This window comes from Diadema antillarum, unplaced genomic scaffold (genome assembly GCF_040938485.1).
Source record: "Diadema antillarum isolate AM-2024a unplaced genomic scaffold, OU_Dant_1.0 seq00000675_RagTag, whole genome shotgun sequence".
Lineage (NCBI taxonomy): Eukaryota > Metazoa > Echinodermata > Echinoidea > Diadematoida > Diadematidae > Diadema > Diadema antillarum.
The window spans coordinates 1218115-1329226 of record NW_027271581.1 but is presented as its reverse complement, the minus strand read 5'-3'; the positions used below and the strand labels follow the sequence as shown (position 1 = coordinate 1329226).

The 111112-nt window shown below is 38.8% G+C and overlaps 3 protein-coding genes across 5 annotated transcripts; 1 reads left to right on the top strand and 2 right to left on the bottom strand.

Moving 5' to 3' along the window:
- Positions 1-14884: 14884 nt before the first annotated feature.
- On the bottom strand, positions 14885-42372 carry LOC139736995 (replication factor C subunit 1-like). The gene is made up of 20 exons (XM_071647668.1): positions 42149-42372; positions 40860-41037; positions 39735-39922; positions 39133-39259; positions 38080-38240; positions 36691-37005; positions 36019-36198; positions 34177-34288; positions 32709-33011; positions 32065-32162; positions 30914-31135; positions 30077-30214; positions 26741-26836; positions 25950-26048; positions 24845-24996; positions 22779-22896; positions 21189-21334; positions 19775-19988; positions 18904-19137; positions 14885-15007 (listed from the first exon to the last, which is right to left on the bottom strand). Exons 1-20 carry the CDS (start codon positions 42149-42151, stop codon positions 14885-14887), a joined length of 3207 nt encoding a protein of 1068 aa, XP_071503769.1. The 5' UTR covers positions 42152-42372.
- A 4531-nt stretch (positions 42373-46903) lies between these two features.
- LOC139736994 (uncharacterized) lies at positions 46904-68789 on the top strand (the record flags this gene model as incomplete). Its single annotated transcript, XM_071647667.1, has 18 exons — positions 46904-46955; positions 52161-52187; positions 53232-53279; positions 53578-53712; positions 54139-54348; positions 55990-56109; positions 57461-57565; positions 59334-59429; positions 60110-60217; positions 61414-61527; positions 62006-62113; positions 63261-63467; positions 64254-64382; positions 65169-65255; positions 66331-66496; positions 67218-67489; positions 67818-67954; positions 68628-68789. Coding segments are annotated over 18 exons (2283 nt in total), but the record flags the coding sequence as incomplete, so codon positions are not given.
- A 2552-nt stretch (positions 68790-71341) lies between these two features.
- Positions 71342-75495, bottom strand: LOC139737018 (uncharacterized). Of its 3 annotated transcripts, none has more exons than XM_071647694.1 (3): positions 75130-75495; positions 74235-74472; positions 71342-73029 (listed from the first exon to the last, which is right to left on the bottom strand). In XM_071647694.1, the coding sequence occupies exons 2-3, from the start codon at positions 74417-74419 to the stop codon at positions 71964-71966; spliced, it is 1251 nt and encodes a 416-aa protein (XP_071503795.1). In that variant the 5' UTR covers positions 74420-74472; positions 75130-75495; the 3' UTR covers positions 71342-71963. The 3 variants fall into 3 exon arrangements, with proteins under 3 accessions (XP_071503795.1, XP_071503797.1, XP_071503796.1); XM_071647696.1 differs by having other exon boundaries at positions 74235-74432; XM_071647695.1 differs by lacking the exon at positions 75130-75495 and having other exon boundaries at positions 74235-74506.
- Positions 75496-111112: the final 35617 nt, after the last annotated feature.

Sequence of the window (111112 nt, the reverse complement as noted above, 5' to 3'; positions counted from 1 at the left end):
GGCTTGCTTGCTAAAGCTGCATTTTTAAGATCTTTATGTCAGTACGTGTAGAACAGCAATACTCATTGAACTCACGGAACCAATTGCTCTATCCCCGCCCCTCCGCTATCTATCTATCTCTCCTTCCTTTTCATCTCCTTCTTTCTTTGTTATTCTGTATGATGTATATTGTGAAATCAATTATATTGTCAATGGCAACATTGCAATTAACATTTTACCGCCAACAGGAATCATTTTGGCACAGGTTGATAGTGTATCTGTACTTGTAAATAATATAAAAAACGAACTATTATCAATAGATATTCTTAGATGTTAAGTGCAGTACTATAGATTATGCAAAGTTATACGAGTTTGCAGCCATAATGTACAGTGTTACTGCGTATATCACGCAAGGATAATATACTGCATAATGTGAATTCAATCACAATATTATTATAAGGTATGTGGTTCACTCATTACAGAGGGCTGGCAGTGTTAATCGCGTTGCTGTTTTTTTAATCGTATTATTATTATTTATTACTATGGGGGGAGGAGCAGGATGGGGTAGGGTGGGGTAGGGGAGGGTAGGGATTGGGTAGGGCGGAGTAGGGTGGGGTAGGGTAGGGGTAGATACCGTCTTCCTGCTTCTGGTAGGGTTAAAGGAAAATGCAGCTCCCGGAAAATCACAGGCTTGGGGGAGGATTAACACTTTTTTGTAGATAAAACACAGACATAAACGCATTTCCTTTTAGATATGAGGGCCTATGTATTTTCATCGTTTGTTAGCCAAAAATGGAATGGGGGAGGGGGTGCAGCCCAAGCCCCCGTTTCCGCCACCCATTAGTATTGCAAACTGTGCCTCTCAAGATACAGTGCACTGTGTCTTTCAGAGTGACAGAGCGTACATGTTTGCAAAACAATCGACAAGAAATAAGTGGGAATTCGCACCTTACTGTGTGAACACCAACAGACCGTTAGGTTCATGTTTGTGCTTAGAAGTACAGTACATGTATTATCGACGTCACAGACACTCTAAGAGCGCTTATATAAGTGCAAACCCATAGAAAAAGGACTTTGTTTGATGTTTAATTAACAGACAATATTGGAATGCGCCTTCCAATAAACTGAGCATGACCTGCGTGAGTTCATAACATTGATATGATTAACAAAAGACATTGCACGGAGACATGCACATCATGTTCACTCTAGGATAAGGTGCGCTCCAATTTCTTTTGTTGATCACATTAGCAATTAAGATCGGATTGAAAGATAACATATTCGAGAGAAGACTGGTTTGAAAATTGCTCTTTTCTGTTGTTAAAATATCTAAAGATAAACAGCAGAAAATTATGAAACATATCTATCGCACATATATGTCTATTCTTTTAGCCACAAGAGTGATGATCGGGGTATCATAATCGACATGCATTTATAAAGTCAACATGTGGTTTATTTGCATAGGTTCTTTAACCGCATTCCGCAATTTGCAACAGACCGTTTCTGTAATGTACAAAACTTCATGTTCGTTTCCTATACAGCCTACGAACAAGCCACATTCTTTCTCCTGCTCCCTCCAATCAATTTTCTGAGGCAGGAATTCACGCATCATGCATCAGTCGTTGCTAGGCAGGGCAAGCCTCTGGCAAGCTTTGTGGTTGCTAAGGCAACATTTTGTGAACAAAACATGCACATTTTTTAGTACATTGTAGAAGCGGTCTATTGGAATGTCTTGATCGTAAGAAAATGATGCCATGGTCTCGGTTTATCTGCTCTAGGATGATAAATTCCACAAATCTATACAGAACACAATTTAAGTACACAACGTGAAATTATTGAAAGAAGGGGAAAAAATCTAGAATGCCGTCTTCATGGCCGGGATACCATTTTTTTTTTTTTTTACCGTGGGCTTTGTTTTATGAAGAGTTATGATTGAGTATACAGTTGATTTCTATGATAAGTCTATGGCAGCCTGTGTAGTGAGGAAATTCATAATCGACTATATCTTTTGATAAAACGGGGCCCTGTAACGTTGTTCTTAAAATTTTGGATCTTGTGATATATCTGATGCACAATCAGCGATTTACCTGTAGTGTATTGATGATGTCTTGAAAAGAGATAATACATGTACAATCACGCCAGTCTTATAATATGAGAGAAATGGCTGCATTTTCTACTTCAATATGCATTTTTGAATAAAAATACATGTGCAGGAATAATTCATATCATCCCTGTTCATTCCTGAAAGTAATAGAAACTCGTTCATACTCGCAAGGCCTTCATTGAATTAGATACTTGAGTACGCTTCCGAATTGCATTTACAGTTATTTGTATTGTTTACTGAATAATAAAAAAAATAACAGACGTACATACGTGAAATAGTGTGAAAGAGTGAGAGAATTATAAAGAGAAATCTTGTAAGTAAAAGAGAAAAATGTGATTATGTGGAGTGTTGTACAGAAGTGGGATGTGTTCAAGTTTGCATAAACAACTTATGGATATAAATGTATATTACATACTGGACATACATGTACATACACACATACATACATACATGCATACACACAACATACACATACATGTGTACAGACATACCATAGGCCTAGAAATATGTGCATGCTATGTCTGTATTAATTAGACTGAGAAGAAATCAGAGGTACAGGGCATGGTTACAGCTCGTTATTCCGAAGGTTCGTTATTCCGAAGGCTCTTTATTCCAAAGATTCGTTATTTTGAGGGTTCATTGTTCCGAATTTCATTTTCGGATTAACGAATCTTCGGAATAACGAACCTTCGGAATAACGCCACAAAGGTTCGGATTAACGAACCCTTTTTCATTTTCAGATTAACGAACCTCTGGGTATAGGGAATTTGCGTGTTTCGGATTAACGAACCTTCAGAATAACGAACCTTCGGAATAACGAACAGCGCCCATAGGGCATACGTGTCCATGTGTAGTCTACTGCCAGTAGTAGAGCAGATAAGCCCTCAAAATCACGTGAATTGTGCAAAATATGACTAAAGCATGAAACTTTCACCAGTGTTAGTACATACCATAAGATTTATTTTAAGATCGGGAGGTAAGTCTGATTTGACCTCTGATGACCTTCAGAGGTCAATGTACTTTAGATATCAGAAAATCGATGTTTTTAGACATTTGCGAATGATATATGTGGTTATGTTGCACTAAACATGCATTTATACCACAGAGAAATCATTTCCAGATTCAACAGAGCACTGACAGGTTTTTACCTTTGACCTCTGACGACCTCCAGAGGTCAATGAACTTTAAATATCAAAATATCGATGTTTTTAGACATTTGTGAATGATATATGTGGTTATGATTCACTAAACATGCATCTATACTTCAGGGAAAACATTTTCTGATTCCACAGAGCATTGACAGGTTTAACCTTTGACCTCTGATGACCTCTGGAGGTCAATGACCTCAAAATATTATATTGATCTGTGATGTCATTGGTTAATGGTAACCATTGTTAAGATGTACAAAACAAGCATATCTGTCTTACAATGAAATTGTCTTCATATTCTAAAGAGCAGACAGGTTTCTACCTTTGACCTCTGATGACCTTGAGAGGTCAATGACCTCAAAGTATCAGAATAATTTGGCATCATCAATGGTAAACATGATGATGTTCTAGAGAGCACTCGCAGGCCCTGTTTATTAACGAGCCATTACCGTTCACCTATGAAAATCACACAAGGTCAAATACCTCGAATGAAATGTTAGGATGTTAATATTGATATTGCGATAGTTAATAGTTAATAATTGTTTATGATGTAGGGCTTACAAACCATGCATTTCTGTTACCAAAAAAGTGGCTACTCATTCCGCAGAACTTTTCAGGTAATTATCTAAGTCGGGTATGTGCACAGAGCAAGGGGTGTCGATCTGTTTTCACGTGGGGGGGGGGGAACTTGGAAAATATGTAAAAGCATAAGTTCATGGTGCAAAGGAATGAAGCGGAGGGGGAGGGGGAGGATGTGGGTGGGGGATTGGATTTTTGCAGGTTTAGACCTGAAATCAGTGATTCAGTGTAGCTCTTGTTTAATGTGTGCGTCATCACTTATACGGAAGTTGATGGGGTGTGGGCGCATCTCACCTACCCTCCTCCCAAAGACAACTTTTTTTTTTTAAAGAATCTGATGCATACGTTTTGGGGAATATTTGGAAAATTATGGATCACCAAGGTGTACCAAGTCTATATGGATGGGAACCCAGCAAGCGCAGCGTTGGCGAGGGTAGGGTATTCCACTCCCATTCGAGAGAGGTCTTGTATATTGAGAAATGAGATTCAACGACCTGGCACACAGGCGCTTTTGAAGGAATACCTCGAAATTTGTATCAAAAAGGTGTAGTAAGTCAGCCATCTATGGAGGGAGACCAATCCACAGAAGGATGTGGGTGGAGGTATCCCCCTCCCACATTATGGAGCTTTTGCATTCTTTTGTTTGCAATTCAATGATCTAGTGCCACTCTTGGTTGAACTACCATTTTGAAAAAAAAAAAAAGTCCATACCCAAATATGTAGCCATAATCAATGCATGGAGGAGAGGTTGATACAGCGAGAGGAGGGTATGAAAGGGGCTGTCCCCCAATCCTTCCCATGCGAGGGAGCCTTTGCAGTAAGAATAGAAATGTAAAAAAAAAATCTAGTATACACATTTATGATGGAATATTTGGGAAATTATCAGTAAAAGGAGTGTACCAAATCTAAGGGTAGAAACCGAGGAGGGATTGTTAATTGAAAGATACACTACCCCCTCCAACAAGAGGGATTTTCTTTAATATGTCGGAACTGAAATTAAAGATCTAGTACATACTTTGTGATGATATAGAACAAAAATGGGACAAAAGCACTGAGCGTATATGGAAGGGGACATAACGAAAGATAGTGTGGGGGAGGGGGTATGCAAAGGAGATTCTGCCTTTTAATCTGGTGCATACTATAGCTGAAATGTTCAGTGACAATTCATTTCTGTCAAAAAAGTGAAGAAAAAAAATCTCCATCTCAGGAAATACTTGGAGGCAAAGTTTTATGTCCCCACCATTCCCCCTCCCATATTTTCTTGGGAGGTGGGGCAAATGCCTCTTGCCCTCCAAAATGAACAATCTTGCATATATAGGAAAGCCTTTTCATCTTTGGAATTCAAATAAAAATGTCTCTTAAAAACATTTTTCATAGAATAAGGGAAATTATCATTCCCCAAAGTATGTTATATCTGTGGAAGGAACCAAGCAGGGGGAAGGAGTCTATCGAAAGGAGATATCCCCTCTCACAGAAGGGAGATTTTGCATTTCAGAATTAAATTTTAACAATCCGATGCACACTTAAAGTGAAAAACTTGGGCAGTTTTCTGTCTAAAAAGCAAAAAACAAAAAACAACAACAAAACATAGTCCACATCTCAGAATTTAATGGGGTGGGGGTCAACTATCTCTGCCACCACCCCACCCCTCCTCCAAACTGATGCCCCGGCATGTGCATGTGTTTTATTCCACTTGTTGAAAAGAAGAGAGAGTTTTAAGAAACAATATTGTTCAGTGGTCGCTATCCCAGTCAAGTAAATTGTTTATCAATTAGGTGATTTCCTTCACCTGTATACCTTAAGATGATGTAGGCCTGGTATTTGCCTTGCACGTTATTACATCTATTTCTTTTTTAGTATTCTCGTTTATATTTTGATGTGAAAGTTGTTTACTTTGCCACGATTTTATTTGTACATAGAAAAAATAATCCAAGACTGAAAATGAAACTGATACAATATTTGATGATTGACATGATGCACATATTGTATATTTCTATAGCAATAAAAGTGAGCAATTCAAAAGGCGTGTACTCATTTCACATGAACATTAGCGATGATCCTCTGACCTCTGGAGGATATTGAAAGATATGCATCAAAATGTAAGAATATTGATGTCTGGTCTCATTGGTTTGTAATGGCCAGCTGCTTATGAAATAATAATTATATTTAAAAAAATGCATTTTGTGTGTGTGTGTGTGTGTCCAAAATTGTATGCAGAGTATTCCACACACAGTTCAATTTTGACTTCCATCTAGGACAATGAGCGGTTACTTTTTTCTCAACTACACTGTAATATCAAAATCTATTGAAAAAAACACGGTGGCGGCTGGGTCTAACACATTATCATTCCTTTTCGTTGGAGATCCATGTGGGATGGTCAAAACAAACATAAAAAACAGATATCTCAGACCTAATTGTTATAACAAAGCATCATATCCTCATATACCCAACCCAACCCTCTATGCCCAGACAATGTAAACCACCCCATGGACTTACTTGGAGCTTTAGAATATCCTTTGTCAACAGAGAGAGACATCCAAACCTTTGCAGTGCCGACTAAGATCTGCCATGGAACTGATTGGTATTGGCTCTGCATCATTGACAGCAGATCTCGTTTCCTATTCTCCTTCTTCTTCTTCTTCTTCATTATACTGTGTAATCTTGTAATATTCTGCGATGGAGCCTTTTCTTAATTGGTTAAAGAAGGTATCCAAAGAGCTATATGAAGCAAAAAACAACAAACAAATACAAAAACAAAAAGAGAGACATATGTATCTTTAATAACAGAGCTGAATATTGAGTATCTCTCTCCTGAAGTGTTTCAAAGAGATACAAGAGACAGTGGCGAGAATAGCCGTCACCTTTTTTGGGAGTAGGCCTACTTTGTGTTCTTGCAAATGATGTCTGACATTTTGGGTCATTTGCCCTTTTTGAAGAATGCAGCAATAGAGCCACAACTTCCTGCGGAGTGGATATTGTGGGGTTCTTGATGCAGAACATCATCGCTGAATTTGCCTGTGCTGTACTTTCTTACAGGGATTGCCATTGTAGTTTTGTTTTGTTTTGCTTTGTTTTGTTTTTCAAGTGTGGCTGTAACACTGCTTGTTTTGCATATGATGGTCATTGCAGCTAAAGAGTGCATATCTTCTCTGGATCATTCCAAACTTCATGATGTTTCACCTGGGTGAATGGATCCCAGATGATGCATACATATTCCAGGACAGTCCTGAGCGGCATGGAGTAGCAAAACACCTGAACTTTATGATACTCGTATCTTCGTCTGGAGAGAGTCTTTGGTTGAAGTATAACCTTTTTAAGCTGCTGTGGCGATTTGATTCCAGCTGAGCCTCCTATTGGAACTCCAAAATACAAAAGGTATTTTGCACAATCCGCTTTCTCCATGGTTTGCCATGAATGCTTATCTATTCCCTGGGTAGGTCTCGGATGGCAATACACTGTAGCTAGTTGCAATACACAGGATTGCTTCATGTGGAATGCATGTTGGGCCTCACAGTACGTCGAAGTTTTTAAGATGGTCCATGATGTCGCAGCTGTGGACTGTATACTCCAGGACCATGAGTCATTCATCGCAGTCATACTGTAACAACCCACCAGCTTTACACTGGCCAATACAGGCCCACCAGCTGGAAACTATGCAAATATTGTCCATGAGCTTGACACTTAGGCAAACCAGTCCCATAATGAGTCCGACAAATGGGGGAAAAGATCTATGAGACTTACACTGAATAGATTAAACACTCTGTATATCAGTCTCGTGGGCCTTGTTTTCCTCGAGTGTCGAGATAATGGCCATATTTGCCTATATTTGCTAGTCTACATAACTAACCCAAACATAACAGTTATATTTGAGGTCACTGCCATCACTCAAGAAACTTAAGCTTTATTTCTGAAGTAATTGACCTCTCACATTTCAGAGACCTGTTACTATAAACCAATGCTCTGTGGAATATGCATACATACTTTGATCAAAACGTCAATGCGTGATTTGTACATGATTAAGCATTTACGATTACACCAATGAAGCCAAACATCAATACAGGTAAGCCTACACATGTGACCTCAGTGACCTCTCATTGTCCTGAGAGGTCAAAGTTGGATATAATGCACAGGCTAATGACCAATGTTCCATGGAATGACAAGATTCTTCTATTATAGCATAAATGATTGTACATCGGGTATTACAAAGTTGACAATTGACTATACATAGAATATCAATATTCTGATATTTTGAGGTCATTGACCTGTCACCTTCCTCAGAGGTCAAAGGTAGAGACACGTGAGTAATTTCTCTTGCTCTGTGGAATAGGAAAACAATTCAATTGTAATACAAATGAATATAACATCTAAATCATGTTTGTCATCAACTAATTGCACCAAATATCAATGTTCTGACATTTTGAGGTCATTGGCCTCATCATAGGTCATCTGAGGTCATCAGAGGTCAAAGGTAGAAATCTGACTCGAAAGGCTCAGTTGAACATTGAGGCAATTCCTCTTACAAAAATTAGTTTTTAGTACATAATTATGTTTCAGTTATGAGTGACGCATTAAAATATCAATTTTCTGACATTTTGAGGTCATTGACCTCTGGAGGTCATCAGAGGTCAAAGATAGAAACCTGACAGGGCTCTGTGGAATATAAAGACGATTTCACTGTGAAAAAAATTAAGTTTTAGTACATCATTACTGTGTTTTATCATTAACCAATGATGCAAAATATCAATTTTCTGACATTTTGAGGTCATTGACCTCTGGAGGTCATCAGAGGTCAAAGGTAGAAACCTGTCAGGGCTCTGTGGAACATAAAGACAATTTCACTGTGACAAAAATTAAGTTTTAGTACATCATTACTGTGTTTATCATTAACCAATGACGCAAAATATCAATTTTCTTAGATTTTGAGGTCATTGACCTCTAGAGGTCATCAGAGGTCAATTCAGACTTACCTCCCGATCTTAAAATTAATCTTATAGCATGTACTAACAATGGTGAAAGTTTCATGCTTTAGTCAAATTTTGCACAATTCTTCGGCTTATCTGCTCTACTACAGTCAAAATGAAGCAGTGAGAGAGAACTTAAGTGTGATGGACATAGAGAAAAACCTTTCTTTGGCAGGTATATTGCATAGACCAGGGAGGTGTTAGAAAAGGAGAGACAACTCCTGGGGGCGTTTCATGAAGGAACTTGTCGGATAAAGTTCAGAGGAATCAGCCAATCAGAATAAAGAATTTCTCAAAACTTGTCGGATAAAAGAGACTTGTCAGATACTTTACCCGACAAGTTCCTTCATGAAACGCCCCCTGCTCTCCTTTGAAGTCATGCGCGGCACCGCCGAGAAGTTATGCGCTTAACTACAGGTGGAAATCAGGTGCTTTGACAAAAGAGAGCATCAATAATCGACACTAGCGCTCTCACATCTAGAAATACTTGCCCCTACTGCATTTCGCTCTCTCTCTTTCAATGTGATGGCAACAATGAATTTGTGTACCTTGAATTGGAGCAGCGAATCAAAATGCAGTGTAAAACTAACAATTTTAACAGCAAATAGTTTAAAAGCACGCTGGTGCACGCTTTAGCGGAGTACTTAATTTTAGAAAGATCAAAATTTCCCAGATTAAAGGATAAAAAACTAACACGCGGAAATGTGCGCATTATAGAAAAATATTAGGTTTTTAAGATGGCCTAATTTTTCATTTCATTTCGATTTGCGCATTACGAAGAAACTAGACATACATGTTTATAATATTGAATTCTTTCCTAAACTACTCTTAATCAATTCGAGTATTTCATTTAAAAGTTTTAAGGGGAAATTAAGCTTGTAATTCAACGAAAGGTGAAATGCGTTCTTCGTCTCCGAACTTCGCCTTGCAACTAGAGCGGTGCAGCGCGTGACTTCAAAGCGTATAGTGGAATGCTAGACATCCCATTGTAACGCTTTGAACCAAAACATGTGTTTGCATGAATTACGAAGAGTTGTCTCTCCTTTTCTAACACCTCTCTGCATAGACTGTCCTTACCTTACCAATTTGATGCATGTCCGTGTAGTTGAAAGAAGAATAATTATAAGCACTGTAAATGCTACAGTCAGGTCGTACCACCTAATGCGTAAATGGATCAATCGAACAAACATTTTAGTTGTATGTGTGTGTTCACACTGTATACTCAGGTGTATGCTGCATAACACGTTCCCATGACCACGCACCTCGCTGCACACAATACGACTATACTCTACTAAGAGGGATGTACTTTAGTGGAAGAAGGAAAAAAAAGCCCTAAACAAAACAAAAGCAATTTGGGTGCTAGATTTCTTTCACATTTGCAATAAATGTGGAATCACAACAAACAGGCTAGGACTAGTCATATTACTCAGCAGTACAAATATGGGTGTATTTACAAATTTGATATACATAATTATATGAAGACAACGAAAGATAATTCCTAAATATATACGTTTGTCTTTTTCTCTTCATCAGAAGCATGATCACATGTTTTACTTACACAGCTGTATATTTTTCTCTCAAGAGATATCACATGTACGTATCGTTCTACAAACACTCATTAGTTTGGCCAAAAACTTCATGTACATCAATGTGTTTAGACCAGCCATATTCTCTATCACTTCTACAACCCAGCACAACAAAAGTAAGAAGAACAAGCAATGGATGAGGACATCAAAAGTGTAGAAAGTAAGAAGTTTATTTTACATTCTTCCCTTGGGAGTTTGATACCAATGGTACAAGTGGGATATACAAAGGTCCCTCACACTACACTTGTACAACATTTGTGCAGTGTGACTAATGAACCCTCAATTCTGCTCAGGAAATCAGGTAAAAAATACAAACAAATCCTGTCCAATTTTCATTTCTCACATAGCTGCATTTTCCCTCCTTTAACCCGTTGATGACAGGCTGATTTTTCATAGACACCTGCCCAAGTATACTCGGACAAGTCTTCAACGAGTTAATCACACGAAAAAAAATATTACAAAACAAAAACAAAAAAATAAGAAAAAAAAAAATCTGGTTATTTCTATGGAGCTCACATCAGGGGGAAAAAAAAAAACTTGCAGTGTAAGAGATGCACATGTCAGGCTAATCTCATTTTTCAGAAAGGGAAATTAACTATGTCTTTCATGCTTGCAAAGATTTTGCACAGCAGTTTTTGGATATGCTGCCTTTACATGATAAAATAAGGGCAACTAATGAAGCCAATAGCGACATATATGTTTACACACATTTGCACACATTGTTGACTGTCGCAAAACTCTACTCCATTGATTGAACTTCTTAATATTGTATTATGGAAACATCTTTCTCTCACCAAGGATATTCCTCTGCATAAAGTTGTAAAGTTCAATGCAAGATGGACAATACAACTGTAATGTAACAACTGGGCAAATTCATCCCCTACCTGCTGCATAATGGTGTGTGAATCAGTCAAATATCAACAAACAAAGCAGTTTATGATGAAGAGACAAAAATAAACACAAACATACATATCCGGATAGAGCAACTGTCACATGCAACATGCTTTCTTTAATTATCCATGCAGCAAGTTCTTACTAACTTGGTAAGCAATGAGATTTACAAGATGCTGGGTAGGTCTAACCTCTGTATGGTAAACTTTTATCACAAATGAAACTGCTTCTTTTGGGGTCTTACTGTGATAAAGCTTTTAAATTTTTCAAACAGCAAATATACATACAGCAAAGGAATCTCAAAGGGCACTAAGAGGCAGAAAGTTTCTGCATATCTTCCTTGCCATGGCACTGCAAGTATAATTCTAGTAGAGGATATATAAGTTGAGGATCATGATGGTTCTTTAGATTACTCTTTTTTGGCAGATTGCAAAAGCTACAAAGGGACTGAGAGTCTTCATCTGTAATAATACTGCATAGTGAATTATGCAAATCATGAATGTGACCCCCTGCAAACAAAGACTACCAGCACAGGAAAATTTAAAAGGAACATTTGATCCAGTAGGTCTAGCCCTCACTGGACTATCACAAGTTCACCTTCCACATATTTTTGCAAGCTTTTACCTAAGAAGAACATTGCAAACTTAGGGGAGGGGTGGCTTCGAAGGGCTGCAGGGGGCATGTGTGTCAATTTTGTAGAATCCACTTCATCACACTGCCGATAATACCTCCCAAGTTTGCAGAAAATTTGACTATGCATTAAATAATATTATAATACATATATATCAGAGCGTGAAAACTGGCCCCAAACCATTTCAAGGTCTAAGAGAAAACAATTTTTAAAGACCCCTACATTTTGAAGCTTTGGCAACACAAGCACATGTAACAATGCCCATATTGCTATGGGCCAGTAACACAGCCACAAACTGTGGAAACTCATGTGCCACAAAAAAGAAGAAGAAAAAAAAGATAACAACACAAACAGCACCTTTAATGCAGAGACGCATCAGGCAACACAATAGGCGTTTTCACATCAGCCTGATAAAAATCAAAGCTCGAGGTATTTTTCGCGATCGCAAATTAGCGCGCCATTTCATTTCCTATTCACATCAGCCCGAACATTATCAAATAGCGCGCTAGTTCGCATTGATTATCCTGCTATTTCGGAAATTTCTCAAGTTGGACTCAAGAAATTTTCTTGATCAATTAGCGCGCTAATTTGTATTCACATTATCAAATAGCGCACTATTTCGTGATCGGGTTAATTTCCCAAGTCAGAAAATAGCGCGCTATTTCAAAACATCAGGCTGATGTGAAAACACCTATTGAAACATATGGCAGTCCTGACATCTATCAGAACATTGTTGCATAAAGAAAAAATGCAATCAAGCTTAAGTCAGAAAAAGAAACATAAGTCAGGTAGCAGGAAATCAAAATACAATATTCAAAGACTTGTGTTTGATTTTCTGATTATCACTTTGATGATCTGAACTTCAATGCGAAACAGAGTGCGGGTCTCACAATTTATCCCCCTGGCCTTGCCAGTGAAAAGTTCGTTTTTGTTACGGTGGAACACACCAGTCACTGCACATTTTATACAGTCAAACTTGTCTTCGCGGCCACCTGTTTATGGCGGCCACTGAAAAATCCCCCCCCCCCCCCCCCCCCCCCCCCCCCCCCCCCGAGAGAAAAGCCCTGTTAAAGACCCTGTGTATAGCAGCCACCTGTCTAATGCGGCCAGCGGCCACAAATTTTGTTTCCCGGAGTAGATCTTAACCTGTGTATAGTGGCCAAAGAGCCGATAATTCAGCCTGTTTTCCTGCTTTGTAGTCGTGCCAGTCATTCATGGGCAACGTTTAGTGATCGCCAATATTATTCGCCATCCCTGCATTCATCACTCATTCAGTCATAATAATGCATTAGTGCTTAGCTTTCTTCACAACTGTTCACATGCTGATGTGCAACAATTTCATAAACACCGGCATTGTTCAATGCATGAAACACACGTGTGCATACGTACACACATACATGTACATGTAAGTACTTATTGGTGTATACAACGATGATACATGTACATGTAGGCAATGCACACATAGTTGGATAACCTGTCTATAGCGGCCACTTGTCTATAACGGTCACTTCTTTTGTCTCCCTTGGGTGGCCGCTACAGACGGGTTTGACTGTCTTTGAATTGGTGATATATCTGGGTACTAGTCAAAAGATTGGCCGAGCTTACAATGTATTTTCTCTCAAGACCCAAACCTACTTTTCACCAGTCACCAGAGTATACAAATGAATGATATCGACAATTGTTTGTCTGTACCCAGCTGCATTGCCTGTGTACTGGAAATGCATTGCTTTCTGTGTGCAATTTACAGCTTGCTGTTACTGCTGACCTGGCAATCTTGCTAAAACGGCTGCCACAGAATTCAGATGATTTCAAAATTTTATGAAACAAATAGTGCGCATTTCTTGGTCTTTCCGCCCCATGATAATTTTGGAACAATCCACAACACACTTGGCTTCACCTTGAGTGTTTCCGACTGTTCCAAATTCATTTTCAGGTTGATGAGTCTATTATTAAAAGGCCCTTTGTCATGTACACTATTTGCATAGTAGCATTGACAGACAAACACATTTTGAAAAATAAAAGACAGAAATGAAAGAAGAACAAACTAGGGCTGTCATCCATTCATACCTGAAGCAAGAATTTGCAAGTACAAGCTGTAGACATTTGAAATCTGAGACAGGAAGCTCATAATTATGATCATTATTTCCAAAGCATGATTTTAAAAAGGCACATTCTGTTGTTTCAATCACGACTGTTCCAAGCTGCCGGTTGAATGGAATTCCATTAATTTTTGTTGTGAATTTTTATCCACCAGAAGGGGGATCTTGCATATCTAGATGGTAGAAAACACATATCAATTAATTTGTGTACACAAATCATACAATAGTCATATGTATGGCTAAATAGCTAATTGCCTTGCATGAATGCATTTTTCAGCCCATTCATGCCTCTTACATCACATACTATGTACACAAAGGAAAATGCCATTGCAAGGGATTCTGAGGCATTGTATGCTAAGACTCATTCAGGTCTCTTGAGGTTGTATGCTAGAATGGTGGCAAAATCAATCATATCAAATGCTCATTTACACTGAATCAGGCATATTGATAATAGTCACTATCTAATCTACAAAATAACTCTGTCCATGATATCTTGTAGAGGGATGTTACTGGATTACGACTTTGCAAGACTGCAGTGTCATGCCATGGACGCAAATGGTGCAAAATACAAAGAAAAATGTAACATTTGGACCCAGAGATATTCCACTGTGGGACTAGCATTTCATCGCAGCAGCAGACAAGATGATGCTGTCAGCCTATAGGTGTCATATATGCTATCAGACACTTATTTTTGACCACTTGAACTTACACACGTACTGGTTCTTCAGGTATTACCTGAACACAATTTGCATTCCATCATGTCTATGGCTGTCACAACTAGTTTTTCCTTTTTATTGCTCAATGAACTTCATCCTCCAGAAAGGCAGCTTGATGCTTGGCTCAACAGACTGGGGTGGGTGTGTGTGTGTGTGTGTGTGGGGGGGGGGGGGGGGGGGATAGATACAGAAATCACTTTGACCTGCCCCTTGACTTCGGCTGAGCTTTTCCCTTCATGGGACCTTTGCCCTTTGACCCCTTGCCCTTGCTGGTGGTTGACGACGCCGCTGCTGCTTTTGATGATCCTTTCTTCATCTGCCAACAGGGAAACAAGAAAAGACATTGATTCAAAATCACGAAGCATGTGAAATGTGTGTAAGTATACGTGACCCTGCATCACAAAACGTACAGAAATGTACAGAAAGTCGCCAGATATGAAATTTTAGTTATGAGCAGATTCTGAAAGAACAGACTCGAAGCTTTAAAATGATGTATAACCCAAATCAAATGGACTTTCCAAACCTATCTAAATATTGGAAAGAAAGCACGCACTCAGGAAAAGTGTGAGCTGAGAAAAGAAGCTCTGAAGTACAGTGTCTATTCAAGCGCTAAATCTTTACCAAGCCGTACTGGCTGTGAGATGAATGGGACAAAAAACCACTGGAGTAACAACAATGAAGGGATTATCAGATTAAACTAAAATTGAGCATGCCTTATCAACACATTCTGTCCACAATCAATGCCAATTTTCAAAGCAATAGCGTCATCCTTTCAAAAGTTATTAGAGTTGAAAGTGAAGAGTGTGTACAAGGTACTTATGAAAATGGGACCCTAAAGACACACCTAATCACACTATTCTACCAAAAAAATGTTCGAGATAAACTACTAAAAAACACACTTTCCTGCCCGTTTTATGATCCCAAATTTTAGCATAATGTAGAAGAAGACTTGCTCTTTCAAAATATATGAAAAATTCAAGATTGGCTAGGTTGACCCATGCCACTTATTTTCAGTCCTCACACAAAATCAGTGTGTGCGACTTTTTGTTCGTTTTGTGGTGCACGGTCACATACAAAAAATTCACTAAAAAAGAGAAAGAAATTTGCCATATTTCTATATGACAACTTCTTCTGTTAGTCAAGATTCACAAGTTATAAGTTAACTAAACTAAGCACGAGACAACAGAGTCATTACATAGAAATGTCGCTAAGGCGACTGGTATGCCTCCGCCATAATGCATGATTCTCCTAATAGGTCTATGTAGTACATTAGTAGGGCAGATATGTAAACAAAAATTGGTCGAAATGCTCACATCCGGCGGAAAGTATGAAATTTTGCATACAGGGGTATTTTGGGGCGCTGATTTCAAAAATTGCCGGATCCAAGAGATCTGGCCACGGGATCGGCCGCCATTTTGAATTCCAATATGGCCGCCATCACAAAACAAATTTAAAGATCCCTATTTTGAGTTTTGAATGACCTGTGGCACCAAAGTTTGGTTCACAAGAGCGTTTTGACACATTAAATGTGATGAAAGATTAATTTGTGGTGTCTGACAATCATCGAATGGCCGCCATTTTGAATTCCAATATGGCCGTCTCAACGAAATTTTCAAAATTCCTATCTCGAGTTCTAAGTGGTGAGTGACGCTGAAATTACATTTGTACGTGCAAAGAAGTATTTTAACATACTGAGTTTAAAAATGGACTAATGCGATGTGTCTGACAAGTGCAATGCCCGCTATTTTGAATTCCAATATGGTTGCGAAGACAAACATCACGAATAACATTCACGGGCATGCCAAAAAGTGCAACAAAAATGAAGCATAACGCACCTTTTACTGACGTCACAATGTAAATACAGCAGCGCGCACTCAATCAGTTACAGACGCGCGCTCAATCAGGTAGCCTAATTCACAAACCCGAGAAAGAGATTTTCAACACTGCAACATGGAAACTACGTAGGAAAATTCAAATTGACTGCCGTGCAGCTTGTCAGACGAATCAAATAAGTCTGTTATTGAAGTCATCATATCACCACGTTTTTATGTATCAAATTTCAATGGCTTATGTCATTCAGAACTGAAGATAGGGATCTTTGACGGCGGCCATATTGGAATTCAAAATGGCGGCCGACCCTGTGGCCAGATCTCTTGGATCTGGCAATATTTGAAATCAGCGCCCCAAAATACCCCTATGTGCAAAATTTCATATTTTCCGCCGGATGTGAGCATCTTCTTCACATATCTGCCCCACTACATGTAGACAATGTGTGATTACATTTTCACAAAATTGGCAAAATATCAAAATGACAAGTTTGTCACAAATGTGTTGAATGTTCACCTTCCTTGACCTAGGTTTGATTGGATGAATAGGAGAGCATGTATTTGGGGATTTAAGTACTTTAACTTGACTTTGACCCATTCATATGTTCATGCATTGAGAAATTTTCAAGGTATGCAGAAAAAGTGCAATTTCTGTATTGAAAAGTTCATTGTTACCATTTTCATCTGGCCTTTGACCCTAAAATTCATAGGATAATCACTGTCAGGCACAACATGCATAAATATGTAGTAAGTTTCAAGATAACTTGAGCCACTTCTGAGATATGGAGGAAAAAGTTAGTTCAGCACTTTCCCTTGATCTTTGACCTTTTGACCTTTGAGGCAAACAAAAAAAAGAAGAAAAAAGAAAGCTTCCAGAGAATCTTCATTAGGTTATACACGCATACACCAAGTGTAAAAAAAAAATAATCCTGCTGGCATTGCATAAATATGAGGGAAATAGTAAATTTTGAAGTGTTGCCCTTGACCTTTGACCCCTGACCTTTGACCCATGAACCCTAAATTCTCTGGATAATCACTGCCAGTCAGTACATGTATATATACTATGTTCCATGAAGATACCTTGAACAATTTCCAAGATACGGAGAAAAAAGTGAAGTTCTGATATTTGTACTTGACCTTTTGACCTTTGACCTCATGACCCCAAACTTTCACCAGAGAATCTTAATTGGGTAATACATGTATACACTAAGTTTCAAGAAAATATCTTCAGGTATTGCATAGATATGGTGGAAATAGTGAAATTTTATGTATTTGACCTTGACCTTTTGACCTTTGACCTTGAGCATGTGCAACCAAAAGTTGATAGGCACAACTTCACCCCCTAATACACATACATGCCAAGTTTCATTAGGATACCTCAAAAGGTTTTTTAGTTACGCTGTCCACAAAATTCATTACGGACGGAAGGACGGACGGAAGGACGGACGGACGGACGGACGGACGGACGGACAACCCGAAAACATAATGCCTCCGGCACCACTTCGTGGCGGAGGCATAATAAAAATAGATGTAGTGTTATGTGTTATGGTGTGGCAAGGTCATGGCAGGAAATTCTGCAAAAGAATCTACAAGCCCAGCGCAAGCTCTACTCATGTCTCACGTCTCTGATCGATATTTTGCATTGTTTAATGGCACATGCAGTTGCCCGTGGAAAGGGAATAAATATACTGCTTGACTGCTTTTGCACAGGTGAATGATCAACCTGTCATATTAACCTGTTCCTTGTTGACGGGCAAAAGAATCTTGTTAGGGGGCATTAAAAGTTCTCAGAGAAATGTAGAAGGAACAGGTTGATATCACATCAGTGCAAGTTGTGTTGTTGCTGTTGAATGAAATGATTGCTGACAAAATGGGTTGGAAATTTACACTTCCCTGCAAGAACACATTAAAGGGATGGTACAGTATTGGTTGAGGTGAGGATTCAGCCTTTAACTTTTTGCAAGATACTTCGAAATCACTTGATGAAATTCTAAAAGAGCATAATATTCTACAAGGAATTCAAAGTTCATTTGATGAAAATTGGTTTTCAAATGGCTGAGATATCAAGAAACAAAGTAAAACAATGTGATCCTAATAAAAGGTGGATCCCACCTTAGATTACTTTGGATATCTCAGCCATTTCAAAACCAATTGTAATCAAATCAACTTTGAGTTCCTCTCAGAATTATATGCTCTTTCATATTTCATCAGAAGTTTCTCATTATTTCTAAAAAACATCATCAAAAAGAGTTGGAAACCTGTAGCACTACCTCAACCAAAACCGTACTATCCCTTCACGGGTTAAATGTTCTAAAAACCTTACCCACAACCTTACCCCTCTTCCCGCTGCCCACAGACATTCTGTATTACGCTGTTCTTCGCTCACCTTGACCATGCCTCCGATAACATCCTCCTCCTCCTCGTTCTCACTCCCCGCCTCCTCCCCTTGGGTGCCTCCTCCTCTTCCTCCTCCTTCCTCCTCTTCTTCGAGAAGGCCCGCCTCGGTCCCAGCGAGTCCCGCCCCGCCTCCTCCTCGCCCCTTCTTCTTCTTTCCGGCCTCGATGGCGTACGGGGTCATGTGACTCCCCTTGTTGTAGGTTCTAGTCAGGGCCGCCTTCACCTGGACAGGACAGCACACACAACACAGTCGAGAGAATTTCTGATTAAATGCTTTTTATCTTTTAGTTTCAGCGTGATATTTTATACTCAGCAATGCTGCATTACATCTGCATCACTCTATTCCTTTCAGAACTTATAAAGAATGCAAAATTTGTTTTCAAAATCTGCACCCCCTGTTGGATACTGTCAACTGCACAACATAATACAAGACAATCCATGGATTAAAAGAGAAACTTACGATGCAGGGTGGTCCACAACTTGAAATTTGAGTATGTTGCAAGCTCAGAATCTGAGAATATTGCAGAAATGTGCACGGAGTACACATCACAAGCATGTAGTATGTAATATTTTGCAGCTTATCTGTCTTTGTGCTGCTTACACTTAATGTTCCCTCTCACGTTTTGCACACAAAATCCAAGTACCAGGTAAATTGATGTTTCGTGCATGTTTTGCACACGTTTGAATATGTTTTATTTTGAGCTTGATGCACATTCTTGAGAATGTTGCACAGCATATTGCTGGCATTTGAGGATGTTGCACAAGAGTTGAGAATGTTGCACAAGAATTTGAGCATGTTGCAGGAAAATGCTGAAACCCCTCATGGACCACCCTGTAATGTAAAGAGTTGATCTGTGTACCTTTGAGGGGACCCTTGACATGGGTTCCCTGAAGCCGGAGTACTGGGTGACCTCCAGTAGGCTATCCAGGTCTTCCCTCAGTAGGTCGTAGTCGCACATCAACTGGACAGTGTCCTCCACCCCTTCCGCCTCCCGCTCTATCAGGGGGTCGGTCAGGAACCGCCGGAGGCGTGGCAGATACTCCTGGTTCAGGTCCCGGATGGAGGCTGAAGTCCTGCTCAGTGGAAAGGGGTAGGGGGAGGGTGTAGAAATGGTGGTGGTGGTGGTGGAGGTGGTGGTGGCCAGGGTGGAGATGGTGGTAGCATTGGTGTTGGTGATGACGGTGGTGGTGGTGGTGATGGTGTTGGTGATGGTGTTGGTGGTGGTGGTGGTAGTGGGGATGGCAGTGGTGTTGGTGGTGGTGGTGATTGTATTGGTATTGGTGTTGGTGTTGGTGTTGGCGATGGTGTTGGCGATGGTGTTGGTGATGGTGATGGTGGTGGTGATGGTGATGGTGATGGTGATGGTGTTGGTTGTGGTGATGGTGATGGTGATGGTGATGGTGATGGTGGTGGTGATGGTGGTGGTGATGGTGTTGGTGATGGTGTTGGTGATGGTGTTGGTGATGGTGATGGTGGTGGTGATGGTGATGGTGTTGGTTGTGGTGATGGTGATGGTGATGGTGGTGATGGTGATGGTGGTGGTGATGGTGGTGGTGATGGTGTTGGTGATGGTGGTGGTGATGGTGGTGGTGATGGTGTTGGTTGTGGTGATGGTGGTGGTGATGGTGGTGGTTGTGGTGATGGTGGTGGTAGCAGCAATGGTGGCAGTGATGGTGGTGATGAAGGCGGGGGTAGAGGGACGGAGATGGAAATACATTAAGTTGTGAATAGATACATGCAGGCATTTACAACCATATACATCTAGATGCATTACAGTTTTATTTAAAGCAAGATACAGGTAGAAAATACCACAATCTGAACAAAAATGCTATTGACAGTCTCTATACCCTAGTAAAAATTTGATTATGAAGTGAGGATCCATATTTTACCTCCTGTTAACAATGATTCACTTTTCCTTCTGTAAGGAGTATATGCCTATCAATATTAGTCTACACATATTTCATATCTCATGATATCTCTCAAAGCTCCCCTTCAGAAACAACAAAGACAGATGAAATACATAAGAGAGATCTTTGTGGATACATGTTTGCATGCTCATCCCCAAATAGATCAATTAGTCATGTACGAAGCCAAGTATTTGAACTTCAATGGGGCATGATGTGTATTCATATCAAAACACAATCTCTGAATCATTAAATAGCACAGCAGGCAGCATGTAGACATACATGATTAAAAAAAAAAACCATAATATATTTAAAAAAAAATCATTTATGGTCAAACTTCTCAAGGTACCCTTGTTGACAACAGCCTACCTCATCCTGGTGTGCATCTGCAGCTCTTGTAGGAGACGGAAATTCTTGCCCCTCGTCGAGTTCTTGCCAAGCCAGCTGGGGAAGTTGATCATGTGACCCATGTAACCCTGCAAGGCTGTGCCGGGAATCACGCTGGCAAACACAGCCTAGAAAACAGCACAAAGTCCATGTCAGCGTGAGGACAAAAAGAAACACACTAATCCAGCATCAACACTTATGATGCATGAACAATTATGCAAACTAGCCAACAAACTTGCATAACTAAATCCATATTCAGATGAGGTATTCGCATTCATGTCCATTTAATACCAAGACATATCATAATGAAAACTTTGAAGAGAGAAAAGAAAATAATTTCTGTGAATTATCTTAACCCTGGTCATAGTCACTATTGATGATAACAACAAACACATGCTTTTTTCTAAGCATCAACTACACACACCCTACTTTATTGGGAGCCATGAAATTATATGGCAAGTGGAAAGACTGAAACTTTGAATTGTTCTTTAACCCTAACTAGGCCGGGGGGGGGCTCCGAGGCCCCCCCTCCTCGATGTTTCGCGCGATGTATCGCTAACGCGAAAAGCTAACGCCGCGACGTTTCATGACTTTTTTCTTTCGAGTCTCCCGCATCTTTTGACACCAAATTTGCGATGCCCGGGCGCGCGATTACGAAGTTGCGCATAAATATGTACGTGCATGTCAGACCTAAAATTGCTCAAAAACATGAATTCGTGTACAATTTTAATGCAAACTGTGCTTACAGGCAAATTTCATAAAAGCATGATTATTTGGGGGTTTTACTGATTAAAATCAGTTAATAACATATTTTCTTGTTCGGAACAATGTCGCGAACAAGTTGCATCGAAAAAACAATGAAAAACAAAAAGTCGAAAAAACAAAGAAATACATAAGGAATTAAAAAAACAATAAAATACTTAAGAAATTTTGTCAGATGGCACAATTTTTTTCTCATATATTTGCTCAGGACACTAAAAAGAATATTTCCACAAAAAATGTGCCCATTTTGAGCTTTATTTAGTGATTTATACCAAATTGTCTGATTTCATGCATCATTATGCATAAATTCGCATAAATGATACTTTTTAAAAAATTTAACTTCATGGTACTTTAGATTACATCATAGGCAACGTGTGTGCCAATTTTCGTCGCGATCGTGCAGTCGACGGCCGAGATCTGGAGGGGGGGCCTGGGAGCCCCCCCCCCGGCTCTATCATCTACCTAAATAGCCCTGCCTAGTTAGGGTTAAATGTTACCTCTGCGCGGAGTTATCCACCACCTATATCCACTCGTCTTGCTTCAGTCATTGTGTTCTTATTCTCAACTACAAATCGGTGAGAAAACAATGACCAAAGAAAGACGAGTGGATAGATGCGGTGCATGCTTCATGCGCATCCACTGTTCATGGTAGTCTCGCAGCATCACACGTGTTGCTTTAAATAGCAAAGATGCATCAGACGTTTTGAGTCACAGCAAATACACTGGCTGCATCCTACGCCTAGATTATAGGCTGCTGCCTTTCCAAAGAGGTTGCCAGATCTTCCTGATTATAAATCGGTATTTACATACCTGTAGTGGTAGCAGTCTCCAGTGCATGCGGGACCTGATAGTCTTCTCCACCAGGTCACTCTGGCACAGACTGTCTGCTGCGATGCTGATCAGGTCTAGATGCTTCTTGATGTCTCCTCTAGCAGGTAGAATAAAAAAACAAACACACACACACACACACACACACAAAACATTGCATAAGAGGTTTTTTTGTTGATTCCATTTTCCATCTGATAAGATGGTTGGATAGCCCATACTAAACTGAACTTACCGTGCATAGTAGACATTAATAATTTTGTGTGTGTGTGTCATATCGTCGCTGGGGCGATAAGACCTCATATCTACAAAATGTCAAATGTTCAGGAGAGCCAAAAAACATGGCAGCCAAAGCACTGTGGCGAATGGGATAGCCTTTCCTTTGACATGCCGTGGTGGCTTCATTTTTGGAGTAAGACAGTTGGGATTTGGACAGGACATCACTTAAACCCATTATTTCACCATTAATCCAAAAAACTCATTTTCACCAAAATTGCAGATACAAGGTCTTATCACCCCAGCGACGATATGCGCTATATACATATGGCATATTAGCTGGTCTTCCATGGGACACAGTTGTAAGAACTTTGGGTGGACCACTTCACCAGGTTATGTACACTGCTCTTTTACTTGAGTGGATTGTAAGTCCCTCATCCATGGAACCTCCAGTTTATGTCATATCAGAGGGATGGTCCTATTAACTCAAAGCAAAGTTCCCAGGGAAGGTCCTGGGAACTTTGTTAATACAACAAAGCAAGGTATTCATCTTTTATCAAACTGAAATTCAAACTAGAAATGTCGCTATGGCGACTGGTATGCCTCCGCCATAATGCATGATTCTCCTAATAGGTCTAGATAGTACATGTGGACAATGTGTGATTACATTTTCACAAAACTGGCAAAATATTGAAATGACAAGTTTGTCAGAAATGTGTTGAATGTTCACCTTCCTTGAACTTGGTTTAATTGCATGAATAGGAGAGCATGTATTTGGGGATTTAAGGACTTTAACTTGACTTTGACCCATTCATACATTTATGCATTGAGTAATTTTCATGGTACCGGTATGGAGAAAAAGTGCAATTTCTGTACTGAATAGTAAATTGTTACCATGTTCATCTGGCCTTAGACCCTAAAATTCATAAGATAATCACTTTCAGGTAGAACATGCATAGATATGCAGTAAGTTTCACGATAAATTGAGCCACTTCCGAGATATGGAGGAAAAAGTTAGTTCAGCACTTTCACTTGATCTTTGACCTTTTGACCTTTGAGGCAATAAAAAAAGAAAAAGAAAAAGAAAAACTCTCCAGAGAATTTCTATTAGGTTACACATGCATACACCAAGTGTAAAAAAAAAAAAATACTAATCCTGCTGGCATTGCATGAACATGAGGGAAATAGTAAAATTTTGAAGTGTTGCACTTGACCTTTGACCCCATGAACCCTACATTCTCTAGACAATCACTGCCAGTCAGTACATGTATATATACTATGTTCCATGAAGATACCTTGAACAATTTTCAAATTTACAGAGAAAAAAAGAAGTTTTAATACTTTTACTCGACCTTTTGACCTTTGACCTTTGACCTCATGACCAAAACTTTCACCAGAGAATCTAAATTGGGTAATACATGTATACACTAAGTTTCAAGAAAATATCTTCAGGCATTGCATAGATATGGTGGAAATAGTGAAATTTTATGTATTTGACCTTGACCTTTGACATTTGACCTTGAGCACGTGCACCCAAAAGTTGATAGGCACAACTTCACCCCCTAATACACGTACATGCCAAGTTTCATTAGGATACCTCAACAGCTTTTGATAGTTACCTTGTCCACAAAATTCATTACGGACGGACGGAAAGACGGACGGACGGACGGACGGAAGGACGGACGGACGGACGGACAACCCGAAAATATAATGCCTCCGGCACCACTTCGTGGCGGAGGCATAAAAAGTGATGCAGTTTTACATCTACAATGTACTCCTGCACTCTAGTAATCAACAGACAGACAATTGAACAGCAGACTCACTACCATACATACTTTGCTTTCTCTGGGACTACACTGAGGTAGTTCTCCTGCACAAAGAGAGGCGCTATGGAGTAGTCGTGGAAGAAGAGGTCAGACTTGTCAATGAAGCTCATGGTCTTCTGATCCTTGGCTGAGAAGACTTGTCTCACAACATCCCATGGACCCTGCAATATGGGAGCAAAATAGAGAAATGATAGAAATGCACACCGCAGTCTTCTTTTGTGTCTTTTCAAAAGATGGTATTAAAGCCAAAACCATTATTAATCAAATAGATTTATGCAATAAGCGTAATTACAGTTACATGTATGTGTCATCTCTATCATAGAGATCACATCTGCAAAATAACAAGGATGGTATCTCCGTGGGTCCATTTGCATACTTATGACAACATATACGATCAGGACTCAAATATTCACAGGAAACAGACTGAAATTATAATTACCTGAGCTGGGCATTTATCACATTCATTCATGTATACAATAAAGAACACTGCTGTGAAATGCTATGCAGAAGTTGAATAAATGTATATGCATACATGCATGTTTGCTTGTTACATGTAAGACAGATTGCGCAGAATGAAAAACATGCAAAATTCATCTTACCCTGGTGAGCGCAAAAAATAACTTGTCCAAAAATGTCTACTTTCGGGGTATATAGATATTTTAAATATCTTTTTGTCTCACTTTTATTTTTTTTATTTTTTTTTTTTTATTTTTTTTTTTTTTTGGGGGGGGGGGGGGGAGGTAGGGAAGGGGAGATGTGATATCAAATGGAAATCCCCTGCCTGTTGTTACTGTCATTGCTTTATCTAAATTAATATAACATGGCTTATGACTTCCAGTCATTACTATCACATAACATGCTGTACACTCTAAAACCTCCAAACCAATGTTAACCCCTTGAGGACGAGTCTCGGGCATGCGTCTATGGGAAATGCGTGTTGTGGCAAAATCAAACTGTCCTCAACGGGTTAACTGCCAATGAAGCTGTATAAACATACAGATAAAATAGCATATTGTGGCATGGGGATGGGCTCGCTAATCATATATCATACGATGACCCTCCAACCTCATCGCCCTTTACAGATCATGGATTAGCACGAACTATTCTTTCTCACCAATTTCAGATCCTTCTTGGCATTCTTTGAGTCTGTGTCCATCTGGTCAGCGTCCATCTTCTTCTGTCCAGCACTCCACATACTCAAGTTATGTAACACCTGTGAAACAAAAGATTGAATACATAGCATACACAATAGTACATTGGCATCACATATACAGTACCTCCATTTCTCACTTCCACACAGACCCAACTGTCTCTACTTTCACTACAATATGCTGTGGGAGTGTGTGTGTGTGTGGGGGGGGGGGGGGGAGAGGGGGTGATGAAGGATGAGAGGTGGTGATGGAGGTGCTGAAGGAAAGGCATGGGAAAGGAAGGGTGAGAGACAGAGGGGAGGAAAGGAGGGAGTGAAGCAGAGGTTGAAAGGATGGATGAGGTAAATTACTAGTTAAATGTCGGCAGACAAATCAAGCATGCCATATCCTGCACTGATCAACTTTTTTTGGTGATTCCTGTGAGCGGTACAATGCAGAGACCACACTATTTGTTCCAAAACTGTGCATCACAGCTTTTGAACAAGTGTTCAATTTAATATCAAGCACTGATTTTCATGTTGTTTTTCCTATTGCCACCTTACACTTTCTAGTAACTCTTACTTGAACCTAAATCAGTTTAAATGTATGTCAAACAACGACAATAAAGCATTGTTAGTCACACTAGCATCTAAATGTCACTATAAAGCAGAAGAAACATTCTCTATTACCCTCTTTAGTATTCACATCAAAGCTTTCACTTGTACACCGTGTACAATCTTCCTAAAAGGGATTGCCATATCCAACGAGATCTCACCTGTCGGACGTCTTGGTTGGCAGCCATGATCATGTTGTCCAGGGAAGCCGGTGGAATCTGGATGCCTTCTTTGTGGGCTATTGACAGCATGGCACCCTGGTCATTGGTATGACAGAAAAAGATAACTTACGCTTGCTATGTTTGTTCTTGACGCTCTGTTTTCACAAATTTTACAATTGTACACAGGGTAAACTCTTTTCTGTCCTATAGCTGTGGCAAATATTCTGGAGATACTCAGATTTTGAATAATCATACGACGACCATTACAATCTAACACCATAGGAAACTTAACTGTACGATTAAAATGCTTAAAATGTCTGACAGGAAGACAGGTCCAATTACTGTAAAATGAGGAATGTTCGTGTGCATTTTAATTTCGCGAGCGCCAAGATTCGCAAAATTAAAATGCACGCGAAAGTTCTTGTCTACACTATATGCATTGATTGCCAGTGGCAGTTCGCAAAAATATCATGGCGCAAAAAAGGCCGTCAGCTCCGATTCGCAAAAAATTCATTTTGCGAATATATCATGTTTTACAGTATGCTATTTGAACGTTCAGTTGATGTATTTAAAGACCTAATAAAATGGTTTAGGCATTTTTTTCTCAATGATGTAATAATATTAAATGTTAAATTCTAAGTAATTCTATGGTTGTGCGGGGTTTTTTACTGTTCTGAATTTTGTTCTATATTTGTTAACATAATGGATGCAATTTCCTCGGTTTTGGAAAACTTGCTATACTTTCACCGCATGCGGCGCACTATCACTTCTAAATTGTGATGACGTCTAAGAACAGAGTCGTTCGTTCACGACCAGTCTAGCCGTAGCCAGCGAGCTGGCAAGGCTATGCTAGCGCAGCGCAGCGACAGCCGGCCGGCCGGCGGCTGCACTGGCTAGCGCTGGCGGGGGAGCGAGCTAGCGAGCGCATAGCAGGTGCTGCGCTGCACTATTGTCATTGGCTAAGCCTTTAGACAAAAGAATATTTAATGAACTGTATCGGATTTAATACTGCCAATAATACAGATTACAACTGTGGTACGCTTGGATATCCATTATTTTCGGCAAACTCGTGAAATAGGCCCCAGCACTGCGTGTCTGTACTAATAGTAATACTACGGCGACTCGCCTGTTTCAGCCCCACCGTGTGGCGTTCATCTCGGTAGGTAAGCACGCCGGTGGGGCTGCCTTCCACAGTGAATACTCGTGAATATGGCGAAAATGACTTCATAATATGGCCCTCGACTAATTTAACGGCCAATTTAACCATAAATACAACCCTACTTAACCCTAAACCCAAGGAGGACCTACCCTTGCTTGCTATAAACGCACGGGTACGGTGCACGCGCACTGCGGTGGGGCCTATTTCACGATAGCCCCACCACCACTGCGTGTCTGTACTAATACTACGGCGACTCGCCTGCTTTATAGGCCTAGACCTACTCATGAATCCAGCCCCACCGTGGCATTCATCGGTAGATAAGCACGGCGTTTGGGCTTCCTTCCACAGTATGATTTTTAGCATAAAACAAAAACTACTCGACCAAAATTGACGATAATTCTTGGTATCGTTTTTCTTAGAAAATGGCGCATCTAAATTACTGATAACAAATATTGCAGAAACTGACTATGGGAAACTGGTTAGGCCTTTCTTTTTTTTTTTGAGCCACGACCCACCCTGTAACAACATATCCCCCTAACCGTTAGGCGTTGTGTAGCCTCTGTACTACTACCAAAGATTCTGCTATTACTACTTACTAGTCTACTAGACCTAGTGCCGTAGTGGTAATAGTACTACTACTAGTAGTAGTACTATAGTAGACTACTACTAGTAGACTACTATAACTACTAGTAGACTGCTACTAGATCTACTACTAGACTACTACTGGTAGTTTAACTTGTAAGCGCCGGCCGACGGGCCAGGCCACGGCCGGGACGCTCCCGCTTGCTTGCTGCGGCCGAAGTAGCCGCTCACTTTGTGAGCGAGCTGGGCCTGTTCTTCTAATCTACTTACTAGACAAACAGTTACAACTTACAATGTCAATCATGTAGAATACAGTAAAAGGTTAAACTATATGGGGGCATACCAGACATACCACTCTGTACCCAGGCGATCGTTTCCGTGAGGTCTATTCTCGGGCTTGGTGCCATGTTCATACGCTCTTGCACTGGCAGCGGGGGAGATGCAGCTGGGGATCCATGCAGCTGGTTCATATCGGTAAGGTGCAGCCCCACGATAACGTTCTGGTTCATCGGCTGCCTCTCCCTCCCCATCTTCCCCTTCAACTTCATGTGCCTCCTCTTCTTCTCCGCTATCGTCAGAGCTGCAGTCTTCATCATCATCATCAATGTCGAAGTTTACCCATATAGGGGAAGACATTATGCTCGAGGTACCAGGTATCTGTGCAAGCTAACTTAGTGATAATGTACGTGGTAATGCGTACATGTCGACAGTCAATGGGTCGACCGGGAGCGCACATCCCGCGGGGCCCGGGCCTGGCCGGGCTAGCTATCGTGTACGCGCGTGTACCAAGCTAGTAATCTGAGTGCTTGTGCTGAGCGGCGTCTGCTAACTGAGCACAACTCCGTTCTTATACGTCATCAATCGGTTCAGGGGTGTTGGTCACGTGACTATCTTTTTCGCAAAAGCTGCAACGGGGTCCTCCAAAAATGTGATATTTGGGGGAGTTTCTAGAAGCGATAAAAACCGGAACGACACTGACAACATATTTACATTGATAATCATGACATATATTTTACATTTCTTTTGCATATTAAAACATTTTGCTAGCATTTTATTAGGTCTTTAACATATGAATATATACTTGCAAACATATTCCTTTCCTGAAATGTAAACAAGGCAAAACTATAGCTCACCTGAAGCTTGCTTGGGCAAGAATACTTTAATAATGAATGCAAAGTAATTTCTAGCAATAAAAAAAGGGGAACTCGGTTTTACAAAATGTGAGATATGGTACCTGAAATGACTGAAGTTCATTTCAATCAGAAATAGCCATAACACCCGACACAAGCATAAACTTGTCAATTGGACTACGCTGTACTCTTGGCAGAATAAAATCAAGTCATACAATGTTAATGCAAACTCCAGAACCAAAAGAACACACAGTGTTAACAAAATCATTGTCCTAGAACTTTGAGATTATAATCTAAGAATCCAGCAATTGCTGGACATGTATAACATCATTCAAACAATCATGTTTGCTGCATTATCATTTCAAAGCAAACAGTAGTTTTTAGCTGATAATCAGATATTCAATCGAAACTGAATGAGTAAGAAAATTGTACGATTTCAAAAGTACCCTGTGGGTGGAGGCTGACCTTAATTTGCTGCACACGTGGTCTCTGAAAGCGAAGGTCAAAACAGTAGTGGACCAAGGAGCGGATCTTGGGGTGGCTGCGGTCATTGCAGATGCAGATGACTGGAATGTGGGTATGTTTGATCATTTGAATCAGTTCCTACAGTGGAAAGAATAAAAAAAGAGATAAAAGAAAAATGAGATATGGTATTATCTGTACAGGTCTTCAAATGCATAAATAATACTACATTGTCATTTTAAGGATGTGTCCCATTCTGTGCAACAATTCTTCTAAATTCTGTATTCGAACATGTATCCGACAACTTCTGTTCACAATTCTAGGCCAGTTTGCATTCACTTTATATTCACTATTATAATGCCTGATGCTTTTGATCGCTGCCTAAAGAGGTCTGCAATTTTGAGTAATGTTTCATCAGCACCACATGACGCTTATCAAAATTTTTTTTCCCCTTATATATCTGGTGATCCTGAGTCTGTGGTAACAATATACCAAAACCATGGTCCAAAACACCTTTTAACAAGTGATTCTCTGTGGCTGCATCCCATAAAAAGTTACTAAGAAAACAACTCTTGCCCCAGTGGCAAATGTCATGGTAACAACTAGAATCCTGCTTCCCGATTGGCTGTTTCTGCAAGATGTAGCTTTTATGAAATGAGCGCTGGGGCCTGTCGCACCGAAGTTTTTACCGCAGAAAAGACTCTGGTAAGACCTGAAAACTCAGATAAGTATGATTCCACCACTGACTTCAACAGAGGAAAAACTCTGTGAAAAATCAACCCACGTTTTCTCAGGGAAAAAGTTTTTATGAAACAGGCCCACGAATTTTTCAATCCTCACCTGGATCCCTCCCCTGTCCTCGTTGCCCGCCACACCGTCCACCTCGTCCATGATGAGACAGTGTCTCTGCTTCTGATCCTTGGCCGACTTCTCCTTACTTGCGGCCGCTCCCCACATAACGCTCAGTGACTGGTTGTCGAGGAACTCGGAGACGGCGCCCTGCAGCGTCTTCTTGCTCCGCGAGTCGCTGGCGTTCATCTCCACGTAGCTGAAGCCTGTCTCCTACAGGGTCAGTGCAATGTAGTGAGCAGACACAAAAGCCCTTGCAAATTCATTTCACACACATATTTAGGTCTTCTACTGAAACATAAATATTCTCCCATAAACCATAACCATCTGTGATACTTCCTTACCACCCCTATGAGTCTTCTCCATTGCCAGTTGAGTAGAGAGTCCTTTCTGCACATCAAAACTTGGCGGCTGAAAGTGCACCAACAAATGTCTTTTTGTACTATACAATTTACTAAAATTAATCTAATTACTGGAAAAATGGAAATTTTCGAAGTGTTGAAAATTCATGTACAATATGTATTTTGCGCAACTAGAGACTAGCCCGCATATTTTTGCTTGCTATATGTTCCAGTAATTAATGTTTTGATTTCACGGAATTAAAAATGTGCAAAACTCTTCTTGCCGGGCTGAGCGTGAAAAATTACGGTATACGCCAAACATTTCGCGGGGTTTTTATTTTCGCGAATTTCCCCGAGTCAGGTGCTATTCGCAAAATTAAAGACACACGAAAATATTGACTCTGATCCCAATGTGAATGTGATGTACATGTGTACTCTTCTCTGCTCAGTACAGGACTCCACAATCCCGAATTTAACCACTCGTGAAATTGTCGGGAATTCCCGATTCGCGAAAAATATGGTATGTACAGTAGTCATGCCAAAATATCCACTTTTACAGTATCATACTACAGTCATTAATACTACTGTCACTTCTAACACTGCTGGCCTCTCCCCATACAAATAATTCACTGTATGATGTCAGAAAGGCCAAAGTAGCAATGCAAAAGGGTTTAAGCTGTCATGTACATCCATTTTCCAGTTAATCTCTATAGCAACACAGTGCTTTCCTTATTGACAGAAAATCTAAGCAATGAGGTGAAAAATACGCCTACAACGTATGCAAAACCTTCGGCAACTTACCTGACACACAAGCTGTGCTGTCGTGGTCTTCCCGACTCCAGGCGGACCCGACAGGAGTGCAGCCCGAAATGAGAATCCGTCATCTCGATTAAACTTGGCTGTAAAAAATGTAAGGGGAAAGAAGGAGCAAATTCAAGAGAGGAAGATGATAACTTTACCTTGCAACATAAAAACCTTAAGAGTTCCATCACAATAGCAAGAGTCAAGCACAGTCGTAGGCAAGGACTGAAAAGTGTGGGAAGATCCGAGCAGCTCAATCTTTATCTACATTGTACTTTCACCAAGCATGCAAAAATTAGTCAGATCTCTGTACACCATATTCACAAGAATTACCCACTAGATCATTCATATACATGGTGCAACACAATCAATATATACAAATAGATATATCAATTAATCAATCTATCTATCCATCCATCCATCTCCATTCCTCTCTGTCACCTAGATATACTGATGCAAAATTGAGTGTATTTCCACAAAATGATGAAGTTCCACAGACCTTCCTTCCTAAATCAAACATCTATGTCCCAAGGCATAAAAGACTGACAATTAATTCTGCAAAAAACAAACAAACAAACAACAACAATAACAAAATACAGTGTATACTTCTATTCATTTCTTCTTTTCTGTGGACAACGATTTACCTTTCTCTTTGTTTCTGCCATAGTTGTTATCCTGCCACATCGTCAGCCACTTTAAGAGCTTCTTGGCGTTACTCCTGTCACCCTGCTGTCCAATGATACTCTTCGTACTGGCCGGCTTGTACTTGTCCACCCACATTTGTGTGGCCACTCCTGATTGGCCGGCTGGTGGCACGGGCTTGGGACTCTGGGCGGGCTGGCTCTCGACCTTTGACCTTGATGTCGATGGCACTGAATGTTCTTGTTTAAGTACAGGCTTGCTCGAGTCTTTCTTTGGTTCTCTTTCAGGCTTCGATTTCTCAGCCTCTCTTTTCTCCTCCTTCTGTTAGAGGTTAAACATGAACACGGTTGATTAAAAATAAATTTATCGTATAAGTTCTATCAGAAATGAGACGACTGCCAGAGAAAGGAAGTATGGCTAACATATCAGTATGGATTGTACTGATATTTGCATTGCAGTAAAGCATCAATCTGTTAACACCTGTACACTTTTAAAGGTAGGGAATCCCATTTGCATGCCTTAAATGAAGAGTTGTATAAATACAGTGGTATGTTGAAGACAGTATCATTTTAGAAACTCCCATAAAGTATTGAAAGTGGAAGGTAACATTTAGTACACTTTTTTGACCGTTAGATTTTGAATTGAATTTTTTTCGGGGCTCACCGTAAATTCCAGTACATTACTAGGCTACCTTTGCAGACCCATGCACTGCATGTGTGTCCATCATGTATATTTTGTGAAGAAAGTTCATCAAAACTTACAAACATTTCTATATACATTCTTGTCACACACTCTATATATTACATCAGCTCTTATACATTTAGATTTGTGTTTATAGATAAAAAATACAGAAGACTGCAACAAAAAGGCTTAAGTGTGGCTGACACACAGAACTACTGATTAGTTGAGTTTTGTGCATTATTCAAATTGTAGATAACTGTTGACTTCCAAATTTCTCAGCAGTGGCCTAAACAAGTCCCCTGAGGTTCATATTTAATGTTTTGCTGCATTTTGGGAGGTCTGTAAAAGGTATCCCCTACCTTTAAGGTAACAGGATGTTAGGTTACAGAGAGAAAGAAATATTGACTATATGCCTTTAGCGCCTGTCTTGACAAATTGAGCTTTTGATTATGCAATGAACTGCTCTAACTCCACTTTACTGTAAATCCGAAATTCAACAGCGCTTCTTCATATTCCTTTCGTCTATGAGATTTTATGACAGAATTCAACGTAATAAGAATAACAAAGAAAAAATATCGGCAAAATTTACCATCTCATACTTTTCATATACATATATTTCAAGAAACTGAGAGTTCAACTGACTCAGAATTTCGAATTATTTTAGAACTTTGGGAACACACAACTCTTTCCATTATTGAACTATGTTGAAATCAGACAACCTTCTCCAGTGTGCCATACCCATTACTGGTACCTTCACTAAATAAATAAAACTCACTGGAATTACCTGACTCTTGGTCTGTGACGTCTGCTTCTTGACCTTTGACCCTCCCTTGCCCGGCCTCGACTCTATGAGCTCATAGAGCTCGTCTTCCTGGATCTGAGGTATCTTGAAGCCCTGCGCCTGATTCCATACGTACAAAAATATATGGAGTTGGCAACATTACAACTACTTAAAAGAATAGAAGAAGTAGAAGAGAGAAGTGAGTGGTAGCAATGATAGCAATGGGAGCTGTTGTAGTAGTGGTAGTAGTAGTAGTGGTAGTAGTAGTAGTAGTGGTAGTAGTAGTAGTAGTAGTAGTAGTAGTAGTAGTAATACTAATAGTAGTAGTAACAGTAGTACCAGTGGTGGTAGTATGTAGTGGTAGAAGTAGTTGTAGTAGTAGTAGTAGTAGTTGTAGTAGTAAAAATTGTGGAAATACATGTAGTTGTGGTCTAGTGGCATAAATACACTGTACTACTATTATAAACATCTATCACCTTCAAAAACACCTAAAAAACGCACTTGTTTCATTAATATTAATCCAATGGGGAAGTGCATTTGAACATGTACGTTCATGGAAAATGCACTACATACAAAATGCAAAATGTATCATCATTATCATCACATAAGGCAAATCTCTCGTTTGAAGAAGCTACACCCCTGTAGACAATGCCAGTGTATATCTTGGCAATCAAGGACTTAAAAACCAAAGATATAAAACACCTGTGTCTTGACCCTGGCCTAATCTAAGCATCAGTCACCGCCAAGGGGGGGGGGGGGGGGGGGGGGGCACCCGCGAGAGGAGGAGATTGTTTTGGTTTTGGCATGGGCTATGTAGCTCCATGGTGCGTGTGTGTGTTGATAAACTTCTACAATGCTCTCCTTCTTATTCCTGTATTTTCGTTATTTATGGGTCAAATTTTTTTGTTCGAAATCCAAAACGGATGACTATAGAATTTCTCAATAGAATATAAAATCTAAAACTTGAGAAAGAATAGAGAAAATTGAGTGCATTTTGAATGGTCTGCCACAGGCAGATATCCTTATCATGCTCTTACGTAATATGACAGCTGTTGCAGTCATTAAACCCTGGCTTGGCCTCCAGGTTTGCCACGCCTGAGTAGAAAGTTATTTAGCAGTGGACAAGACATCTACTCCCAACTCTCAAACGAGGAATCGTTAGGGGGGGGGGGGGGTATAGCACCCCATCAGCTTCGTTTGGTGATGGGGTCTCGCCTCAAACGGGGGTTTGACGGCATGAGTATTATTTTCATTTATCATTACTATTGTTACTAATACTAATAACAGTTGTCATAATAGTAAAAAGGGTTACCAAATATGTAAGATGAGACCTTGCTCATAATTTCGTCAATAACTGGTCTCATTTATCTAAATCAGTCTTGATATCCATAAAGCACACAAATTCTCCTGTATTAAAGAAAACTGTATCCCGTTCTTATACCAAACTGATAATTCAATGAAGCTGAAAAGAGATAAACATTTTTTTTTTCATTCACAGTACAATATTAATTGAGCTGGTAACAGGAATGTGAGAAAAACCTCCGCAATATAAACTATGTTGTCAGAGACAGCATCACACCCTATATTGCAAGAGGGTATAATAATGGTTAAATATGGCTAAAAACACACATTTTGATCACATGGGAGCAGTATTTGGTTCTTGTAGCCACAACCCATCTATAAGGTAATCAGGCCCCGTTGGCAGCTATTAAATCAAATGTAACTGATGATCTTCACAAGAGTGTAAACAGAGCTTGCCCAACTTACCAGTCAAATATTGTACTCACACACTAGATGATACCAAACATTCAATCATAAATCTATGCATGTTGTTGGAACGACGATCCCACCTTAGCAACCTTAGCCTCACCCGGGTCACGCCCGACGACGAGATGAGTCGTCTTCTTGCTGACACTGCCCGTGACACGTCCTCCATACTTCTCCACAAAGGTTTTGACCTCATCCTTATCAAAGTATTCCAGGACACCGGTGATGACGAAGGTTAGCCCCTCCAAACATCCTTCCTCACCCTGGAGGAGTAAGATATAAAAGTCTCTTTCTATACTCCAATCTCACAACTTTGAAACGATTCTCCTGTCACTACAACATATCATAAAGCAGAGTGAGCCACTCAAACAATTTCTTGTGTCTGGATTATACAATGGTCAGAGCACACTCAACCTGCCAATCAGATAAAACCCATGAGTTAACATAACATGCATAGGTACTGCTTTAAACTTGGATGACTTCTTTAGAACTAGTTACCATGGCAACAAGTGCATATCACTGCAGCAGTGTTTGTTTTGCATTTTAAATTAAAAGGAATTTTGTGAATGTTAAGACTGAATAAAATCTTTCATCAGCACATTGTGCACAAAAAAGGTGGAAAAAAAAAAGAATGTGTTCTGGGGGAACAAGCATCGAAGACTTGCTGAAATTGCGACCATTTGCTGGCAAGAAATTTGTAAAACTGGCATGGCAAAGTTGGCAAAAAGTTGACTAACTCTGCATATTGTTTGTACCTGTGGCTCATCTCTGGCTCCTAGAGACCTCGGCCCTTCTCGGGTGAGGTAGCTTCTGTAACCCGGGTTCCCCTTCTTCTTCTCGCCATCTCCACTGGCTGAGCTCTTTGCCGTGGGCGTCGCCTTCTCCGCCTTCTGTTTGGGTGGGGACACAATCTCCTTCTTCTCCCTCGGTGGTGGGGTTTTGGATTCTTGGCGTGATTTGCTTGGTGTCCTCGAGGTCTCGATCTTACTACTTGAGGATTTAGTGGGTGTAGATCTGGATGATTCCCTCTTGGCTGGGCTCGCTTTGGCTTTTCGCTCATTTCCATTGACCTGGATGATGATAATGACAATGGAAGATAGTCATTACTGTGGTGGAGATGATGGTGATGATGATGACAATGAGAACGATAATATCTACTGTCATCAAAGTCTTCTTTATCATGAATCTTAGCTCTTCCTGAGTGATGTTCTGTTAAACTCATGTTTGCACATTGCGCATACGATAACTGACAAAGAAGTACTTACGAAGCTATTTTGAACAAAACTGGGAAACATACCATTCCTAAGTGCTCCTCCTCAAAGAGTTATGGCATTAATAAATATCACATTTGTACATATTTATGAATGGATTAGAAAGATGTGTGCATGCATATATCTATGTAGGAAATTCTATGTACAAAACAACAGAAAAAGTAAGAAAAAAAATAAGCCTACATACACAGAGTTGTTAATCTGTGCTTACTCTCTACACCTCACAAGCCATAACTTGTTTATGTGTCCAATTTTTTCCCCAAAATTTTCACTGATCTGCTTCTCTGAATTTTCTGTTTTCATGCAAAGCGACTTAATATGAGGATAGAATTTCCAACCAGAAAAGCACTCCAAAAGCACAGATCTCCGCCTAGTCAGCAACTCATTTCTACCCATTGCAATTTCTCAGGAATCCTTTTGCTTACGTCATCAGCTTCCAGCTTTAGTGCGCATATGTAAAGCTTCAGTATGCTTAGCTTAAACTCCCAAGTTCATTGGCCATCTCTGCCAAAAGATCAAAAATCCTTCAAAAATCCATAAAAATTCGTAGATCACTACCAAAATTGAAGCATCTGTTCCTTGTGTCATTATCAAATCTGTTCACAACTTTTTGAGTTATTTTGCAGACAGACAAACCAACACCAACGATCACTTAATCTCCTCCTCTCTTGGCAGAGGTAACTAGAGAAGCACTCTGAGAGTGCAGACCTCCACCAAGTATGCAGCTAATTTCCACCGCTGATCTTGTTCTTCCATAGAGATATCAGTGATTTCCACCCATACACCTGCATACAAACTACACTGTTATTCTTGTGCACTTGGATTTGAACATGACAAAATGCCTCAGAAAAAAAAAAAATAATAAAGACCCACCTTGCTCAGCTGTCTTCCTCCTGAAGGTGTATCTCCAACCGCTGCTGGCTCTGCCTGCCTCTTCTTCTCCTTGGAAGGGCCTCTCTCGGGGGTCTCCGGGACCCTGGTCTTCTCAGCCTTGGCCTTGGCTGCCAACTTACTGGCCAGGCCGCCGCCGCCACCTCCCTTGCTGGCTGCTGCAGTGAGTGGACGTTGGCCAAGTGTAGGAAATGGACATAAGCATGAATGATTTTACTATGGTCTCACACACAAGAACTGAGGCAGGGGGATATATTTGTGATTCACTGCTGACTCCAACACTGATGACTTTTTACAGGATAGAAATGGTTGCTGTGACAGACATGGAGACAATGCTTAGAGTAGAATGAGAAGCTAAGGAAATGGACTATCATGAAATATCAAATTTCATGATGTGCCCTGGCGTTTCCTGCTCACTGTCTTTTTTGTTAGTTTTGTTCTTGTGATCCTAATGACACTTTCTCATCCATTTTTTTTTTTGAATTCATAGTGCAATTCATATTACCAAAACATTTTATTTTTCATTAGCAAATCCATTGTGAGTCTTAAATCTGGCATACATTCCCAGACAATGACAGCTGCATGCCAATGGGATTAATCAATTACAGAACTTAAACTCTTTCTCATTATGTAGCAAGTAGAGACACATATTTTTCTCATTGTAGATAAACAGTTTCTGATGTATTATTATGATTATTATCTACATGGCTTTATCACATAAAAAGTAGAAAATATTTTGAGAACTGCACAAGACAACAACAAATATCAGATTAAAATGTAATATATAAAAACAAATGAGTGATAAATTTCTCCAATCACTATTGAATATTAACAGGAAAGTAGAGAACAGCATTTTCAATGCAGTGCCAACATAAGTACAAATGAAATTAACAGACAAGGTCATAGCAGGTAATCCTTTAACAATTATAAAACAATCACCACTCTGCAAGACTTAAATTCCCTGCATCTTGTTACAAACCGACATTTTACCATCAGAAAATGTGAGTGTGAACAAGGATGCTAAAGTAAACATACCAGGTTTCGACTGTCTGGATGGTGTGCTCTCATCATCAAGCATCTTCAGGGTTTTCTCAAAGTCGTCATCCTCGTGCTGTTCCAAATCGAGACGAGGTCTCTTGGCATTGCTGTTGATGTCCGAAGACTGTGTGCCCAAAAGAGACATACATTTGTCAGACTTTCGTTAACTTCACCTAATTGTATCACATGTGCAAAACTTTGATGCCATGAAAACACTACTTGATGGGTTGAATTCAAACAAGGGATATTTGCAATGTACATTTGGCTATGTTTTTCAGCTCAGTTGCCCTGAAAAACTTCCTTAAAATAAAGTTGATGGAATCGATGGTTCTGAAAGCTTTTAACCGTAAATGTATAGAGCCAGATCAAACCATAACCTCAAATAATTCCTCTTACAAGGACAGAACTGGCAGCATCCTTTGGAAACTTGACCTTGAACCTTGTAAAATATTTTATTCAATATTTCATACATTCTCTTTCAGCTGGCCTCCTAATGCATGGAAAAAAAAAACTCTGAGAAAAAAAAATGATTGATACATATCTGGTAATCATGTAAACTAAGTCAATCCAATGCCTCAGAGCTCCAGGAACTGTACTACCTCTTTTGTCTTTGGCTGGGCCGTCTTCTTGGTAGACCTCTGGACAGGAGACGTGCCGAAGAAAGCTTCAAGAGTGATGGGCTTGGTCTTGGTGGGTGACGGAGTCGGCAGCTTGGACTTGCCCTTGGAGGACTTGGTAGTACTTGCAGAGCTTTTAGGTTTGCTCGGTTTGACATCCTCATCGGAATCTGGATTGTGGATGGTGGATAGAGACAAATAGAACCATTTGAACTTGATAAAATTATGTCACAAAAATTTTATCATATGCCATCATTTCTTGGATTGGGACTTGTTAAACACTCTCACGAGTGACTGAAAATGATGGTCGACGTTTAGGACAGATTTGAGAGGTAAGCCTTGAACAACCTTTGACTAGCAGAGGCAGCATTAGTTTAATTTAGCTTTATCAATTTAAAAAGATATGAAATATGCCATATAGAGGATGCCAACATCAGACCCTGTTTTACGTTGTCTTGTCATTAGGCGTTGCCATACACGAAGTCCTGAATGTGTACGATCTGACATGTTTGAGTATGTTTGAGTCCCCTTGAAATAATTTGATTCTTACACAAAACACAAACTCTTCTGATTGAAAAATCCCCACAATTCCAGCACCTTTTGGCTGTAAATACAAAAAACTAACCACACAAATATGCAATGTGCATTTGCAAAGAAAACCCTCCACCACAGTCAAAATAGAAATGATCTGTTACGAATATCTTGATTGATATACACAGCAATTGCCTGATACATGATGCCCCTGCTTTTTCGCCTGGTCCTTCTCACTGATTACACACACATTATCTGAAATACAGCCATCAGCTGTTGTTGAATGTTGGTACCGGTAACGATGAATTATAAAGATGTGTGAAAGAACATTTAAAAATAAAATTTGAGAGTAATTGTTAGTCTCATAAAAATAAAAATGTTTTTATCAAGAAAATGGTTATAATGGAGAGCACTCGAAAAAGAAATCAATAACCAAAGAGGAATTTATTTTTGAATGGCATTTCTCTCATTATTCTGTCATGCTCATGGGATTGCAAACTACAAGTGACTCAGGAGTTAATCGGCAGAGGCCCTTTGGTGGTTTATTAGCAGTGAATACCATGGTGAAAGCCATACCAGAGTCATATATGATGTTTGACTTCTTCATCTTTGTGGCTTGGCGCTTCTTTTCCGAAACGAAGTCATCGCCATCGTCGCTACTGTGCTTCCGTTTGCCGTGGCCATTGTGCTTGGAAGAGCCAGACCCTGCTCCTGGCTTAGACTTACCCTTCGGGCCGAAGAAAGCGCGGATATCCTGCACAAAATGGAAAGAGAGCGAGAGAGAGAGAGAGAAAGAGTGGCAAAGAGAGATCATCACTACTCACAATACAAATCAGGCAAAGTCAGTCAGCACTGCTCTGATTGTCATTGATACACAGATCTGGTGAAAATCTGTCACGAATGCTGTACAAACTTTGCACTCAAAACTTTCAGAAAGCAAACATCAATCTGCTTGGTGGGAATATTAATTGCCCCTCTCTCGTCTCTCTCTGTTATCGATTATATTTGTTGCTCAACCTCATCCCATGTCCAAGCAAATTTCAGAATGTGGACATTCATTTAGACTGACCTTTGAAATTGTGACTGCTCTACAGAATACTTAAATGATGTGCAGTGTCATCACTCAAAAGTCAACCAGCTTAACTACAATTGTACTAACTGCATGCATGGTCAACTGTCACAATTAGAGTTAGACCATGTCTCTTGATGCACCTTCCGACTGTCAGATAGATAGATACACTGACTGTTCATCTCACCTCATCATCTTTCATCATTCCACAGTGCAGTGGCACAGAGTTGTCTGTGGTGTGCCTGTGGTCTTCACCGTAATACATTCATATGATGTGTTAGCCTGATCAGACGCTTGTGTACAGCAACAGCCTGTGTATACGTGTATAGACCTCTACTTCGCTATGTAGCTGTAGGCTGTGGCTTGTAGACTACGTGTACTAGTTGGTACTTCATCAACAACACAAATTACAACTTTAGCATGGCATTTGCCTTGCCAAAACTGCAGAATCACACAACCAAACAAGGCATACATTTTTACAGCTGACTCAAGTCTTGAGTCTTGGCCATAAATGGACTCTATATGAAACTTTAATTCTTTGAAAATCCAATTAGAACCCTACTCCGAGATAAAATAGACAAAAAGCATAGACTCTAGACTGCCTAGACAATACTAACGTTATTCAACAGTGTTCAATGCAACTGATTGACAAATTGCCCTACAACGACGTAGAATTCTAAATAAGTATTATTCATTAAAGTTAATAATAGTACAATGTACTTGTCCAAAAGCTACATGACAAGGTCAAGGGGAACAAGACGGGGTAGATTAGACAAATTAAGCTTGTTGACATTACCATCGACTCGTCTGCGTTTTTCACTTCGATCGAGATGGAACCTTCAGTCTTCACGAGAAAAGCATCTTTCAGAAGCAAACACACAGATGGACCTGATCTTGTCACTGTCGAGTAAATAGTTGTGAAACACAGCGCAGTTGTAACCTTGTTTACTGACTTTCTGTCCTAACACTTTAAATTGACAATTCGTCGAAAAAAGTTATGGTGAAGGGATGTCGATGTTAGCAGCGGGTACTGTGCTCTAGCGCATAGCAGTGCAGTGAAGGACCTGTCCGAACGGATCATCATGAGCGCGAGCGTAACGTAAACATGCATGCTCATATCTCAGCTCTCTTCGTATCGAGGTCTTGGCAGCTGCTGCGCTTACACCATGTACACGGCAGGCACTAGCACGTTCGCGCTGGCGCCTTCTGTTCATTTTTCGCTGTGGGCACATTCAACGTCACACATCATTGGCTGATTCGTTCCGAGCGAAAATGGGTCACCTGATTGTTACAGACGGTCACATGGTCCTCTGCGGTGACATAAGTTTGACACTCGCGTTAGGAAAGATAAAAGAGACCGTGATGATGAAAATTCATCGGATATCTCATGCAACAAAGGTAAACTAGCAAAAATCATGTTTCAGAGGTCGAAGCAGGGAAGACAAGCTGAGCAATACTGGATTGGGCGTTGGGGAAGTCAGATTTTTTACCTAAAAACGAGATCCTGTTTTGTTCCTTTAAACCCAATATTCACTGCACTCACCATTTATACTTCCTATAGGCCTTTAATTATAGTCGCGACTCTACTCACCTGCAAGCCTATTTCATTATCATTAAGAAACAAGTGAAATAAGCTCACTTCTCTATTTGACGGCTGTTGGCGAATATCTAGAGGCATCACATGATGACGTCGACACTCATTAGAAAAATTCTAACTGACTGTTTCAAAATCCCCATTTTGCTCCCCCCCCCGCCCCTCTCTCTACCTCCCTCTCGTTACCAATTCTCTCACCCACTCTATCTATCTATCTATCTATCTATCTATCTATCTATCTATCTATCTATCTATCTCTCTATATATCTATCAAGATATCAATCTATAGCTACTCCATCTAATATCTACCCTTCTATGTATATATCTACATATGTATCTATCTATCTATCTATCTATCTGTCTATGATTCTACCTATCTTTCTATATATCTATCTGCCTATCTTTATATCTATTCATTCATCTATCTATCTATCTATCTATCTATCTATCTATCTATACCTTTCTATCTTTCTATCTAACTATCGATCTATTTTCTATTGTACCTATCTATCTACCTATCTATCTATCTACCCATCTATCTATCTTTATTTCTTTCTCCTTGTTTCGTCCATGCATGTTCAGTCACACGACAGCTGCTGTAGCATCCAGGGGCGCCACCAGTGGAGCGAAAAGAGATCATCTGTTCCGCCAATGGCATGCGGAATTCCCTATTTTGTATACCACATATACGGCGCACTTAACTCCTATGAAGAGGATAGTCAAGCAGTCTCGTGCGGTGACTGGTATCTGTCTGCATCCATCCTTGCCTTGTGTGCATAGACGAGTGTGTGTCCACTTTATAGACATGTACTTATTTCTGTAAATAACTCTTTGCCTCTAGTCGAAATGTAGGCTACTCCGATCCTGGATTCGTCGGCGATTTTTTTCAACATAAGTCTTACAGAACAACCCCAATTTTTTTGTTTACCGTCGCAAGCTCCTTTATCACCCCATATTTCTGTGGATGACGTTTGACGGTTTCATTCACAAGAAGGCATCTATCACATACGCGGAACCCACTGCTTTGCCACTTTATAAGCGATAAAGTGGGTATACAACACATTAAGTACCTCGTGTCCTTCCAAACAGTACAGGTCAAGGTTATTAGAGTATCACCGACAGTAATCGATTTTAGTGTGCCCAGGAGAAAAAAAAAAATCTCTTGTCGTGTTTCGAAGAAGCAACATTTTGTCGTCCAGTGGAACCATACAAGAAGGCCAGGACACTCATTGCTCTGACTACCAGGAGAAAGTCTTCATTTTCATCCCCCCTGAGACAACAGATATGACTTCAGAGAAGTAAGTTTATTATTTTCATCGATTTTCTCAGGGAACGAAGTACACTTATTACTTCTTTATTGGTACATCAAATTGGTAATGAATGTATTATATACATGAGAAGAACAATCCGATTCTATCATGATATTGAATTCTTACTTTGACTTCAAAGTTGATCATAATTGTCAGGCTCAAATATTCACCCGCACTCCTCCAGTTAGGTAAATACATGCATTTTCTGTAGAGGAATTCAAAAGAAATTTCAAAGGGAAATAAAGTTCAATAATGTTTGAAATAGACTGAATGAACCTTAGTTTAGTTTGACTCTCACCCAAATGAAAGCTCCTTAGTATAACAAAATATTCCAACAGATGGTGGCTTATGACGCACATTTTGAAAGCTCTAAAACGAGATTGCCCTTGGAAAATTAAAGCCAGATAGCTGAGAGAGAAAGATAGAAAGAGAGGATGAATATATAAAGACGAAGAGAGTATCTAGAGAGGGGTGAGACGGAAAGAGAGAAACATAATAGAAAAAGGCTGGCCTGAAGCATCTTTCCGCTCTACCTGTGAGGTTCGAAGTTAATCCTTATGACTCATACTCTGTCTCTCCAAGCGAGAGAAGAAACGCATAAAATGAATAATAATGAGGAGAAACTAAAACAAGTAAATTTTGAGATAGCATTATCACAACGAACAAACATATTCGTTGTAACATTCATTGCCACAAAAGAAACAAACGGAGAATAAGAATGAAATGGAAGAAGAAATAACAATGTATATGAATTATGTCAGTTCGCCTACATTGAACGCGATGAAGAACGGTAATGAGGAAAACATCCTTGACAATATAAAGGCCAAATATAGAGCATTATAACGTATAGAGTGGAGATTTAGGGCGTGTCCACTTCATGATTCTGGCGGAATATGAGCAATCGATTTCCCTCGTCTATTGACATTTGACTGATACGTTCTTAAGGCATAACGTGTGTGTAATTGTGCATTAGTATGTACGTTTGTATATGTGGTAGTTTATGTGTATGTTTATCTGCATGTGTTTGCTTGTGGGACGCATTTCCTCATCAGAGGAGCCGACGAGCCTGACCGTTCTTAAACAATAAGTAATTACAATAATTATCATAATCACTTCGGTAGAATGAAAACTTTTAATGCAAGCGTCCGTGTAATGTTATCATGTTTACCAACAGAGATATGAAGGGGTCTAGGGCAATTACCCCCTGGGCAATTACCCCGCACCCTTCCCCTGGCCCTAATCCTAATCCTAATCCTGAACCTAATCCTATCCCTAACTCAAACTCCTAACCCTAACCCTAACCCTAACCCTAATCGTCACTCTAAGCTTACCACTAACCAGTATTTAGCCAGGGGGTAATTGCCCTCTCGGGGTAATTGCCCGGATACGATATGAAGAGATGCATTTCATTCATTAGAAATAAAGATATGGGGAAACTAACCAATATGTAATAGTATTATAGTAAACTAATTGATGCACGGACTTGTTGAAGAACAGAAATGAAATAAAATATGTATGTAATATGATAGAAAATCAACAAAGAAAAGGCATTCGATCGCTGGAACTGCATTTTCTTTGCTCATCTTTATTCATAGTTGTTGTTGTTTTTAAAGGAAAGAAGAGAAAGAGAAATGTTCTATCCACACGGAGTGCATGTGACGAAGAGAGGCAAGCGATGAGGTATTTCTTTTCTAGTAAAAGAGATGATACACGATAAGAATTATATGATATATACATCAGGCGTATCTAGGTGTGGTTTTCTATAGCTTTACTATAGCCCATGCATAAGTCAGGATCTATGACTTAAGAAATCATTTTTTCATTGCAATTGATTGACGAATTCTCCTTCATCAACGTAAATACACATCGACATACTCAAGTGTGACTCGTCGAGCCCACTATTTCCTGATTGGTATACAGATTATAGACAGGCCAGGGGTCGTAATACATGTATCTACAATCCATAACAGACTACGGAGCTTGCGCCTATTAACCAGTGATGGTCTGATCTCTTATCGCAACGGGATACTACTCGACATGCATATTTTCTTCAAATAAAATGATTCTTGCACAATTCTTGCATCCGGTTGTTCAACTCGACGTGGCAACTATTAATTTGAATTATTTTCAAATACTTCAAAATAACTTTTAAATAAAATGTAACGAAGATGACATCACAGTCCACTTTATAGTCGGTATAGGTCACAAAGAATAAAGAATATACAATCGTAAATCATTGGTGTTTTGACATTTTTTACGACATTGGCCAGACACACGTGAACTATAGAGAGACCATCTTTTTTTCAAGCTACTGATAACAACCATCACCTTTCAGCTATAATGTATGTTTGTATAGACAATGAAATTGCTCTTTTTCGGAACGATAAGTATAAGAACAGAGTAAAAACGTACGTGAATGTCTTGAATTTTAAGATTTAATGTTCTGTTTTTTTTTTCATCGCAAGTTTCTCTCGATGTCTGTACTCAATTTTATGTTGTAAGGCCAGACAAGGACGACTACGAGCTAGCTGAGAAGGGCGAAGATGGGAGTAAGAAGGCCGAGGACGCGGCGGGCAAGAAGGAGGAGGGGACTGAAGGTGTGGGTTTCGCTGGAGATTCCAGGCGATTGAAAATCGGTATAGCATTGTTGGTCGGTTTGATCCTGACAATAGTCCTCATCATTGTCCTCGTTATAGTGGGTGAGTACGCCGAAACTAATCATTCTTTATCCCTCCTCATATTTGTACTGATAACTGCAATGAAAATATAATATGTCTTTTCTGTATCACCCTGTCGCAATGTTGGATCTCGCTGACCCGAGTCTTGTTTAATTGATATAGTGCGTTTATCCCATTTTTTCCCGTAGTGTCCATCTTGAACCAGACGTGCAGTATTATTATTATTATTATTATTATTATTATTATTATTATTATTATTATTATTGTTATTATTGTTATTATTATTATTATTATTATTAGTAGTAGTAGTAGTAGTAGTAGTATCGTCATCATTATCATCATCGTCATTGTCATGGCAACAACAGTTATAATGATAATGATAATAGAAACTTTAATATCGATGATAAATCCTTGGTAGGTCTATTAACTACTAGTATTGGCCAACGACCGAAGAAGTGCCTCTTGGTATGGTAGTGTAGAAACCAATCCTAAGGATTTGCAAAAGCCTTGGACACCAGTGACAGCTGCCATTGAGGATCGCAACGGATTCAGAGATATCAAGAACGCAATACAACATCGGATGCTGAGAGTACTTTTTTATTCTTCAGTCCGAAGTTTTGGGTTGTTGCCGTGTTGTTGTTAAATTGTTCTCTTTTCTTCGATGAAGGGGGGAGGGGTTGTATATAATACAAGCGACGACATCATCTGTTCATGAGGTCGATAAACTACAAATCCAGGGAGTCTTTTACTGCCATCCTGTTCGAGTTTAAAACTACAGACATCATCCGACCACACTAATTTTTTTTTTTTTTTCAGGTAACCCTAAAAAATATTTACGTTATTCGGTTAACCCGACTTGGATTTTAACAACATCTTGTGTAGAACGTGCATGACACCTATCGAGGGTAGGCTTGCTTGTGACATTTTGCCGAAAGGAATCTCGTCCTAAAATCTACATGCTATATCCACAGAAGTAAGTAAGTCATTACTTTGTGAAAGCATTGGACCAGGTAATAATTCTGAGCGCTTATACTTTGCCTTCAGCGAGAGTACGCATACATGGGAATATTTTCTTTTCTAGGGTACACACTATGGCTCTTTTTGGACAACGAACTGACTATCACTTTTTATTTTTGGCTTTCCACTGCAATCAGCAATGTTTCTGTTTTAAAACCTATACATCGCGATGAGAGAATTTTGTCTTTCTTTTCCTATTTTTTTTCTATCAAAACATTGAAAATTTTTGTTTGCATACTCATATAGTTAATCCAAGATCTGATATTAGCCGAAGGCAAACGTCAGTCAAACTTCAGGGTTTCCATGAATGAATATGAAGTTTCTGCAAAACGACTCAATCACATTCATGAAGCGATATACCGAAGCGACTCAGAATATAACTATAAAACCCAGAGTGCCATTAAACATAAGACCATCATTTTGTGAGAAATACAATGACTTCATTGATTAAAAAAGAAACAAAGAAAACGACTGCAGAAGACATCGCTTTTCAATCTGGAGGCCGAACGAGGTAAAGCTGGACTAGTTCTTGAGCCCATGATCTTTGGTGCGGAAACGCAAGGAGCGGGAAGTGTCATTCCTATGATCAAGGCCAGACAGTGCTGAGCTTGGAATGACCGTCACAGTGTCACGACCAAAGTCGCTTTTGTTGGTCTTGTTTGTTTGCTGATTCTTTGTCTGTTTGGTTTGGTTTCGTTGTGTATTTTTTTTTTTTTCACTCAGAGGTCCGAAGTGGACTTCCGTGAAACAGCTGCCTCCTTCAGAAAGGAGGAAAAGTAGTGGCATATGTTGCCCCTGCGATGGCTAATGCGTTTACCAGTGCTGGGAGATATGGCGGTACTCTCCCTCTTTGGAGTACATCCACATTGGAAATTAAAGTGAAATATCATTTTGATTCGAGCTATTGATGTCAGTGAAACATTCGAACAAAACCTTTAACCCGTTGAGGATGGACTGATTTTGCTACAACACTCATATCCCATCGACACCTGCCCGAGTATACTCGGCACTCGTCCTCAACGGGTTAAGAATTACGATGCAGTGTCATCTCGACTGAAACTTTTTTTTTTAAAAAGACGTCAATAATTAGTGTAATAGTTCATCAGGATTATTTTCCTTTGTCGCCATCGATATAATTATTGGTGTTCACATCGCAAATGATTATAATTTTTGAGTGCATCTAATGTGCTAAACCAGCATTGGTGGGAGGGACATCGACAGTAGAATTTTTTCAGTCATCATTGTCATTATCGTCGGCATGATCATCATCATCATTAGAGTTTCGAATATTTCAATCGTTATTAATCTTTGCTTTTGATCCATGGCGTGTCTCTTTTGAGAGACGGTAGGCAGAAATGAACCATGGTAACTTACTATAATTTTGTTGTTCGTGTTGTATGGGCGAAGCACAATCGGAAGCTAAAAAGGATGTACTTTGACTTCCATGACCCAAATACAAAACTCATCCACCCCCATCCCCAGGGCAAAGATCTAACACACACATGTCTAGAACAATCGCATCACCATTGCAGAATTGGTTTGAATATGTATACAATATTATGCAAAGTATTGTATGTATGACTCATTACAGAAAGGAATAACAAAAAAACGCAAGCAAAAATGGAACTATAGCGTGAGTAAGGGGATTATCCCACGCAGTAAATCCGCTTTGTGTTAAACCTGACTATAAAGAATAATGTCGTGCCGTATTAAAATCGGAAATATTATAGATGTTATTTGGTTTGTTGTTTGGTTGTTTGGTTTGGTTTGGTTTATTTCTGCATTCAAATAAATACAAATTCAAAACAAATTTCAAAGATACCAATAATGACAAACGCGATGATTTATATCATAACATAATATTACGCGAGACAATTTTTAAAAAAACCCGATGGAATAAGGAATCAAATTGAAAAATCTTTGATATCGCTTGTAACCGCATTTTGTAAATATTTTGTGTTGATGATGTCATCAATTCTCCAAGTTGTTTGTACATAACAATTATCTCATCCTCTTTGTCGATATCTAATCAAATATAACCTCCTCCTCTTCTCCGTGTCCTCAGAGCTAGGTTTTTACAACTTTAAAATATGTTGTAAGTCTTCTTCTGTCAAAAAAAGTACAGCTATCAACTTAATGCAAGCTCGATAAAATCTGTTGTAAGTCTTCTTCTGTCAAAAAAAGTACAGCTATCAACTTAATGCAAGCTCGATAAAATCTGTTGTAAGTCTTCTTCTGTCAAAAAAAGTACAGCTATCAACTTAATGCAAGCTCGAGGGATACTTATATCATTAGGCTATGACATTATCACACCATCTGACATTCCATTTTGTTTATTGTATATGTTAATGTTGTCTGGTACCAAAGAAAGTGATGGTCTATATATTTTTTTGTCAAAAAAATGAAAGGAAAAAATGAATTGAATATGTATCATTGTGACTGATATCGGCATTTTCTTAGAAATACAACTTGTGATACTTATTTGAAGTTTAATATCTTTTAAAAAGAAGAAATTCCACCATTCAGTTGATGAAAATCACCGGAGGGCCCTCCTTTCCTACCTCATACGACGACTTGAATATTATGGTGAAAAATCCCTTTAATGCATTCCTTTTCAGGCTTATTGTAGAGAAACTGTCAAAGATGTCATTTATAAAGGTTCTCGAAGTTTTTCTATGCCATATTTTGATTTGATACTCTTCCTTAATGATTTACATGCAATTAACACAATAAGAAGATTGTAATTTGTCACTCGTTTTTTAAAGTAGAGGCAGTTGGATTTGAGTGTAACTTTGCTTTCTCCCTTCGAATCGATTCACGAAGCATTGGTTAAAAAAATGATATGCACACAACAGACGAATTATGCCTCTATGCCAGAGAGAATGATGAGAGTTGCTGCTGAAACCAACGATCCGTGGTCATTCAGATAAATATAATATTCTCTCCTGTTAATTTCGTTCTCGTGGCAATTCTGTCCCTTGCCCGCTCTATTACAGTCTCCATATATCTCGCACTCTTGAAGCCAACGCCACGCCACCATGATCATGCGCAGTTAATGAGGCACATATTTTATGCATCGCTGCAGCCGTCACACCCATTGACTTCAGCCAGCAAGACGGACGACAGCCTCTACGAGGGCAAGCCGCCGTCATATTACATGTCGAGACTTATATGACATGTGTGAGGAGAAGAGCAAAAATTAAATCGAACCGATAGTGACTAACAATCGGAAGTGTAATCGCAGCAAGGAAATGAACACCGTCTTATATACGCTGACTTTGACTAATTTACGTATTCTTCTGTACCCCGACAGGAAGAAAATTACACTGTTTGAACTCGAGTCAAGGTTGGCAGATCCACAACAAAGAACTAGTTTTACTCTAGCAGATGCCAAAATCCTGACAGTGAAGAGGAAATTAAGTTGAGATCACTGCTATAAAGCATGAAGGGTTAGAGGATGAAAACGAGGGAGATGGCGGGGGGGGGGGGCAGAGATGAGAGGGAGAGGGGTAGATGGCAGAGGAGAGGGGAGGAAAGGATGAAGAAAGAAAGGAGGTGCGTCCTTTAAACCCACCCTTATCAAAATCATGTCTTGATCTCTCTCTCTCTCTTTTCTCTCTGTCTGTCTTTCTTTCTATCTATCTATCTATCTATCTGTCTGTCTACCTATCTATCTGTCTGTCTATCTATCTATCTATCTACCTACATATCTATCTATATGTCTACCTACCTATCTATCTATCTATCTATCTATCTGTCTATCTATATCTATCTATCTGTCTATCTATCTATCTATCTGTCTACCTATCTATCTATCTATCTATCTATCTGTCTATCTATCAATCTATCAGTCTGTCTATCTATCTATCTATCTATCTATCTGTCTATTTATCTATCTGTCTGTCTATCTATCTATCTATCTATCTGTCTGTCTATCTATCTATCTATAGTCTATCTATCTATCTGTCTGTCTGTCTATCTATCTATCTATCTGTCTATCTATCTATCTATTTATCTATCTATCTAGCTATCTATCTGTCTATCTATCTATCTATCTAGCTAGCTATCTATCTATCTGTCAAGCTCTATATCTCTCTATGTTAACATGATATTGTGCGTCTTTCTGTTAAAAGTCATCCGTAACTTAGGATGTATATCAAACAAGTGGCACATTAATCACATTGATGGTTTTGATTCATTTTCCACCAGCAAAACGGGCAGGACGATCGGATGAAGGTGAGTAGAAGTGAAGATATATATTCAAATCATTAACGTGTAAAAGTTTGTGTCCAGATCAAATCAGGTATCACCCAAGCAGACATTCGAGTGGTTGCATTGTGAAAAATATTGTTTAAAAAATTGTAAGAGATGAGTGGACGTTTCGTCCAGTAAAATCGCGTTTGGAAGACTGCCCTCTCCTATGATACCAACGGCCACGTTGAACAAAATTAAAACCCATTCCAATAATATTCTAAACAACTCTCGTTGTATAGAAGAGTCACCTTTAAAAGTCTTTTCTTTTTTTCATGCAAGGATGTGGTGATATAGAGGCAACAAGCTATTTTGTGAACGTGATTGTCATGAATTCGATGGAGTTGTCAAGGGTTGATCTTGTTCCGATTAATAATATATTGCATGGAAACTGGAAAATGCTGCATTATGGATTGTCTCCCTTGAAAAACAAATCTTATGTACATAATCGCAACAGAAATAACTACACAAAATGTCATTCGATACTCGAGCAAATGAACATTAAGCTATTCATTTTCATATAAGTTTGTATTTAGTGTGTGTGTGTGTGTGAGTGTGTGTGTGTGTGTGTTTTTTCCTTCTTTATGGTATTCCGAATGATTAAATCTACGCTGGTAAAATATGACAGTAAAACTGCGGCACAGTATCACCTGTGGCAGTGATGGCAATGAGTTTACTGTACGTATACTTGCCATATTGATCTGCTGTTATGGGCCTTGAAAGATCGTGCAGAATCGTCAAACATACAAACCAGAATAACTTCTCTTTAAGTATGACGATGTCACTGTATAACGAGTAATGGTTGATGCCAGTATCATAGTAGGACCACAAAGCCAATGCAGTTATCACTCAGGAGGTCTTCCAAAGGCGGTACACCTTCACCTGACACAAGGAATATATTATAGTTACAATTAAGAATGTCTCCAAAGTAAAGATAATAGGATTAATTACGTCCATTGTCCCCTTCCTCATTCTTTGTGTCTCCTCCCTCTCTTAATATTTCTCCCTTCTTGTACGGATTGGGAGCAGCAGTGGAACCAACGAACGCTGGTCCGACTAGATACCACCCCCCACACGGTACGTAAAACGGGAGTTATAAAGGGTTTCGTTTGGTTGTTTGTTTAACAAAACTAGATAATCAAACTTAACTTCATGATTTAAAGATTTTCTTCGTTATTTTTTTATTGTCAATCTTTACAAAATTTCCACCATTGTGTAGGTCTGATTTTGCCCTATGTAACAAACTTAACTTGTCTGTGGTATTGAAATTTCACTTGAATTTCAAGCGGAGGCGAAGACCCTGAGTTGTTAGTTATCAGTCCTGCCAACAGATAAACCTAAAATTCTTTTACCGGTGCTTTTGGCTTGTTTTCAGAATTTGTCCACATACCTGGAGACAAAACATCGGATCTCTACTCCACCAACTATCCGGAGAATTATTCTCCAAACAGCACTTACACATGGTTTGTGATTGCACCAGAAGGATATAACGTGAAAATCAAATTTAAAGGTGAGTGAACAGTACTTTGTTATCTTTGGTTCTGCTCTACCTTAACTGAGCCGGAGTTGATTATTCTATCGGTACAGCGTAATGAAGTTTTGTATTCAATTTTGCAACAATAATCATAGTGTTGTGCTGAGCTACCTACTAGCATGGCTAAAAGCCCGAATTAAGTTAGTGTGGAAAGATATCAGAGATTTGCTGAGTTTACAAATTCTACTGACAATAATGTTACGATATGTGATGTAATGTAATAATCGCAATATTGATAAATGAAATGTATGTAAAACAATGTATGCAATAACCGCATGGGTGACAGTGTTAGTACGAGTAAATAAGATGATACTGATATTGATGATAATCCTCGAGAATAATTATCATGTGGGATGTACCTCCTGTTTGACATGTCACAAATAAACTTGTCAAATCACACAGTGTTCAGTTTTGAAGACGACTACGATTTTCTGTACGTGGGATCCGGTCGCGTGCAGCTGAAGCCGGGTACCCTCTTCCAGTCGCTAACCGGTCACACCCCTCCAACGGACATCTTCTATCCGGGCAACGAACTGTATTTCCACATTGTGTCCGATCCGTTCGAAACCTATGAGGGCTTTTGGATCCAGCTCACCCCTATCCAAGGGAGTGGTGAGTTACACCATGGAACTATAGACTTCCATGAAGGCCCTTCACATGATGAGTTTGTTCGCAAAACCGATAAGTCCATATTTGCCAAATGGAGATATTTGCGATTGAAGGTCAAGAAAAATAAGGAGAATAATAAGAAAATGTTTGCTTCTTTTGACCATAACTTCAAAAATGTACCTTTATATGTAGTGACCAATATATCATATAGAAGGTATCATTTTGTACTTTATGACAGAGACCGTACTTCAAAATCTTCAAAAATGGACTTATCGGTTTTTGCGAACAAACCCTTCACATTAGATCAAACGCTTTGCGGCCGCCAGCGAGGCACAGCATGCCCATTATGAGCAACAATAATAATATCATGATTGACAGCTATCAAACCCCTTCAACTGATCAGTGAGGCTGGAATGTCTTCAAAATGTATTGCTGTGACGAGGCGTCTCGAAACGCAAACCCCAAGATTGAGAACCTTGGGTCATATCTTCTATGATTGTGTAAATTATATCAAGATATAAATCGAACGCTACTACCTGGTCCACGCAAACTGCGAGATGTCATGATAATGAGGGATGAAAAAAAAAAAAGAAGACAGCGTAAATAAATATTGAAGGCTTCCATTTCTCCACTGTCAAACTAATTCCAGCCTTCACTAAGATCATAGCTTCAATGGTCACAATGTTAAATATGATACAGGGATTCCCAAAATTTATGAAGAGAAGCGCATCCCTTCTTGTATGTTCAACCAAAGAAGAATTCTACAGCAATAGTCAGCCAGGCGTTTATTCACAATACACCTTCTCAGATTTTTCGTAGTCATCTTTCAATCTGAACTTGATCTGCACTGCCTTGATTACTATTTCAGCGCCTCATTCACATGCCCCAGGCGACGTCATGGTAGCCGGACTGTATACCACACAATTTGATTTAAAACATGAGTTGTCCATATTTTGAGATCGAACGAGGGCCAGAGCCAGACGTTCGCACACAACAGCTGCTGCTGTCGGCTAATGAGAGTTATAACAGGCAGCTCCAAGAAACCGAGCTGTTTTTTTTTTTCTCCTAATCACCATAGCTTTGCACTTGACGTTGTGTCTTTATACTCTACGATCCCTGGCTGTGCTTGAAAAATCTAACTACTATAATGCACTCATAGCTGCTAGTGGGTTGATTGTGCCACTGTACTGAAGGTTTACCATATCAAATATATGGCTGGGGGAGCTATTACTCGAGCTACATCTCGCCTCAGATTTTCTAGATTGCCTTGATCTTGCATGTAAGTGTGATTTTAACCTCTCAAAAGAGAAATTGAAAATGGAGAAGGAGTACCACTGAAGTGATATTCACGCCAGCTAGTCACATAATTAAGTCGGTCATTTCTGTTAATCGTATTGGGATGTTGTTGCGTCACAATTTATTACGAACTCAACGCATTGTAGTTTTAACATCAAGGTTCGTAATGTATACTGGGTGCCAACCTTCTTTTAATCTGAATAATGTGCATCGATTTATGATTTATGCGAATGTATCGTTGTTCTTATATACTGCAAATCTATGAGTAACTCAATGTTACGGGTAACTCATATAAATTGGCAGAAAAGTTAATGATTTTTATTTCTTTTGGTTTGTTTTTTGGTGCAGATGGTTTTACGTGTCCGGAAGACGAGATTCCGTGCAGATACACGCGAGATTGCTTCGGCGAAGAGGATAAATGTGACGGCGCCCTCAAGTGTGCAGATGGCAGCGACGAAGTTGGTTGCGGTAGGTTGCAAGGGCGCGGTGATGACTTCGTGATCATACGATAAACTCATTACTGTATAAAGTGTACGATTAAAAGCCTTTAAGGGCACTTTATAGACAAAAGTTGGAAGAAGATAAAAAAGAAATATCTGGTTCAAAGTAAAACAAAAACTTGCAATTCAAAAAAAATATATATATGATAAAATAAAATAAAATAAAACCAAAACCTCGAAACCAAACAAAACCTACTAATCACTAGATTCTCTTGTGCTATGTATTGCAACATTTTAAGTTGCAATACAAAACCATGACTTAATTATCCAATCCTTGTGGGATTCACTGAAGAGTACATTATAATTATATAGCTATAGTTGTGTGAAAATTATTTGCTTCAGAATGGTCTCATATTCAAGTAATGTGCAGTTTAATGTTTCCAGGTTAGCATGCCTGTACAGTGACGGGGCGATCGTTAACGGCCCGTTAAAAATTGAGATTGGACTCTTGAGTTTGTCCTTTATCATTATCATCAAGTTAGAGACCGCTGTGTTGTTCACTATAAAACGTCAGGTAAAAAAGTCATCTGTTGAAGTAATGCATTCTGTGTTTGAATTGTGCATGCTGTGATTATTACTTTGTAATGCGCAGTAGAGTATAGTAGCTGCGCAATATGAACAGGGCCGGCGCAGTGTTTTCAAAAGTGTGGGGGCCCACTTCCGGGTTTCATGAGCTAACGAGCAAAAAAAAAAAAAAAAAAAAAAAAAAAAAGGTCCTCAGCTCATCTCTCCCCGTCCCCGTCCACTTCCGGGTTTCTTCAGCTAACAAGCAAAAAAAAAAAAAAAAAAAAAAAAGGTCCTCAGCTCATTCTCTCCCCTCCCATTTTAGTGCCACTTACGTACTTCCTGGTTGAAAAAAGTGTGGGGGCCCAAATGATGGCACCTTATGTACTCCTTTGTATGGTGCACAAAAAGTGTGGGGGCTCGAGCCCCCACGGCCCCCACGGCTGCGCCGCCCCTGATGAATGTCCTTTATTATCATTATCATTATTATTATTATTATTATCATTATTATTATTATTATTATTGTGATGATGATGATGATGATTATTATTATTATCATTATTATTATTATTATTATTATTATTATTATTATTATTATTATTATTATCATTCTTATCAAATCTTTCTTCGTCGGGGACTTGAGACATGCAGTGTGTATAACGCTGTGGGGATTTCTGTGCCAATCAGCTCTCAAAGCACACTAAGCATTAAGGAACGTTGCTTGACTGACAGATGACCATGTATTATCGCAGTAGGAATGGGAATGAGTGGATGATTTCCCATAAATGTTTCATTGCAATTCATCCCCATTACAGCTTGCCCCGATCCGTGGACAGAGCGCTGCGGTGATGGAGAGTGTATAGTCCGCACGCAGATTTGCAACGGTCGTGTCGCCTGCACGGACGACGAAGTAAATTGCAGTAAGTGGTGCCCGTCCGTAATTTCACCTTTGAGCGGCAAAATGAGTTATCCTCTAACATGTCTAACGTTCTCACAGCTGTAAATGATTTCCCATAGAGAGGAATAACGGAAATAAAAACGGGGAAAAAAAAAGACTCAGAAAAATACACCGCGTTAGAGTGTATTTCAAGGTTGGCATGGAAACAAAATCAACTATTGCTTGATATCGTTTACTGTCCTGATTTATTTCAGAATCGTTCCCATGTTGTTGTTGTTGTTCATTTTCCATCTGTGAAGATGGCTGGATAGCCCATATTCAGCTACACTAAGCTGGTCTTCCATGGGGTCCAGTTGGATGTGGGGTGGGACCACTTCACCGGGTTAGACACCCTGCTCTTTTCGATGAATGAATGAAGCGGGATCTTTTACGTGCATGAGCTGTGACTCTCTCATACACGGGACCTCCATTTTATGTCCTATCCGAGGGACAGAGTGTTTTGCCTCTTGCTAGAGGGGACGGTATGTTTACACACAACATTGCTCAGTCCAGACTCGGGTTCGAACCCGAGCCGCGTGGTCGTGAGGCAGACGCGCTACCGACTGAGCCAACTCACCGCCCTTATGAAGTAATGTGATTCGGATGAAAATATTTTTACAGGTGTGAGATCTGAAACAGCTGACTGTTAAAAAACAAAACAGAACATGAACCACAGACCATTATGACCATAGGTATAACGTTAACGTAGCTTTCCTTACACTAGGAATTCTTTGGGATTGTAACAGTTGCAGTAGTAGCCCTAGGCCTACTCGTATATGTGGTTTCTTTTTTTTATTTGTCTGTGTTTCTCCTTCTGTGTGAATAAACATTCGAAGGTGCCCTCTCATTTCTGCTATTGCTGTTTCTGTGTTGCTCTTTTTGTTTCTTTGATTTATATTGCCGTAGAGATATGTTTGAGAGGATTTGATTCTTTCTACCAGGAACATCGTATATACACCAAATTCGACTCCACAGCGCGTAGTTTTATAGCTATTGTGAGAACAAATACAAACCAGACTCTGCATCACAGTAGTTTTACATATCATTACGAACCTACGTTCGCAGCACTCTTGGGTTGTTTTGTCAAATACATGTATTTGCATTTCAAAATCGCGGTCACCTGGTGAAATGAGATAGCTGTAGATTTCGGGTTCCCATTAAGAAAAAATAGGTGACGAAGTACCTCTCTCTCTCTCAAAAAAAAAAAAAGAAAAGAAAAAAGATCTGACCTGGCGGTTGATAAAGAAAGGCCAAAAAGTAATAATCTGCTATAATTGATTGAATAAAAAGTGGTGAAAATGACAGCGTTTAGAGGTTTTAATTACCATGGAGTAAGCTTAATCTCATGACTTTAATTGCGACATCTCTTTTCAAAAACAGGATCTGTGGATAATTTTATGCACGTCAAACTTGAGTAACACAGATGCCATTGCCGTTATTCGCCCCAAAAGATGACCTTCTAGGTAGAAATCCTCTTATGTCAATATCCATCTTCCATGTGGTCTTGCTGCAAAGATCTAAGCCAGATGTGAAATAATTAGTTATAGGACATTATTCGGACTTATAAGCGGTGTGATAATTAAGGGCAAAAGAATCTGCCAGGTTGTTGCTGCCATACAAAATGAAAAATACATTTCGAGAGAAAATGTAATTAATAATTTATTTCATCGACAGTCATAATTCACAAACTTTTTTTTCCGTGGTATTTTCTTGTGTTGTCTTGTTACTGTTGTTTTATTTCTTACCGTTAGCATTTACCTGTGACAACGGAAATAAGCTCCGCCCTGAATTCGTATGCGATGGATTCAACGACTGCATTGACAATTCTGACGAAGAGCAGGATTGTGGTAAGTATGATATCAGAATGATATATGCTCATCAAACCGTCTCCTTGCTGATTCGAAAGTGAGTGTGAGTGTGTGAGTGTATGTGTGTGTGTGTGTGTGTGTGTGTGTGTGTGTGTGTGTGTGTGTGTGCTTATTTGTGTGCACTTATTTGCATGTGAGATGGTTTGATTTGCGCCCGGAACGTGTTGATATAACGTCATGAACCCTTAGAGAGTGAGTATGAAAGCTTATTAATTTAAAGGGGTGGTATAGTTCTGGCTGAGATGAGGGATCAGGTTTTAACTTTTTGTGAGATAATTAGAAACCACTCATGTAAAAATTTTGAGAGCATACAATTCTAAGAGGAAATCAAAGTTTATTTGATGAAAATTGGTTTTGAAATGGCTGAGATGTCCAAGAACAAAGTAAAAAAAAATGATCTTATAAAAGGTGAGACCTACCTTTTTATTAGGGCCACTTTGGTTTTTGGATATCTCAGCCATTTCAAACCGATTTTCATCAAATAAACTTTGCCTTCCTCTTAGAACACGTAGAATGGTATGTTTCTAAATATTTCATATAAGTGGTTTCCAATTATCTCACAAAAAGTTAAAACCTGAATCCCCATCTCAACCCGAACTAAACCATCCCATTAACTTGACATATCTATCATTTCTCTTTGGGACTGTCAACACTTCCAGAATGCACGACGTTCCAATTCCGGTGCAGCGACGGACACTGTACGCATAGAAACAATCTCTGTAATGGCGTCCCTGATTGCATCGACGGAGAAGACGAAGAAAACTGCGGTAAAGTAAATTTTGTTTTTGTAGTTATAGGAACCTGTATTTTTGTTCTTCCTCCAAATGTGACGCTGCACCTCAAAACAAACAAAAAGTCGCCACACATGAATTTTTAGTTAAAACCATATTCTGAAAGAGCAGACTTTAAGCTTTAAAATGATGTATAACTCAAATCAAATGGACTCTTCTAACCTATCTTAATATTGGAAAGAAAGCACAAACTCAGGAAAATGTGAACTGAGAAAAGAGGCTCTGAAGTACAGTATCTATTCAAGCGCTTAATCTCTACCAAACCGTGCTGGCTGTGCGACGAATGGGACAAAAAACAGGAAGTAAACCACAGAGTAACAACAATGAAAGGATTATCAGATTACACTGAAATTAAATATGCCTCATTAACACATTCTGTCCATAATTAATGCCAACTTTCAAAGCAGTAGCACTATCCTTTCAAAAGTTATTAGAGTTGAAAGTGAAGAGTGTGGACAAGATTTTTCAGAAATGAAAAAGGGATTCTAAAGACACACCTAACCACACTATTCTACCAAAAATGTTCAAGATAAACTGCTAAAAAACACACTTTCCTGCCCGTTTTATCATACCAAATTTTAGCATAATGTAAAAGAAGACCCGCTCTTTCAGAAAATATGAAAAAGTCAAGTTCGGCTAGGTTGACCCATTTCACTTATTTTCAGTTCTCACGCAAAATCAGTGTGTGCGACTTAATGTTCGTTTTGAGGTGCACGGTCACAAATAATGTACACATTGGAAACAAAAAGATTAGGCTATCATCGAGGTAATTTTTACGCTAGGTCATCTTTTGACAACTTACTGTAGCAATCATTTACAGAGTTGCAACCAGAACAACAATGCAGTTTATGATCGCCTATAACATATGATTCGCTAAGAAAGAAAAACTTCCTTTTCTCTTTGAAATACGTTGTATGGAAAGTTCGTTGATCAAAAGTACGATGACTGTCACGACTTTACGGCACCCACCGTGCGCATTTTGGCTTTGGTGCATGGGAAAGGCGGTTTTATTCGGTGCGGATACTCAGTGTTGCTGAAGTCTACAATGATCATTTTCCAGCTGAAGTGTGCAGGGGAACATTTTGTTTTCTGTTGCCTCCTTGCGTTTTTCTGTTTCTCTTGAATAATCTCTTTATAAGTATAATGTGACATTTCTACTCTGCGCCTTTCAGTTTGCCCTAGCTGGAAGTTCAGGTGTCACTCCGACGACAGCTGTATTCCCGGATGGCTTACCTGTGATGGCAACGATGATTGTGGTGATGGGAGCGACGAAAAAGAATGTCCAGGTGATTATCATTATCGCAATAGTCTATCACTAATGATCTCTGCAACAAAGGAGGTTATGCCTGTCTGTCTGTCTGTCTATATATGCCTATATATGTATATATGTATGTCTATATATATTTGTCTGTCCGTCTGTCTGTCTGCTCGTTTATTCTGCCCCTTCTTCTTTCCTTCATACATTTGTCTGAAAACAAATTCTTGTTAAAAGTTGCGAACAAATTTTGGACATTTTTTTAAACTAAAAGGTGACGCAAGAGACAATCCTTACTCTTTCGACTATGAATTCATCTGAACTTTTATAAATTGAACTATAGTGCACTAATACGTCTACAAGAAAATAAGTATCAGTTCTGAGTGACAACGTTTGTTCTGTTTGTTTCATTTATTTCAATTTAGTAAAAAACAAACAAACAAACCATGCAGGTCAATCAAGTAGCCATTCATTCAATGGGCGCTCAATCGCACCATTTTTCTCCCCAGTCTGTCCCGGTAGATATTACCAGTGTGCCGATAAACGATGCATCGCGCGGGACCTCCTGTGTGACGGAACGGCCAACTGCGCCGCCAACGAGGATGAAGAGAATTGCGGTAAGATGACTGACGTCACAATAAGCTGTTTTCGTAAGATATTCAAATTTTATGCAAGCCTCTCAAACAAAGGTTGACAATCTGAAAGCTTGTCCGATGACTGTCCGACATAGCAACAAGAAATAAGCAAACGGGATTCCAGCAATTTAATCTCATTTAAGAAGAGCATGTTAACCCTCTGTGTGCCACCTTCATTTCCTCTCCATACGTTTGTGTGTGAAATTTTGACTCATTGTCAGAGAAGGGGTTAATGGAATAGCTCGTCTCTATGTTCGCGGGGGTGAAAAATCCTTAGAATTTGAATACATTACGAGAACGGTCTATTGACTCTAAGATCGATTTGGCAATTTGGAAAATTCTGATGACAACATGAAAGAGATCAGAAAAAGAAAAAATGATGCTGATTATCATAAGTCATAACTTAGTCCTAATGACTGTAATCATTGCTACGACCAGCAATAGATGAATTATATTACTTATGTTATCACCAAATTACTATCGTTATAGTTATTTTTAATGTAATAAGCATTCTTGTTTCTATGCCTATCATTGGTATAAGTGGTAGCATTATAATATTTTTGGTGCTGCTATAGGCGTATATAGTGTTTATATCCCAATATCATTTTCAAGGCAGTCAAACGATGTTAGTTCGCGTATAACAACGCCCTCCAGCTCTTTTCGTGGACTAGGCTACCAATAGAGGAGAAGGGCGAGGGAGAGGGGGAGGTGTATGAGAGAGAAAGAAAGAAAGAGACCGGAATTGAAATTACATAGTATATTCATATTGCAATCGCCAATGACTATAATGGATAGATACATTGGGGCGCTGCGTACATCTTCGCAGCAGAATTTGTTTCTTTTCAAGCAATGCTTACAATGGCGGCCCCCTGCATTATCGCTTCTTAAATATAAAATTGTTATTGTAATCCCTGCCGCATAGACATGCATACTGTAATATTATATCATTAATTTCCTTTTATATCGTTGTTTATGCAAGTCACACGACTCTGTTTCAAATATACTTTGTATGTTTCCCATGTTCATGATTATGTAATTTATGTATTTATATTGATTTGCAGAAAATAGTATCCATCAAACAAAGTACAATAAGAAGACAAAGTCGATTTGTTTCTCATATCGTATACAGAAGTAACATGCGGACCGGATGAGGTCACGTGCCCACATGGCAGCTGCGCCCCTGACGAGAAGAGTTGTAACATGACGTCACCAGTCAATGGGACCACGCCCATGCCAATGACCACAATGGAGACGACCACGAAGGAGATGCAGAGCGACGCCTCTCTACCGATGACGATGACGACAGATGCGGTAGAAACGACCACTGAAGTGCCCGGTAAGTATCATGACAACGATCACATTATAATGGTATTTGTTCACTGTTCGGTGGATTAGGGAATTTAATGAAACGTGTAAACAGGTGTGTATGTGAGTGTGTCTGTGAGCGTGCATGTGTATTTGTTTGTTTGTTTGTTTGTTTGTTTGCCACCGCTTTCAACATTTTAGCCAGCCATGAAGTACAACCCATCCGACTTGTTATTGAAAAAAGGGCTAAGGTTCGTTAATCCGAAAATGACATAGGGTCCGTTAATCCGAAAAACATAAAGATGACATTATTTGGTTTATGATTTAACAACTACAACCCCGACCGATGATTTTACAAGCTATAATCATGAAGTTCTGACTACTACTCAGTTTAGTGTAGCCGAATTTTAGTTGTGAATTTATGCCCAAACACAAAATTCGGAAATAATTTGTGTGCGAGCTAGTGAATGGGAGAGGTACGAGCCCATACAAAGTATCACCACACCCTGTGATTTGCGTGTTGAGATTGAGAGCAAGGGCACCGTGAAGTTGATTCATTTTTTTAAACCCTTCCTGTTTTGTTGTTGTTGTTGTTGTTGCTGCTGTTATTGTTGTTTTTGTTGTTGTTGTTGTTGAGATCACAATATTATATCAAAGTCATGGGGGCGTGCATGAAGGGGCTCACTTTAAGAGAATCAGATGGATTTATTTTTATTAACACCTGGAACTCATTTAGAAACCTCTTAGCTCTCTCGTGCCATATTCAATCTTATCACTGTTTAACATGTTTAACGTTCAATATTGACCATCGATCCAGTGATCTGTAAAGACGGTGGATTCGGTTGTAGGGACGGCACCTGTATCCAGCCAGAGCTGGCGTGTGACGGAATCAAGGATTGCAAGAAGGGGGAGGACGAGAAAAACTGTGACCCCGCAAAGTTCACAGGTAGGACATGTCACATGACATTATGGGTGAAAGCAAACAAAAAAGGAACAAAAACAAAAGGTGTCGATCCCTTGCTGCACTTTTCTAGGCTATAGGCCTATAGGTCATGTACAGTGAAGGAAACGGACATTAACCAGCATGACCAGTGACCTATTAAAACGCAGGGGTGCACGTCACGAGACCAACACCCAAGAATCATACAATTCACGAGTCATACAGCCCATCAGTCATACAGCCCACAACTTATCAATGCAGATCATGAGTCATACAACCCATGAGTTCGACTTCTAAGCAAATAAGGCCCACAAGATCGACATAATAGGCCCTGTGGTGTAATGTCGAACTCGAGGGCTTTTTCTACCTAGTGTCAAACTCATGGGCTTTATTTACCTAGAGCCGAACTCACATGCTGTATGACTCATGGACCTTTTATAAGGTCGAACTCGTGGGCTGTATGGAGTGTCGGTCTCATGGGATGTAAAAGACAGTGACTTATATCACTTTTAACTTACTTAATTCTATACATTCATTATACATGAAATTATCACAACTCTGTAAATAACCTGCAATTTTGCCCCTAAGTCATTTTTGCCCGTGCTTCGTGCAAGTGTGACTGTACGCAGACAGTCTGATGTAACGTACATTCATTCTGCTTACTCGTATATACACACCTCGCTATTTAGTTCTGGACCATGCAACTCTTTCGTAGAGGATGGCACAGGATACTTTTTGAAATTTATTAGAGCAGATGACGATGATTACCAATGATTACTATTACCATTACAGATAGCTGTGCAACCGTCGACTCGTCAGCCCGTTTCGTGTGCGACGGGCGGAAAGACTGTCCAGACGGCTGGGATGAAGACAATTGTCGTAAGCTTTGATATTTTCGGAACATTTTATATTCCACCATTTTGCCCTATGTACGTGCTTGATATTAATATGAAATGCTCCTATTTCCATCGGAAGAGCATTACCATCAAGACTTTACGATTAGTTCTGAGTTTTCTGATAACGCTCACTTAAAAAGAAGAAGAAGAGAGGAATCGGATGATCTACAGTTTCGGCATTTAATGAATATGCCTGCATCACCCAAGTAGGCCTACCTCTGAGACTAGAATCAAGTGGTATATAACCACTGTTTCACAGAAGGGGCGGCTTCCCTCTCTCTCTGCCTCCGTCTCTCACGATTCGTGTTGTCGCAGCTACATCCGCGACATTACAAATTAATGCTCAATCCGAGTTGCTAGGTGATGTTATCCACCGTATAATTTCCCAATCAGGCATATTATTTATTCATTTTTATGTACTCTCTGTTTGTGTTTTTTTCTAATACGGATATAGAATATAAAAATCAATGGTAATAGTAATACATGTACCAATACTATTACCAATACCAATACCAATACCAATACCAATACCAATACCAATACCAATACCAATATCAATACCAGTACCAATACCAATACCAATACCAATATCAATATCAATACCAATACCAATACCAATACCAATACCAGTACCAGTAATTGACCAATACCAATGTCAATGCCAGCGCATATACCAAAGGCCTGCCCATATTTAAAGTACCAATGCTGGTATACCTATAAAACACCAGTTTATATCAAATGTCAATACCAGTGTCAGTACCATTAACTATATTACTAGTAACTATTAATCAATAGGTATGCCCATAATAGTGTAACATCAGTGTTAAATACCAGCATCAATACATCAGTATACCCATAGCAACAGCAAAAACAATACCAGTAGCAATACCAAAAGCAATAGCAATAGCAAAATCAATACCCACACCAGTGTTAATATCAATAGTAACAGCAAAAGCAATAACATACTAATACCAATACCAAAAGCCATAGCAAAGGCAAAACCGATGCCAATACCAATACCGCATACTAATGATTTACTTTCTAATTCTTACCGGCAGCATGCGGGTCGAGACCAATGCTGGATGCCAACATTGTCATGGGCGTGGCCGCCAAACGGGGCCATTGGCCCTGGCAGGCGGGCATCTACCGACCTCCAAAGAAGACGCCATATTGCGGCGGCACCCTCATCAACAAGAAATGGATCTTGACTGCAGCACATTGCGTGTTGGTTGATTGTTTATTTAATAATAAGAATCTTTCATGTAGCATGTATTCAGTGAGGATTTTAGGTCACATTGATAAATTAAACTTCCTGAAAACAAAGTTAAACGATGGTTAGACTGATGAAAGCCACTTAAGTAGCCACGCCTCTGAATTCGTGCCAAATTTAATGATAGCGTACATATATACTAGTTTTTCTGCTTAATCGGTGATAGAACGATTGACAGTCGGAACTGGTGAAATTACTGATTTGCTCTGCACTCGGAGACCGTATGACATGGATAACAAATAATAGAATGATATGATGTTGGTATTTGACGAGTAGCAGGTGAACAGGTCTAAAGCTTGATGAGATCTACATTTATACTACCGGTGATAAGTTGTCAATAATGCAATTTCTCAATGCCTCTCTTATTGCAGAAGGTAAACGTTGGTTATCCTGATGACAGCCATTTAAATAGCCACGCCCCTTCTTTCAGCTGGATAAAAGAATCATAAATTGAGCAGGCGACGTGTGTTTTCCTAGTCATTGCATCCACTTTGAAGTAGGCGCCTAATGACTTCAGATCTCGTGCAGCCCTAATACGTTAAGCCCTGGTGGAAGGATGTACAAACATCTATGATACACGTGTATGTTTATGACATGGATATGATGATAGAAAATGGAGAGATAGCACTCTAATAATAACATTGATCGCTGTGACATTTTCACTCAACGTGACAGAGTGGGTCTGACTGGTGGTCGAGTCTACCTGGGCATTACGAACTGGTTGACGGGCACGGAAGGCGGCCAGAACATTCCCGTTGAGCAGGTGCACTACCATCCCAACTACACGGGCGACCCAACATACCAGAACGACCTCGGCCTGCTGAAACTCAAGACTGCCGCCGAGTTCAACAACTACGTGCAGCCGGCGTGTCTGCCGCCGCGAGGGTTCGATCCCGAAGATGGCACCTACCTCACCACGACGGGCTGGGGGTCCGTCGTGGAAAGCAGTAAGTTCTGTACAATTTTGGACTTTTGTAAAATATTTCCACCAACCTCTTTCATTAATGGCCTTAAATTTGCCTCTACTTTATTATGGATTTGTTATAAAGCAATATTCATTCTTCTCTCTAGATTTCTCCGTTCTGTCTCCCTCCCCTAAACGAGTATTTCAAGTTATACGAGTACCTTTTATAAGCAAGGGTGATGATGATGTTGATGATAGCAGTAACCTTGTGACGTCTCCTATTTTAACATTTTTCAACAACGTTAGATGTATTCTTCACTTGTCACAAAGTTGAAATTAACTGTGTGTGCTGGTATCGATATGCCACGCAGGTGTCAGCCCGCGAGATCTGCAGATGGCACGGCTACCCAAAGTGCCCTACGAATATTGCAACAGTCACTACTCCATGGACCTCCTGGACACGGTGGTGTGTGCCGGTTACTCCAACGGTTACGTCAGCACGTGCTTTGTAAGCATTGCCTCACTGGTTTGACAGAGATGCCCAAATCATTCCCCCTCACCTCCCCCTTCTGTTCATATGATAAGTCTATCTGTAAATGTAAATGTAGATGTAAATACCTGTCCATCTATTGTGTTTCCATACTGTCTTATCATAGAATACATATCAGAACACACTATAATCATCACATCTAGTGATATATGTATTTATCGGAAGATCGGTAGCCCGGTGGCCCGGTTGCCCAAGGTTGCTAAAAATTGATTTTGGGTTACCAACATTCACAAACAGATGACAAAAGACAATTTTTGGTGGCTTAAACGGGTACTAATATTCATAATGGATCGTTACATTGTTTTGATTACATTTCGGGCCACCACGCATCTTTTCCGAGCCACCAAAGTTTCGAATTTAAAACTTTTACAGTGCCAAACGCGTCATCAGAGAAAAGAAAAGAAAAGAAAAGAAGGTAAATACTGCAAATGGAAATCATTTCTTACTCTTACATGTGGTGTACATCAGAACTTAAAAAATATGGTGGTGTATTTTAATGAATTCGTAATCACATTCATTGTGCAGTATCTATCATGTGCATAATATGTTTCGTAAAAATGTATCATAAAAATATGACATATATCGGTCAACTTTTTTTGATACGTAGTATTATGTGATCATGTCTTCCCAGGGCGACAGTGGCGGGCCTCTTGTCGCACAGATCAACGGTTCGTGGTTCTCCATCGGGTCGGTTTCGGCCGGCGAGTCCTGCGGAGGTCCGTACAGACCGAATATCTTCATGAGAACAGGCGCATACATGGATTATATAATAGACATTATGGAAAACAATTGACATGTTGTTCACATGTAGCAATATATGTTATACTATTTCGTAGTATGTTTGAGTTTATACTGGTACACACAAAGTCAAGGGACAACTGTTCAATTAAAGTAATGCGGCTTTACGGTAACGGTGTGGAATATTGCAGCTATCTCTTACTGTTCAATCAAGTTCAAGATAATATACATCTGTTTTTATGTCAGCTTCACGTAGTTACACACATTGAAGAAAATATCATTTTTAATAAGTAGATGTCCTGAAATGTTTTCTATAGTTGAAGTTTGCCGATTTTAAATCAATTATCCGTTTGAGTCAGAGGATGCATTCATACATACTTCCATACAGATATATAAGGAGACCATAGTTTAGACGTTCACCATAAGATAATGTCTACTCAAATTTAGTGACTTATTACATTTCTTTCTCATAAAATTAAACTGTTAATATTTCAAATAGAATTTCTGATCTAGTGGTAGACACTTGTAGGCATAGATATTCTAGCTCAGGAATATTAATAAATCAATTCGTTTTTAGAATGTATGTTCAGTATGAGTAGGACAGGACAGCAATAATGTATATGAATAGTTCTAGAATAAAAATGTAAATATCTAGTGATCGGTTATTATTGGATCCGAACTCAAGTGAATTGACGTAATGAAGTTGACTGTAACCATCTGCATTTGATGAGTCTGATGAGGGCGTGTTTATATGTAAGCCTATGAGTGATTCGCGTAAATAACTACAAATCATTGTTTGTTTGTTTGTTTCACTCTCGTATCGATTTCCTAGATAACATTAATTGATGATGTTTGAAATTACATGTATTTGTAACGAATCCAACGAGAACCCGTCTTCTGAAATGATATTTATTGATATCACTCTAAAGCCAGCGAATCTTCCATTCGATTAAAGCGTGTTGGATCGTTAATCTTGTTCCCTTTCTTGCCTGATTCTTGTCTAGTCGTTTTGCTTTCAAACAGTTTTTATTTCGCACGTTGATGACAGAACTAAAGCCGTGCGTATATGAAATATATCATGTTATATACACAATATGTACAGTATTTTAAAGTCTCCTGTTGCATACAACTACCAACTATAAACATTGGCGGATAAAGTACAACAGGGAAGAGAGAGAACGAACGAAAAATGATTTGTTCGTGTGTGGTATGTGTGTATGTGTGTGTGTGTGTGTGTGTGTGCGCGCGCGAGCGCGTGTATCTCAAAGAGAGTGTGATGAAGCAGTTTTTACGTACAGTTTTTACGTACATATATTTATATGTGTGCGAATGGCTGAAAAAAAAAGAATGTTGGGTGTATTCTTGCATATGTGAACAGTTTTATTGTAAAATGGGCTAAGCGCCATTTTTAAACATTTCAAAGTAAGTCCATCATGAGATAGTGTAAAATAAACCTTTCCAGTAATACCTCATTAAAACATACCACGGAACATTCTAGAAGCTATGATTAAAAATAACCCGTATTTTCTTATAAATTTCTGTACTTTTTTTTTTACACCTTAAATCAGAAATACCTCAACTTAAAAAGTATGGAGTTAGCTTGTTTTGCGATAGAACTCTTCATAATTGTAGGTTTCCTTATGTGTGTGTGCGTGTGTGTGTGTGTATGGCAATCTGTATGCTTTTTTGTGAGGAATAGATTGTGTATCTATTAAAGGAGACCTCCGGATGACTTTCACATTTTTACATTTGAATAACTGTAAATTAGTTATACTGAGGACAGAGTTTCAGAATTTGTTATAATTGGGATGAAGAATGATTATATTTTCAAAATTTAGAACAAACTGCAATGAACAAGGATGATGACATGGCATAGTCACCATAAGAATGCATGAGTTGGGGCTCATGGAAGCAAAACAAAGGAAGAAGGAATGCATAGATTAGACACAGGTGAACTCGCAAGCAAGCGGTATTGTAATGAAATTACACTGCTACGTTTCTGAAATAGGTGAACCTCCTATGTCATCATCCTTGTTCAGTGTAATTTGTTTAAGGTTTTTCAAAGTATTGTTTCTCTGCTCAAGAACCACAATAAATTCCACAAATCTATATATGGAGTTGTCGATTTATATGCTACATGATGTGAATTATGAAAATCGTCTGGAATGTCCCTTTAATGTGTGGACACAGTGAGTACAACAAACTGAAATTATAGAGTTTACACCATGTGCTACCTGTTATAGGGGGAATTAATTTTGACACCTCAATAGTGTGTATCGGTTTGAATTGATGGAGGTAAACATGATGTACTGCATAGAAAACACGACTATGCCAATATGTTGACATTGCGGCGGCAGCACCGGTATGACTTTTTCTCAGTATTCATGGTAGAAAACGGTGAAAAAAAGAGGAAAGAATGAAATTGATAATCTCAACGAGGCGTATAGTTATACAAAAAGATCTGGAGTCCAATTTAAGAACCATGTTGTGATAGACACTCCACACACAGGAACAGGAAGATGAGAACATAATCAAGGAGAACAAGATTATTCCAAAGATAGTGCTTTTTCATCATGTTCATGCAGTGCCGCTTCAAACAACCAGAACATTCTTTACGGATATATATTATTTGTCTTTACCAATATCTATGGTGTGATGGTATTATGTAGCTCCTACAAAATACATTTCGGCCAAATCTTTAGTCTTATACAATATGTAATACCACCGCCAGATCCAAACAAGGTAAGTGTATGAACATATACATGTATGCATATGCCGAAGAATGTTATTGATTAGATTTCATTCGAATAGTCTCAAGGAGTCGAATATGGGATATATTTGATTTAACGTCATTTCATTTAACTTAATATAATTTCATTCAAATTCATTTCAAATGTTTAATTTCTTTCATCATCATGAATGCATACAAGCATGATACATTGTTTGGACTGACTTTTAACTCGTCACGGAAGTCAACGTAAACAGGGAGATAACATCGTCGACAAGAATAATAATTACCTAAATTCGAAGAAAGTTCACACAAGGTCCTCACGTTGAACAAAAAAAAAAAAGCGGCAAGAAAAGCTGGATATTAACAGATTATGGGTATGCCAGAAACACAGGGAGAGAGAGACAGACAGACAGACAGACAGACAGACAGACGGACAGACGGATACAATAATAAAAAAATAAGAAAGTAAGATGATGAGGCGGGGGATTTCATGTTCAGTCAATGTTCGGCGCTCGTATACTGCAGAAAGACTTCTTTTTGTCTCTTGAATATATCTAGCGCCCTTTCGTATAACATTTGGTCTGCTCTAAGAGCTTCTTGGACTTCCTTGTCCTTTTGCAACTGTGCCTTGCAGTGTGAGGTCATGGATGTTTCATTCGTCCATGTGTGCCCGTCAATCGAGAGGTCGAGCTTTTGACTGCGATTCGATGTCCTTCCCTTGCACCGATCTACGAACGGCAGGCCGTAAACGCGCTCCAGCATGGCAAGGGATAGGTCGTACTCCTGCGTGAGTCCGATAACAGCAAACCAGTCTTCCAAGTGATCGACGCAGTACTGCAAGAGGTCATCCATGTCCGTTGAGGTCAACGAACTCCTAAGGATGAATTTCTCCTTCAGCCAGCAGGACGCGTTGGCAAATGACTGGTTGCTTGATTCGGGAATACCACTCAGCTCGCTGAAGTTCCTGACATTAATTGTATTTGTCCCGTCTTGTTTTCGGCAAAACCAGGGTTTCAAGAGGAGCTGCCGGAAGAAATAACTGCCCTGGAAGATGGCCCATTCTCTGAGGGAAGTGTCTTTTGGTGGCCCAAGCGAGGAGCACGTTTGATCCCGCCACCTCTTCTGGCAGTACGTGAAAGACGATATAACCCTTTCGTATGGATCTCGCAAGAATGTGAAGTAGGAGCATGTACAACTCAGATGGGCACACGAATCACAGATTCCAAAAGCGTAGCCACCCATCAGAGTGTCGTGCAAAAGGCGCCCATTATCCAGTTTGATTTCCAAACGCTTCCTACCTCCTTGCGTCAACACGGGGCCCAGACTTCGGCCCGACTCCGAGACGAGCTGGTGTAAACATGACTTTGTCGAAGTTCCCGCGGCCTTATTAACATGATTAAAAACGATGACCCCGTCTCTGTACTTGACTTGTTCCGCCGGCGACTTGGCTGCGGTAGTAAAGTAGTTTGGTAAACTGTTTGTCGCGTTCGGTAACCAATCCTTTAGTCTGTCAAAATGTCTGAATTCACTTCTCGTCGAACCAAGTAATCGATCTTCGATGATCCTGCGAGAAAAGAATGTAAATAAGTCTCATGAAAGAATGAGTTTGCGCTGAGCTAACAGCGCTGATGTATTTTTGTTTATTCTCCCCATTATGAGCATTGTGACTCATAAAGACTAGTCATAATGCGATGAAATTTCAAGTTCAAGATTACTATAGATAGAGTTGGTGACTATTGAACTGTTCATATGAGTTGAATTCGTCTAAGTTCTGAATCTTCTGTTGTATATGCACAAAATTATATCACGTATCAGTTTCACAATACAATGCCCTCCATGTAAACGCGAAAAAAAAATCAGCGAATATACATTTTTTTTAAGAATGCAAATACATATCGCCAGGTTCGCTGTCTTTTTCATTTAGTGGAAACTGTACATGTGTCATCGATAACCCAAGTCTACATACTTCCTCTTTCAAGAGTATATTATGTCTTCAAGTTGTATTGTTAGGTATCTCATAAACCATTAAATTAAATATAAAAAGATTTGTGATTTGTCGAATCGGTACCACGTGTCAATGATTTCGCAATAGTTCACGGTGGTGAATCATACCTTTTCTTTTGCCGCTACAGGGAGACGCCATAATAGCCTACACAATTAAATCAACGTAATACTCTTGATTTACTTTATAGCAGATGATACCTACTCTTTCATGCACTATTCTAGCCAATATAGTTCCAAATCCACAAATAGCCCTCGCGCAATTCCGTTACACCTTGACACTCGACCCAAACGAAATAAAACTGCTCTTGGGTTAATAGAATACAAATATCGTATAAGCATTTGGCCCAAAGTTGTTCAGTATGTTCAAATTCATGTACATTTTATATGATATTCAGTTTCAAAGACTGCAAAATTTCAATTCTTTCTGCTGTTGTCAGAATGAGTGCTGAAATACATCAAGCACACCATCAAAATGACTGTAAATAAGCGCTATGCAGTGACAACTTTGGGGGCTTTCAGAACCAGATTTTTTAAAACTATACCAGTGACCTTGAACTATTAAGTTTTCAACCTGTTCTACAGAGGAATTGGCGTTTCCTCACTCCTTTTTTTTTCTCATTTTTATCCTTTTTGGAAGGAAATTAAAAAACAGCAACTAATAACAGTAAAAAGCAAAGACAAATTAACACATTCGTGTACGAACTATGATACAACACACACTTAAACACTCATACAAGCACACCGACAAACCTGTTAATATATTACCTGCGTTGACTTAGTGAAGGCACGGGGATTGACAAAGAAGGAAAAGATCGTACTGGAGCGTTGGTGTAAAAGACTGTGAAAAAGCAACCCAATGCTAGGAAAGTGGCTATGGTGATAACCTTGATGGCAAGCCCGTGGCAGTGGCACCGATACGTTCTCTTGTCGGCGGTCGACATCCCATCCATGATCGTGAATTAACTGCCAGGTTAAAGTTGGACAGGTATCTTGATATGATATCCTGTAATCAACGCATTAAAACTCAATATTTATAAACTAAAGACGAAAAGTAGACAGGAGACACTTTAACGCCAAGTTCAACACGTTCAAGTTCTAATTTTTGAGCTTTCCTTTCCCATATGAATATTGAAGTTTGAAAATGCTTTACGGCCAGAGAAAAAGTGAATAATGTAATAAGCCAACTACAATGAAATATGATTATATATCTCATATTTTATGATAAGCATATGAGATATACGATGAGATATCTCATACAAATCATAGGAGATATATCTAAGTCTTATATCGGCCTATATGATACAGTCGTATGTATATCGGCCTGTACTTTTAAGGAAAGTGACTATAGGATTTTTCACAAAAAAAAGGTGTAATGATCTAGTCCGCAGACAATAAACGATAACACACGTTATAGAAGTGAGGCAATGCTTTCCACCTCCATTGAACAGAAAATGTCAACAGCATGTGTAAACAGTCTCAAGGCACATATTACTTGGATTTCTGGCTGTCCCTATTGCCAGTAACTGCTACAGCCAGTGGTGAATATCCTTCGACTAAGCGTAAAAGAACTGTATGAATACAGTGTATAAACTTCAAGATAATTCCCACAGCTGCATAGTTATATCAGTTATAAAATGCGATTCACAAATCACAATCAAACCTCTTGGTCCATTTGACGACTGGAAGAATATCCCAGGACAACGTTGACAGTTAGAGGAAACGGAGCGGAAGCAGGATACGTGTCTGAACGCTTGGCGTTAATGTTCAAGTCAGCTGCCTCTTTACGGGTGTTTGTAAAGTACCTGTACCAAACTTGTCATTGCACTAGATATACCACGGCTAGTAACATCAGGAGTCCACCTCCCTGGCAAAATGACCTCTTTTAAAAGCCCGTCTCCTATTTTCACTACGCGGAGATTATAACAGCGCTAACAAGAACTGTAGAAAACATGTTTCACTAATTTTAACCCGTTGTGCGCTGTAAGTGCCACGAACGGCACAGAAGACCCTATCACGTTGTACACACTTTCCGAAGTCAATGGCACGGAACAGGTTGAGACATGAGACTAATTACAGTTAAAGTGGATATTTTTGTGCTCGACCGAGTAAGATAAACTTCGCGTGCTATTAATTTTGCGGTCGGTCATGACATTTGGGCGAGCACTACAAACAGTGATAGGTGCTACCATATGGCGTTATGTACTGGCTTTGGTATCACGTACATACTACGGTTGAAGGTAAAATGCTGGCTACAGACTACACGCTTGAGCACTAAGGATCATGACGAAAATCGCATTTTTTTTTAAGGCAAAGCAGTGAGCGCAAAAATCATACGGACTTATTTCATGTCTGCCTTTTCAGTATAGCATTCATGTCAATGTTGCGCCATTTGAGTTAACCTTTGCATAACATTTTATTGGGTAATTACGGAAGGGAGGACAATATTGCTGGCACAACAACCTGTCACGCGTATCATCTCAACAAATAAATAACCACCATCATCTCAGGACAAGTTCACCTTCATAGACATGTGAGTTTTGTGAATGCAGCAATATTAGTAGAACACATCAGTGAGAGTTTGAGGAAAATCGGACAATCCGTTCAAAAGTCATGAATTTCTGGTAAACTCGGTCAAGTCTGGATGAGAAGACTACTGTAGCTCGTGATATCACATGTGTACAACGACATAAAAAAATAAAGAAAATTCAACACATTTTCACTTTCCTCGCGTAACAGAAGAACACTCGACTTCTCTCTTTCAGAAAGAAGGGGAATTATACCCTTAACATAATTCAGTAACAACCAGACAACCAGTTAAAATTTCTGAATTCTAAAAATTTTGAGTCAATCATGGCACTATCACTGGATAACGCCGCCAAGGCTTCAACATTCTTTATGTCCAGAATGAAGGATATGAAGAAATCTGAAAAAAAAAATGATTTATATGTTTTCATTTCCAAGCATGTATTGTAATGAAGAAGCAATAGGCTTACCTCCTTTAAACTACAGGGGTACAGAATTTACCTTGAACGTCATAAAAGTTAGTTAAAATCATTTTCTTTAACAACAAGAAATAAAGTTTTTGGAATACTCTTGATGTAAAGGGCACCTTGCATTTAACGCTCTATCAATGTGACACAATGATTTGTTGTAAACATCTCCTCCAACAAATTGCAATGATTGCAATTTTTTTCTTAAAATAAATTCCCAGTAAATTAATTTGATATGTTTGCCATAGAGTTATAGCAAATTCATTATTTTGGTTTTGCCAACGTGACTATGGTAGTTTCATCTCATTCTCCTTTATTCCTGTCACGACTGTAATCCATGCCTCCGGAGCTCTATTCACACACCTGGAGGTAGAATTCTATAAAACTGCATACCTCGACATCCCGACATTCATCTAACTCACAGCAGAGTTACTGGTAGTAATAAGGGGTTGCTAACTATGTTTTAGATTGTAATCGATGACAAAAATGGTATAAGAATCATAACGCAGGAAGTGTTAAAAATTTCGCAAAGTTTCGCAAGGTTTTACAAGTTGTCACCGGGCAAGCAGTCGAATGTAATAACTCAGCCTCATGTCATGACGTCAGTAATACACAGCGCTTGCACACGTTGACAATATTGATGGACTGAAAGTTGTGCAATCATGTTTCAGGCGACTGGAAAAAAAAAAAACTCCTGCTGTAAGTCATTGCTGAATGGCGACTAAAACGTAGCAACAACAAAATCTGATGAGAACAAATACAAATTTTTGTCTGTCATTTAATTGATGTCTTAGAGCAGATTGTGAGGAAATTTGAAATTGCGATGACATTCAATTTTCAGCTAACTTGAATAAAATGGTTGGTTCTGCTACTATCACTGTTCTTGTGAACGTACCGTGTGTTATAGGGTCTCCTATAACTTTCTTACTTTTATCCCGTTTTGATAAGACTATATGGTATTTTGTTGGTTTGATTCTATGAAAATAGAATAAAACAAAAAATGAAATAATGATTTATATTTACTCTCTGAAACGAAGCTCATATTGATGTAAGAAGTGCACATGTAATGTATGTGCACTCTATCTTAGCACTATTTTTTACTATGCTAGGATGTCATGTCATCATTAACGCCACGTACCATGCACAATAATGAATGAGCTAGCAAGTCCACGTTGGGTGCCAGCCCAGAATATGGAATAATGAATATGGAATATAATAGAATAATGCTCGACAGCGTGCGGAGTGTACAATAATGTATTATTGACAATGCACTGAAGCTGTTTATCGTAAAAGTCATCAGTCCAATCAGTTTAAAAAGTCGATCCCTTTCGAGTTGAACAATACTTTCTAGCTGCATGGACCATTAGTTCAGCTCTAAAATAGCTATGGAGGTGTCGTAGCTGAGTGGATAAGAGCGCTCGTCTCTGAATGACATTTGCTCCTGCGACAATTGCTCCGGTCTTATTTTCTCCAAGGACTTAGGATTAGGGTTAGGGTTGTGATAGGGTTTCAGGTTTATTTTGATGTGAGGATTATGATTAGGGTGAGGGTTACGTGTTTGAGTAGGTTTCATGTTGGGCTTAGCGTGCAGATATTTCATGGGAGCAATTGTCGCAGGAGCAAATGTCATGGAACCCGTTGTCCACATTGCTGCTCTCCACCTAGGAGTATAAATGTCTAACCGGTAGGATGAGAAAGTTTGTGTTGATTGATCAGCATGTTCGCGTCTGTAAAATGGCTGTGATTGACTGGAATGCTCCGCTAGGAGTGGAGAGTGAGTACTGTCAGTGCTGGTTGGAAATAATGTATCCAGTGGCCGGCGTAATAATAGTCTGTGTATTCGATGATTATTATCATAGACATAAAGAGGATAGCAATATTCAGATGGGTGATCAAGTTTTTGTGTTAACTGATTCATGAATTTTTCTGTTTCATCAGAGTCTTTAATTCATACATAGACAACCTCATGATAACAAATTGGGACTAATAGATATTCAAAACATTAATATCTATAGTGATTCACCCATTCACGAGGAGTGTGATAATTTGTGTAATAAAACATGTGAAGTGTAATAATTTGACAAAACTGCAACCACCGCAACTTGTAATAAAGCTAGGCTACTACTGTTGTAGGCTACTTTTACTAATACTACTACCACTACAAGCAAAGTCATTACTTCTCACTTCCACCTCCAAACTTTAAAACACGAAAGAATCAATTAGAAAAAAAAAATGAGGGATGGGGGGGGGGGGTAGAGTAAGCACCCGTCTATCACTTAATCCGATCTTTATGCGGCCAGCTTTGATACAATATTGGCCTTCTTCACAATTTGCAACTTTTACTACTATTACTATTATTAATATACTACTACTACTACTACTACTACTGCTACTACTGCACTACGACTACCGTCTACTTCTTTTTCTTCTTATCATCTTTATCATTGTTATTATTATAATTATCATTATTATTGTTATTATCATCATCATCACCATCATTACTTCATTACGAATGATATAATGGTCGTCAGTAGATACAATATAGCCTCTTCAGAGTTGACGGTATTAAATCAGAGCCTATAGGGCCCTGCCACTTCTTCCAAGTGCACAGATTATTACTACTGCTACTAGGTCCTACTACTACTACAACTGCATCTGCTGCGATCACATTCAGCACTTTTGATTTTGCCAATGACTCTGATTGGAGGTCTGCAAATAGTGTGTAACATGAATTAATAAAGTTCCGTCCGCTTGCGATCGGGAAGGAGCAATTTATTCATATTTCTCTGAAAGGCTGGTTCACTTTGTCATCTTTTTTTTTTTTTAACGAACACTATGCATAAAATATATGCAAATACCTCATGGCAACGGCAGATGAACGAGTAAGCAAACAGACGAGATAAAGTTGTAAATAGATGGAAGGAAAAATACATGAAAATATGAAGACAAGGGCAAAAAGATACAATCGTGGAAAGAGTAACAAAAATGCGTTGTAGTCGTCAGGCTACAGTCTCTCGTGAAATGCTGTCAACAGATAAAATTACAGTTGTAATCCGATCGTCTCATTATTCTTCATCGTCTTAATTGTCCGTTTCGTGCTTATTTTAAAAACATATCACATCATTATTCCAAAATACGGACAAAAATGCAACAATAACAACAATACACATACACACACACGGGGTCATCCCACTAGACCGACACGCACGAGTCATACAGGCCACGAGTTCCACATTGGAAACTAACAGGTCTATGAGTCATACAGCTCACGAGTCACACAGCCCAATCAGCCCATGAGTTTGACACTAAGTAAATAATGTCCATGAGTTTCACACTAGGTAAAAACAGCCTACGAGTTCGACAGATACAACACATGGCTTAACATGTCGGTCTCATGTGCCGTGTTAGCTTATATAGTGTCGAACAAATGGGCTGTATGACTGGTGAGCTGTACGATTCGTGAGTGTTGGTCTCGTGACGTGCACCCCACACGCACTACCAATGATAATTTAAAAGTCTCAGGGGCCTCAATATTGTTTCTCAAATACCAGTGACGAGACTATACGTCCAGCAACCATTCCCCCCCCCCCCCCGTCTTGTGGTTTTACGTAAACAATGCAGTGTTCAACTGGGCAAACGCCTATTTGAGGGCAAGGACTTCCAAGGTATTTTTTTTTCCTGGTAGACTTAGTGATCGATGACAAGTCGTGGGGCTACTTCGTGCCTTGGTATGAGTGACAGTTATGAAAGTATTCTCTAAGCTCCTGAAGCAATGTAACAATTGAATATAGGGCTAATAATATCAGAGCAGGCATTGGTGTTCAATAATACAATGAGTCACCTTTGATGTGACATTTCCAGCACCCTTAAAAAGATTTTAAAAAGTTCTTATTCATTTCCATTTTATATGATGATCACTCATTGGTGAATAATGTATTATGGAATACATAAATCGACAAACTCAGACCGTTCATTTCCGAGTGATCATCCATGCACGAACAGGGTAATCTACCTAAAAGCAGTAGCTGTCAAGTCAGAGATCATGAATGAAATATGATCCACAGGCGAATTGAATTTTCGAGGACTTCAATGAAGCGTGCAGAGTGCTCGTTGTTAAAAAAAAAAACCCGTTGTATTTTTGCCTTAATTTTGACCAATGACGGCACTGTGCTACTGTTGTCATGACGATGTAATGGCTTACATGATAGTCAACATCAAATAATTTCCCTTACATCGATGCCGCTCCCCTCAACCCCGCTCCCCAAAACAGAATAAAAAATAGCCTGCGTGCAAATAATGTAGGTATTCAGTGCCCTTATTGTTGATGGTCTTTCAAATTCTGGAGTCGTGATGACAAAAACAGAAAAACAAAAACAAAAACAAAAACGAGAGAAAGTTGCATTAGAGGTAAAGATTGGGTTACTCAGGAGAAAGTTCAGTTGCATTTGCCTTTTGGAATGACCAACTTCGGCTCCTGCGCAACTGATGCCGCGTTGCCAATGACGTAACTCAGCTCAGCCAATTGGATTCACGGATTGCAGTAGCTAAGAACACTTGCCATGTGACCGACAAGTTTCATGAAACGCTGCCCAGGATCACATCCGAAGCGCCAATACCTCTTTGGAGACAGCCAGTAGTGGCGGGAAGGCTTTCTCCCTCTTTTCTGCATGCTTAGGACATGCTCATCTTGGACAACACATCAAGTCTGTGATGAGCTCAGACAAACATTTGCCACTTGGCAGCTTATCTGAGTTGTTAGGAAGGCCCCTGTTTGACAAGTCACTGAATGCCGATCACACGTCCAAAAAGGAAGAAGTAAGTCATTCGTTTCCCTCGGTCTGAGCTACAGGAAGAATTTAGCAGAAGAAGGACATCCGACAAGCTGAATTTGTGACAGTCAAATCCTGAGGCATCTCGTCAGGAGCAAAATGGTGAGTTGCAGTAAATAATGCCTTATGACGTTTTCATGAAAGTTAATGTTGCCAATTAACGATACTATCCTTCTAACTATACTTAAAACAAAGACCTTTAAACTTTGCTCGTCATATGCCTTTTTACATTATGTTGCATAAGATATAAGATTTATATGGAGTTCGGCGATGTAAACTACCACAACTTACTTGCCACATATCTATTCATAATGGGTGACATGATGTAAATAATATTACAAAATCTACCATCTGTAGTATATTGTATTATCTCTTTTAGACATGTACATGGTCATTTGTACATCTGTTCAGCTTGGCTATGCTGCGCGTGATGCAGGCGCGTGATGCAATGAATTTTGCTGCAATTGCATGACTTTAAAATGAAAGTCACACAACTTTTTAGATAAGCCAAATCAGGTGGTATTGTCAGGTCAATCAGATAGATTGGAGCTATCTATCTGTGGCAGCAATACTACATCAAGCTCTCAATGTATTTCTCGAAAGCTTTGCTGAACAAATTGTGCATTTGCCATACTATCTTTTGCTTGAGTATGATGGTACAAAATGATTACTAACCGGTGTGCTTGATGCGCGTTAATGATCTCATAAAGGGATACAATGGGATTATACTTTATTTGTCTGGTTGATAATAGTCTCTCTTTCTGCTTTTTTCCTCTTGGAGGAAGAGGATGCTCCTTCAACTTGTTTAGAAAAGTTTTTACGCTTTAATCTTTTTCAGCTTGTATTTTTATGAGCTACAAATAGGATGGCCTTCGTTTGTTTTGTTTGCTTGTTTTTATTGTCCAATATCGCACGTTTCTACAAATAAACCATAAACATCAAGCAAAATAACATGGATTTATAGGTGAAATGTCAAAAACAGCATTTACGACATTTATTTATTCTCTGTATGCCATTTTTTCAAATACATCACCTTTCTGCAATTTTTATTTACAAAGTACAAAATACCGGTAGTATACTTTATACAATTGTCATCATTTTAATCAGTTATGCAATACATCTGTAGTATAATTACATGAGTAACATGTTAATAATTTGCATACAGAACGATTGCCAATAATAAGCACAACGCTTGACTGTTTGGCAACCGATAACAAATAACATTACAATAATAAAAAAACCCAAGAGGGTCCAACATGATGCTCGTGGAATAAGGGTTAGGGAGAGAGAGAGAGAGAGAAGAAAGGAAGGGGAGGAGATGATAAAAACCTCCGGATACTGGTCTCGCCAGATCAACTCGACATACCTCTATACCTAGACACATACATACAAGCACATACTGTATTTATACTAATAAATTACAGTGATGTATTCACATAATAAGTGTTGCTTTTGTCATGTAAAAGTTACATTGAATGAGAAAGAGAGAAAAAGGAGAAGAAGAAGACAAAAAGCAATCATCTGTATACACAGTATAAATTTCTACGTGCCTTTTCAGGGCATGACGTTATAGTGAACCATGATTCGCCCGACATAACATGAATAATGAACAACAGAGAAGGAATGAATCCCAGTGGATCAGAGGAGCACAGTGTACTGCAGGTGCATCCGCACGTGCAGAGACTCAGAGAGAAAGAAACATAATAGATACAACAATGAAAAAAGAATGAGTCATCAAGTGTTTCAACAGAAATTATCACCGGTACTGTGAAATCATTGCTTTTAGGGTGTAGATTCCCAGATGCTGCGGATGTGAGATTAACTCTTGCTTGATATTTACAATTTCAAGGAATGAAAATTTATGAATTGGAAAAATATAAACGTCGAAGAATAAAAAAGGGAAAAAAAGAGAAGACAAAGAAAACAATGTGCGCGGCACGTAACTTCTGCTTCTGGATTGGTTGCGTGATCACCCTAGCGGGTACAAGTCAGATGGTAATGACAGAAATACAATGTATGCACAAAGACATGCCAGGAGATAAAAGAAATCGCGAGCGAGGCACATGTTAGATACAATGCCAGAAATACGAAGCATGAACAGAGAATGTTGAGGAGGATTGAACAATAGCTATAAGTATGAATTCAGAAAAAAAAAACAATGTAAGTTTTTGCTTAAATGAATAAAGAGACTGACATTGGATTATTTCCAATTTCTCTATCGACATGATCGAAATTATTCCAAAATTTAGGTCCTGTAGTACTTATTGTTTTTAGAGCAGCTACGGTCCGTTTGTCTCGTAGGGTAAGATTTGATTTAATTTTTTTTTTTAAACAAACATCGAAGAAAACACGTCGGGGAGACCACCTGACTTTAACTAATACATAAGTGATCCAATATTAAAATAATTCAAATCCTGGATCATGAGTGTTCTACTGGAAAAATATAACATAAGTGTGTTCTAGAAAATAAATGCTGCGACGTTAATCATCCGTATGGCTCTTTTCTGTATTAGTAATAGAGAATTAAGTCTTGTTAGTGTTGTAAAGTAGTTTCCCCATGCCAGAATTCCATAACCTATACAGGGCTGAATGAAGAACATGCATATGAAAATACTGCTTTAGCTTATACACAACACCTATATTTTTTGATAATTATCTACGCAGAAAATAAACGTGAACTTTCCATGTTAACTTACAATCAATATAAGGATCAAGGAATTTTATATATTCAACGTGATTCATTCCCACGCCGTTTATAACCAATTTGCCCGGTAAAATATTACTTATATTAGTAAAAACCATAAATTTTGTTATAATAAAATTCATTCAGGATAATCTGGTTGAAAAATTTTCAAGCTCTGCTTGTGGAGGGTCACGGGAAGTATCAAGTCTTATAATCCTTAACAGTATTCAAAATATTTTGGCTGATGTAACAAATTGACCTTCTTTATTGCACATTTTGGTAATAAGATTAGATTTTGAATTCTCTTTTCCGAAATGGAAAAAAGAAACATGTTCTTCTCACCATCTCTGATCCAATTTGCTCTGGATCTAACCGTGAAACAGTACGTTTTCTTTCCATATAAAGCATCTACAGCTTCTTCTCTACAGAGGTTATTGCAAAATGTTGTTTTAAACTTTAATGTCTATGATTAATTTTGTACAAAGTATGGCTCCTCCTGTCATTTTTCAAAAATAAGAGATATTGTTTCAAATGACAACAAACTGAACTATACCCAATCCAAGAAAAAAATTCAAATAATAACAAAAACAAACTATATTAAAGATAGACTCTGGTGACCACCAATTTCTGAAACAATCAGAAATACGAAAACATACAGAGATGATTTCAATTTCAAGGCATTATTTACCATATGCAGATAAATCTCAGCTTTAGTCCTTCAAAAGGGTTCTAAAATGTGATTAGGGATAGAATCAACCAATGCAAAAATCTGAACAGTATAATCATTGTTAAGTGTTGTTAAGTATACAAAATGTGAACAATAGTTATAATTAAAAAAAATCTATACTAAACCATCTATACAGTTATGGTTTATTGAGAAAAATAGTGACATCTCCTTATTGCAAAATTTGTTTATGGCAGAATGTTTTGTGATACACCTGACCTACATAATAGTATATGCATCAAGATATCAAATTTTAAAACACTCCTCCCAATCGTAAACAGTTCCTTTAAAGGAAACCAAAACCCAAACAATGTGGATTGAGTGAAAGCAGAAACATTAATAAAACATATTAGCGAAAACTTTGAGGAAAATCGGAAAATCGATGCAAAAGTTAGGAATCTTTTAAGTTTAGATGTTGGAACCACTGGATCAGGAGACAACTATAATTTATGATGTCATGTGTGGACAACAATTTAAAGAAAATGTAAGGAAAATTGAGCATGTGTTCACTTTTCTAGCGTAATGAAAGAGCACTTGCCTATCGCTTTCAGAAAGCTGGGGGAATTATTGCTACCCTTGACATATGTCAGTATGTTATAAAATGTATAGTCCTAGATGGCTGTGTGCTACATAATGTCCCGTTTTGTAGATTGCTTTGGTTTGTAATTATTTTGTTTTGTTCCTTGTAAGTGCACTTTGTCCTTGTTATTGTTCTCTGTGCTTGTTGTTAATCATTCTTTGGTGTTTTTTTTAATAACTGGTTATTACTGTCATATTATTTTAAATGACTTGCTATTTTAATTTTGTCTATGGGGTTTGACCTCGAAAGGTCAACATATTCGTCAATGGCCTATTGCTGTTCCCCTCCACACTCCACTTATTCTGAGTCACAAATTATGATTTTTATGCGCATTTTCATGTTAATGATTGTTTCTCTGTATGTACAGCTTGCAAATAAGGCTTACATGAAATCACATTGTTTTCATTTTCTTTCTTTTTTATAAGAAGTGGAAAATAAACTTGAATTTTGAAAGTCTATCAAAAGTCATTAAAAATAAAGGTTTCTTATCATTCATCCCCCCCCCCAAAAAAAAAGAATCATTAACAACAAACAATGGAAATCTGAAGATGCAACCCTGTCTCAACCGAAGCTGTGCCAACCCTTTAACATCAGGCCCGTAGCCAGGGGGGGGGGGGGGGGGGGGGGGGGGGGGGTGCGTCGGGTGCGTACGCACCCCCCCCCCCCCAAATTTTGAAAGGTCCACTTTTTCATAATAACGGTTTTTAGCAATTCTCAAGATAACAATCCAAATAAATATAAAGACACATTATATGCTACGTAAATGTGGAAGAGCACGTTTAACAATGTTAAAAATAATTGTACGAAACCCTTTTGTTGTATGAACGATCGGATCGTCCCCATGCACACAAACACAAATGTTACAAAATGTATCAATTTGTGCGAGCTATTATTATATTGGCACTGCATGCCATGGCCCTTATGGCGCGTGTGACCGGTGTTTTTTTTTCCACTGGCCGCCCGAGTACGTGCGATTCGTGGATGACATTGAGGTTGACACTTGCATTTTTTCACAGGGACAGAGATAAGTGGATGAAAATCTAATAGCCTCAAGTTTACATATATGATAAAAATTAAAGAAATTTCCTCGAAATTACTATAATCGAAAACCTGAGACATTTTATATCTACGTCTCACAAAGATATAGTACATGTATATATAAGTACATGTTGGCATGATAATGCCTGGGGATAGATTATTGTGTCAACTATTTTCCATTATGAATGCATGCTCCAATCAAATTGTGAAAAGGTGGTCATGAATTAGCATTTCTTACGAACGATCAGGAGAGACAAAACAAAATGAAAGACCTGTCTTGCTCCAGTTCTCTTGTAACACTCATTGGGCCATTATGCATGCCTAACGAATTATGATAGCTGCTTTTTCTAGCCCTTTTGCTAGTACCAACATTCGAGAAAAGATCATCTATCAAGTAACTGTACGATCTCCGTGCATAATCTAATGCTTTTAAACACACTTGCCTACTCGCCTTCAGCTGGCATTTGCTTACGGTTCCAACAAATTATTAGTTATACATTTTCTCATGTTGTGACAGTTCGATTGGTTCTCATTTTGAAGTGAGCCAAAACCTAAGAACATTCTCACATATAATTTCCAAAGAGTATTATGCAGGCACGCAAACTCAATTTAGTTGTCTTTCATTTAAATGTAATGGGTAAGAGGGTATGAGAGAGAATGCTGAGCTATGAAGTAAAATGGTAAAGTAAAAAGTTTGTCAGATAGTATTACAAAAGCCTGAATATTGCAAGAGCTCCGGAGTAAAAACAGTCAGGGAAAAACCCTATATGTATGATAACATTGTGAGAGCGTTAGACTGCATTGTGACGCGTCGTTATTTAATTTACATTCTTTATTCATATTTTTCATAAAAAACACAGGTAATGAGCCGGATTGGGTTAAAATTCTCACTTACAGCTTTGTAGAAGTCTGAGTCAATTGTATCACACAGTACTTCAAGACGTATTAGTACAAACGATTTCTTGAGCCTGCACCGTTTCAGGTGCAGGCTCAAGATACGGCGGTAGAAACTCATTCTTTTTTGTTGTTTATTTTATCATTATTTACTAATCTCTTTTCTAACTTACAGGTAGCGGATTTCTTTGCAGGCCAAATTCGGAAATGTAGTGTTGATTATTACTTATACATTTTCTCATGTTGTAACAGTTCTATTGGTTCTCATTTTAAAGTGAGCCAAAACCTAAGAACATTTTCACTTATAATTTCCAAAGAGTATTATGCAGGCACGCAAACTCATTTTAGTTGTATTTCATTTAAATGTAATGGGTAAGCGGGTATGAGAGAGAATGGAAAGTGCTGAGCTATGAAGTAAAATGGTAAAGTAAAAAGTTTGTCAGATAGTATTACAAAAGCCTGAATATTGCAAGAGCTCCGGAGTAAAAACAGTGAAAAACCCTATGTATGATAGCATCGTGAGAGCGTTAGACTGCATTGTGACGCATCGTTATTTAATTTACATTCTTTATTGATATATTTTCATAAATATCTCAGGTAATGAGTCGGATTGGATTACAATTCTCACTTAACAGCTTGGTAGAAGTCTGAGTCAACAGTATCACACAGTACTTCAAGACGTATTATAGTACAAACGATTTCTTGAGCCTGCACCGTTTCAGGCTCTGTTCTGGATACGGCGGTAGAAACTCATTCGTTTTTGTTGTTTATTTTATCATTAATTACTAATCTCTTTTCTAACTTACAGGTAGCGGATTTCTTTGCAGGCCAAATTCGGAAATGTAGTGTTGATTATTACTTATACATTTTCTCATGTTGTGACAGTTCTATTGGTTCTCATTTTAAAGTGAGCCAAAACCTAAGAACATTTTCACTTATAATTTCCAAAGAGTATTATGCAGGCACGCAAACTCATTTTAGTTGTATTTCATTTAAATGTAATGGGTAAGAGGGTATGAGAGAGAATGGAAAGTGCTGAGCTATGAAGTAAAATGGTAAAGTGAAAAGTTTGTCAGATAGTATTACAAAAGAAACTCATTCTTTTTTGTTTGTTTATTTTATCATTATTTACTTATCTCTCTTCTAACTTAAAGGTAGTGGATCTCTTTGCAGCCCAAATTCGAAAATGCCTAGAGACAGCTAGTAACCAAATATGCTACTATAATTTAATAAATAAGAAATAACCATTCCAGTATGTATCTTAGTGTGCACAGTAAGACAGATCAAATTAAATAGGAAAACATCTGAGCACTAAGCCTGAGGTCTGAATTTGCACTCAACTTCTTCCAATGGCTAACGGATGTTTAATTTTTGAATTTCACTGACCTCCAAATTTCACAAAGAAAACCTTCTTAGCATGATGGTTAATATGACATTTGACTGATATTGGAGATGAACTTGCGAATCGGATCTACTACCTTTAATATTATTAAATCTAAAATGATTATTTGAAAGTTCGGAAATGCTGGAAATATCCTACCACAAGGAGGCAAAATATAAATGGTTCACATTTACAATTCATTTTGTTTTAAAAATGTTCTTATTTATTTTCGTTTTTGACAAACTCGCATACCAGGCTTCAGGCCTGCTAACGCGGGTATACAATAGAAAAAATAAAAGTTAAAACAGCACCAGGAAAATCACTATTCTCAATTTTGCGGCGCGCTACGCGCGCAGAGTCTCGAACACAATTAAACTTTGCAACTTCCTGGCAAAATGAGTTTTTACTATTTCCTAGATGAAATACCGTAACGCGATTGCATGCAACAGACAAAAATACAAATTTCCTCGAGACTTTAAAACGTCATTAAAACAGTCAAAATTCACAATTTGCGGCGCGCTTCGCGCGCAAATTCTTATACAACTTTTGTAGTTCGGTCGTCCAAAGAATATATAGATATATATATACATACATATATATATATATATATATATATATATATATATATATATATAATTGTGTGTGTGTGTGTGTGTGTGTGTGTGTGTGTGTGTGTGTGTGTGTGATCATTGGTATTGGTACTGAAGGTCCGTATTTTTTAGTGACCGCACCCCCCCTTGAAAAATCCTGGCTACGGGCCTGAACATTATCATTCATAATAAGCAAAACCAGTGTAAAGAACGCTTTTAGGATGAATTCTATTCAGTCTACATAACACCTCATTTGAATATTGGATAAGCCCTTGAACAATGACAATGTGGTAAGGTGATAATGTTTGCTGATTGTGGGTGTCCTACGAGCACGCCAATCTCGCTTAGATCACGAACAACAGGAGAGACTACACTGAGAGGGGATTTATCTTTTGGAGTGAGTCAGTATTCATCACGAATTTTAAGCTAGATTTCACATTTTTGGAAAAGTTTCAACGGTTTATCTGTCAGTCGGTTTTTTTTTTCCTCAAGCTCCCTCCTGCCCATGACCTCATAAAGCGTCCATTGTTCCTTCTCCTGTCCAGGGTGAGACCAGAAAGGTGTATCACATGGTCCTCGTTGTGACAATTTTTGCCTCCGTGCTGACAGGTGAGCATGGAAAGGGTGACGTAATATCTATGAATGCGCCTCTTCTAGTGGTGTCATTTTACTAATATGACACGCTTTAAAGGCTGGTAGTGAATATGGCATCTTGTTTAGACTAAAAAATATACAAAATGTTAAATGACTTTAGAGATAGCTACATTGACGTGAAGAGCTTAGAACTACAAAATTGTACTTCTTTTCTTTATTATTCAAGCCTTGTCAAACAGTTGGTTTGAATAGAATCAGAGCGTTAAAATGCTAACTTCAGTACTTAATTATACATCCACGATGATTTTTTTGTTCTGAACAGTAGAATGACAGTATGTGCCTGTCCTTGTTGTTAACTAAAATGAATATATTGCGGGAACAGAATATCAGTCAAAATGGCAGAGGTGGTGGTATGAAAAATAAAACACAAAGTTACGACAAAACGGAAATGTAAGGCCTAAATGTTAACGAGCGCGATTATAATAGGTGTAAAGACACAATGGCCATATGCGGTAGATTTAAAAGTTTGCTGATTGGCAGTTCAGGTATTTTTTATCCCCATCAGATGCAGAAATATTCACTATACATTATCATGACAAACGCTCATTTCATGGAGAGGGAAAGGTGACGATACACCTTTTCTATAGTGAGTAAGTAATCAAACTAATTATAGCTACCAGGATCTGTGGTATAGCAGTATCATGAATATTTTACGCTCTGACTGTCATTACATTTATTGCCTTTAGCAACCATGCATTACTTGGCAATATCGTTTTCAAGCCATACATGTTGAATTTATTCTCTGGACGTACAGACAAACGTTATTGACGTATTCATCATCCACTCACAGGATTTCTCTGTCGGCTACAAAATTTTGCCAATCTAGTTTGAAAAATCAAAAGCATTTGATAGGAAAATAAATCAATTTGGAGGACATCGGTCTCTTGAAGAGTTTTTGTTCATGCGCGGTGGAATTTTAATTTCTGGAATTATGCTTTATTGTTGGCTAGTGAACGTGTTTCCAGCATGAACATTTGTATTTAGGAAGTCGATTATTTGCTTCATTCTTTCAAATTGAATTCATTGTGTACGGTATGTCCTCACCGACACAATACACTTTGATGAATACGTACATTCACAACCGTAATAGCTAAATCTACTTTGATATAAATTTTATGAAAGTTACTTTCTCTGTTATCTTCAGTACAATCTTGTTTAAGTTTGCTTAAATTTTATTCAGATTTCTTCTTTTCCTTTGTATTTTTCTTGACAGGATTTCTTTAGTTCTCCCTTTCTTTTAAGCTCACCTGAGCTTACCTGTGCTCATTTTTTAAAAAGAATAAAAGAAAACGTCCTTTCCTGTTCTCATGTGGTTGTGCACTAAGCAGCTCAATGTATAAGCAAGAAAATGCATGTCGTGCTTGGCCGACGTAATAATGAAAGTCATGTTTGAGCAAATGATGAACTTGTGAAGACCAGGGCAGAGGTGTCTGTCATCTAAGACATTGGGACGTTTCCATTTCATTGCTCAGGCTGCGGTCACAACTCAGAGCGCGACCGAGCGATTTGTAGCCTGCTTGGTCGTCGCTGAAATTGTGGCACCGCCAAGCATTTTTTTCGCGATATCGAGTAGGATATAAACCCCCAGCGATGCCTGAGCGATGCCCTGTCGATTTCCCGTCGGTCACCGGCCGAGTTTAGGTTAAAACATTGCGAAATATGGGGAAGGTCTGCGGGCAGACACTGAGCAGTCACCATGCGATGGCACATTGGCAAGTGGCCGATCTCCCACCGGCCACCGACCGATTTTAACGACATTGCTCAGCGACCAACAGATGATCGATTGGTAATCTTCCGGCGTCCCGTATGCGTACCGGCGGCCGCCCGCTAATCTCTGCCGGAAATTTCTTACGAGCTAAATGGCTTTATTAATGTACCTATATATGTCGTTTGTGATGTGATAATCAATTAATTAATTAATTAATTAAGGTAAAACTCGAGGATAACAATTTAACGGGCCCCTGAAATCCAAATGCATGTTGATTTGTGTGGATATATGATACCCTCAATGTCACTTTTGCCGTGAAACGAATATCTAGAAAAATTCCATATACTTTTAACGATTTTTTCTCCTATTTTTCTTCAGATTACTGGGGAACGCCCACAAAAAATTCCTTCCAAACCAATATTCCTCAAATGACCTCATCTGTCAATCATTGCTAAAGTACTGAAATGTTTAAGAAAAGACATTGGAATGCACCTCCCCCTCGACTCAGCATAACTTGCATGTTCCGTCGCCATGTTATTTGTTAGTCACATGAAAATCACAGAATGTTTACACACGTTTTCACTTGAGAGAGTATTTTTGCCCCAATGCTGATGAAATATTGACATACAGTCGTACTTTGTTAAATTAAAGGGGGGGGGGAGGGCACACATATTGGCACTCAATATTCCAGTCGTTCGTAAAATCTTGCGTAGCTTTATGAACAGCTTAATGAAACAGGGCCCTGGTGATATTACCAAAGCAATGGGCCTACGTAATTATGAACAACAATCACAGAATATTCTGAATGACAAATCATGAAATATTTATGACACGATGTGAAACACCCTCAAATTGACGCCGAAGAACAAAATAATCCTTTGACTCGGATGTTTAACTTTTTCCCCTTTAAGTCAAAGTACAGCAGGCATTCATTATTGTGAGCTTATTGGTGATGCATTTTTCCAGTAAAATTTTGCATATTCTACCACACTAGATCTAAAATATCTTGGTGCATTTTTGTCCAAAAATATCCCCATTGTTGTTTGCTTACTTTTTTCATTGTTTTACTTTCTTTCTTTTTTGAATGACGTTAGGTTCTGTTCAGGCACGGAGGAGGCGTGGATGTGAGTGAAATCATGATATGATGTTTCAGATTCCTTAAATTGACATGTCGTGAGAATGAGCTTGATTTGATTGTGCATAACTAGCGCGATTATAATGGGTGCAAAGACACAATGACCATTCGTGGTAGATTATAAAGTTTGCTGATTGGCAGTTCAGGTATTTTTTATCCCCATCAGATGCAGAAATATTCACTATACATTATCATGACAAACGCTCATTTCATGGAGAGGGAAAGGTGACGATACACCTTTCTATAGTGGGTAAGCAATCAAATTAGCTATATCAGGATATCAGTGGTATAGCAGCCTCATTAATATTTTACGCTCTGACTGTCATTACATTTTTTGCCACTAGCAACCATGTTGGCAATATCGTTTTCAAGCCATACATGTTAAGTTTATTCTCTGGACGTACCGACAAACGTTTTTGACTTAATCATCATCCACACCCAGGATTTCTCTGTCGGTTACTAAATTTTGCCAATCTAGTTTGAAAAGTGGTCATGCAATTTAAACAATACCAGTCTTGTGTCTATTGCTCGTACAACTTAATACAAAAAACGTGAAATCATGATATGATGTTTCAGATTCCTTAAATTGACCTGTCGTGGGAATGAGCTTGATTTGATTGTGCAGTTTCTCGTGTTTGTTGAGCTTTGGAGAAGGCGCTTTTAATAATCGCAGCTCTATTTATTTAAGTCTGAAACATTTGACATTGCCACATTCAGGAAAGCAGTTCTTATAAACAAAACCAACAAAAAGTCGCGCTTCCGATTTTACAAAAGGGCTCCAAATATGGTTAAATGAGTCTAACTAGTTAACCTTTAGTTTTGTATTTTTTTTTCTAATTCAGGGAATTCCCTTGACATAATTCTGATGTTTGTGTCTATAAAGGTAATGAAATTTCGCAGTTTATTTTATACTTTTTTTTTGCAAAAAAAAGTGTAATTACGTATGGCTTAAATTAGGCCCCTTTTCGTTCATCACCTTAACACATTGTTAGTTTCGGCTCTAATTACTTTTGAAAGGATGATGCTTCTGAACTTACAGTTAGAATTAGTCATAAATACAACGAGGTATTAAAGGGGCATTCCAGACGATTTTCATAGTTTAACATCATGTAGTACATAAATTGACAGCTCCATGTGTAGATTAGTGGATTTTATTGTGGTCCTTGAGCTGAAGAGAAACCAATACTCTGAAAAATGTCAAACTAATTACACTGAACAATGCTGATGACATAGGAGCCTCACATACTTCAGAAATCTAGCAACGCAGCTTCCATTACAATACCGCTTGCTTGACAAGTTCACCTGTGTAGAATCTATGCATGCCTTCTTCTTTTGTTCTGCTTCCTTGAGCCCCCACTCACGCATTCCTATGGTGAGGCTGCCATGTCATCATCCTTGTTTATTGCAATTCATTATTAATTTTGAAAACATCCTTATTCCACATTCCAATCACTATAAATTCTGAAACTCTTTATCAGTAAAAGATAATTTAAAGTTTTTTAAAAGTAAATGTCTGAAAACATCCGGAAGTCTCCTTGAAGTGTGTATATTTTCAGCTTAATCTGATAATCACCATTTATTGTGGTTGCTATAGAGCCTTCCTTCCTGCTTGACAATAAAAAGCAGACCAATTGGCTCTTCACATTTTATGCATTCTGTATGAATGCATGTTCTAGGTGTTACAAAAAACATTTCCAACTGTTGATTTTTAATAGTTCAAAAACCATATATCAGATAAAACTGTAATTGATATGAGTAATAGCTAAATAGTGTACAATTTAGTTGGAGGTGGTTTGAATATAAAAGTCTATATTTGTTTCATGAAATCTATGATTTATTTCACTGTTAGGTTCCAGATTTTCATCAAATTTTAACCCTCTGTACAAAACTTGAACTTTACACAGGAACCAATGATGTGTATGTGCTTACAATGACCCAGAACAATGGACATGACTACCACCTGTTTAGAGCTTTTGTGCAAGGCACATGAATGATTTATTAATTATTCATGATGGATTGACCTGGGCACTGCTAGTCTGAATTCATGACACAGGGTGAAATGCATGCACATGAAAAAGTAGGGAGGCACATGTTTCCATGTGCTTGCATAAACCACATTTCAGAATGAATAAAGACTAGGTGTGATAGTGGAATTCCTCATGAATATATAATAGAGCATTCCAATCCTGGCCATTGTCCAGGACCATTGTCTGGGTATCAAGCACACACTCTTATACACACCAATAACCTCTGTGCAAGGTTAAAGTTTCGTACAAAGGGTTGAAAATAGAGCAAAATCTGAAATCTAACTGAAAAATTAATGTTGAATTTAACGAAACTGATTCAAGCTTTAATTTTCAAATTACCTCCAACAAAATTGTACACTATTCAGCTATTGCTCATATCAATGTTAGTTTTATCTGATGTATCGTTTTTGACCTATAAAGGATCAAAAGTGTTAATTTTTTTTTGGTAACAACTAGTAGGCATATTCACACATTACAAATAGATATACGAGATATGATGTATAGGTCTACCTACATGTGTTTATACGTGCTTGTTGGGCATCTCCTTGACCATTGCTCTTGCATGCTGTTTACTTCTCAAACCTAGACCAAGGTCGATGTGGTGTTGGTCATAAACTGAGCTACACCTTGCCGTCTTTGATCAAGCGATGTCCAGTGGAGGAGCACAATGGGTCGGAGGTGCAGCTCCTTCCGAAGGTGATCACCAGGATTAGCATCGGTGCCGGAGGTCGACAGAAATCCTCCCACCGCATCTGCCGTCTTCCCGGTAATAGTTGCAAAGTGGAGCTTCGCTAAAATGCAGAAAACTGAATATAATGAATGTTGATGATATGTCACATCGATGTATCATTTTAATATTCTTTGCTATCTATTTCATTCTTTGCAATCTATGTATCATTCTTTCAAACGCATGTCGAATTTATACGTTTTGTACATTGAGTTGAAAGAAGTGAAAATGAAACCTTTGAATTTGATTATAATATTTGTTATGATATTACTTTTATTTTCATGATATTTTAACCCAATACACGAAGTGAAATATAATATCAGAGCTAATGTAATTTGTTTAATTTCTGGTCTGATTCTGGTAATGTTATTGCAATGAAATTATGGAGGAATAATCATGTCTTAAATTGTCACAGCACAATCATTTAACGCACTCACTGCACACGCACATCACTACCTCACTTTCTTTCCAATTGCACTGACAATAACAACTACCTTTTGTGCGAGGCAAACTTGAGCTACATTTACTTTGAGGCCATCAGCCCAGTCAAGCCATGCTTATGCTGACAGTCCCTTGCTTCCTTGTTGAATCGAATGTACTGCCCTTTTGTGTTCATTTTCAACCATAGTTCCAGTAACAGTCTTGTTGACTTACCTCGGAAACAACACCCTCCCTCCCCCCCCCCCCCCCCCCACAAAAAAAAACAACAACAACACACAAACAAACAAAAAATCGCATGTATCTAATCTGGATTGATATCACTCCTTGTTACTAGCTTGTCGCGTTTTCAAAGATATTGATGATGTGTTGGGTCAAAGAGTTCCTTAAATCACACCATAGCAACACCACACTCGTCCACCACCCACCCAGTTTGAGCCCGACTGAACTGTTGTCATCAGATCAAACCTTTGTAAGATTATAATGCTTTAGAGTGATAACCCATGAAAGTTCTAACGAATATGATAGGGCAATCGCTTCAGGCTAGTTAGGTCTTGAGCTGACTGACACGAAAAAAAAGAAGAAGAAGTGATTTTGATAATCGTTTGACACATGTAGACTGCCTGGTGAATCCTTGCGTACATGGACGCTGCGAAGAGACCATTAGGGGGTCCATCTGTCACTGTCCACCGGAGTTCAGCGGACACCGCTGCAAAGTTCGTGAGTTTTTTTTTTTTTTGTGTTTCTTTTTTAAATAAAAGTAGCCTTGTCACGACAGATAAATGGAAATCACTACCACGACAAAAGTTGCCTTCGATATTTCAACCTAGTCAGGATGCTCAAAGCGTTTTTTCAACAGTCTTTTTAGCTTGGTCACTAGGATCAAAGCCCACACTCAACATTATGCTCAAATCTTTCTTGGGCAGTCATGCCGCCACGTCATGGCACTCTGTAAACTGCTGCAAAGTTCACTCTCCTGCATGGTACATACGTATCTTTGTCTTGTGGCAGAACAGAAGAGTAGAGCTATAGTACAAGCAAAACGGATATTTTAAAGTGTCTTGATAAAAATGTCAAGGCAAGCGCCGAGCCCGGGCCCCTGTCATGGAAATCGCATTGCGCAATAAAGTAAGGTACGTATAATATAGCACTGATGAAAATAACAATAGCGTGATAATGATGATTACCGGAATCATTATCACGTTCATTATTGCACTACAATACAATTTTACAATTTTCTTTTAAACATAGACATAAATTTGAAGGCCATTGATTTCTCCACAAGAGTTCATAATCACCGTTTGGAGGCTGTAATGTTTTCAACAATATAAAATGGTGTGTATATATATATACATATATACATTCATTATAGGCATTTATATATATATATATATAATATAATATAATATATATATAATACCTGTAAAGATTTACCACGTTGGTATGACAATCTTATTACCAAAGGAAGTAAACTAATTCAATTGACATTCTTGCCTCAGCGGTTCCGTCGACACATCGAATGAAACCTATCAACGGTATGGACACCCATTCCACCGAGAACAACTTAATAGAATCGACATTGTCAGCGACCTCAACCGCTCCTGCTGAAACTGTTTCCGCGACACTAACAACTCACGTGGAAAATGACGTTAAAACTGTGCCTGGAACCGAGACTAGTCGAAGCACTAAAACCGATACCGATCATACTCACACGACTCGCGTCGAATTCGACCATGACGATACCACCTCGATCGGTGTAACTTCAAATCCTACCTCGACGGTGACGGCGCCTACCCATATGGATACCGTCTCCTCCTCACCCCCTGTTCCTGTTTCTGGCAGTTATCAGTCCCCTACTGACAAAATCATGCCCAAGCCAACCAGCGACGTTGCATCAATTTCGTCACCCTCTCCAACGTCTGCAACAGGTGAATCATACATTGGATTGCTTGATAGAGTAAAAGCAAAATGAGAAGAAGAAAAAGGGTCAGCTTTCAGTTGACGAAGAAAAAAAATAATAATGTAATGGAAAGTCCGTGTTTAAAACGATTCTGCGAGACAAAATACGTTTGCTGGGGACGAAAGGTTGCCATCGAATGGTTCGTAATTTAGAAAATGCAATAGATTCGTTATTTCGAAGTTTCGTTAATCAAAAAAAGGGGAAAAAAGCGTTCCTCGTTATGTATGGTTGTATAAAAGAAAAAAAAAGAAAAAAAAAAGAAATGAGGTACGTAATTCCAAAGATTCGTCATTTTGCACATCCGAATAACAAACCTTATTAATTTTTTTTAGGAGAAGTCCAGACAGTGTTCAAGATTTTACATCACGTCGTTCATACATCGACAGCTCCGTGTATACATTTTTGGAATTATCTATTGTGGCCCTTGAGCAGGGAAACCAATGCTCTGAAAACCCCCAAACAAATAACACTGACCATCAAGGATTATGTCATAGGAGGCTCATAAATTTCAGAAATGTAGCAATGTATCAAATTTCATGACCACGTCATCAACAAGTTCACTATTGTAAAATGAATCCGTATGAATGCTTTCTTCTTTTCTTCTGCTTCCTGGAGTCCCAAATTATGCATCATTTGAAGTTGCCATGTCATTATCCTTGGTAACTGTGAATACCTCCGCCATATGGTGAAGCCTCTCGGTTCAGCATGCTAGTTTCTTTTTTTTCTGTTTGTGAACAAGATAACTCGAGCAAAGATGAATAAATATTCACCAAACTTGCAGGGTATGTTCATAATGAGGGGAAAAAATAAATTTTCGGGTAACGAGGTCATCGGTGATAGGATTCTTATGCTTTATCTGCCAATAACTCAAGAACGGATTATCAAATTATCACCCAACTTGCAGGATGTCTTTGAAGTAAAGAAGAAAAACGGTTTATATTTGGTATTTTGAGGTGCAAAAGGTCAAACGGGTCATAAAAGACAAAAAACTAGACAAGCACTCTGAGAGTGCAGACCTCCGCCAAGCATGCAGCTCATTTCCACCACTGATCTTGTTCTTCCATAGAGAAGTCAGTGATTTCCACCCATACGTACTTATAGCGTTGTGTGCTGAAAGTCTCCTGATTTCCCAATACAGAAGCCTTTGTTACGTCATAGACCCTCAGCTGCACGGCGCACCTCGCCGCCGTAGCAGAAACTAGAGCACGCAAATACGTGCAGCCTGAACTCCCAAATTCATTGACCCTACCTGCCCAAATATCCAAAAAATCCTTCACAAATTCCCCAAAATTCTCGGATCACTACCAAAAGTTAATCGTTTGTTACTTGTGTCATTTTCAAACTTTCCTGCAAGTTTCATTCAAATCCGTTCTCTACTTTTTGAGTTATTTTGCACACGGACAAACTAACTAACTAACAAACAAACGGTACCGAAAACATAACCTCCTCCCTTGGTGGAGGTAGTAAGATTGATCTCCAATGAACTCAAGAATGGACGATCAAATCTTCAACAAACTTTCAGGCGGTGTTCATAATGAAGTAAAAAAGAATCTATTCAATTTGGGGGTCATGAGGTCAAAGGTCAAATGTTATACGGTCACAAATGTCATAAAATAACCTTGATTTCCCAATAACTAAAAGAACGGATTATCGGATTTTCACCGAACACTCAGGATAGGTTAATAATGAAGTACGAAAGATACAATTTACCTTAGGTTCAATAAGGTCAAAGGTCAAGGTTCATTTGAGTCATAAGGAACATAAAACAAAAATAATCACCCACTGGAATTCCAATAACAGACCACCAGGGCCCCATCTCATAAAAGATGTTTTGATAGCAACTCTTGCTGGAATGGCAACTTCCAATAGCAACAGCCAATCAGGAAGCTGGATTCTTGTCGTTACCACGGCAATCGTCAATCTAGAAAGAGTTGCTATCATATCAACTCTTTATGAAATTGGGCCCAGATTTTCATGCAACTTGCAGGATGTATTCATAATAAAGAAAGAAAGAAACATTTCAATTTTGTTCATGAGGTCAAAGGCCACTAATTCTCATGGGATCATAAGGTCATAAAAATAATCTCTCAATAACTACACAATGGGTGATAAGATTTGGACATAATGAAATAGAGGTCCTTATACCTTTTTTGTGTGGGTGTTGAAGATGCTGCCTATGAAATGGTAACATTTCAATCATGCCTGCTTGGAGGAGGTCTGCTCTCTCGGGTTTGCTTTTGTTTGTTATGAAGTTTGAAAGCATGCATTCTTTTTCTTCATCCCAATGACTGTAAATTCTGAAAATCTCCACCCAATACAACCAATTCATAGTTAGTCAAATGTGAAAGTCTGAAAATCATCTTGGGGTCTCTTTAACGAACCTTTGAGAGGGAATTGTTTTCTGATTTTCGGTCAAACTAACATTTGGAATAACGAACCTGGTTTCTTTCTTTTTTTCTTTTTTTTTTGGGGGGGGGGATTAACGAACGTACGAAATAAGACACCCCTTCTCACTCTAGTAATTTCGAACCTATTGTATAACAAATAACACTGCAATCATTATGCAGTTTACGCAAGGCGATGATGTCATCATGGTTTCACACGTCTTTGCACTTGGTATCTACCATGAATCATATCAAACCGAACAAATCATGTAGATACAGACTATCACGGCTTGAGCTGTCTGGCTAAGAAAGGGTGATTGTAAATATCTTTTTCTTTTTCTGTTTCAAACACGAAGACTGCTGGGCGTATCCTTGCACCATTTAAATGTAGCCAGGTCAATACAGGTGTCAGGGCCTAGTGATAATTATATATAGATATGGTATTACGTGATCCTTTACCTCGAGGATAGCTAATCGGGAGGATAAGTTCAATCATCGACGAAATGACTGATTTCGTAACAAAATCGACCGTTCGACATTACACTTGGCGCCCCATAAACTGATCCTCGAGGTTAACTACTCCACGCCACCATTGGAGACGCTGGGCCTGAGATGATTGTAGTGGTTCGCTGTCATTACATGCTTCAATAGAAAAAAAATTATACTTTTAAACCTATAAACAAACCTATATAATACATGTATTATAATGTCATGAAATAAAATTTCAAAGTAAACTGTTCCTTTTATTTGTCATTAATCACTGATTCGTAATGATTCAATTTGTTACAGATATAAACAAAGTGTTCTACAGCAGGAAAAGGACCTTTGCAGACGCGAAGTCGTTTTGTCAGTCTAAAGGCAATTTTAGTCTGCCTTTTCCTCATAACTCGGCTTACATTGCAAGTCTTCTCACTGAGGCGCCATCAGACTATAACGTCCAGCGTCGCTTTTGGCTTGATTGTCATCTCAACGATAATGAGTGCAAGTCAAGCACTCATGGACGGACGATTACCCTAGATTTGCAAGGTAAAATATCAGAGGAAAAGGGTCAGAAGTAAAAATGTAAGAGGTAAGAATGTCAGACGTAACGTGGAATGTTAGAGGTAAGAATATCAGACGTAAGAATGTCAGCGGTAAGTATGTCAGAGGTAAAAAAAAATGTTGGATGAATCAATGGTAATAGTGCTAAATAGCTATTCATTTAATTACATTTTACCATTATTTCCGGAATGAAATGTCGCTACATCAATTTTGGTTTTACAGGCAGATCTCCGGAACACGAAAATTTAATGTAATACAAATACATTACATAGGATAACGAGGAATGATGCCAGTATGCTTGGGGCTGCACCCAACCCCCCCCCCCCCCCCCCCATGTGAAAATGCCGATATTCGGCAACCTCCTCGTAATAGCGAGGAGCCCGAAATCCGTCATACTGGTTAAAGCCTATGACGGAATATAAATTTTTCATCCTTCCACAACAAGGCTCAGACATCTGTCTTATTACTTGCTCCACTCTCTTGCAATTGAAAAAACAAACAAACACAAAACAACGACAACCTGAAAAGATGATAATAAAATGAAATGGTAAGCCCTTCCTCCACATGAGAGGATTAGCAATGTTTCGGTGTTTGGGGGTATGAGACACACCCTAGAGAGACGACATAACTGACAAGGCTTAGTGTAAATGCACACGTTAATGACTTATAAAGATGGGTGTTTCTATTCGTGTTTCATTCAGATGTACATAGAGGGTCAAAATAATGCTTCGACTTGGAAGGTGGTCAATGATGTTCATGTGACCACTAGTTTATTCAGTGGTTTGCGAACACTGCAATCACCGTACATTCTTATTTATACGTGTACTTGTATGCAGTGGCGTATTTAGGGGGGGGGGAGGCAAGGGGGGCACGTGCCCCGGGCGCCACTCCTTGGGGGCGCAAAAACGAAAAAAAAAACGAAAAAAAAGAAGAAGAAGAAAAAGAAAAAAAAAACGAAGAAGAAGAAGAAGAAAAAAAACTCGCCCGGAAAAGGGGGGGGGGGGGGGGGGGGGGGAGAATGGTGGGGTTGGGGGGGGGGGGGCAGAAAACCAAATCAAACAAGAAAAAAACAAAACATGATGACGCGGAAAAAATAACAATGTTTATTGTGTTCACACAAGAATTCCATGTTCTGTCAGCTGAAATACAAAAATTTTCGGCTCGCTCGCTGCGTTCGCTCGCCAAAATTTATATAAATAAAGAAGGTAAGAACAAAACGTGATGATGACGCGGACAAAATGACAATGTCTTTTGTGTCCACACATGTCATTTTATATTTAGCAGGCAAAATGTTTCACGGAGCAGCGGCTGCAATTTCTTTCGTTCTGCAGCGATCGCCAATTGGATCAAAAGAAGGCGCCAACGGTTTCGAACATACGGGGGGGGGGGGCGCAAAAAAATCAAGCATGATAAGAACAAAAAGTAATGATGACGCGGAAATATACAAATTTCGGCTCACTCGCTCGTATAATTTAGAGTATTTCTTTCAAGTCCACAGTTTGTTGGTATAAATCGTTATCTATAAGGCCGTCACTATATCTTGATTAGAATTGTAAGATTCAATATGCAAAAATGACAAGAATTCAATGTTTTGTAAGCTGAAATACAAAAATTTTCGGCTCGCTCGCTGCGCTCGCTCGCCAAAATTTATCAAAAAAAGAAAGAAAGAAGAAGATAAGAACAAAATGTGACGATGACGCGGACAAAATGACAATGTCTTTTGTGTTCACACATGTCATTTCATATTAAGCAGGAAATTTAATGTTACATGGAACAGCGGCTGCAATTTCATTCGTTCTGAAGCGATCGCCAATTGGATCAAGAGAGGACGACAACGGTTTCGAGCATGGGGGGGGGGCGCAAAAAAAATCAAAAAAGATAAGAACAAAACGTAATGATGACGCGGAAATATACAAATTTCGGCTCAATCGCTCGTACTAATCTAGAGTACTAGTATTATAAGTACTCAGTTTGTTGGTATGAATCGTTATCTATAAGGTCGTCCCTATATCTTGATTAGAATTCCATGTTTTGTAAGCTGAAATACAAAAATTTTCGGCTCGCTCGCTGCGCTCTCTCGCCAAAATTTATCCAAAAAAAAAGAAAAAAGAGATAAGAACAAAACGTGATGAAGACGTGGAAATATACAAATTTCGGCTAACTCGCGCGTACTAAATTAGAGTACTTTTTAAATTCCTCATGCAGTTTGTTGGTATAAATCGTTATCTATAAGGCCGTCACTATATCCTGATTAGAATTGTAAGATTTGATTAGCAAAAAAGACAAGAATTCCATGTTTTGTAAGCTGAAATACCAAAATTTTCGGCTCGCTCGCTGCTCTCTCTCGCCAAAATTTATCAAAAAAAGAAAAGAAAAAAGAGATAAGAACAAAACGTGATGAAGACGTGGAAATATACAAATTTCGGCTAACTCGCGCGTACTAAATTAGAGTACTTTTTAAATTCCTCATGCAGTTTGTTGGTATAAATCGTTATCTATGAGGCCGTCACTATATCTTGATTAGAATTGTAAGATTTGATTAGCAGAAAAGACAAGAATTCCATGTTTTGTAAGCTGAAATACCAAAATTTTCGGCTCGCTCGCTGCGCTCGCTCGCCAAAATTTATCAAAATTCATTACATTTAAATCACCCTCAAAAAGACCCCTTTAAAGTGCTTTAAAAAGCATATCATGTGGACTTTGTTTAAAGTCCCTACCGGGATGGGGTTGGGGTTGAACACTTTTTCAGAAATTAGGGGCGCAATTTTCGCGCTTGCCCCGGGCGCCGTTTTCCCTAGATACGCCACTGCTTGTATGTGTACATATGAGTGTAATTATGTTGATGTCCTCCGAAAATGAAAAAATATATATATAATAGGAGAGGGAGTTGATTTCTCTGCAGATTACGCCAATCCGTAACCATTAGTAATCATTCGTGTATAAACACTAAAAATGTTTCATACCGGTCCTCTCTCGATTTTAAACCCGGACTCCTAAATGTTACTTAAGACATGAAAAGCACGGCAGTATTTCCATGGGTTGAGTTTATTTGATTAAACGAGAAACGAGTATCGTGCCATTCGCACCTCTCCTCCCTCATTTCCTTTCTTTCTTTGAAGTTCGATGATTGTGGCACAAGTTGTGAAATATCCTTTATCCGTACCTGTACGATCCCGACGTTGTCAGTGAGTGACAGAAAACACATCGGGGTACTCGCCGCCCATGCTACGCAAAGAGTAACCGCACAAATCATATTCTAGTCGAAGAGAAGGGCGCGCTTTGCAGAGATTCGTGAATTTTGTATTCCACAGCATTTTTTTTTTTTGCGATGCAAAACATCGATCTGTGATCAATACCGCCATATCCGAAAATGTGATACGTAGAAAAGGAAATAGCATGGATGTCATTGCATCCAATGTGGGTCGCGTAAAAATCATTCAGAGTCAGACTGAGAGAAATATATTAGAATCATCAGCAAATAGTAAAAACCGCGATATATTTTAGGATATCTAAACATCATTGATGTAAAATAACGAGGAAGAGGAATGACCCATTAAGCTGCCTTGAGGTACACCGCAAGAGATAAACTGCATGTAAGAAGATAAGCCGTTAAAGGGAACCAAATTCCGCAAAAATACACTTTTTAGCTAAAAAAACGCACTTGACCAACCGCTTTCAGAAAGCAGGGGGAATAATTGCTGCCCCTAACTTATGTCAGCATCAAGTTGATGAAATGTGTGATTTTCATGAAAAATGATATCTTGTGGAATTTTCTTCATATTTTCTTTATACTGTTGTCCACACATACGTCATAACCTCTAGTAGTCTCCTCATCCAGCGGTTAGAACACCAAAAAGAAGGTGTAATCACTCAATAATTGATTTGTTTGTGTGTGTTTTTTTAAATCGGGATAACTTTAGCTAGTTTAATATCATTTCTATTGAACTTTGCCATTAACTTGGAACAAATTGAAGATATGAACTAGAGACTTAATAATTTAATTAATGAACATCTTTGAAAAATATTCTTCTATTTCATCAAAACCAGAACTTTTTTTTGGCAGTTTCGGATAATCAACAATGATGATTATCCATTTTGAATATAACATCCGGTCATCGGCCATTATGACTTAAGACTCATCACCTTTCTATCTCAATTTTTCTATAAACATAGGCGCACAGTTGCCTCTCCTTTTTGTTCTTTAATACTAGGGTTAGGGATCGAAATTCTATGTACATTGGCTTTATAGTAATAGACTGTTATCAAATGCGAATTCATAATGTCACATGTGACCCGATAAGACAATATTAGATGTGAACTTCAAAAGTGTGCTGGTTAGCATACTTATTTTTAGGAAATTTGAAATAGGCTTAATTGCCTATATACAACCATTCTGAAGAACCCTTAAACGATCCTCTTCCCATACTTTCAACGTTTATGAATAACTTGTTAAATTAATCTGAAAACCAGCTTCTTTAGGCCATCTGTCTTATGCACAAGCGTCTCTGCAGCAGGAAGCCATTTAACTTTCATAATGCTCGGAAATAAATGTGTATGGCCTGCAGAAAGAAGTCTGTTTTTATTAGCCTAAAAACGTGTCTGAAAGTCATCACAATAAGATAATGAAATGATCAAGTTGACTCATCACAGATGAATTAAATTCTGATGTTTGTCTCTCTTTCAAGAAATAGCCCCGTTTTCCCTGTATAAGCCATAAAAAGTTCAACGTTGTCGACATTGGTTGATACAGGATTTTTCTCACTTGTTTTTTCGTATTATGAACAGAGAATTCCAACGGTCACTGTGTCTTTGCCAAATGGGAGGGAGGTAAACTCTACCACAGATGTGACTGCACTAGACAGAACTACGTAGTGTGCGCACCAGCCGAAACAAGAGATCAAGACGCAGGTATTTGCTTTGTAACACAAGAAACCATCACTGTTACCCCCACCCCCCACCCCAAGAAATACATATTATAATCTACGAAATTTGTTGCGAGGTATCATATATAAGTTGCTTATGACTTTGCATTGATCGCTCCATACAATACATTCCAAACAAGGTAAACAAACACATCATGATATCTGCTTAACCAGCACAACAACTTCAAACAATATATCACGAATCACTAAAGAATAAGACCCACAGATGGCTATATAAAGCAACGTGAGACATCAACCACCTCGCAAGTCTCCCATAATTCCAATTCAATTAATCGCTTATTTGCTCTCCTCGGGCAGCAAAACAAAACGAAACAAATCAATTCAAAACAAACTAGAAATGTCGCTTTGGCGACTGGTATGCCTCCGCATTAATGCATGATTTTCCCAATAGGTCTAGATAGTACATGTGGACAATGTGTGTTTACATTTTCACAAAATTGGCAAAATATTGAAATGACAAGTTTGTCACAAATGTGTTCAATGTTCACCTTCCATGACCTAGGTTTAATTGGATGAATAGGAGAGCATGTATTTGGGGATTTAAGGACTTTAACTTGACTTTGACCCATTCACAAATTTATGCATTGAGTAATTTTCAAGGTACCGGTATGGAGAAAAAGTGCAATTTCTGTATTGAATAGTACATTGTTACCATTTTCATCTGGCCTTTGACCCTAAAATTCATAAGATAATCACTTTCAGGTAGAACATGCATAATATGTACTAAGTTTCAAGATAACTTGAGCCACTTCCGAGATATGGAGGAAAAAGTTAGTTCAGCACTTTCACTTGATTTTTGACCTTTTGACCTTTGAGGCAAAAAAAAAGAAGAAAAACAACTTTCCAGAGAATTTCTATTAGGTTACACATGCATACACCAAGTGTAAAAAAAAAAAAAACCCTGCTGGCATTGCATAAATATGAGGGAAATAGTAAAATTTTGAAGTGTTGCACTTGACCTTTGACCTCTGACCTTTGACCCCATGAACCCTACATTCTCTAGATAATCACTTCCAATCAGTACATGCATATACTATGTTCCATGAAGATACCTTGAACAATTTTCCAAGGTACGGAGAAAACAAAGAAGTTTTGATATTTTTACTTGACCTTTTGACCTTCGACCTTTGACCTCATGACCCAAACTTTCACCAGAGAATCTTAATTGGGTAATACATGTATACACTAAGTTTCAAGAAAATATCTTCAGGCATTCAATAGATATGGTGGAAATAGTGAAATTTTATGTATTTGACCCTGACCTTTTGACCTTTGACCTTTGACCTCATGACCCAAACTTTCACCAGAGAATCTTAATTGGGTAATACATGTATACACTAAGTTTCAAGAAAATCTCTTCTGGCATTCAATAGATATGGTGGAAATAGTGACATTTTATGCATTTGACCTTGACCTTTTGACCTTTGACCTTGAGCATGTGCACCCAAAAGTTGATAGGCACAACTTCACCCCCTAATACATATACATGCCAAGTTTCATTAGGATACCTCAAGAGGTTTTGATAGTTACCTTGTCCACAAAATTCATTACGGACGGACGGAAGGACGGACGGACGGAAGGACGGACGGACGGACGGACGGACGGACGGACGGACGGACAACCCGAAAACATAATGCCTCCGGCACCACTTCGTGGCGGAGGCATAAAAAGTGATCGATTTCGGGATTCTAGCTCTTACACAGAAATTGATCAATACACTTCAGCGTTAAAAAGTTACACCATATTGATTGGGAAAGGGTGAAGTTTTTGTTGTTGTGGGTAGTGTTCTTGAATTTGATATTACATACTACATTATGATTTTACAGGTCATGCTAAATGTGACAGAGCCTGTTGAAAAGAAGGAAAATTCGTAAGATAATATTATACGCATACACATGTAATCACAGTGAAGATTTTTTGTTTTATTCATGTTCCATATTCCATATTTCTTACAAGTTTTATATTCAATTTGATTTTGAAAAAGAAATGTGTTCTTTTAACACAATGGTCAGTTTAAAACAAAATTGCACAAATGCATAAGGACGTATGATTGACGTGTAATATGAAGAACCCAATAAAAAGCAAAGCTTGTAGGATGTGGGTTCCAAAAAAAGGACAGAAGCGATATTGGTCGATAATTTCCTAACTCATCCTCTCTGCCTTTCGTAGAAATTTGGGATAACTTTAGCAATTTTCATTTTAGTGGGCACAATACATGTTAATAAAGATGAATTCCAAAATGTGAACTAATGGTGAAAGTATTTCATTTACAATACGTTTCATGAGGTGATTAGAAATCCCATCATGGCCTGTACTCTTCTTGGGGCTAAAAGAATTGACAATATCTAAGACCTCTGCTTCAAGTACTGGAAGAAAAAATAAAGACTGAGGCTTGGAATTTAGTAGATATGAATGAAAGGGTCTGTGTACAAATGAAATATTGCGGGCCAGATTCGGACCAATATTAACAAAACCAGAGTTAAACGCTTCCGCGATTTCAACATCATCTCTCAAATTCTTCCCTTCACAAAGGATATTATCAATAATACATGTACTCTTATTTACACGTCTATGAATGTTATTACATGCCAAGTGGATTTTACGTCTGACTTGTGCTGTTCAAACAAAGAACAAACATAATCTTTTTTTGCTTTGATTTGTTCAAAGCTGCATTACGTGATTTATATCTGTAAAACGAAGTATTTTTCTTGTTTATGGATATAATTACAGCTTTTGTTATCCAAGGTGAGCGCGGAACTGTTTTGTAGTTTCCTCTTTGATTTCTCAAAGGGAAATGCGAGTGATGTAAGGGTACCAAAATATTCATAAATCTATCATACGCATTATTCGGATCAGTAGAGTCAAAAACCTTATTCCAATCAATTTCGGATAAACTTTGTTTGAACAGCTGGATATTATGATCGGAGAATACTTGTGATTGCGATAAATGTTTACACACCTTTTGTTTATGCGATTCAGGTATCGGTGTACTTACCTATACAAACAAGTAAAAGGATAAGATGGGGGATAAAATATTTGATTACCGGGGACGTTGTTTATTTTCCATGCATCAATTTATATGACAAAATTGTATCTTCTTTCAAACAGTAATTCTTTGTGTGACTATCATTACCCATAATCCTCTGAGTAGAAGATCATTTTTGTTCATTACTCTCTATTGATACCCTGACACAATAGCTGCAATTCAGGTTAAAACATTCCACGGGGGTACAACAAGCAAGTTGCATAAAGGCTAACATGAGTCTGGTTCCCCACTTTGGAAATAGGATGAAAATTTAACTATGTCAAATGACAAAATATTTGTGATGTTATGATTTTATCAAAGAGGACATCAATACAATTCATCAAAATATTCATCTGGTACATGCTTTGATGAAAATGATGATGATAGTAATAATGAATACTGGTAACTTGTCGATTTGTTCTCATGGCGCTTGAAGAATAATAATTAATGTACAAAACATAAACACAAATTATCAAGCGAGCACATGTCTAGTAAGGAATACAAGTTTCCCCGAACAAAATAGAATACAGTTATGTTATGTTCAATGTGGGAGGAACAGGGGTGTATCCAGGATTTTTTGTGGGGGGTCGTAATCACAATTTTTGGACCTTTACCTTTGCGAGGGAGCGGAGCGACCGAGCGGGGGAGGGTATGGGAGGGGTGTCCCCCCCCCCCCCCCTCCCACGGTGGGGAGTTTTTGAATTTTATGTTTTAAATGGGGCCATTTGGTGCATACAAAAGTGACTTTTTCGGCATACTTAGAAAAACTCATTTATATTAAAACTGGTGATAAAACCTGAGTTGGTCACTTACAAGTTCGTGAATCGGTAAGTTGAAAACTGCATTAAAAAAAAAAGTTCCTGACTAGCTACACCTTCCTATTATTAAAATCCTAGAGTATATAGTAAAAAGTTTTGCGGACCATTTAATACAAGTATTCCAGAGTTGACGATACTCCCAGAGTTAGTCAATCCTGCCTAACTTTGCCTCCGAATGTAGTAAGAAAGTAGAATATGCACTTCAATCTCAATCCAAAAGGACAGGAGTTGAAAACATGAGTATGAATTATAACATTCTCCTTACAGGACAATATAGGTTAGGCCATAATTCAAACGGCCGCGGTGGTCATAGGGTAAGGCGCGAGTAATAAGGCCGGCTGTAAGTGTGTAGTCTAGGCAACCAGTTCGGTGAGTTGCTGATGGGAGACAGGAAAATCAATAAACGTGGCAGTGCGGCTTAAGCCTATAAGAAATAAGTTATGGCAGATTAAAACTAAATTTACGAGGTTTTTGACAATTTGCTGGAACACCACCTGGTCACTTTTTTCCCCTGTTGTATACAGGGTAAAAAGCCCTCGAAAAACAAAAATGTCTGTTACAAAAAGTGGACCTTTTGAAAATTAGGGGGGGGGGGTCGTACGACCCTCCCGACCCCCCCCCCCCCCCCCTTGCATACACCCATGAGGAACAGATAAGTTTTCAGTTTGAATTAGAATGTTTCTGTTAACGACAGTTGACATAAATTCAAACAGAGAGTTGGTTCCAAAGTTTTAGTCATGTAACTGAGAAAGCACGTTCCCCCATCAATGTTTTATTCTAAGTGCGTGGAGTAACAGCTAAATTTGATCACAAAGGAACACATCGTATGGGATTGTATTTAGAAATAGAGTTACACAGGTATGAGTTAACTGAACGATGTGCCAATAACATCATTTGGGAACAATATATTTTTTTGAATAGGCAGCCAATGTAAAGTAGACAAACAAAGGGCAGGATTTTACAGTCGTTGGAGTTTCATGACATCTTTTCTTGGAAGATTACAAAACAACGAATTGAAAAATCCAAACGAGAAGAGATGAAAAATGAATGGGCATGTCAACAGCGCATTATGAA

Coding starts and splice junctions, on each gene's coding strand:
- LOC139736995 (XM_071647668.1), bottom strand. Junction 37,006..38,079: donor GAGGAAGACAGCTGAGCAAG/GTGGGTCTTTAT, acceptor ATCATCATCCAG/GTCAATGGAAATGAGCGAAA. Junction 21,335..22,778: donor GGAGACTGCTACCACTACAG/GTATGTAAATAC, acceptor GCTGTTTTCTAG/GCTGTGTTTGCCAGCGTGAT.
- LOC139737018 (XM_071647694.1), bottom strand. CDS start 74,419: ATGGATGGGATGTCGACCGCCGACAAGAGAACGTATCGGTGCCACTGC. Junction 73,030..74,234: donor CCTTCACTAAGTCAACGCAG/GTAATATATTAA, acceptor CTTTTCTCGCAG/GATCATCGAAGATCGATTAC.